The following is a 133664-nucleotide window of genomic DNA, read 5'->3' as shown; positions in this document are numbered from 1 at the left end:
CCAGGACAAGTGAGGATGAGGCTGCTGCTTGCTGCCAAGTGGTTATCTTTCTACTCGGTTACTGTCTCACCATCTAGACTTTTCTTTGTCTTATATCACTCACTGAACTATAAACAGTCTGATTCAGTGACATTAACTAGGTGATATAGTAATCTGATTAGCACCTATGTGAAAGCATAGGACTTTCACCGTGAGGGCCATTTACTCTCAGAGTCAGCGGTTTTTCTTTCTCTTAATATTTTTTGGATTTTCTGAGTTTCTAGCTTTGGGGGTGTTTAAAATTTTGTTTTTACTTTTGCTCTTTACACTGCTTTTTTAAAAGAGCATATATTTGCTCTTTGCTCTGTAGGGTTTAAAGTAGCCTTTAGACGAAATTCTATGTTTTCACCTTCATAAATTATAGATTTTGTTTTTAAATTTAAAAGATATGTATATACAAATCCAAACTTTATTTTCAAAAGAACACTTCATTTTGGGTACCTGGCTGGCTCAGTGGTTGAGCATCTGCCTTAGGCTAGGGCATGATCCTGGGGTCCTGGGATCCATCTGCATTGGGCTCCCCACAGGGAGCCTGCTTCTCTCTCTGTCACTGCCTCTCTCTCTGTGTGTGTCTCTCATGAATAAAGAAATAAAATCTAAAAAAAAAAAAAGAAAAAAAAGAATACTTCATTTTGAAGTGATTTTTCAGAGTTGTGTGCCTCTTTCATTATTCATTTAATTCTTGATGTTGCTCCTAAATATTTTACATTCAGTCCCAAAGATTCTGGTTCTATGCTAAAATTAGGGGTGAGAGTGATTCACTTAAGAAAGTTAGTTGCACTCTTTCACTCTTTTTTTTTTTTTTAAGATTTTATTTATTTATTCATGAGAGACACAGAGACAGAGAGGCAGACACAGGCAGAGGGAGAAGCAGGCTCTACGCAGGGAGCCCAATGTGGGACTTGATCCCGGGTCCTCAGGATCACACCCTGGGCTGAAGGCAGCTAAACCTCTAAGCCACCAGGGCTGCCCACATTCTTTCACTCTTAGGAAAAATATCCAAGTAGAAGTCCTTTATATCAATTATCAACCAGACCAACATTTAGTGTGATCCTATTTGTTTTGCACACATGCACACACACAAGCATGTATATTTGTGTGTGCTTGGAAATTTCCTGGAAGGATACAGAAGATAATGATAATTTTGTTGCCTCTGAAGCATGAGAATGGGAAGTGCATACATGTTTGTATGGCTGCTGACCTTTCTGCTAGCAAGCATAGTGGAGGAGATGTTTCATTTTCCTGTGGTTGCAGAAACAGAAATCTCTGTTGGTGGCTGGTGCTAGCTTTGTGGTTGCAAACAGAAAGAACATGGGGCATCCAATTTTTTTATGTGAATCACAGTTGAGTGGTCTATCCTCAAGCCAGCAGCTGGGATAATGATTTCCTTGGCAGGCCAGCTGTGCGGTACCGTCATAGAGGAACCATTCCTGGAAGTTCAGGCTGCCCCTCCTGACCTTCCAACGGTTTTGTAATCACCCTATATCAAGTCTGTTTCTACTTCAATTGTATGGAGTCATTTCCACTACCTGCACCCACACCCTGAAGCGACACAGGGGATGGAGGGAGCAGGTAGAGAGGAGAATCACAAATTGCAGAGGAGCTCTTCATATATTTCCCATGCCCCCCCCCCCCCCCCCCCCCCCCCCCGATTTCACCACCTGGAGAGGAACACAATGCCTTGACACAGATCCTGTCTCTACACAGCAATACTCATCCTTTCCTTGTCCTTGTTTTTCCACCTCTTCAACAAGCTATCTGTGTTCCTGTCTTAGGACTATTTTGTTGCAAGTGACAAAAAGTGTTCAATCTTCTTTAGGAAAGAAAAATATATTCTCTCCCCCGTGTGTGTGTGTGTGTGTGTGTGTGTGTGTGTGTGTAAGCATATATACATATGTATAGACATATATGCATATATATATAGACACAATCAAAGAGTAATAGGGGGTGGGATGAATTTGTCTTTTCTTCTCTCAATCTCAACCCCCCCCCTTTCATGCAAATTTCTCTGTGTTATCTTTTCCCTCTTAGTCTGGCTGCCCCCACAAGAGTGTGATTATGACTGCTGGCAGCTCTGGGCTCTTCACAATTTGTAAGAGAAACAAGAGGGACTTTCCTCCCCCGACTTCAGTTTGAAAAAACCCTGGGGAATAATTCTGACTAAATTAGCTTGGTTCATGTGCTTGTCCTTTAGATAAATCACTATGTCATGAGAGTGGCTTAGCTTGATTCGAACAGGTCTGTTACCAGAAAAGACTAAAACATACTTTTTTTTAAGTTTTTAAAAACCATGACAATGTGAACTATCGACTTCTCAGCACATACATAACCCTACATACATATACATACATTTCAAAGAAGGGGTATGCTTAAAAACTGTGACTCTCAAATAAATAAAAAATTCACTATGATAGTTTCTCTCAAAACTAGCTGCTATACACTGAGTGTTATACTATATACCGGCAAATTGAATTTAAATAAAATATTACAAAATTTAAAATTTAAAATATAGCAAGCCAAAAAAATAGCTGCTATAATTCCTCGCTGTAGCCATGTCCTCAGATAGTCCTAGTGACATACTAATAAACTACCTCTCTGAGAAGAGGGGAAAAGGCCCTGGCTTGGAGCATTTGCCGATTTTTGTGGTGTAAATGTTCCCACGCTGGGGCCAATTTTCAAGCTGGGAGCAATTGAACATGGGACTTGCAAAATTTCTGGAAATCTAACAATTGACTTTCAAGCTGTCCCCTCCCGTACTAGCTCCAGATGTGTCCTCATGTCACTTCATATGACAATAGCAAACTTGGAGTGAGCAGACTTTATTTTTTTTTATTTTTTATTTTTTTTGAGCAGACTTTAAAAGTGCTTCCATTTTTTTGTTTGTTTAAATTCAATTAATTAATGTATAGTGTATCATTAGTTTCGGAGGTAGAGGTCAGTGATTCATCCATCTTATATAACACCCAGTGCTCATCGCATCACGTGCCCTCCTTAATGCCCATCACCCAGTTACCCCATCCTCCCCACCACCGCCCCTCCAGCAACCGTCAGTCTGTTTCATATTATTAAGAGTTTATTATGGTTTATCTCCCTTCTGATTTGTCGTGTTTTATTTTTCCCTCCCTTCCCCTATGCTCCTCTATTTTGTTTCTTAAATTCTACATATGAGGGGCACCTGGGTGGCTCAGTGGTTGAGCATTTGCCTTTGGCTCAGGTCATGATCCACATCAGCCTCCTCGGAGGGAGCTTCGTTCTCCCTCTGCCAGTGTCTCTGCCTTTCTCTCTGTGTCTCTCATGAATAAATAAAATATTTTTTTTTAATTCCACATGTGAGTGAAGTCATATAATTATCTTTCTCTGATCAACTTATTTCGCTTAGCATAATACCCTCTAGTTTTATCCACATTGTTCCAAATAGCAATGTTTCATTTTTGATGGCTGAGTAATATTCCACTGTGCGTACATATATTGGAACTGACATCAACCATGTGGATGAGCTGGATAGGAAGAGACACAAAACCAACTGCCCTGTTTGCCCCAGGCAGCAGCTAGAAATGTGAGGGGACCATTGACTAAAAAGTTTCCAAACTAGAGGAAAGCCACAGAAATTTGAGTGAGCCAGCCAAGAGCAGAGGAACTGTCGCAGGCATCCAGCCCAAGTTGCTGACCTACAGAATCATTGGCTGATAGGTGATGACTATGATCAGTCACTGCACATGAAGGCAATTTGTTACGAAGCAAAAGCAACCTGCTACACTTATCCCATTTTCCAAAGGGAAGCAACCAAGGACTATATCCAGTCACTACACTCCAGTGAGTTCAGGACCCCTTAGTGATCTCTGTTCTCTGAAAGTTTAAGATATGGTTCATCATCATACAGCAACCTGTATGGTGAGAAATTCGGTCACCTCCAAAACATCTGGCAAACAATGATGGAGAAAAAACAAGATTGTCTTTCAGACAAGAGAAAAAGAAAAGTAAAATATCTATATAACAAGATTGCCATTAGTTTTGGCTACCTTGCATTTGAATTCTTTTTTGCATGCAAGGAGTCCCTCACCTTATGAAGCAGAGTCTATATCCCACTACTGAGCTACAAAATATTCCTCAGACTTCCTTCCAGCTTGGGTATGGGCATATAGACTTGGCTCTGCCATTCAGATGCATTTATATTTTGAATCAGAAAACTTCGATGTGAAGAAACAGAAAATCCATTTGGTTAGTGAGTGGTGGCAGTAGTATCAGTTCAAGGGACAGTGACCAATGCCAGTCTCAGGGGTGTAAGCAGTGCAAGCTTCACGGTTTCTTTCAGTGTCCTCACTACATTGTTTGTACGTTCTTTTTTTTTTTTTTTTTTTTTTTAGATTTTATTCATTTATTCTTAAGAGAGAGAGAAAGAGGCAGAGACACAGGCAGAGGGAGAAGAAGCAGGCTCCACGCAGGGAACCTGATGTGGGACTCGATCCTGGGACTCCAGGATCACACCCTGGGCCGAAGGCAGGCATTAAACCGCTGGGCCACCCAGGGATTTTTGTACATTTGTACAAAATGTTTGTACATTCTGTTTGTACATTCTGATCTGGAATATTGCTCCTGATTTTATATTCTTCAGGCTGTGTCTTTTAGTCCTTCCCCCTCCCCAAAACACACAACACTTCTATCCCCAGTTCCCCAGAGTGGATGACAGAGAAGCTCTGGAGCCCATCCAGCTGGTTTTAAATTCTGGTTTTTATCAGCCATGAGTTGGGTGACTGGGGTAAGTTCCTTAACTTCGGTGCCATTTCCCCATCCAAAATGTGCAGTTGGGGCACCTGGGTGGCTCAGTCGGTTAAGCACCTGCCCTCAGTTCAGGTCATGATCCCAGGGTCCTGTGATCAAGCCCAGTCCCTGGCTCTGTGCTCAGCATGGAAGTCTACTTATCGCTCTCCCTCGGCTCCTCCCCCTTGCTCATCCTAGCTTGCTCTCTCTCAAATAAATAAAATCTTTAAAAACAGCAACAACAAAATGTGCAGTTAATCACAGAATCAATCTCAGACATGCTATTCTGTTGTTATCAAGTTTGTGAGAAGAATTATATGAGTTTCATACACAAAAAATTTCAAAGAATGCTTGATAAAGTATGTGTTCAATAAATGTTATTAGCTATTCAACAATAACTAATAGTATTCACCTCTTAGTATCATATTAATATGTTCCTTTTTCTGTGTAAATCAATTCCTATTGCTTGTAACTAAGATTGCTGGCAGATATAATTAGTCACCAATCCAGAGTGTATACCATATCCTGGTAAATAGGTATATGATACTAAGAGGTGCAATTGTTATATTTCAATGAGCCACTTCAGTTGCTAAAGATTCCATTGACCATGGGGATCCACTTTGTACAGTTCCTCCATGGCCGTTGTTGAGGTCTGTACACCTTAATGATCAATTTGCTTTGGGGATAGATGAAGGAACATGGGGGATGTTTCATAGCCTGAGCCACACATAAGAGGCCAGAGAGGATGTCTTGAGGCACAGTGCCTAAAGATGCCATACCAACATTTCCACCTTTCTATGCTGCATCATGCTGCCTTGGCTAATGGCAAGGTTCTGCCTTGCATAATGGGGAATTCTAGAGCCTGACATACTTTCCTGGGTTTTCCCCTTGGAAGATCTCCAAATCTATCTGGAGATTCTCTTGCCTTTACATGACTCTTGACCTAGCACATGTACACCTCTCCCACATGTATGCTACTGCAGGCCCTCCAAGAAGCATATACCAAGATAAGATTAAGTGAGCAGGAAATACATTAGAAGAAACCCCAGGAGAATATAAATAATAGTGAAAGGGAATAAAGGGGAAAGGAGAAAAAATAAGTGGGAAATATCAGAAAGGGAGACAGAACATGGAAGACTCCTAACTCTGGGAAACTAACTAGGGGTGGTGGAAAGGGAGGAGGCCGGGGGGTGTGGGTGACTGGGTGGCAGGCACTGAGGTGGGCACTTGAAAGGATGAGCATTGGGTGTTATTCTGTATGTTGGCAAACTGAACACCAATAAAAAATAAATTTATTATTATGAAGAAGAAGAAGAAAAAAGAAGAAGAAGAAGAAGAAGAAGAAGAAGGAGGAGGAGGAGGAGGAGGAGGAGGAGGAGGAGGAGGAGGAGAAGAAGAAGAAACAACCCCAGGAGAGGCAAATGGAGGAGTCAAGAAAGGCTGGCAGATATATATGTCAGCCCATGCTGCAAGTCTGGCCTTGAGTGGAAGAAAAAAGGAAGGGAAAGTGGGGCACAAATATCTTGTTTGTGATGCAGATGGAAGGCAAGTTGACCAGGACATTGAGGAGTCCTTAGGCCAAGGTCGCCTTCAAAGGAATCCCAAGACTCCCAGGAATGGGCCTGCCTTGGTATCCCTGCCACACTCAGTGACTGGCTGGGAGCAGCTGGGAGTGACACAGGCATAGTGGAAATGTAGGGATAGGGATCCCTGGGTGGCGCAGCGGTTTGGCGCCTGCCTTTGGCCCAGGGCGCCATCCAGGAGACCCAGGTTCGAATCCCACATCAGGCTCCCGGTGCATGGAGCCTGCTTCTCCCTCTGCCTGTGTCTCTGCCTCTCTCTCTCTCTCTGTGTGACTATCATAAATAAATAAAAATTAAAAAAAATGTAAGGATGGTTTCAGAGGATGAAAAGTCTATTCAATACATGATTTTGGTATAATTAGCTAAGCACAGTGAAGAAAAAAACAAGTGTCCTTACCTTATGTCATTAAAAATCCAAATGATTTTTTTACATGAAACATGTAAGAAAAAAAACAAACAAAAATTATGAGAGAATGTGAAGAAAATATGAATGAACCAAAAGACAGAAATGTATTCATGTAGAAATAAGAAGTCTAAATGCCGGGTGCTGGGGTGGCCTGGTTATTTAAGCATCTGACTCTCAGTTTCAGCTCAGGTCATGACCTCCGAGTCCTGAGATCTAGCCCCATGTGGGGCTCTCCACTTAGGGGAGAGCCTGCTCAGGATTCTCTTCCTCTGCTCCTGTAGTGTGTTTGCTCTCTCTCTCACTCTAAAATGAAATAAATATTTAGAAACAAAACAGAAAAAGAATTCAAAATGCCAGAAGAAAGAAGAGAAAGTGGTACACTATGGATAGAAGAAAGAGTGGGAAGGAGTAGAACCGGAATCCATAATGTCATTTTTAAACAATTAAATACAAATAAAGATAATTTAAAAAAAGAGAGTGAGAGAACACTATGTACTACTTTTTCTACAAATCTTGAAAATTAGGGGAAAAAACAGATGACTTGTATGCTACTATAACCATTAAATATATTAAATCAGAAGTTAAAAGTTTTACAAGGAAAAAAACAGGTCCACGTGGCTTTATGGGAACATTCTGCCAAATGACAAAGAACAGATAATTCTAATACAGTGCAAACTTCTCAAAAGAAAAAGGTGGAAATATTGTCCAAATCATTTTATGTGGTTAGAATAGTCTTAATACCACCAAACAAGAATAGGACAAGAAAGTAAAAATAAAAGTCAATCCCATTTACTAATACAGATGCAGAATTTCTGAGCACAGTATTAGAAAATTGAATCCAACAATGTATTTTTTCAGTTTATCATGGCAAAGTTGGTTTATCTCACCAACACAAAGATATCTAACTTTCAGAAAATCTGTTATTACAAATTATTTACTATATTAACAAATAAAGGGAGAAAAACATCATCTCAACAGGTGCAAAAAAAATTTACTAGAGTTTAATACTAACATGAAAAAATTTGAAAGTAACTGAAGAGAACGGTTTTAATCTCATGTCAATCTGCAAAAAAGACTACAGTAAACAATGTACTTAATAAGCAAATTAATGTACTTAATAACAGAATTTTTTCAAAGTCAGTAATGAGACAAGAATGACCACAGTCGGGGATCCCTGGGTGGCTCAGCAGTTTAGTGCCTGCCTTTAGCCCAGGGCACAATCCTGGAGTCCCGGGATCGAGACCTGCATCAGGCTCCCAGCATGGAGCCTGCTTCTCCCTCCTCCTGTGTCTCTGCCTCTCTCTCTCTCTCTCTCATAAATAAACACATAAATCTTTAAGAAAAAAAAAAAAATGACCACAATCACTGCTTCTATTAAATATTGTGCTGGAAGTCTAACCAGTGTAGCAAGGCAAAAATGAAACTAAAATTACTTCTCTGCTTCAAACTGAGGGCTTGGGGTTTGGCCGGGTCAGCTCTGTTCCTCCAGTCTCTCACTCTTCAGACCAATGGGTCACAGCTGCAGTGTAAGAACATACCTAAGGGGCATCTGGGTGGCTCAGCGGTTGAGCATCTGTCTGCCTTTGGCTCGGGGCAAGATCCTGGGGTCCTTGGATAGAGTCCTACATCAGGCTCACCACAGGGAGCCTGCTTCTCCCTCTGCCTATGTCTCTCTCTCTCTCTCTCTCTCTCTCTGTCTCTCATGAATAAATAAATAACATTAAAAAAAAAAAAAAGAGGGGATCCCTGGGTGGCGCAGCGGTTTAGCGCCTGCCTTTGGCCCAGGGCGCGATCCTGGAGACCCGGGATCGAGTCCCACGTCGGGCTCCCGGTGCATGGAGCCTGCTTCTCCCCCTGCCTGTGTCTCTGCCTCTGTCTCTCTCTCTCTCTGTGTGACTATCATAAATAAATTTAAAAAAAAAAAAAAAAAAAGAGGAAGAACATACCTAAGACAAAAGCACAAGAGGGCAAGAAGGAACTCACAATTCACCCTAAGACTTGGTCTCTGTATTCATTATATTTTCTGTATTGTTGATGCTCTGGCATATGAAAGCTTTCCAGTCTTGAGAAGAGACTGCTTCTCCCTGAGCTGGCTAACTGCTAATGACAGTAAACAACTTAACAGGAAGCATGTGTCTCATGTGCAAGGTGACCACCACCTTTATCTAAATCACCCCGGGGGCCACATACCAGGCAACACAACACCACCCCCACAGCCCAAAACCTGCCAGAATTATTCTATCTAGCCAATCCTAAACTGTTTACCCTGCCTTGCCTTTCTCATAGAAACCCCAATAAAGTTTGTGGTCTCTGCCTTCCCTTCACTCTTTTCTACCTCCTGAACAAAACTGGTCCTTACCCCTGTGGCCCTAAGTGGTATGGCCCGCCCCTTTCTCTTGGAAAATGTTAAGAAAGCATTCTTCTTTCTTTTCTTTTTTTTTTTTTTGTAAGATTTTTTTTTTAATTTTATTTATTTATGATAGTCACATAGAGAGAGAGAGAGAGAGAGGCAGAGACACAGGCAGAGGGAGAAGCAGGCTCCATGCACCGGGAGCCCGATGTGGGATTCGATCCAGGGTCTCCAGGATCGCGCCCTGGGCCAAAGGCAGGCGCCAAACCGCTGCGCCACCCAGGGATCCCTTTTTTTGTAAGATTTTATTTATTTATTCATGAGAGACACAGAGAGAGAGAGAGAGAGAGAGAGAGGCAGAGGGAGAAGCAGGCTCCATGCAGGGAGCCCGTCGCGGGACTCGATCCTGAGTCTCTGGAATCCGGCCCTGGGCTGAAGGCGGCGCTAAACCGACGAGCCACAAAGGGATCCCAGCATTCTTCTTTCCATGGCATTTGCCTCTCCTTGCTGACAGCCACCACCATAAATTAAAATCCTATGGGTACAGACAAGATGGTGTCAAAACTTGCACTTGGTAACTTCTACCCAAAATCCATGGTCCAAAGCAACTCCAACATCACTATCGAGTGTGGATTTTACTTCTTTTCTGAGAACAACTGCAAAGCACATGGCAAAAGTTTTGGATATGTGGAAGAATGAGAAACTGGAAATAATAATAAAGCCTAACACATCATATTATAGTAGTAATTTTTAAAAAGATACCTAGGAATATCTCTAACAAAGGATATTCTTGAGCAGCCCCAGTGGCGCAGCGGTTTAGCGCGCCTGCAGCCCAGGGCATGATCCTGGAGACCCTAGATTGAGTCCCACGTCAGGCTCTCTGCATGGAGCCTGCTTCTCCCTCGGCTTGTGTCTCTGCCTCTCTCTCTTTCTCTCTCTGCATCTCTATAAATAAATAAAATCTTTAAACAAAATAAAAGGATATTTTCATGACCTTTACAGAGATGTGTATGCAGATTTATTCAAGTATTTTAGAACCTACATAAATGGAGCAATATATCATGTTATTACATAGAAAGACTCAAAAGTGTAAAAATGCCCATTTTCTCCAAATTAATCTATAATCCAACGCGATTTCAGTCCAAGAGAATTTGGGCAGAAAAACAAGGTGAGGAGTCTCAGCCTGAAAAGCAAGACTTAACGGTAATTAAAACAATGTGACATTGGTATAAGAAAAGAAAAAAACACAAGGAGCCAACTTGAGAGCCCAGAAAAGTACATATGCAAACAATCTCTGTCAGCAGTGCATTTTCAATTATTGGTGCTTATAAACAGCTTAACTATGTTTAAAAAATAAAGTAAAATATAATCCTACCTCATACCATGCATAAGCATCAATTCTATATGGAAAGCACTACATATGAAAAATCAAATTTTAAAACGTTAAGGAAAAAAAGCATAGAAAAAAATCTTTCTGGCCCTAGGTTAGGAAAACTTTTTAAATTTTAAGTAGGCTCCATATCCAATGTGGGACTTGAACTCATGACCCCAAGATCAAGAATCACATTCCACTGACTGAGCCAGCAGGGTGCTCCAAAAATATTTCTTTTTAAAACAGGACCCCAAAAGCATTAACCAGAAAAGGATTGACAAGTATTATTATATTTAAAAACTAAACTTTTAAAAACCAAATGGCACTGAAAACAAGCCGCAGACAAGAGAATTCATGTAACAGGCAACAAATTTGTATCCACATTATATAACATCTTTAAGTCAACATTTATAAACAAGTAAGAAAAAGAAAAATAGCCCCTGTAAAACTTTGGCAGTAAGTTTTGAGAATAGGCACTTTTCCACAAAATAAGGGGGAAAAGTAAATGACCAATTAAAATATGAAAAGATACTCTCCATTGACATTAATAATGGGAATGCAAAATAAACTTTAAAGATTTTATTATTTATTTATTTATTTATTTATTTATTTATTTATTTATTTATTTGACAGAGAATGTGAGATAGAGTACACACAAGCAGGGGGAGAGGCAGAGGGAGAAGCAGGTTCCCCACTGAGCAGAGAGCTAAGGTGGGGCTTCATCCCAGAACCCTGGGACCAGGATCTGACCCCAAGGCAGGCGCTCAATGTAGGCACCCTGCAAAATAAACTTTACAAGCAACACTCATTTAAAAAGTTCTTTTTTTTTTTTTTAAGATTTTACTTATTTATTCATGAGACACAGAGAGAGAGAGAGAGAGAGAGAGAGAGAGAGAGGGAGAAGCAGGCTCCATGCAGGGAGCCTGATGCGGGACTCGATCCCGGGTCTCCAGGATCACACCCTGGGCCAAAGGCAGGCGCTAAACCGCTGAGCCACCCAGGGATCCCCATTTAAAAAGTTCTTAGGGGGATCCCTGGGTGGCTCAGCGGTTTAGCGCGCCCACCTTTGGCCCAGGATGCGATCCTGGAGTCCCGGGATCGAGTCCCGCATCAGGCTCCCAGCATGGGGCCTGCTTGTGTCTCTGCGCTCCAACCCCCCGCCCGTGTCTATCATGGATGAATAAATAAAATCTTTTTTAAAAATTAAAAAAAAATAAAAAGTTCTTAAACTCAAGGCTCCCAGGTGGCTCAGTAAGCTAACTGCCTGCCTGGCTCAGGTCAGGATCCCGGGTCCAGTGCTCAGTGGGGAGCCTGCTTTTCCCTCTTCCTCTGCCCTTCCCCCCCCCACCTGACCTCATGCTCCGCTCTCTCAAGTAAATAAAATCTGTAAAAGAATTAATTAAAAAATAAAAAATTTTTAGCCCTTAATGGAGACAGAAGAAAAAAAAATACCTAGAGCAAATGGAAAGCCAAACCAAGATCTAGGCTTGGGAGATTAATTCATTTTTCATTATTTAGTTAGACATGCTGATTCTAAAGTTTTTATGAAAAACAATCAAGAATGGCCAAGGAAATTCAGAAATAAAAGAGTAGGAGAGAAAATTAACCCTACAAGGTATGAAAATATATAAGTAAAATAACTCCAAGTACAATGCCAGCAGAGGAATAGACAGAAAAATGGAGGAAAATTGAAAATCCAGAAATAGACCCATAAGTGATAGAAATTAGTTGATGATCAAGGTGACTCTGTTAAAGGGTCTCTTTCCTTTAGATTCCTGGGTTCTTGCTCATACCACTTGTAAGAGTGAAGAGGCAGACCAGATGAAGAGTGGGGGGCAGCAAGGCAAAATTTACTGAGCGATAGTAAAGTGATTGAGTACAAAGCTCCCAAAGAGAGAGGGGACCAAGGAGGGTTGCCCCCAGAGTTTCTAAATCTAGGGATTTTTTATGAGCTTGTTGGTGGGCTGTTTTAATTTCATTTACCCTCCCTGCACCTGTCATCCAATCAGGTTTTTGTCATCTATCCATCACCTGGGAAAGGGTGGAGGGTTCCTTCCAGGGTGGTTTAAAATCCTTTTAAGGGTGGTTTCCTCTTTGGGAGGGCAGGGCGGGGGGGGGGGGGGGCGGGGGGGGGGGGGCTTGTCCTGCCTGCCTTTCTTCCAATTATCCTTCATCCACATTGTAAATCAGTGAGGGGAGAGATGGATAACTTAATAAATGGTGTTGAAACATCTAGGTAGACATCCGGAAAAAAACATGAACATATATCTGTATTTCTGGCCTTATGCCAAGATAAATAACAAATGAATCAAGTATTTAAATATAAATATAGGGGCACCTGGGTGGCTCAGTGCTTGAGGATCTACCCTAGGTTCAAGTCATGATCCCAGGGTTCTGGGATGGAGTCCCACATAAGCTCCCTGCAGGGAGCCTGCTTCTTCCTCTATGTCTCTGGCTCTCTCTGTGTCTCTCATGAATGAATGAATGATCGAATGAATGAATGAATGAATGAATGAATATACAAAAATCCTAAAGTGACTACAAGAATGGAAAAAACTTATTTTTACATCACAAAACTCAAAAGCCATATATATGAGTCTAATCAGGTGACAAAAACCACACAGCAGGGGCACCCTGGGTGGCTCAGTCTTAAGTGTCTGCCTTGGTCTCAGGTCCTGATCTCAGGGTCCTGGGATGGGGCTCTCTGCTCAGCAGAGAATCTTCTTCTCTTTCTCACTCTCCCTCTGTGCTCTCTCTCAAATAAAATCTTAAAAAAAAAAGAAAAAAAAACACAGCAATTTTATTAACAGGAGGAAATTAATAGAAGAATTGTCAACTACAGGGGTGCCTGGGTGGCTCAGTCAGTTGAGGTACTCTTGACTTTTGGCGTATGGTCATGATCACAGGGTTGTGAGATTGATCCCAGCATTGGGCTTCCTGTGGGGCTCCATGTTGGGCACAGAGCCTGCTTGAGATTCTCTTTCTCCCTCCGTCTCTTCCCCTCCCCTCTGTCTGCACACACATGCTCTTTCTCTCAAAAAAAAAAAAAAAAAAGAAAAGAAAAAAGAAACTACATAAAGAATTGAAATGGTAAAAGAAGAATGATCTGTGTGAAATAATAGGAAATATCTATATTAGTGTCTGCCCCGGGTTCCTGTTAATATTTGGTCTTTGATAGGAGTCTCACCAGGAGCTCCTAAATCCACATTTTTTGTTCTAATTCGATGACTCTGGGGCCTCTGGCTGGGGGCAGGTCTCCAGAAGGACTAAACAGGATTTAGAAGCTTGGAATTTTCAGCCTCACCCTCATCTTCCCAGGAGAGATTACCAGGGGCTAGAGATTGAGTTAATAATTGAACATTGTATGTAATGAAGCCTCCATAAAAACCCATAAAGTACAGGATTTAAGGAGCTTCTGGAATAGTGAACAACACATCAACACCCCAGGAGGGTAGAACGCTCCAACTTCACACATAGAGGTTCCTGTACTCAGAACCCTGCAGGACCTTGCCCTATGTACCTCTCCACCTAGCTGTCCATTTGTACCCTTTATTATATCTTTTATTAGAAACCAGTAAACAGGGGATCCCTGGGTGGCGCAGCGGTTTGGCGCCTGCCTTTGGCCCAGGGCGCGATCCTAGAGACCCGGGATCGAGTCCCACGTCGGGCTCCCGGTGCATGGAGCCTGCTTCTCCCTCTGCCTGTGTCTCTGCCTCTCTCTCTCTGTGACTATCATAAATAAATTAAAAAAAAAAAAAAAAAGAAACCAGTAAACATGCAATGTTTCCCTCTCTTCTGTGAACCATTCTAGCAAACTACCCAACCCAAGGAAAGGGTCATGGAAACTCCTGTTTCATTACCAGTTGGTCAGAAGTACAGGTGACAAGTTGGGACTTGCAATTGGCTTCTGAAATGAGGACAGTCTTGTACAACTGAGCCCTCGACCTGTGTGGCCTGTGCTAACGCCAGGCAGTTGGCATCAGAATTAAGTTAAATTGTAGGACACCTCGTTGGTATTCTCCAAAAACTGGAGAATTATTTGGTATAGAAAATCCCGTACATGTGGTATCAGAAGTTGTGTGTGTGTTAGTAGAGGAAACAGGAGTTTTCTTTTAGTATAAGTCATGGGAAAGGGTGTCTGCATGGCTCAGTTGGTTAAACAACTGCCTTCTGCTCAGGTCATGATCCCAGAGTCATGGGATGAGTCCTGCATTGGGCTCCATGCTCTGAAGGGAGCCTGCTTCTCCCTCTGCCTGCCACTCCCTCTGCTTGTGCTCTCTTTCTGTCAAATAAATAAAATCTTTTTTAAAAAATCATGAAAAAATACAAATTTCATTTTCAGTCCAACTAGGAGACAAAAAATCCATAGATTGCAAATATCCATAAAGGCTACCCAAAGCTGATGTGTTTCCTTCCTAATCTTTACAAAGGTAAAATGTTGTGGCAGCCCCTCAGGATAAAATCTGGAAGCAAAATGCAAAACAGCCCAAGGGCAGCAAATCTAAGAAACCCCCAGCATGAAGATTTCCTCTAGGTGGGAAGCTCAGCCTGAGGTGATATATCAATACCCCTTGCATCCAGTAAGGGATGTGTCATTCAAGAGGCCAGCAAAGATATCTCATGGAGGGAAATAAAATAATCTGTAAGGACCAATGGAAGAAAAACATTAGCAAAAATCCAGCCTGCGAAGCTACCTAACAAACAGGTAAACCACGAATATTCAAAGGCAGCCAACACTAATACAAAGAAAAAAAGAAGGCCAGAAATTACAGCAAAATCTATCGGGTGCAAAGAATCACCCAAAAAAGCTGCCATGAAATCTATGAAAATCCCGGCTAAATATTTGGCCATGACTTTAAAAAAAAAAAAAAAAGTAATGAAAAGGTAGACTTAGGGAAGAAAAAATTCAAAACAGAATTCTATACTCTCAAAGAAGACGGTGTGAGAAAACAAGAGAAGATAAAGCTTGATCTTACACATTTGCAGAACTCAGAACAGAGGTACAAAGGAAAAAAGAAACATCACAGAAATCAAAACAAAAGCTGGGGAGCACCAGGGGGTATAAACATAGTGGAAAACACAGTACAAGAACCAGAGCATAGAAATGAAACAGGTGTAAAAATGAAATGGAAATACAGTTTTAAAATAAATCATAAAGACGCTGACACATAGAGAAAAGACAGGCAGTGGAGAGGCTGTAAGAGGAATCCCTGAAGGAGGAAAACAAACCATCCACCGTAACCAAACAAGTAGTGGGAAAGGATGCTTCTGAAACAAAAGACGACTTGACATACTGTGCACCACGGGAAGTGGACACCACATGGTCACTGCAAAGACATAGTAGATGTTAAAAATAAAGGAACAGTCCCTCTTCCTCTTTCACTTCCTCTTTCTTTGTCCTGTCCCTTCTAATCAATTCAGACCAGTCATTGGGCGGCACCAGCAAAATTGCCATGCGTGTAAGGAAGGGGAGAAAAGGGGGAAGCACCCCCAAAAGTCATAATGGTGGAACCTGAACAGAGGAAGGAGGACATGTGGGTACAAAAGTACAATGGAGGGGATCCCTGGGTGGCTCAGCGGTTTAGAGCCTGCCTTCGGCCCAGGGTGTGGTCCTGGAGTCCTGGGATCGAGTCCCACATCGGGCTCCCTTCGTGGAGCCTGCTTCTCCCTCTGCCTGTGTCTCTGCCTCTCTCTCTCTCTCTCTGTGTCTCTCATGAATAAATAAAGAAAAATTAAAAAAAAAAAAGTACAATGGAGTGAATGTTTGTGTCTCTTCCCCCCGCCCCCAGAATTCATATGCTGAAATCCTAACCCCCAATGTGATGGTATTAAGTGGGGCTTTGGGAGGTGATTAGGTCACCAGGGTGAAGCCTTCATGCATGGGATTAGTGCCCTGGTAAACAAGGGACCCCAGAACTCCCTCTCTCTCTTTCCACCATGTGAGGATACGACAAGCGAGAAATAAGCAGTCTAAAACCTTAGAGAAGGTCTCACCCCACCCCCACCATGTTGGCACCCTGATCTCCGACATCTGGTCTCCAGAACTGTGGGAAATACATTTTGTTGTTTGTACACCACTTCGTCTATGGTATTTTGTTGTAGCAGCCTGAAGTGACTAAGACAAAGAGTGACCTATCCTAGGATGTCAGTGCTTTAGTGGGGTAAGGAGGGTAGCATATGGGGAGGAGCTGGCCTGCACAGGGTGTCACAACCCAAGTGGGGTGCAGAGAGTGTCTGTGCTGGAGGGCAGCCAGGTATGGGATGCTGGAGCCTAAGTGGGTGAGGAGGGCTTCTGCGTGGAGGGACAGACTGAGCTCAGGTGTTGTGAGAACAGCATCAGGCAGGAAGGGAGGCAGCCAAGCAGGAAGTGTAGCATCCTGACTGTGACCTATGACCAGGAGGAGCACTAAGAGCAAAGGGGTGAGTGCCTACCCAGCAAAGCTCAGAGAGAGCAGGCTATCAGGACAGACGAACATGTAGGTGATAAGAAAGCCAGGCACTGCCCCTAGACTCCAGAACCAGTGCTCAAGTCAGCACAGCACCCCAGGTTGAGCATGACCAACCTGCCCAGACCATGAGGCTGGCCTCAGGGCTGTCCATGGGGAGCATCACAACAGCGCACAAGTGAAGGTGTCAGAGCTGACCGGGGACACAGTGCGCTGCAGGTCATTTCCACCCGTCCCCGGTGCCCCACCACCAGGCTCTTGCCTGTCCCTCTCTGGCCTCAGGACTTCAAGAGAAGTGGACTCTAGTTGATTCGAGGTAGATCAGAGGGAGCTTCCTGCAAGAATTAATGATTACAACAGCCCAAGAATAGTTGTACCAAAAGACAGGCAGGCTACCCTAAAGACTTTGGTTCTGGTCCTTGGTCCTAGGTCTGGTGCCTTACTGACTCAGGCTCGTGTAAAAGTGCAGAGACACCTACTCCCAGGACATCTCAGCCCCATTCCAGAAAGGAGAGGTTTCAATGCCAACTCTTGGCACTCACCGACTCAACTTGGTGTAGAACTAGTTAAAGAAGATTCTGTACCTAAAATGTAAATCCAGGACGCCTAGGTGGTTCAGTGGTTTAGCGCCTGCCTTTGTCTCAGGGCCTGATCTCAGGGTCCCAGGATGGAGTCCCACATCGGGCTCCCCACAGGGAGCCTGCTTCTCCCCCTGCCTGTGTCTCCGCCTCTTCCTGTGTGTCTCTCATGACTAAATAAATTAAATCTTTAAATAAATAAATAAAGTGTAACCTCCAAGGAATTGCAGATGGAAAGACAGAGCTCATTGTATAGGCAGTTCAGCAAAGATGCCAAGAGGGGCTTCTTCTAGGTCAGACAGCAGGGGGTGAGGGACACAGATAAGAAAGCCTTCAAGTTAAGAATAAGGAAATACAGACGGGAACAGGCAGGGATGTTTCCATCAATCACACCTGGATAAGGCTCTCACCACCAGTTCCATAGTGTGAAGGGATTGGATTTTTTTTTTCTTTTATTTATTTATTTTTTAAGGGATTGGATTTAATCTCAGAATGACACTCTAGGACAGAGCTGTATTAGACCATCCACAGTTGTGGAAACATTCTTCATCTGTGCTAACCCAGCAGCACTACCAACAGGTGGCTACTAAGCACTGGGAATATGGCTAGTGTAACTGAAGAACTGCATTAAAAATTTTTTTTTAAATTTTTAAAAAGATTTTCTTTATTGGGGTGCCTGGGTGGCTCAGCTGGTTAAGCGTCTCCTTTGGCTCAGGTCATGATCTCAGGGTCCTGAGATCAAGCCCTACATCAGGCTCCTTGCCCTGTGGGAGCAAGCAAGAATAAATAAAATCTTGAAAAAAAATAAAGATTTTATTTATTTGACAGAGAAAGAGACAGAGAGAGCACAAGCAGGAGGGAGGGGCAGAGGAAGAAGGAGAAGCAGGCTCCCAGCTGAGTAGGGAGCCCAATATGGGGCTTGATCCCAGGACCCTGAGATCATGACCCGAGCCGAAGGCAGACGCTTAACCGAGTGAGCCACCCAGGCACCCCAAGAACTGCATTTTTAATTTTACCTAATTGTCATTGATTACAATATTTAAATAGGCACATGTGACTAGTGATTCATACTGAACAGTACAGCTCTACAGAATTTGTGGTCATTGTGTAATTGACTGCTGTGTACTGTGTGAATCATTCTGGTAGTTTTCAATTGTTTTAAATAATCAGAATTATGGGATCCCTGGGTGGCTCAGCGGTTTAGCGCCTGCCTTTGGCCCAGAGCGATCTTGGAGACCCGGGATCGAGTCCCACGTCGGGCTCCCTGCATGGAGCCTGTTTCTCCCTCTACCTGTGTCTCTGCCTCTTGCTCTCTGTGTCTCTCATGAATAAATAAATAAAAATCTTTAATAAATAAATAATCAGAATTATTCTTTGTATAAGTAAAATTCTGAGTGAAAGAACCCTTCTTAATTCATGTAAGTCAAATTCGCAGGGCTCTGGAGTCCTGTTGAGGCAAGTTACATGAACTCAGCTGCTAATTGTAGTCCAGATGGTGGTGTCCAAAGTGGGCAAAGCATTCCCGGAGAGGCATTAGCAGGGCACGATAATGACCAGTTGCTATCCGGGTGTTTGCTCCTGGTGTTATGAAGGGGTTTTGGGTAAAGCCCCTTCATGGTCCCCTTTGGCCATGGGGACTTCCCAATGGGGGAGAATTCTCCCGTGAGAATTCTCCCAACCCTACCTAAATCTTTTCCACAAAAGCCTATCAGACACACGCCCAAAGAAGCAGTGTGGTTTTCTTCAGACCAGCATCCACGTGGTTTCTTAGCATGGGAAGTAACACAGGGAGGGTAACAAAGATGGGGAAAGAAGAAATGAGGGAGTAGAAGGGGATCAACATGAAAGGGTAATCACCTTCTGTCTGAGGTAAGAAACCATCAGTATCTGAGACCCTCTGGTGAGCATTTATTAATGTGTAAACATGTTCCCTTTCCATGCCAGACTTTCCCTTTCCAGACTTCTGAGTCTTTGGGGACCCTTAAACCTGTAGGAAGGTCCTGTAGGTCATGAGGTGGGCTGAGCCCAGAGGCCAGCGGGGCTTGTGTCCTGAAGAGGGAGGGAAAAAGTCAGGTTAGAGTTTAGAACTGTCGGGGTGCCTGGGTGGCCCAGTGGTTGAGCATCTGCTTTTGACTCAGGTCGTGATCCCGGGGTCCTGGGGTCAAGTCCCATATTGGGCTCCCTGCAGGGAGCCTGCTTCTCCCTCTGCCTATGTCTCTGCCTCTCTCTCTGTGTCTCTCATGAATACATTTTAAAAATCTTAAAAAAAAAAAAAAAAAAAAAAAAAACCTGTCAAGAAAATTATGTGGAAGGAGAAGGAGCCAGCTTAGGATGTTCTTGGTCTAAAGGGACTAGGAAGGCTGAGGTCTCTCCTAGAGCTGTCTTGCACCTGGCACACCTAAGTGTCCTGCACCTTCAATGGGCCTCTCTGTGAGGCTGTTGCTGGGTTCCCATGGCTTGTGAAAGGGGGCAGACCCTGCCGGAGGCCCTGTCTGCTCTCAGCAGCGGGTGTGGGGAATGACGAGGAGAACGACTCTTGAGGGCCAGGAAACTTGGCTTCAAGGCTGCTTCCCTCTCTGTAACAGAAATCCTGAGTGCCGCCCAGGACTCTTGTAAGCATAATCCCCAAGTCCCCGTATCCCTCGGCCTGTGGGTGCAAACAAAATTACATTTGCACCAGTAAGTCAAGATTTCCTGCTCTTGTTCCCACTTGCCCACTCTAGGCTCCAGGGCCGGACACACTTCCCTCAAGTATTTTGGGCAGTTCTCAGGAGGTGGGTCCTGTGCGCTAGAAGGCCATCTGTCAGCTACCATCAGTGTCAAGTGCTTTCGCCCTGTGCTCTCTCCTGCTCTGCTCCTCTCTGCCCATGCCCCACCCCCATCCTGCAGCCTGCACCCCCTCCCCCACAACCCTGCAGTGAGGGCACCTCATCTCTGCCTCAGCACAAGTGCCACTTGTGAAAATGCAGCGCAGGGGCAGGAATGCTCTTCCAAGTTTCCAGGGCTGTGATGAAAGGTGCCAGGCTCAGGGCAGACATTTTTCTGATTTTGTGAAATACTTGACAACCCCGATTGTTACACCCAAATGACTAGGCCTCGGCAACTGTGGCTGCCAGAGAAGATCGTTTAAGAAGAAAACAAAACTTAATTTTGAATAATAGTAATAATGAGCTCCCCTTCTGCCTCCCAGCTCTCTCTTTCTGAGGGGGGAGCCCAGATCAGCAGCACCTCACTTTGGGCACCCTGAGGCCTTTGGGAATGCTTACACTGTCTGTGACTTGCTCTTCCTGGTCTTGCCGGCTTTCCCTGCCTGGGGAACAGATGTTCAGTCATGACCCCGCGTCCAGACTCTGCAAAGGCTCTGGCCAGCCCTGCAGCAGGTCTGTGTTTTCTCAGAAGTATCTTGTACAAATATGCCCTGAAAAATATAAAGTGCTGTACTCAGAGCTCTGAGTCTTATATAAAAATTGAGCCCATCGGATACATCTCTTCTCCTCTGAAAGCACACCTAGAGATGACCCAAAATCATTATACTTGTGAGGACAGCCCCAGCCCCACCAGACTGATAATGACCAGAACTCCCTGCACTGGCCAGGCAGGGAGTGCCAAATTCTGGAAACCAGGTCACGTCAGCCTCTGCGTGTTCTTAGCCTCACCCAGCTGTCTCAGATGAACACCTGAGTGTTTACAGGTGACTTCACCCTGACCGGCTGCCAGGGAGAAGACAGTCATCAACAGTCTTGCCACTCCCAGAGTCCTGGAGGAAGCTGAGCTGGCTCTGCGGCCCGGGCCTCGGGGTGAATGGATGAGGCCAGCCTGTAAGGCTTCAGGGTTAGCACATCCCACTGAGCATTCAGTGGATGTCCCGCTGCCCTCCAGACTTTGGCAGGGTCAGAGCCGCCCCTGAGTGTCCATGCCTGGGTGCCAGTGTCAGGACTGAGGTCCATTCTAAATTCCTAATGTGATCCTTAGAGGTTGGCCCTCTCTTATCTCTGCCTGAGACCTCCTCACCCACAGCCCTGGCTAAGTAGCATCCCTAAAGAAATACCCCTAAAGATACGCCCTGAAGAAACATATCTTGCTCCATTTCCTGCTTCTTCATTGGGCACAACCTGCTTCCTTGCCCTCCGTAAGCCACAAAGCCAGCGCAGGGGCAGGCTCCAGGGCAGCTGGGGGTGAGTGTCTATCAGCCCACGGAGCTCTGTGCTCTAGAGCACAGAACAGCAGGAGATGGAAGTGACCCTTCATCCCCTGGGGAGTTTGCAGCAGTGAAGACAAGAGGCCGAGGAGCCCTCATGGTGAGGAGTGGTGGTGGGAAGCTCTGGAAGCTGCCCTGTGCCTCCCTGGGTCCCCAGCTGCCTGGGCAGCGCTGATTCCTAGTGGAGATGGAGAGGCAGCCCAGCCTGGGCATCCAGAGAGGAGAAAGGAACACTGAACTGCAGGGGAGCCTTCGGCACCCTCCTGAGCCCCTCCCAGACATCTTCAGCTCCTCAAACTGTCCTCTAGGGCCTAAAATCGTGCTTGGCACACAGCACATGCTCAGTAAACATGTGCCAAACGAACAGGTGAGTCTGAAAGGAAGGCCTGCTCACCTGCGGGGCTGCTTTCACAGGGAAACATGGTGGCAGCTTCTGTACCCTTTGTGTTTTGGGGTGCTGCCTGTCCGCCTCACTGTCTCAGCCCTGGTTCCTCAGCGAGAGTGCCCTCTTTGCCCTGTCTCACCCGGGGTGGACAGAATCCGGCCTTGAGAGGCCCCCATGATTCTCTCTTTTTCACTAGTCTGGCCAGAATCCTGCCCTCACTCCCGTTGGACTGGTTTGGATGGCTCCATTTCACGGGGCCTGCAATCCTCAACACAGCACCATAAACACCTCACAGCGACATCTTGCGCACAGTTTCCTGTGTGCTGAGGGCAGCAGCAGAGCACCATGTGAGGGGCAGTGCTCTTCAGGACCACATCTCCTCAGGTGGTCCGGAGGCAAGCCTCTTAACAGCTTTTTTCCCCAAAAAAATACTTAGGCAAGTATGAGGAGACACCTCCTATGAGGAGGTCATTCGTATGCTCCACACGTATTTCTCACCTGGCCTCTTCTGTGACAGGAGCCTCCTGAGGAGCTGGGGACCAGCTGAGAGTACAACAAAGCCCCTGCCTTCATGGAGCTTACTCCTAGTGCAATAAGAAGGACAATAAACAAATAAATCATACCTCAGGTGGTACTAAGTACCAAGGAGAAAAGTCGAGCAGAGTAAGGGGATACAGAATGGCTGGGAAAGACATGAGTTGTGTGTATGTGTGTTATCTAAGGGAGTGTCACCAGTAAGGTGAATTTGAACAGAGATGTGGAGGAAATGAGCTGTGTATCTGGGAGGAAATAGTCCAGCAAGAAATTAAAAACACAAAGATCCTGAAGCTAGAGTCTGGTATATTCGAGGAACAGCCAAGCATCCAATGTGGCTTCAGGGAGGGGGAGATTTGAGAGGTAGCAGGAAGCCAGAATACAAACGTCATGGTAACGATTTTAGATTTATTCCAAGTGACATGGGAAGCCATCACAGGGTTCTGAGCAGAGGAGGGACAAGATCCAACTTGAATTATAAAAGGAACACACTGGCTGCTGCGTGTAGAATAGACCAGGGCTGGGCAAGGAGGGGGGCAGGGAGACAAGGCTTTGCAGTAGTTCATTTAAGGGATGATGGTAGCCCAGACTAATGTGGTCACGGTGGAAATAGTAGAAAATGGATGGAATCTGGATATTTTCAAAAGAAAAGCCAACATGGTCTACTGGTGGATTGCATGTGCATGCAGTATTAGAGAAAGATAAAAGTCAAAGATGACTCCAGTGGCGACTTAGAGTGTTGATTGGAGGAAGAAGGAAGAATGAAGCTACCACAAGGAAATGCTTTCAACTCTGGGGTCCTGTATTTCTCTGAAAAGAAAATGAAAATCAGGAATCAAGAAAGGGACACTCCAAGGACCTGGATGCAATACTCAGTCCAACCAAGAGGGTGGCGCTGTGAATGTGCATGCTGATGGTTATATGAGGACTGACACTATGGTGACCCAGGGCATACGCAGAGGGTGATATTACAGGTGTGCTTTAGAATATTTATGTATCATAAGGTAAACCCAGATGGAATCCTGTTAAAGTAGCAGCCTGGAAGCGCAGTTATCTTGTTTTGACCATGTACTAGACCTTTGACTTCAATAGTCCAAGAAGATTTATCCAGCTTGATTATCAACTACAGTGAAAACTTGAGGCTTTATTTGGGACTTTGTGTAGACCTCAAAAGGACTAGTTAAGAAAGAAGAGCACAGGGACACCTGGGTGGCTCAGTGGTTGAGCGTCTGTCTGCCTTTGGCTCAGAGCATGTTCCTGGGGTCTGGGATTGAGTCCCACATCAGGCTCCCTGCAGGGAGCCTGCTTCTCCCTCTGCCTGTGTCTCTTGGCCTCTGTGTGTCTCTCACGAATAAATAAATAAAATCTTAAAAAAAAAAAAAAAAGGAGGAGCACATACTCTAATGAGAACCACAATCAGTTTACTCTAAATTCTTTTATTTTTATTTTTATTTTTTATTTATATATTCATGAGAGACACAGAGAGAGAGAAAGAGGCAGAGACACAGGCAGAGGGAGAAGCAGGCTCCATGCAGGGAGCCCGATGTGGGACTCGATCCCGGGACTCCAGGATCACGCCCTGGGCTGAAGGCAGACGCTCAACCGCTGAGCCACCCAGGCGTCCCAGTTTACTCTAAATTCTTATAGACAACAAAATATAAATGTTGTACAGAAGGTTCTGATCTTGGTTTCTCTTCACTTAGAAGCTGGTAAAGATCCATACCTACTATAGCCAACAGAATAGTCTCTTACCCTCCAGTTTCCTCTGTCCAAGGACTCTTCCATATCTTCCTTTGCGCAACACTGAGATCGTCTCACATGATGTAGTCTGCTCAGGGATGTTTACTTCTTGTTTCATACATTTGTTACCATTCATTGTCTAGGATACACAGTTTTTGCTTCTGTTTTTCAAAGGAGGATTTGCTTCTAATATACTCTATATGCTCTCTCTCAAATAAATAAAATCTTAATATTCTCTATAAAATGCTGAATGTTGGCTCTACTTGTCAACCCAAGAAGACTACATGATGGGGCTGTTCTGTTTTCCCTGCCAAGCTGTGTTTTCTCTCTAGGATCAACTTTCTCTATGAAATTCTGCAATGGGAGGGATATTTTAAAGCCCTTTGACACACACAGCACACCAGAGACCATGAACACTGAGGTGAATGAGTAGGAAAAACTCATTGCCTCTTCTACAACAGATAAAGGAAAAAAAAAGAAAACAAAACAAAATAACCACGTTTCTTCAATCTACTACTCTCAATACTTAATTCTGGTCACCAAATGTGGGAGGAGGGGGATTCCCCACACCAAGCAATTCTCTAATTCTCTGTAGCTAACAACTGGGTGTCCTACAATTCAATTCAGTTCTGACACACCTACCTGGGGTTAGAACATACCCCACTGGCTAAGGGCTAGTCCCAGAAGACTTTAGGCCCTCACTCACTTCCGATATCAATTATAAGGCCAAGTTGTCACATGCGTTTGTGACCTACTGATTTAAGCCAGAGGTTCCAGGTTCCCACAACACCTGCCTCAGATTTGGTAATTTGTTACAGCAGCTTACAGAATGTATGAAAATAATTTACTTACTTGATTACTGGTTTATTATTAAAGGATATAATTTAGAAACAGCCAAATGGAAGAGGTGCCATAAAGCAAGGTATGGGGGATGGGGTGTAGAATTTCTACACTCCAGCACACCCCCACACATGTTCATCAGTCTAGAAGCTTTCTGAACCCCACTGTTTAGGGTTCTTATGGAGCCTTCATTATGTAGGCATGATTGATTAAATCACTGACCATTGGTGATTATTTCAACCTCCAACCCCACTCCACTCCGCCAGAGATCATGGGGCTGAAAGTTCTAACCCTCTAATTACCTGGATGGTCACCCTCCCTCAACCAGCTCTCAGGTTAGATAGAAGCTTTCCATAAGTGACTTCATTCAAACTTAGATATGGTTGAATGGGACTTGTTATGAATAACAAAAGATACCTTTTATCTCTTTCATCTCTTATGAAATTCCATGGATTTTAGGAGCTCTATGCCAGGAATGAGGATGAAGACCAAAAATATATTTATTATAATTCACAGTATTGCACTGAACCTGTTGTACTACCAGGAGGTTTTCTTTTCTTTTCTTTTTTTAAGGTTTTATTTATTTGAGACAGGAAGAGAAAGCGAGAGCAAGGGAGGGAGAGAGAGAGAGAGAGAGAGAGAGCGCGCAAGCCCAAGTGGCAGGGAGGAGAAGAGGAAGAGGGAGAAGCAGGCTCCCCACTGAGCAGGACGCCCAGTGCTGGGCTCCATCCCAGGACCCTGAGATCAGGACCTGAGCCAAAGGAGGATGCTTAACCAACTGAGCCACTCAGGCACCCCTACCCAACAGGTTTTCAATAATATTTTGTATATATTTTTCCCGTGTAATGCATCTCTAGTTAAATGACAAATGAGAAAATATAATCAACTTTCAAAATCTCTATTCCTGGCAGCCTATAAAGTAGAAGATATCAGTAGATTTTCCTGACACCATGGATAGGTAGTAGTTTATTTTTGAATTTATGAGCATTATTTGACTCCCTGACTCATCACACAGCCTGAGAATCACTCCAATGGCATGCAAGTCATACTCTGGGAATGATGGAGGTGTGGCATGTCTGAGATAATACAGAGTCTCCTTGTCCAGTTTTGCCCTTGCCTAAGTCCAAGACATTGGACAGAAAGTCCTAGAGTTCCCTGTGTCCAAGACCTTCTTATTTTAAGTCTAGGAAAGCCCTACTCTCTACTATGCCCAAATATGAAAACTAGCCAGGTTTCCCTGCCCTCCCCCAGAAAGTATAAAAATCTGGGAAAACCTCACCCAGGGATGTCCATGTTTAGGGAAATTCTCTCTGACCCTCCAACATTCAGTTGGCTTCTCCTTCAGGGGCAATGGGACATACAAAGCTATGACAGCATGTCCTCATGCACAAACATTCAGAGAATACAAGCAAACAAACCCACAGCCACCACAGCTTCCCCAAACTAGAACAATTGTTCCTAAACCCCAAACATACCATGATTCAGATCCCCACTGTTTTATTGCCTGTCATGGAAGAATGATAGGTAGTTAAGGTTTAGCTAACAGTGGGTTCTTCATTTTGTATAAGCTTTAGAGCAAAGATGGGGATTCAAGCCTGCACTGGCCATGTTGTCCCTGACAATACCACCAAATGACCGAAGGTAAATTTGGAAACTATTTTGAAATGGGAAATAGAAGCTTTGGAGAAATCCTCTGCTTGAGACTGGTGACCTCACTTGAAGAACAAGAGATTATATGCAAGGTCACCAGCTAAGAGTATCTAAGAAAATTTCTCTTATAATGCTGAAATGAGAAATTGATATAAGGTGATCTTCCCCAAATATACAATTACTTAAGAAATTGGGCTATGTCTTGGAAGGGGAAAGGAAACTATCTATAGCTATGCACAAGCTGATCAGTGCTCTTGCTTGGCTTTTGTCCTGAGATAGGACTCTAACAGACCAGACGGCTAGGATGGAATAAGGCAGGAAGCAAAGTGGATGTCACGATGGTTTACCATCTTCCTGGACACTCTTAGTTGACAGAACAAGCTGAACTCTATGAGGGTGGAATGAAATCCTCAAGCAGGTGGCATGGGCCTCGCAAAGAATGTTCAGGAGGATCTCTACTGAGTGACCAGCATCTAGGACCTCCAGGAAGAATCCATTTAGTGGTGAATAAGCTTGTTCCCTCCTCTACCATGGTTTCATTGGGCTACAGGTTAAGTGGCATAAAACTATACCTTATACTCAAACGATAGCTCTGAAGGGAAGACACATTGATCCCAGATGAGTGAGAAAGCTCACAGTCGCTCAAAGCAAAATGAGAGTGTGCCAGGTCTGCCCATGGTAACCTCAAGCAGCAAGAAACATAAGTGGCCTTTCTTGGAGGCAATTAGGCAAACAAACAACAAGGGAAAAAAGGAAAGAACACCTCATACAAAAGGCAGAAAACCCAATCCAAGAGAAACTACAGTCTAAGACACTACCCAAATACTTGTTCACAAATATTCATGGCAGCATTCTTCACAATAGCTAAAGGGTTATAACAACCCAAATTTCCATTATTTGATGAATGAGTAAACAAAATGTGGGATATCCATGCACTGGAATATTATTTGGTTGTAAAAAAGCCACAGGGTACTGATGCATGCCACAACGAGGGTGAAACTTGAAAGCATTACGCTGAAAGAAGCCAGTCACAAAAGACACATATGATTCCCATTTATACAAAATGTCCAGAATAGGCAAACTACCCATAGAGACAAAAAGGTGATTAGTGGCTGTTTAGGACTAGGGTGTGGGAGGTCAGCAGAGTACTATCCAAAGGGTATGTGGCTTCTTTTTGAAGTGATAAAAATATTCTAAAATTGGCTCTGCTAGTGGTTGTAGGCATCTGTGACTATCCTAAAACCACTGAATTATACACATTAAATGGGTAAATTGTATGGCATGTAAATTACAGCTCAATAAACCTGTTTAAACAATAAGAGCTAGTAATGTTGTCTGACTCATTTAAACAAAAAAAAAATAGGTGCAGAAAAAAATGCAATAAAGGCACAGGAAAAGATTTTTTTTTTTAAAGTCACATTTTGGGACACTTGGGTGGCTCAGTGGTTGAGCGTCTGCCTTTGGCTCAGGGCGTGATCCTGGTACCGGGATCAAGTCCCACGTTGGGTTCCCTACGGGGAGCCTGCTTCTCCCTCTGCCTATATGTCTCTTCCTCTCTCTCTGTGTATCTCATGAATAAATAAATAAAAATCTTTTAAAAAGTCACATTTTCTGCAAATGCTTATGCTATAATAACATGTTTAATAACAAAACTTTAATAAATTCTAGAAGATGATGCATCAGTTTAGGACCAGTCAGGAAAACAGAGACCACACTGGTTATTTTAACGGAGAGAATGTGGGCAATTGGTTAGGCTGACAAAACGAAAAAGCATGATGAGAAGCATGATGAAGTAGTAGAGTTAGCGACCACCCCTGAGAAAATCAAGAAAAGAGGGGGACATTAGCTGAACTTAGAAACAAAGGAAGTACCCCCAGAGAGTTGGGACTTGGACTTCTGAGGAGGGGGCATTCTGGTGCTCCTACTACCGCAGGAGTTTGGAGAAGAGTCTCTAGAGGAGCAGGGTCTCAGTCCTCTGAGGAAGGGTCATCATTCAGCCACTGCTTATTCTTCCAAGGGAGTATCAGCAGGCTGGTTCTGGGAGTGGGCAAAGAAGTTAGAAACTGGAACCAACTTCTACAGTTGGGCTGAAGTGCTCCCTTGGGATCCTGCTGATAGGAATAACAAGTGGAAGAGCAAGAGACTTCTCCTTCCACCCACCTTGTCATCTCTTTCCAGGAGCCCGCTATTGACGAAGTTTCCCAGGTCGCCCACTGGCGAAGAAGTGTCATTTGCAGAATCTCAATCTCAGCACTGCAAAGTTTGGAGCTGGGAGACAATAGATTAAAAGCACAGATGATGAGAAAACATCAAAATATGATGAAAGGGATGATTGAGGAGCTAAGGAAACATCAAAACCAATGGTGACATTGCATCATTGACAATTTGGCAGAAAAACAAATTAATAACATTGAAGAAAAGGCTTGATGTAATCGTAGTGAATTCAGAAGAAAAAGCCAAAGATATTAGAGGATTAATGAGGTGGTACATGTGAAGAACAAAGATGTTTTCGTTCTCAAAATTCTTTTTAATAGTGTCTTCCCATCACCTTATTGTTCTGAAGTAGAAAACTCCATCAAAGGTCAGAGAAAAAAATATTCAGGGCTGTTATACAGAAAAATTTCCCTGAAATAATTAAAGAACTTAATTTCAAATATCAGGGTTATATTGTAATGCCAAGAAAATCTATTAGAAACTGATCGACAGCAGGATATATTGTGATTAAGACATTAAACTTCAAAAGCCGAGGAAAATATTCTTAAGTAGGTTAAAATCAAATCGGCCTAAGACTTTTCCATGAGATTCTTCCCTAAGAGCAGTGTCCACAAAGTCCTGGGGCATGAGGATGTGGCTGGGGCTGGGGGGGAGGGGCTGGGAGAGGGGAGAAATATAAAGCTTAAAACGTAAGAAATATAAGGCTGTCGAAAGATTGCAAATACACACAAATTCTTCGTATCTTCTCCCATCAAAAGATAAAGTCTGTTTCTTCATCTTTTAAATCTGGGCTGGCCTTATGATTTGCTTTGGCCAATGACTTGCAGAAGAAGGGACATTACATGAATTCCAAGCCTGCAGCTTCCATTCCCACTGTCTGCTACGAGTGAACAAGCCTAAGCAAGTCTACAGGAGGGGCTACAGGTGCCTTGGCTGACCACCAGGCCTGAGCCATGCAGCCCCAGGCTCGGTACTGGCTTATCAGTTGTGCATGTAAGTCCAGGAGAGATCAGCTGAACCTCTCAGTTGAACCCAACCCTACTGACCAACCCACAGCACTGGGAGCTAGAGAATGAGCTATTGGGGGTGGTTTGTAACCCACATAAACAAAGGCTAACTGATACATGATGAAATCCGTATCATTGAATCAAAATAAAGTCAGACATGAAGAAGCTACACGATAAATACATTTAAATACTGAAATTAAGAAAAATCAATACAAAAATGTGGATAAAAATAGAATGTAAATATTATAAACCCTGACAAAGTGAAAAATAATGAGCCCAAAATTACGAAGTACAGGAAAGAGATTAGAAGGAAGTGAAAGTGTTAATCTAATCCCCACAGGGACATCCAGAGGATCTGTTAGCAGGGAACTCAGTACTGAACAACATTGAAGCACATAGTTCCTCTGTCCTATTATGATTTTTTTTAAATCATTTTAACCTTTGAGAAAGCTTTTATGAATCAATTCCTCTTACAGTGAAGAAACATGCATCTGAGCAATTCCTTTGGGTCTTTCAAAATTCAAGTAAGACTAAATTCAACACTGTATTTTAAAAATATTCATGTGCAGGGGCACCTGGGTGGCTCAGTGGTTGAGTGTCTGCCTTTGGCTCAGATCGTTATCCCAGGGTCCTGGGATCTGAGTCCCACCCGGGGGTCCCTGCAGGGAGCCTGCTTCTCCTTCTGCCTATGTCTCAGCCTCTCTCTCTCTCTCATGAATAAATAAAATCTTAAAAAAAAAGAAAAAAGAAATATAGCACGGGCAGACTTAGTCTATTCCTCCTGTCTGTTACCCTACGTAGCTCTCTATCCATCCTTCTATCTGAATTTGTGCTTGTAATAATGCTGTTTACCACATGTGGGTAGTAGTATTTCTGTGATCTTTAAATTGAGATGGTTTGAACTTCATTTCTTGAAATTTTGATAAAAGGCTTATATTATTTTTATATAAACAACAAAGTTGTAAAGAGTTTACAAGTTTCATTAGCAGTCCCAGTGGAAAGCGACATTTTCATAGAGAATATTAAAATGGCATTATCCTCTGAGATGTGGTCTGTCTAAACTGGTGGTACACCAATGGCTACATGCTATAACCACTAGGGAATATTTTTTAAAATATCAATATCCAGTCTTCAGCCAGACCAGAACCATTCAATCAGAATCTCTGTGATCGGGCTAGAGAATGATACAATTCAAATGTTCCCCAAGGTGATTCCGATGTGCAACTCTGGCTGAGAACCACTGGTCTCAGCAGGCCATATAGACACTTCCTAAGATGCAATGTGTGTTGCTCATTCTACCCTATGCCTCTTCCAGCCCACAGGGACATCCAGAGGATCTGTTGGTAAAGACAGGGAAAATAAATACTCTGGGTGGGCTCCTAGCAGATAGGATGTCTGTCTGCAGGACCTGGGGACAAGGTGGCTTTTTTGTTTACATTCAGGAGAGCCTAGCTTTTTTCCCCCAGATGCTGAGTTGGCACCTCTTTGTGTCCCACAGGCTCTAAATGAATGACACACCCACTATAGAACCAGTTCCTATCAAGTGAGATGGAATTATTGTGATTGGTTTACCAATGCTTCTTAACTTTTATTATGTAGAAGAATTGCCCAGTAATCTTGTTAAAGTGCAGATATTGATTCAGTAGGTCTGGAGTGGGGCCAAGATTCTGCATTTCTAACAAGCTCCGGGGGATTAGAATGGCTGTCAGGCATCAATCAACAATGTCCACTTTAACTATCAAGCTCACCTGATATTTACAGTAGCTGAGGAATGCATTCTTTCCTTGTAGGTAAATCTGCAAGAGAAGCCAATTATAATCAGAAGGTGCCTAATGAGGAAAGCCAGATTGTAAAGCATTTATGAAGGCACAGAAGCAAGAAACAGCTCATGTGTAGGGTGGAGCTGGAGGTAGGCGGAGTCAGATCACTGAAGGTTGGACTTTGATCGGTATTCTGCAGAGCACAAAGCCTCTAAGACATTTTCCATGAAAAATGGTCTTCTAGAGTCAGATTTGTTTTCGGAAGTGTAGTACACTATGTACACTCGGATATTTACAATGTATAATTTGATTTTAAAGATATAAGAAGTCTTTTGTCAAAGAGAGAAAACGCATAAACAGTACAGGTTATATAGTTTGTGGAGCCCAATGCAAAATGAAAATTTATCTTCCAAAAACTATTAACATTTCCTAAATGGCGATGACAAAACATTAAACCAATTGTGGGACGTTTCTAAAGCTTTTAAAACTTCAGACCTTATGGGACTATACAGGTCACAGGCCTGCTTACCTGCCCTGTTCTTGGGGATACCGGGAGCATTAAATGAAACAATGTATGGAAAGTGTTTTAGTGCTTGCGTACTTTAAATACTAAATAAATAATAACTGTGGTGTACACACAGCCTTTAGTTAGGGCTCTTGGTTGTAACAGAAACTCATTTCATCTAGCTTAAGCAAAAAAAACAAAAAACAAAAAAAATTATTATAATGATCCAGGCATGTGTTTCCAAATCCAAGGGTAGAAGCAGCTAGCAAGCAAGGTATAGGAACAAAGGGGAAGAGAAGCATTATCAGGACTCCCTTTCTCTCTCAACACCAGTTTTCTCTATGGGTTCGCTGCCCACATTGTGGGACAAATCAGCCAGGAGGGGATGCCTGGGTGGCTCAGTGATTTAGCGCCTGCCTTTGGCCCAGGGCGTGATCCTGGAGTCCCAGGATGGAGTCCCACATTGGGCTCCCGGTATGGAGGCTGCTTCTCCCTCTGCCTGTGACACTCTGCCTCTCTCTCTGTCTCACTCTATGTCTATCATAAATAAATAAATAAATAAATAAATAAATAAATAAATAAATAAGATCTTTAAAAAAAAAAAATCAATCAGCCGGGAGGTGTCAGGCTCAAGAGAGTTTCCAGAGGGTGACTGGGGTCTCTTAGTCCCAATTCTCCATTCTGAGGGAGGGCTTCTTAGTCCAGGGCTTTTAACCCGGACTAAGCAACTGTACATAAAGACTCTTCAGCTATTATCAGCCCAGTGGAAGTGGAAGAAGGCAACACATGTATATCCCAGTGTGTCCCATACTTACTTGATCATGAGACATTTCTGGAAGGAACATCTATTAGTTCTACAGACATGGGCGGGGGTCGGGGGGAATGAAGTTGCGGGGAAAAGGGAAGCAATGGGATGGCCAAAGGAGAGGCAAGAAAGTCAGGAATCAGATTCTCATTTTAGATGGGGAGCAGAGCTGACTAGAGGGAACAAGACTGAACACATAAAGGCTAATTAAGAGCCTGCTATAGAAATCCAGACTTGGGGAAGCAAGGCTAGTATTAATGAGGATAAAGGGGAGGAAAAAAAAAAAGTCTCCAGAAATATTTGGGAAGTGAAAAATCCTATATGGGGAGAGAGGGGTGTAAGAGCAAGAGACAAGGATGGTCTCAAAGGACTAACTTGGGGTGCTCAATAGGTCTAGCACTACCAACTGTTGAAACAAATGCAAGAACTGGGGGGTTGGGGATGGTTGTAAGTTGGCTCTTGTTTGGCGCCAGGATGAACATTCACGTGGAAATACCTAGAAGCCTGAAATGTGGACCACAGGTAAAGGCTTGAGACAGATTAAAAAAATAAAAATAAAAATCACTCGCTTTTCGGGAACCATTAAAAACCGAAAAGCTCAGGCATTCAACCTATAGGACGGTTCACCACTCTACCACGGCCCAGGCCCTGGGGGACACAACGCACAAGGTCCCTGCAGCGCTCGGGGGGCTTACAGCCGCCCAGGAAGATAAGGTAATGGCAAGGCACTCCGTGTCTCGAGGACGGCGTGGCGGAGCGGAGTGCTGCAGGCCAGGGAGGACGAGGCGGGCACACTGTGCCGCTGCCCCTACCGATGTAGGGCTGTGCGACAGGGGCAGACTCCGGGTCGGGGGTCGAGCCTGGGGTCCCCACGACCAGGTCCCCGAGCCAGGGCGGCGGCGCGGTGCGCTGGGCGAAGCATCCCCAGCCCGGGAGGACGCCCGGGTCCTTTGTGTTCCCCCGGGCCGGGCCGAGCACTGGCTCCACCGGCCGGCGACGCGACCGCCAGAATGACAGTCCACGCAAGGGGCTCGCTTTTGCACCCCAAATGCGTGTCCATCGCCTGGCTGCGGGGACAGGGCGAGGATGAGCCCCACGGGCCTGGATGACCGTCCGGCTCCCGCGGGTGCCCGCGCCCCAGAGGCGACGACACCCGCACACGCGGTTGGCGGAGAACAATGAGCTCCCAGGGAGGAAGCGGAGGGCGAGCGAATTCGGAAGCCGAGGCCCCACGCGGGACACAGAGGCGGACGCGGCGCTCGGCGACAGCACGCCTGCGCCGCCCCAGCCCGGGCGCGCGTCCCCACCCGCCGCCGCCGAGCCCAGCGCCAGCCGCCAGCCGCCAGCCGCCAGCCCGCAAGGTGAGGGCGGGGGTGCGCATGCCCGGGGGCCGGCCGAAACGCGCGGGCGCGGAGAGCGTGCGCACGCGCAGAGCCCCCGCCGGCCGGCGCCTGGAGCGCGGGAGAAGCGACGGAAGCCACTGAGAGGAGCCGCACCTCGGTGAGCGCTCCCCCCCGCTCCCCTCCCCTTTCTCCCGGAGTGCCTTGCGCGCGCCCGGTGGGCGGGGGGGGAGGGGAGGGGAGGCGGCGGTGGCAGCCATGTTGTTGTGAGTCTCTGTGTCTCACCCTCGGTACTTCGGTGGTTCGGAGGAGGAGGGGGAGGAGAAGGAGGAGGTGGGGTGGGGGGGAGGGAGGTAGGTGGAGAAAGAAGATCTTGCCGCCACCGAAGGCGGAGGAGGGAAGGACGGCCCAGAGCGACGCCGCCGTGTGCCCAACGGTCGGTGTCCCCGGCTGAGGCAGCGCGGCCGCAGCAGCCCCGTAAGTCAGTCGGCGTCGGCTCCGTCTCCCCGTGCTCGGGCGCCGCAGAAGCTGGCTTCCCGGGCTTTGTGCGGCGGGCGCGGCGGGCGCGGCTCGCCGGCGGGAGGGCGGACGGGGCCTGCGGGCAGCCCGCGACGGCCGCGGCCTGGGGCCCGCTCGCACAATGCGGGGGGAGGGGTGCCGGAAGGGGGTGTGCGCCGGGCGGGCGGGGGGGTCGGCGCTCGCGCTAAGCTTCCGCCCCCGCGGCGCGGCCGCGCGGCCCTGGGGGCGGGGGGCGGGGGGGCCACCCCACGCCGCGGGGCCCGGGGCTCCAGGGGCTCCAGGGGCTCCCGGGGCTCCCGGGGCTCCCGGGCCCGAGCTGTCGCTTCAGCCCCCGGCCGGGGCTCCGGAGAAGTGTGCGAGTTGGAAGTGGGCGAAGGGGGAAGGAGTGGGTTTATGAAAACAAGTGCGGGAATTCCCGGGGCGGGGGGCGGGGGGCCCGAGCGCGTCCGGGGAAAGCTGGCGGCAGACAGGTGTGGGTAGGAAGGAATCGGCGGCGGGGGCGCTCGGACTCCCTGGGTGCCGCCGCGATCCGCGAATCTTCTGTTTTTGTTGCCGCAACAGATTCAGGCCCGGCGAAAAGAGGACCCGCAACTTAAAACGAGAAAGAAAGGATTGATTATATAGAGGCTTCAGACATTGTGGCAGCAACAGTTTTTGTTTCTGAGTTGGGTCAGGTTTGGGGATCATGGTTTACAAAGTTTTATTCCCCAACCAACGCGTGTGAAAAAGTTAGGCTGCTGCTTGCTGCTGCTGCTGCTGCTGCTGAGAACGCAGCTAGGGTTAAACCCGTTTTTCTTAGCCTGGTGGTTCATTCTATCTAACACGTATTTGAACATTTTGGGGGGGGGGGGTTAATACCACGAATGTGTTAGGCGTAATAAGACAATCATGTCAGTTAAAATCAGGATTTCGGACTTTGAGATTTTTAACTTAAGAAAACTGTTGATAGTTTTTTTTTTTTTTTGTTTTTCGGTAAAGGTTTTTTTTTTTTTTCCCCCTAGGGAGAGCTCTATTAGACGGAGGGTTTAGACGCTTAAGAGAAATGTGATGTCTGTAAAGGTATTTCAAAACGATTTAAATAAAGGGAGTTACCTAAGGATTTTAAAAGGTTGTTTACTGCTTAGATTCCGTGTTTCATAGGTGACTCTTCACCATGTGACCTAGAGTATCGGAGGATGATTTAAGGAATTCTGGCTAGGAATCCTGTTTAAAATAGAAGGACAAATATTTTTTAATTGGCATGAGCTTCTGTGCTTAGTCTTTAAATATTCTGCTTTTTGAAGATGATTTACTTCCATCTGCACAGACATCATAAATGATGGTATTTCCCTTTTGCCTGAATGCCTTTTAAAGTTCAATTTTGGGTGAACTTAAGTTATTTACAGTTGTCTTTGGGTGTCCTGAAGGTTTTTGTGCCCAGTAAAAGTTTACACCGATTTAAAAAATTAGTTGTATTTTAGAATCCTGGTTCTTAAGCTCTTTTTTTTCTTACTTGTGCAAGTCTGGCTATTCAATCTTCAAGTTAGATTTACTATTAACAAACTTAAACATCTTCGAGAGAACTTAAGCTAATTTTTATACATAGTTTTCTTAATTTGAGTGGAAAGTTCTTTTAGATGTTTGAATATTTAGTAAGATTTCAACCTAAAGTCTAAATTACTGTCATGGTTGAATTGATCTTACAAGGTTGTCCACTTTAATAGACCATTTTTTCTTAGGCATGGAGGACATAAGCTAACCCATGCAGTCTCAACAAAGATATTAGGATTTTGTTTCTCTTAAACCTTCCATACTTGTTTATAAATCTTTTCTGGTGGTGAGATACAATTTGTCTTCCTGCATAGGGTACTTAGCAGAAGTAACTATGATCAGAGATTTGGGCTAGGTGTGACATTCAAAGCCAATCTGGTCAGTGACCAGATTGTCTACTTTTTATAGACATGGACAAGATCTTCATAATTTTAAGTGGAGATTAGTTCTATCTCCTGGACTCAAGTTCTCCATAGTTCTAATTCAGTGACCTGTAAGTTGGTTAAGTTTCTATCATAGCAAAATAGTCTGTATTTTTTTTCATGATCTTAAGGCAGGTTTGTTTGTTTATTTATTTATTCATTCATGAGAGACAGAGAGAAAGGCAGAGACACAAGCAGAGGGAGAAGCAGGCTCCATGCAGGGAGCCTGATTCGGGACTCGATCCCTGGTCTCCAGGATCACGCCCTGGGCCGATCGAAGGCAGGCGCTAAACCACTGAGCTACCCAGGGATCCCCAAGACAGGATTATTTTAAATATCTGAATATATCACGTGGCTTTGTCTGGCTTGTATTCACAGTTTGTGGCTGTTGTGATAGGTGTGTGATTAATATAAAAAATTGTACAAATAACTGGATAAAATGGTTTGCAATGTATTAGGTAGATTTCTCATTTCTTGCCTTGTCTAACAAGGCATTATAAACAGTCTGACTTCTTGTTATCCCACTTCTTCACTCTTGCCTGATGAATTTGTAGGAAGGAACTGGTGGAGAATATGGCTTAGCCTCCTTCCTCTCTTTTTCTTTGGAAGTCTGCCCCCTGCAGAAAGCACTTTGTTCTGCTTCTTGAGGTCACCATGATAGATAGACTCTGCCCCTCTTTGGAGGACCATCAGTTGTCCAGTACTATCTGTGACTGGGTTAGGATAATTAAGGGGTGTGGTGGTAGGAACCCCACTGGCCTTGTCTAAATTAGTGGTTCCATTGTAGCTTGATCAGTAATAAAGGAGATAATTTGCATTGTTATCAGTCTAGTTTCTGTGTTTCTCACTTTTGAATTCTGATTTGGTGGAAAAAGTTTTCCTTCAAACCTTGTCATTTAGAAGCTAATATTTTAGTAATTTTTATATTTAGGAATTTAGGTAAAAAAGGAATATAGATAGAAGATATTTTTCACTTAAAATGTATTGCTTTTGTAGTGGGAGAAGTGAATTTACAAACCTATAACTTTGAAACCTTTCCAATGAAACAGTTTAAAATTACTAGATAGGTTCATGGTAAATGCTTGTATCTTCTCAGAGTTTCAGGTAGCAGTATGTTTACAGACATAAGGTTAATGTATTTTTTTCTTAATGACTTTTTCGTTCAAGAACTCAAAAGATCCAATTTTTTTATAAATGAAAAATTAAGACTTGCCTAATTAAGCACAGTGTTGCCTTCTAGAGAGTCATTTAATTCTTAATGAAATTGTGGACATTTTTATCTTTCACTGATTTTTTTCTTAAATGAAAAGTTTTGTTTGATCCCTTGCCTGGCTTCTTTCTGTATTTTTCTAAAGTGCTTTAAAGAATTAAAAAAAGTATCGGTTATTAAGCACATTGGCAAAATCACCTTCTTGTTTTAAAGATTTTGTTTATTTATTCATGAGAGAGGCAGAAGGAGAAGCAGGCTCTCCACGGGGAGCCTGATGCAGGACTCGATTTCAGGACCCCAGGATCAGGACCTGAGCCAAAGACAGACACTTAACCCTAGTGCCTTGAAATCAGTTTCTTTAGTATATTTTATCACTGCAAGTTTAACTCTATAATCTCATCCATTTTTAGTTTATGTATTACAGATTTTTACTTCTTATTCATTTAACTTTTCTCTTTTAGAGAAATAGAAGATGTCGGAATAGAATACCAGAAAACATACAAATGTGTACACCTTATGTACATTATCCCAGGATTTCACTGTAGCTGCCAAGTACAAAAAAGAGGAAGAAATGTGAAGGGAGAAGGAGTAGTTGGGATGTCAGAATACTTTGACTGCAACGGGAGAGGGGGAAAAAAAGTCATTATCCCTACCTAAGGCAAAAAGTATAATTTGAACCACAAAACCTCCACAAAAATCTGCTTCCTGGAAGTGATTTGGTGAAATTGACTATAAAATGACCCTACACAACCACCTATTCAACACCTGCTCAGGAGAATAAAACCTGCAACTGACTGCCAGAGTATATAAGAAATGGTGTGTGGCCGGGGATGGGGAAGAAAAGGCTCTTTTTAGACATCTTGTAGTCCTTTAAAAAAAATCACTAAGTTTGTAGCGAATCTAGTTTGAGGGCAAATCTTGGTAATTTTTTTTTTTTTAACCTCTGTTTGAGGGAATGAGAGCACACGTTAGAGCAGGGGAAGGGGCAGAGAGAATCCTCAAGTGGACTCTCCATTGAGCTGCGAGCCCAATGCAGTGCTCTATCCCAGGACCCTGAGATCATGACCTGAGCCAAAATTAAGAGTTGGCATTTCACTGACTGAGCCACCCCAAATCTGTGATTTAGAATAGCAGTTTTAGATGTCAAAGTGGTGATCTGTGGTTTTAGGCACTGTTTTTGAATAGCTTATTAGGGATCAGTAGAATATCGTCTTCATTGTATAAGATGCCACTGGTTTATTCATTCAGGCATTAAAGAAAGTAAATGAGTAGTAGAGACAAGCTGACCCTAAGTATAGGTCTCTGCTAGATAGTCAAATAAGGTGAATTGTAGGTAGAGAAAAATATAGATGGTTCTTATTTTGATAAATACCAAAAGTTGTATACAGGTAGAAGCTACTTGTGTTTTCCATTTTGGTGACCAGGTCATTTATTAACATCTATTTAGTATTTTATCAGCATTTTTAGTTTGACTAAATGCAAAATATTAAGTTTTCTCTAGTACAAAGTGAATCTTTAAAACTGGTCAACATAAACAAGATTTGAAGTTTTGAGAAGGTGAAAGCTATCAGGTTTTCCTTGTAGATGTTTTCTTGGACCACCTTGCAGATGAAGTGTAAAAGATTACTGAAAAGGGATCCAAGGGAAAGCCTTATGTGCCTTCGTTTAATCTGATTTACTTTGCTCCTACACTAGCAGAAATGGGAGTACTCTGTCTAGGAACTTGCTAAAGATAAATTGTTTGCTAATTTTTTTTTTAAAGATTTTATTGATTTATTCTTGAGACATACACAGAGAGAGGCAGAGATATAGGCAGAGGGAGAAGCAGGCTCCCTGCAGAGAACCGGATGTGGGCCCCGTCCCAGGACCCTGTCGCAGGACCCTGGCAGACACTCAACCACTGAGCCACCCAGGCGTCCCTTGCTAATTTTTATTGTAAGTCTGGTTGAGAAGATACTCATGGAGTATTATTTGAGAAACATTTAGTTGTTACTCTGGATATTCTAAGTTGTATCTTTTTTTTTCTTTTAAGAATTTATTTTATTTATTCATGAGAGGCACAGAGAGAGATGCAAAGTCACAGGCAGAGGGAGAAGCAGGCTCCCCACAGGGAGCCCAATGGGGGGGGTATCACATCCCCCCACCCCCAAAGGTGGGGCTAAACTGCTGTGCTACAGGGGCTGCCCTCTAAGTTGTATCTTCTCATCAAGGTACACTACCAGAAACTTGCATGCATTTTTTTGTTTGTAGGCCTATGATGTGCCAGACTTTCTTTAGATATTGGTGATACCAGATCCCTGTTGTTAAGGAGTTTACAGCAAAGGGAAGAGTAAGATGATTAAACTTGTGATTGCAGTGTAGTACACTGAGTGCCACACATATGGTGTTAATAAGTGCTGTGGACTCAACACAGGTAAACATCGTAGGGGTCAGGAAGAGCTTTCTGCATGAGATAAAGTTACATTTGAAAAGACTTGGAGAGGGGATCCCTGGGTGGCTCAGCGGTTTGGCCCCTGCCTTTGGCCCAGGGCGCAATCCTGGAGTCCCGGGATCGAGTACCGCGTCAGGCTCCCGGCATGGAGCCTGCTTCTCCCTCTGCCGTGTCTCTGCCTCTCTCTCTCTCTCTATCATGAATAAATAAATAAAGGAATAAATCTTTAAAAAAAATAAATAAATAAAAAGACTTGGAGAGGGGCATCTTGCTGGCTCAGTCATAGAGCATGGAACTCTTGATCTCAGGGTTGTGAGTTCAAGCTCCATGTTGAGCATGAGCTTACTTAAAAAAAAAAAAGAGTTGGTAGAAATTTATTTGGTCAAGAGATAAATGAATTGGCATTCAGCCAGAGGGATTAGTATGGGTAGTGACCCTGATGGGGGAGAATGGCAGAACCTGACGTGGAGGTAGGGAAAATTGAAAAGATATGACTGGATAGGGGCACCTGGGTGTCTTAGTTGGCTAGGCATCTGCCTTGGAGTCCCTGCTCAGTGGGGAGCCTACTTCTCCCTCTTTCTCTGCCTGCTGCCTCCCCTGCTTGTGTACACATGCTCTCTTTCTCTGTCAGATGGATAAAACCTTTAAAAAAAGAAAAGATATGACTGGAGAAATAAGTAGAGGGAACCATAACATATTTAAAGGCTTTTTCTGATTTGGATAATTCTGAAAGACTTTGGATATCCAAGAGTATAACCTGGGAAGATTTAGACCACATTGTCCTGAAACCCTTACAGAATTAATTGTGGAATTAGTTTCCCGGGACTGTGTTACAAGTTAGGTGCATGGTTTTCCTTGAGGGACTAACTACAAAAAATAAGATTATGAAACTTTGCATCTGTTGAGAGAATGGTGTGAGATTTTCTATTATAATTCTGTGTCCTCTATAGTATCCTATATAAGAAATTTCTTTGAAAGTTTAATGCTAGAAATAAGGTTGTGTATGAGGAATTGTTGGTATGATTTTTTTCTGTGGATTATGAGAACTTTATGTAATTCATTGTGTTTTCTCCCTTTTTATCTCTATCTTCAGAAGTTAATCTTAGAGTTCACTTAATATTTGCTTTATGTTCCTAAGATTAGTTTTTGTTTTACTGTGTGTATTTCCTATGAATACTTCATGTACCTTTCAAAAATTTTTATTTAAGGAGTACTTGGGTAGCTCAGTTGGTTAAGCATCTGAAGGGTTTGGCTCTTGTTTTCTGCTCAGGTCTTGACCTCAGGATTGTGACTTTAAGCTCACACTGGACATGGAGCCTACTTAAAAAAAATTTTTTTTTTTTTTTAAGATTTAAATGCATATAAAACAAATTTCATTTAAATTCTACACAATAGGGGATCCCTGGGTGGCTCCGTGGTTTGGCGCCTGCCTTTGGCCCAGGAGGTGATCCTGGAGTCCCTGGATCGAGTCCCGCATCGGGCTCCCCGCATGGAGCCTGCTTCTCCCTCTGCCTGTGTCTCTGCCTCTCTCTGTGTGTCTGTAATTACTGTCTATGACAAACAAATTTACTTATTTATTTATTCATTCATTTATTTATTTCTACACAATATTTCTTCCAGCCCCCCCCCCCCCCCTTTTTTTGGTATATAACTTAATAGTCCTGGAAACTAACAGATTTGGCTTCTCTTTTCAGGCTCTGTAGCCCAAGGGGTGGGTGTGTGTGTGTGTGTGTGTGTGTGTGTGTGTATTTAAGTAATCTCTACACCCAGTTTGGGACTGTACATCCTTTGTCCAGTCACATGCTCTTCTGAGCCAGCCAGGTGGCCTGGATACATTTGTTGTTGTTTTATAAATAACAACTTAGAAAGTTTTTTAAAATTTCAACTTTTTGGGCACCTGGATGGCTCAGTGGTTGAGTGTCTGCCTTTGGCTCAGGTTGTGATCCTGGGGTCCTGGGATTGTGTCCTGCATCAATCAGGTTCCCCATAGGGAGCCTGCTTCTCCCTTTGCCTGTGTCTGCTTCTCTCTGTGTCTCTCATGAATAAATAAGTAAATGCATAATCTTAAAACACACAAAACAAAAATGGGATTATATGATACACCTTAGGCAACTTGGTGTTTTTATTTAATATCCTGAACATTTTACTGTGTTTGTACATAAAACTTCAATAACTTGTAACAATCAGTGCAGATTTTAATTTTGTTAAACCATTTTTCTGTTGCTAAGTTTGTTCAATTATTTCATTTAAATTCAATTAATGTATAGTGTTATTAGTTTCAGAAGTACATTGTTCAATTCTTATTTTTGAACCACTGCAAGCAATGCTGCAGTAAATGTTATGCAGTTCATTCTTTTCATGTTGGTGCTGTTTATGTAAGGTAAATTCTCAAAAGAAATTCCTGTGTTAGAGGATTGTATATTGATTTTTTAAACAAGAAAATATTCCCTCATTGTGGTAGTCCTTAATACTCTTGAAAGCACTTATATTTTAATTTCGTATATTTCATGTTTCACAATAATCCTGTGAAGGAGGCATATTCTCATTTGCAAATGGGAAAACAGGACCAGTGTTAAAGTGTTTTGAATTCATTCACCTAGTTTGGGACAAACATGGAACTATATTCGAGATCTTTTTATTCAGATTCATCTGTTATACTATGATGAATGATCCAAATTTTTTTATTTGGAAAACCAATATGGTTTTGTGGATATATTCCTTAGCTATAGGTGATACAGTGACGTTGTAAGGGTTATATAAGTGGGATCTGAGTGTACAGTTTTAAACCTTCTACCTAGATTCTGATGCACCGTGAGGTTGTGAACCAGTGACCTTAAAATTGGGGTGTTCATATCCTTGAGGATTGCATAAAGAATTTCCAAAACGAGGGATGCCTGAATGGCTCAGCGGTTGAGCCAAAATGAGGGATGCCTGAATGGCTCAGCGGTTGAGCATATGCCTTCTGCCTTTGGCTCAGGACATGATCCCTGAGTCCTGGGATCGAGTTCCACGTCAGGCTTCCTACATGGAGCCTGCTTCTTTCTCTGCCTCTCTCTTTCTCTCTGTGTCTCTCATGAATAAATAGAATCTTTAAAAAAAAAAAAAAAAAAAAAAAAGATTTTCCGAAACATTAGCACATTTACTTTTCTGGGAATCAGTTAACAGATCCTCCTTATATATGCTAAGAAAGACATACCTCTGATCCTTCCCAAATCCTAATGTGGTATGTTATACTGATGGGTAAACCTTCAGGGCACAAACTTAAAGTTAGTGTCCTTTAGGGATTAATCTCATTTAGTCTTTTTTTTTTTTTTTAATTCATGAGAGACACAGAGAGAGAGAGAGAGAGAGAGAGGCAGAGACATAGGCAAAGAGAAAAGCAGGCTCCACGCAGGGAGCCCGATGTGGGACTCGATCCCAGGTCTCCAGGATCACGCCCTAGGCCAAAGGCAGGCGCTCAACCGCTGAGCCACCCAGGCGTCCCAGTCTCATTTAGACTTAATTCACTCACATTGCTGTTAGGAATGAAATTTAGCATAGAACTGTAGTATTTTGCCTTCTGGGAATTCAGGTAAGTGATAGTCTTGAGCTATAGAAGTAATGGCAAATTAAAAAAAAAAAAGTCATATGGGGTGCCTAGGGGGCTCAGTCTGTTGAGCAACCAACTTGGTTTCAGCTCAGGTTATGACCTCATGGTCATGGGTAGAGGTAGAGCCCATGTGGGGCTCCATGCTCAGTAGGGAGTCTGCTTAATAAGCTCTCCCTCTCTTCCTCTCATGCATGTGCTCTCTCAAAAGAAAGCTTTTTTTCTTTTAATTTTAAAGATTTATTTATTTGAGAGGGAGCTTGCAAGTGGTGAGTTGGGGGGAGAGGAGAGGGAGAGAATCATAAGCTGATTCCCACACTGAGCATGGCTCTATCTCAGGAGTCGGTGCTTTTTTTTTTTTTTTTTTTAAGATTTCCTTTATTCAGGAGAGACACAGAGAGGCAGAGACACAGGCAAAGAGAAGTAGGCTCCACACAGGGAGCCCGATGTGGGACTTGATCCTGGGGCTCCAGGATCACCCAGGCGTCTCTTCAAGAGTTGGTGCTTAACCAACTGAGCCACACAGGTACCCCAAAATAAATAAATCTTTAAAATAAAATAACAATTCTTGTCTTCTTTCTTAAGCTTTTGTCAAAGAATACTTACCAAGCAGAAACAATATTATGTATGAAATACTTTGAAAACTAGAAATACGTAAACCATGTTTATCACAGTATACTGTCAAATACATTGAGGAGTTTAAAAGGTATAATTTTTTTTAACACTTTGAGGAATATATCAAAAAGGTAGAACTAACCTAGATGAAGTGGTTAGAAAACTAAGTGTTACCTACACAAGTACAATCCCTTTAAATCAAGTGATGAGAAAAATACTTAGAACTATATTTTAGATTTTGCTTTTTAAAACCCAAAGTGTCATGAAGTGTATAGCTAGAGATATTTACTACAGTAGGTATTGGTATTGGTATTGGTATTTACATGTAAATTCCTTTATAGTGCCTTAAAACCCCTTAGAAGTTTACCAGTAAGAGCAGAATATTTTTCTTTTAAGTGATGCCTAGTTTATGGAAAAGATGTTTTTCTGGTGTGTTTCTTTGCAAGTCATACATAGCTCATGTATAGGTATACTTCCAAAATACTTGAGCACAGGGACACCTGGGTGGCTCAGCGATTGAGTGGGTGGCTCAGCGATTGAGCGTCTGCCTTGGGCTCGGCATGATCCCTGGGTCCTGGGATCGAGTTCCACATTGGGCTCCCTTCATGGAGCCTGCTTCTCTCGAGTTCCACATTGGGCTCCCTTCATGGAGCCTGCTTCTCTCTCTGCCTTTGTCTCTGCCTCTCTGTCTCTCACGAATAAATAAATACAAATCTTTAAAAAAAAAAAAAAAAGAAAATTACTTAAAAATAAAGGCCATTGATTTCCAAGCTGACTTGATTATAAGAACTACATCAATGTGTTTAGTGATTTCCAGCATGTATATATTTTAAATATTTTCAGAGTTAAGTAATGACTGGGAGACACTTGAGTAAATAATTATAAAATATAAAACAAAAATCATGCATACCCTTTTCCCAGATGTGACCACTAATAATTAAGTGTCACAGTTTCTGATGGTTTTCCATTTATACAATGTGTATGTTTTTATTTTGTTTTTATGAAAGTTGGATGATGCACTGCTTTTAACCTTGCCTTTTCACTTATATCCGGGATTTCCTCCACCACATATGTCTAAATACATTTATCTCACGCTTTTTTTTTTTTTAAATCTCACGCTTTTAAATGGATTCATAGTTGATAATGTTAACCGTTTCCCTCTCTCCCTATCCCTATTACACTATGCCTTACTATTCTTCTTTGAACCCTTGCCTCATTTCATGGAACGCTGGTGTAACCAGAATAGCTTACATAACTGTGTTAATGTTTTTTCTACCCTAATTCTGATATAGAAAAGTTTTGTGGGGTTTTTTTTTCTTTTTTTTTTCCTATGATACGGAGAAGTTTTAAAGTCTAACAGGGAATATGATGTTATTAATAATTGATGAAAATACCAACTAAATGCCATGGGAATTAAGAAAAAGATTGTTTTGGGGTGGGTTTTTTTTTTTTAAGATTTTTTTTTTTTTTATTTATTCATGATAGTCACAGAGAGAGAGAGAGAGAGGCAGAGACATAGGCAGAGGGAGAAGCAGGCTCCATGCAGGGAGCCCGATGTGGGATTCGATCCCGGGTCTCCAGGATCGCGCCCCGGGCCAAAGGCAGGCGCCAAACCGCTGCGCCACCCAGGGATCCCGGGGGTGGGTTTTGATGGAGAAAGTGCCATTTGAGCCAAACTTTGAGTTTGTGTTATTTACATATGAAGAGATAAGTGTCAAAGACCTGTCCAGGGAACTGGAATAGTGTAACCAAAAGGATGATGGGGGTGGTGGCAGCTTTAAGAGAGTTGTAGAATTAACATATATGCTGAATATTGGTTTATGTTTGGTTGGTATAGAAAAGCGCACGGAGCCTTTGGAGTCTTGACAGTATAAAGTCTGCCACTTTAGTAGTTTTGTCTATTAGTATATGGAAATTGTCCACAGTTTCCTTATTTGTAAAACAAGGATACAGTACTTACTTTGCTGGATAGTGTGGCGCAGCGGTTTGGCGCCTGCCTTTGGCCCAGGGCGCGATCCTGGAGACCCGGGATCGAATCCCACATCAGGCTCCCGGTGCATGGAGCCTGCTTCTCCCTCTGCCTGTGTCTCTGCCTCTCTCTCTCTCTCTGTGACTATCATAAATAAATGAAAGTTAAAAAAAAATCTAAAAAAAAGAATTAGATATTATGTGCCTAGCACAATCTCTGGCATGACGTTGAGTGTTAAATTAACTTTGTTCCCTGGAGGTGCCTGAGTGGCTCCATTGAACATCATCTGACTCTTGATTTCAACTCAGGTCGTGATCTCAGGGTTGTGATGATATCCAGCCCCTTGTTGGGTTCTGTGCTCAGGAGGGAGTCTACTTGAAATTCTCTCCTTCTCTGCACATGCATGTGTGCTCACTCTCTCTCAAATAAATCTTTTTTAAAAAAAAAGATTCTCTGAGGGGATGGTGTGTGATAAAAATTGGTCCGAAGAGGTTTGTGCTTATTTGGAAATCAGTTTTTTTGGGAAAAGAATTTCATGTGCCACTTGTCAGAAATATGGTTGATGAAGTAATAAATGATAACCAAGTTATACAATAGCTTGGATCCTAAGTCAGTTAATGTAGCAAGTAACTACCTTTACAAGCCACAGTTTATATAAATGTTTTTTTTAAAAAGGGGAGTGGTTTCAAATTGTACTTACCCCTCAAGACCCAGCTTGAATACTACCCTGTTTCACATGGTCTTGTCACATTGTTTTTTGTATATATGTGTGTGTGTGTATATATATATACACACACACACATATATGTATGTATTTATATATAAAATTTATAAAATTAAACTTTGTTATGAGGATATTCAAACACAGAGGTAAAATAATATATTGCATCCTCAGGTATCTATCATTGATATTCAACCTTGTATGAAATATTTTACGTTTTTAAAAAGAGTATTTCAAAGCAAATCCCAGACAGCAGGCCAGCTTAAGGATAAATTCTGTGGGGTGCCTGGGTAGCTCAGTTAGTTAAACATCTGACTCTTGATCTCAACTCAGGTCTTGATCTCAGGGTGGTGAATTCAAGCCTCTCATTGGGCTCCAGGGTGGATATATATAAATTCTCTTACTGATGAGGACTTATTAAAATATACAATCCTCTTGCTGCTATTACCACTAGCAAAATTTGTGAATATCATAATGCACATTCTGTATGTAGATTTCTCTGATTTTCTGAAAAAAAATTTTTTTTTAGGATTTTATTTATTCATGAGAGACGGAGACATAGGCAGAGGGAGAAGTAGGCTCCCTGCAAGGAGCCTGATACAGGACTCTATCCCACTTCCCTGGGGACCACGACGTGAGCCAAAGGTAGACGCTTAACCACTGAGCCACCCAGGTGCCCCGAAACCAGTATTTAGATCTAGTGATTTTATCACACAGATGGAGGTTTTTTGGATTGTTCTTTGTTTCGAGACCATAATTTTTCATAGGTGGTGGTACTGTTTGATATTTTGTCATGGGGGCATAAAACTGTTGGCTTTACTTTTAAGATCATACCATATTAAATCACAATAAATGTTAATTTAGAAATAATTGCTTTTTGGGGGCTCATTTAATAATATATCTTTGAGGGGCAGCCCGGGTGGCTCAGCGGTTTAGCGCTGCCTTCAGCCCAGGGCCTGATCTTGGAGAGTGAGTCCCACGTCGGGCTCCCTGCATGGAGCCTGCTTCTCCCTTTGCCTGTGTGTCTGTTTCTCTCTCTCTCTCTCTCTCTCCTTTCTCTCTCTCATTAATAAATAAAATATTTTTTTTATAAATAAAATATTTAAAAAAATATATCTTTGATATTTCACATCTATTCTTTGACTCATTAGAGTCACTTTATGTTATCAGTCTTTTCAGGCATGTCATCTTCACTTCCACCTAAGATACCTGATTTGCTTCTCTCAGGTGTTACCTAAAAGTACCAAAAACTAAGATTGATTGAGGCTGATTTAGTTTGGAGATTTTCTTTAAGTAGTATTTCATTTTTCAAAAATGAAAATTTTTGAATTTTAAGTAGTATTTTCATTTTTCAAAAATTTCCTTAACCAGTGTTTTATTTCTCAAAATAAATCGAGAGGATGCTTTGTAAAAACAAGGGACTTCATAAAGGCTCAGATACATGGTAATTCTCCTTTGAGAGAATTCTAAGGGGGAAAAACATCTTGCCTCATATTTGCATGTATGTAAGTTAAATACTTAATCCTATTTTGCCTCTTTGAGAATATGTTCTATGAGATTTAACCTCAGAGAGCTAAAGCAGTCTTGCATGGAAGTACTTGGTAAATTTGCATTTAATATCTAAATGCTGATGTTGGAATAACTTAATTTCTAATCTTATTAGAAGATTTGAGGTAGGGTCTTTGAAGATTTCTGGTTTCTGGGAGTGTATATTGACACTTTTGTGTGTATGTGCCAAATTTAATTTAACGTGAAAAAAAATAAAACGTAAAACAATACAGTTGAGTCAGTAATACTGTTTATGTTGGCAAAACAAGCATTATATAATTACCCCATGAAGTATGTAGACAAACAGCAAATATCAAAACATGTTGATGGGCTTCTTGGCTCAACTACTAGCTAAGTGACTTGTCCAACACAACTAGAAAAGTATATGATTCAAGGGAAACAAAAGCAAAAATGAACTTATTGGGATTTCATCAAGATAAAAAGGCTTTGGCACAAGGAAACAAAACTAAAAGGCAGCCTTCAGAATGGAGAAGGTATTTACAAATGAACGGTTAGTATCCACAATCTATGAAGAACTTCTGAAATTCAACACCCAGAAAACAAATAATCCAGTTAAGAAATGGGCAGAAGACATAAATACACACTTTTCCAAAGGAGACATGAAGGTGGCCGACAGACACATGAAACGATGCCCAGCATCACTCATTGTCAGGGAAATATAAATAAAAAAAAACTCGATGAGATCCCAACCTTAACACCTGTCAGGGTGGTTAAAATTAAGCAGTCTTTTTTTTTTTTTTTTTTTTAAGATTTTATTTATTCATGAGAGACAGAGAGGCAGAGTACACAGGCAGAGGGAGAAGCAGGCTCCACACAGGGAGCGTGATGTGGGACTGGATCCCTGGACTCTAGGATCATGCCCTGGGCCAAAGGCAGGCGCCAAACCACTGAGCCATCCAGGGTTCCCAGGGTGGCTAAAATTAATACAAGAAACAACAGATGTTGGCGAGGATGCACCCTCTTGCAGACTGTTGGTGGGAATGCAAACTGGTACAGTCATGGAAAACAGTATGGAGGTACTGCAAAAAGCTAAAAATAGAACTACCCTGTGATCCAGCAATTGCACTACTAGCTGTTTACCCAAAGGTTACAAAAATACAGATTCGAAGGGGTACATGCACCCTGGCGTTTATTGCAGCATTATCAACAATACCCATGCTCTGGAAAGAACCCAAATGTCCATCTACAAATGAATAGATAAAGCAGATACGGTGTGTGTGTGTGTGTGTGTGTGTGTGTGTTTTACACACACACACACAAAATGAAATATTACTCAGCCATCAGAGAAAATGAAATGTTACATTAGCAGTGATATGGATGGAGCTAGAGTGTATTATGCTAAGTAAAATAAGTCCAAGAAAGACAAATACCATATAATTCCAGAGGTGGAATTTAAGAAACAAAACAGATGAACATATGGGAGGGGGGCAAAGGGGGAAACAAACCATTAGAGAGTCTTAGAGTCTTAATGATAAAGAAACTGAGAGTTGATGGAGGGTGATGGGTATTAAGGAGGGCACTTGTTAATGAGCACTGAGTGTTGTATGTAAGTGATGAATCACTGAATTCTCCTTAAAACTAATATTTCACTGCATGGTAACTAATTAGAATTTAAATTTAAAAAATTTTTGTAGGGGATCCCTCGGTGGCTCAGCGGTGTAGCGCCTGCCTTCGGCCCAGGGCGTGATTCTGGAGTCCTGGGATCGAGTCCCGTGTCGGGCTCCCTGCATGGAGCCTGCTTCTCCCTCTGCCTGTGTCTCTGTCTCTCTCTCTGTGTGTGTCTCGTGAATAAATAAGTAAAATCTTTAAAAAAAAATTTTTTTGTAAGCTTCAAAATGAAAGTTATACTTAATGAAACACACACAAGAAAAGTGTATGATTCCATTCATGCCCCCAGAAGAAGTAAATTACTGGGTGTTAAGGGTGATGAGTAGAAACTTTGCAAGGTTAAATCTTTGAAGGCTAATCATCTGCTACAAATACTCAAGACTGGATTTACGTTTACCTTTGTCATGGGTAAGAAACAGATTAGTTGGCAAATTTGCATAAGTGGCTTAATATGCTGAAGAAATATCCTGTTTGTTTGCAATGGATACCGCTAATGCTCACTGATTATGTTCATTAAAAACAATCCAAGGAGGATGACTACCAAGAATATTTCATAAGCAGCTTATTGCAGCTAAGTTACTTTTTGTAATGGCTTATATTTAAGTTTTCCTGTAATTGTGTTGTTTTTGTAATTGATGCACAAGATAGCAGTAGCTTTCAGGTCTTATAGGACTAATAGGAAAAGTACTGGAAGTTACTATCATTTTATGTTGGAAAATGTATTCAGTGTTATAGAAAGTCTGACGAAGGGTAGTCCGGGTAGCTCAGTGGTTTAGCACCGCCTTTAGCCCAGGGTGTGATCCTGGAGACCCCGGGATCGAGTCCCATGTTGGGCTCCCTGCGTGGAGCCTGCTTCTCCTCCCTCTGCCTGTGTACTCTGCCTCTCTCTCTCTCTCCCTCTTTCTTTCTGTGTCTCTCATGAATAAATAAATAAAATCTTTTTAAAAAGTCTGAGGAAGAGTCTTGTTCACTGTCTTCATTAAAATGGACATTATGTATTACTATATGTGAAGGTATTTATAAGCAGTTACTATCCAGGTATTTGATAAGATCTAAATTTGCATTTCATATAATAAAAAATAATTCTTTTTCATTCATTATACATTGAGCATTTACAGTGTCTTAAGTCACAGTTCCTATAGGGCTTCTTTAACCCCAGAGCTTAATTTCTACTGTGGCCTTAAAATAGAACTAATTATAATACTATGAAAATGTGATTAGTGTTATATAGAAGTAGAAAGTGCTTTGGTACCATTTATTATAGCTCTAAGTGGTTTCGCCCAAACGTTTTTTTTTTTTTTTTTTACAGTAAGCATATGGAGAGGAATTGGATCAGATGTCTGAGAAAAATTAGTACTCTTAATGATACAAATATCAATATTAATGCATATTCTTGGTTCTTTACACAAACTTGTAAACCTTTTGAATTATATTTGTTAATTGTTAGTAAATATGAAAACTTAGAACTTAACCAAGTTGTTATTTGAGGTGCTTTATCTGTTTTTCTCATGTAATTAGTGTTGCCTACAAAAAGTTGACTAATGCTATTACATTTTATTTATTTATTTATTTTTTGCTATTACATTTTAGAATTTAATGAAACACTGATTTTAGGAAACAAAGAATCAACCTCAAAAACTATTTTTTAATTCAAACTTACCTCAAGATTACACAGATGTTGGCCATAGAAAATGTTCTATTATATATCTTCTATATGAGCCAATTCCAGTTATTAAATAATACTGGGGGAGTTTCATGGCTTAATGATGCGAACAAAAAAAATTTTGAAGACAGACTTTACACCCCAAACAGTGCTGTGTACTATAACTCTTGGATACGTTTTTGTTTTTGTTTTTTAATATTTATTAGAGACAGAGAGGCAGAGACATAGAGAAGCAGGCTCCATGCAGGGAGCCTGATGTGGTACTCCATCCCAGGACTTCATCAAGCAGATCCCTGGACTTCCATCAAGCCCTGGGCGGAAGAAACACTCAACTGCCAGCCACCCAGGCATCCCTCTTGGATACATTTTATTCCAGTTAACAAGTCAATTCAATATTCTGTACCTGAATGCTAGATAGATACTCTGTTGCGTCTTAGAAGAACTAAAGTGTTCTTTCTTCCTAAGATCTAACCATTTGGATAAAGTCCTTAAATTCATGTCCACATTCTTTTTCCCTTGCCACCAGATGATACCAACATTTGTAACTGCATAGGACATAGTAGATTTGCATTTTCCAAAAATTTTGGAGTCTTATTGGTATATGTGCGACCCCCACCATCTCAACTTTGTAATAACTAATACGGAGATTACTGGCTTGAGAGTTTGTGTTTACCTTCTATCCTGTTGTTTTGCCTTTCTCTTCCTATCTTTTCATGATTGAAATAAATGGTAACACCCTAACTGAAAAGCTGGGTTTGAGTCTTCTGCAGATTTTATTTTTTTGAAGTCTTCTTCCTGACCTACCCAATCACCTACATTTAAATTTAACCTGTAATACCATTCATTATAAGAAGAAAATATGCCTGGGGATAGTATAAATGAAAAGGTTGAAAGCAAAGCCTTGATGCTTAACTTTTGGCTTGCTCATGTTTGAGAGTGGATTATCTGTATTTGAAATTTCTGTGGAGCAGTCAAGAAAGTAAGTCCACTAGAGCAGACATCAGCAAACTATAGCCTACAGTCCAGATCTGGCCCACTACCAGTTTTTGTTTGGCCCACTCTCTGGAATTGGCTTTTAGATTTTTAAATTTGGGGGCAGGGGAAGAATAATGTTTTGTAGCACATAAAATGTATATGAAATTCAGATTTCACTATTCATAAAGTTTTATTGAGACACATCCATGCTCATTTATTTTGATGTCTATGGCTGCTTTGTGCTACAAAGGCATAGTTGAGAACAGAGATTGAGAACAGAGATCATATGATCTGCCTGTATGACTCTTTATTGAAAAAGTTTGTTGACCCCTGCCCTGGCGCATGATTCACTACAAAAGTAAGAGTGGGGGACGCCTGGCCCGGTGGTTGGATGTCTGCCTTTGGCTCAGGTTGTGATCCTGGGGTCCTTGTGAGGATTCTGCTTCTCCCCCTGCCTATGTCTCTGCCTCTCTCTCTCTCTGTCTTTCATGAATAAATAAGTAATTTCTTTTTTTCTTTTCTTTCTTTTCTTTTTTTCTTTTCTTTTCTTTTCCTTTCTTTCTTTCTTTCTTTCTTTCTTTCTTTCTTTCTTTTCTTTCTTTTCTTTCTTTCTTTCTTTCTTTCTTTCTTTCTTTCTTTCTTTCTTTCTTTCTGTAAGAATGGATCCAAGAGACTTCTCATATTTATCTGGAGGTTCTTTAACATATGACATTATTTATTCAAACCACAGATGAAAACCTGGTAGTAAGCAAAGAAGGGCTTCAGTACAAGAGCTCCAGTGCTTTTTATTCTTGAGAAAATGTCTTGGCTTTTACTCTGTTCTTTTAATCTTTTCCTTTCTTTCTTTTTTTGAAGATTTTATTTATTCATTTGATACACAGAGATAGGGAGAGATAGCACACATGAGCAGGGTTAGAAGGAGAGGGGAAAATCTTCCTACTTTCATTCATGGACTATACACATATATTGTAGAAAGGTAATAACCTACAGATAAATAGATGAAAAATATTGCATACCCTGGTAACTTAAGGACTATATGAAATTTGTGTTATTTCAGTCTTTCTGGTTTCTAAAAAGGTTTTATTAGAGCATGATCAAGCGAGGAGCCAAGCACAAGTTGGGGGAGGGGAAGAGGGGGAGGGAGAAACAGACTTCCAGACAAGCAGGGAGCCCATCATGGGGCTCCATCCCAGGACCCTGAGATCATGACCTGAGCCAAAGTCTGATGCTTAACCTGACTGAGCCACCCAGTCACTGTTCATTTGAATCTTTCTTAACATTACTATCTAAGCATTTTTTTTAAGGTTTTACTTATTCATGAGAGACAGAGAGTCAGAGACATAGGCAGAAGGAGAAGCAGGCTCCCTGTGGGGAGACCGAAGCAGTACTCGATCCTAGGACCCCAGGATTACACCCTGAGCCGAAGGCAGACACTCAACCACTGAGCCATTCAAGCATCTCACTGTCTAAGCGTTTTCTTAATTTCAAACTCCAATTTTTATTTTTTTTAAATATATTCTTGGGGATCCCTGGGTGGCGCAGCGGTTTGGCACCTGCCTTTGGCCCAGGGCGCGATCCTGGAGACCCGGGATCGAATCCCACATCGGGCTCCTGGTGCATGGAGCCTGCTTCTCCCTCGGCCTGTGTCTCTGTCTCTCTCTCTCACTCTCTCTCTGTGACTATCATAAATAAATAAAAATTGAAAAAAAATACAAAAAAAAAATATATTCTTGATTTATTCATGAGAGACACAGGGAGAGGCAGAGACACAGGCAGAGGGAGAAGCAGGCTCCACACGGGGAGTCTGATGTGGGACTCGATCCGGGATCTCCAGGATCACACCCTGGGCTGAAGGTGAGGCTAAACTGCTGAGCCACCCGGGCTGCCCTCAAACTCAGATTTTTTTTTTTCAGACATTTTTAACAGCTATTAAAGTATTCCATTTTATAGATGTGTCACTCCACTTAACTAGTGTACGGCAGTTACACAGTTTATAATTTCAGTAATTTGCAAGCAACACTACTGCCAGCATGTTTGTAATAAAGCTTTATAAATATTTATCTTTATGGGTTGTTTTCTTTCTGAGACTTCCTCAATTTCTGGTTGCCCTCAACTGTGTCCTTTGGTTCTTCAAGTTTAAGACTGGATTCTCTATAGGAATTTTGGTGCACTAAGGCCTCCACCCAGGCCTGTCCTCAGTTGGAAAAGCCATTAAAAAGACATTAGACTGTCTTCCATGTTTTTTGATGTTTTCCATTGCCTTCAGATTGTTTTCTATTTGTCCAGAATTTATAGTTCTCTGCAGGATGCTGCTTAAGGTTAAAGGGACCTACATCTCCAATACCAGGAAACCTGTGTGACTCATTTAAACTCTTTGAGAACAGTGATCTTATTTTAACTTGTTTTTTTTTTTCCTCTACAAAATTTAACACTTTGAAGATGCCAGTAAGAGCTTACAGAGTTAATGAAAGGGTGAATGAAAAGTTCACTTTGTTGAACTGTTAATGAATTCAAGTTAAGAGAATAGCTTATTTACCATCCATATATCTTTGATGTAGAATCTGCAGATCTTTGCCCATTTTTAAGTTGAATTGTTATAATTTTTTTAAGATTTTATATATTCATGAGAGACACACAGAGGCAGAGATATAGAGGGAGAAGCAGTCTCCTTGCAGGGAGCCCGATGTGGGACGGAATCCCAGGGGCCTATATATATATAGTTTTCAAAGCAGTGAGAGTGGATGAGATTGCTCAGGGTAAAGAGTAAAGAGGAGACTACTGTGGATAGAATACTAAGGAACACTAACATTTAACATGAATTGAAGAGAGAAATGGGACTCTGAAGAAGCCTGAGAAAAAGCAGCTAGACATGGGAAAATAGAATTTTAAGAGACAAAGTAGCAACAAAGAACAGTATTACAGGAAGGGAGGAGTGCTTTGTTAATGTCACATGCTATGGAGTTTTAAGAGAGAGACTGATTGGGGGAAATAATAGTATTATATTGTAAGGCCCATAAAGCAGGACAGCTGAATTTGTAGTGGCTTCAGTGTTGAGTGGTTTTCTCCAGCAGTACTTAACATTAGGAGGCAAAGGGCCTCTGATTCAAGAATACATCAATTGCCACATGAATGATAAACTAAACAGTTGGAAATGGAAAGATGAAAAAGTATTTTAGTTTTAGTTTAAGGAGAAGGGGAAGGAGCTACTCTTAAGGAAATTAAATATTGCTCTCACTGCTGATTAATTTGTGTTTTTTTGAACTGGACCACCACTTATTTTCATTAAAATTTTTTTATTATTAGTATAAGATTTACAAATAATAAAATGCTGAGAAATTTTGAAAAATGTTAACCGAAAGAAGTAAAATAGTAATTTTGTAATTGGAAGTATAATATATAAAGCTAACTATATTTTAGTATTTGAGCTTGCTTCCTTTATTCTTTACTTTCTATTTTGCTCAGCTAGTAGGAGTTCACTTGGCACAGACAATAGCCCAAGAATCTTTGACCCTAGGTTTTAATTTTAATTTTAATGTAGATTGTTGTTATGTGCTCTACTTAGGAAAATCTATCTTCATAGATAAATTGATTTTTGCCCATATGAGCTCATGCAAATAGTAACAATAGTGGCAATATAACAAAAATATTTGATGCAGTCAATTGTTTAAATTTTTCTTTTTACTAATTTTTATTTTTGTTCAACAGGTTTGATCTGTGGATGAAATGAATCATGATTTTCAAGCTCTTGCATTAGAATCTCGGGGAATGGGAGAGGTAAATATTTATGAATGCTAAGAATGTATACCTCACTAAAATTATTTGAGCCATTGAGACTTTTTTAACCATAAATATTCTTGAAAATAGTGGTTATGTCTTCTACATGGTGCGGGATTTTTAAATCTTGGATCATACAATTCTCCAGTTGTGGTGATTTGTTTTTTTTTAATATTAGTAGAAGTAATTTTTAGTGAGATTGTACCTAGTTGATTTGATTGACTTGGTTTAGATAATATTTTACGTTTTGGTAATGAACCACAATTACTTTGAAAAGAGCCTTTCTTGATCCTTGTCCTGCTGTTTTATATATGTATGCTGTTTGCTTTAGCCACACTTAATTGCTCACTATTCTCTCTTCCAAAAATCTCTCCTTGTTCACTGTTTGCTTAATAAACTTCTAATCCTCTACAAGACTGTACTGAGAAAGACTCCTATGTGTTGTCCTATTGTTAGAGTTAATTACTTCCTCTTCTGACTTCTCAGATCTTTATACATATTTTTATTATATTGTTACAGTTCGTTTTATATTAGTCTCCTCTGTAGGTTGTTAGATTTGAATGACTGACACACAGTGAGCTCTCTCAATTTTTTAATAGAGCTTATCAGTCCTGTTAATATGTGATTTTCATTGAGGCATTCCATTTAACTGCACCATTACATACTTTAAGGCATCAAAAATGCTTAGCCTAAAGAATATTTAGAAAACCTTAATTACTTATGGAAACCCTTGTGGTCACATCTTTATTTTGTCTTGTTCTAAAGTACTAACATAGTGTGGACTTTGCTTATAGAACATAACAGTGAACAGACATAAGATGTGTAATTAATTGCTTGCTCCTGGAGATTATTTTACTTTGGTAGATTAGACCTTCATGAGACTCACTCCATCCAATGCTGTGCTCTTCAGATGCAGAAAAAGAGTCCAGTCACTCCTCTGGGCCACAAGAGGGCACCCTGCAGCTAGCTAACCCTTCCCTTCTCCAGAACAGCGTTTTCCAAAGAGTTTGTCATTTTCAGAGGACTGATTTAAGGGTGAGTTAAGGTGCTTAAGCATAAGTATTGCCAAAGTAAACGTGTTAGTCTAGTGCATAAGGTAAAATTCTGGTCCCTAAGAAAGATTTAAAAGAGGGAATAATTTTTTAGTTAAACAACAAAAAACTAGAGCTTCACTGCAATACAGTGGCTGCTTAGGCATTATTTACACTATGGGCAAATAAAAAGAAGCAATTGAAAAGGGCTTTTGTTTTGTTCCCTGCTACTTGTTTCCTATGGTCTTTAGAAAGCAGAATAATCTATCTTAAAGGCAAGTTTGAACAGTGTTTCAGCCTAGTTTGTGACAAACTTGAACTTGATTTTTTTAAGAGCAAATAAAGCCACACCATCAACTTCATTCTTTCTAGGAAACCATCCCCCTCAGTGTACTTCCTAGATCTACATTGTATATATATTTGCAGATTGGTTCATCATTCCCCTACCTTTCTAAATAGTATTTGATAAATGCAAAGACATCTTTGCAGTTAAAAAAAGTGATCAGAAATAGTTGAAAGAGTTGGTTAGTTGTTTGGGGATGAAGGAAGTATACTTGAGGTTTTTGGAAAAGAGACAAACTGGGTTGGAATAGTGTATTAATCTAAAATTAGGCTTTCTTAACGGAAATTTCAGATACGCAGAGTAAAGGTAGCTAGGATTTAGACTGCCTGTTTTTTGGGGCAGCTAGCAGTAGGTCAGTGCTTCTGTGACCTTCATTCAGTAGGAATGTATTTTTAAATAAGCTGTTACTCATTAAGTATATTTTCTTAACAGTTTACCAACTAATTCTGTTACCTCTAAGAGATAGCTAAGAAACCTACTCAGGTTTCTGTCTCTGGGTTCTCTCTCCCACAAGCCTTTCTATCTTTCCTCATCTCACAGGCAGCAGGGAACCTTCTGGGATTTCCTTCTTTGCCTGTCTCTCTCTCACCAGTCTTCTCCTCCTTTCCTGACAGGTGAGGTTTTTTGTTTTTGTTTTATCCCAGAATTCATTCATTTTAATAAATTAAAAATACCCGTGAGTTTCTGGCTTTTGAGTTTTCTAAAATTGCTTGTTTATTTTTTGATGTGACATCCTTTTTTAATGGATTGCCCTATTCTTGACTTTTTCTTCAAAAATGGAATTTTCTTTATTATGTCTTAATTTGTTGTAAATCTCTAAAGTGGAAAGCACTGCATTGCATATAGGACTATTTCAAATGTACTAGGTTTTATACATCATGATATTTTTGCTGACGCATTATCAGAAGGGCAGTCTTTTCTAGTTGGTCATCCAGAAATGGGAACAGATCAGTCTTCATCCATTCATAAACTCATTCTTTCCATATTTTTCCATAGCATGTTTTTGCCAAAAGACTTACCTGATTTGTATTATGTCATGGCTTAAAAAGAGCAAAGCTAGTTTATAGGAGGTTGGACTCAGATTCAATAGTACAGTGTTTTAAAACTAAACTGCAAAGGCACATATCTATTATTTTATACATATACTTTATTTTTCAAATGGGGGAAACAGGCCCCTGCCTGAAATTCTTTAGGAAACCCAGAATTAAACTTTAAGTCACTGAATTAATGTGTATTATTTGGGGAGTATTCATAGCTTAGTATGAAAAATAATGCCCCCCTCCTTTCTTAAACCATATATAAAGAAAATTATATACTGATATCCTAGGTGGTGTGGAGAATACTAGATAAGAGAGTAAAAAGACTTCTGTATTCTCTGATCTATCACTAGTGCTATGACCTTGAGTGAGACTGATTTCTTTAAAGACAGTAATAGGAATAGCCTTTTGTATGAATTAGATATATTTCAAATTTCTAGCTCTGATCTGTTAGGAATAACTGAAATGGAGATCAACTACTTGAAATAGTGTCTAAATGACAGTTTCTAGTTTTGTGTACATAAATCTTTGTCTTAGCAATTCTGTCTTAACTTTATCCACCATTATGAATTCCCACATTATATGGTGTGAATATCGTGATAATATCATAAACTTTGTTAAATCTAGTGGTATTCTAATACTAGGAATTTTCAGAAATATTGATGAATTAGGCTGCAATTGAAAAGAACCATCTTCTATGGTAGTTAAATGTAAAGAGAATGAGCCTTAGAATTATACAGATGATAGGTTCAAATCCTAATGGTGCCACATAGTAGCCATATGTGTAACCTTGGTTATGTTTCCTTGTGCAGAATGGGACTATATTAGGCATCTGTTCTTTGTTTCATGCTCCTTCTATAATACTCAAATGGACTTGAAAATCAAGAAGGCAAACAGCCAGAGACAAGATTTTTATGATGAATTATATCATAGTTCTTAAATTAGCAATTTAAGTGTCACTGGTCAATATGTTACTTATGTTTTATAATATTAAAAGATTCCTATTTTTGGTAGTAATGATATCTAATATTTATATGTCTGTTCTAATTAGTTTACTTATGCTGTTTCATTCTGGCCTCAGAAACTCTATAACAGTTGCTTTATTATTATCCTTACATATGAGGAAACTTGAGTTCAGAATGGTTAATTAACTGGCCCAAGATCATGTATAGTGGTGATGGAATAGCATAAACTCATGAATGCCTTGACTATTCACAATACTGCTTCCTTGGAATGATGATGTCTTATGTTTTCTAGTAATATTAAAGGATATGGAAAGAAATTTCCATAAGAATGGAAATTTGGGGGAAGTTGTATAATTTGAAAGAATTTATTGATCTTTTTTATTAACAGAAGAGATTAAAGTCTGGAAAAACATCATTCTAGGGATTTATGTTGTTTTTTGTTCTCTATACATTGAGTTATTATTAGCATTTATGCCTCTCTTTTATGAACTTGCATTATAAAGAGAGTCACCTTACATCCTAAGTTGCCCAGACAGTCCAAATACATATCTGTTGTCATGGTGTAATTATTAAAAGCACTCGCTTCCTCAAAAGTGCCCCATTTGGGATGTTATATAAACACCTTAACTTAAAACACCATATTGGGGCAACCTGGGTGGCTCAGTGGTTGAGTGTCTGACTTTGGGTCGGTTTTAATCCTGGGGTCCTGGGATAGAGTCCTGCATCAGGCTCCCTCTGCTTCTCCCTCTGTCTGTGTCTCTGCTTCTCTCTCTCTGTCTCCGATGAATAAATAAGTAAAATCTTTAAAAAAATAAAACACCATATTGTAGACATAAAGCCGTTTAAGTTCTTTTGACTCTTAAGATTATGTTAATTAGGTTGGCTATGTGATTTTATGTAACAATTTGTATTAAGAAATCTGAAGTGTAAGTGTACCTGGTAAATTCTAGTAAGAATTTATTATTTTGAGGCAGTGTGCTAGGTTGTTGACTGATTTCTTTGAAAGTGGAGAGGGCAAGCCATAAATACTTCTTGAAAGAAAGAACTAATAAAATGGTGGACAGTTGGGGGATGAATTTGTATGTTTACCCAGTCATTTCTGAGTTGGAAGGACAGAGGTGCAGGTTAACAAGAAAATTGCTTGATTTTGGTTTAAAACTTTTGTGAATTAGAGAACTAATAAGTGGTATTGGATCATAAATTTTACAGATCTCTAAGATCTCTTGGCCCTTGTTCTCTGTAATATGCTTCCCGATTTCTACTACAGTAAAAGAGTCTCCAGGGGCAAATCTCTATTTTTACTGCTATCCAACCAATGTACTGCCTGTTTTTTCATTTCTTTTTTTTTTTTTTAACTTTTTTATCCTGAATTGTTGCTTTCCCCCTCTATTTAGTTCATTTTAATTTATTTTCGACTAGTAGTTTCTCTGAGTTTTTGGAATCAGTGTTTAAACTGTCACAAGGGGATCCCTGGGTGGCGCAGTGGTTTGGCGCCTGCCTTTGGCCCAGGGCGCGATCCTGGAGACCCGGGATCGAATCCCACGTCGGGCTCCCGGTGCATGGAGCCTGCTTCTCCCTCTGCCTGTGTCTCTGCCTCTCTCTCTCTGTGACTATCATAAATAAATAAAAATTAAAAAAAAATTAAAAAAAAAATAAACTGTCACAAAAAGTTGTTTCTGGAATGTATAGGCCTTTGCTAGAAGTGTTACTTTTATTAACTACTAAATTGTTTTCCTGTGCATGATAGCTTATAAATGTTTACAAAATGAAAAGATATTCATAGCACAGTGCTTGACAGAAAGTTAGGTATAGGGATCCCTGGGTGGCGCAGCGGTTTGGCGCCTGCCTTTGACCCAGGGCGCGATCCTGGAGACCCGGGATCGAATCCCACGTCGGGCTCCCGGTGCATGGAGCCTGCTTCTCCCTCTGCCTGTGTCTCTGCCTCTCTCTCTCTCACTGTGTGCCTATCATAAATAAATTAAAAAAAAAAAAAAAAAGAAAAAAAAAAAAAGAAAGTTAGGTACATTAGAGAAGTGCTTAACATAGATTTTTCTTTTCTAGTTGCACAATTTGTATTTTAAAGCCATGATCTATGAGCTTCTCTACTTAAAGCACTATATGGAACTTTATCACAAAGACTTTGGAATAGTCTCCTCAAAGAGATTCTATTGTTTCTGTTATCTTTTAGAAAGATTAGTTTCAAGCCACTTCTGTGTCTATGATGACTGCTTCTATGAAGTTGTTAAAATTTTATTCTCAATTCCTTATTTGTTACAATTACTTTGATATTGAATCTTTTTTCTCATATATGGGATAAAAATATTTCTTTATTCTTTCAGAACCATTTATAATGGTATTTTTTAAGGATTAAGTTGGGGTTTACTATGAATGGCTATTTACTTATTTAAATATATCAAGCACAGTGTTTTAGTGTTTTATTAAGCAGCTTTACATTTTGTTTGAATATTTACAAGAATTCTTTTATAGTGAGATTTAAAAAAAACTGAAGGAACAGAGGTTACATTTGACTGAGATCTTTATGAGAGCAGATTATTGTTTAAAATGTGTGCTTTAAATACAAACCCTTTGCAATCCAGGATGATCCTAACATGGAAAAACTTTTTTTTTTTTTTTTAATAGAAATTGGTTTCCTTTAAAATGAAATATATTTAGTTTAGTGAAAAATCTGTAGATTAGGAACATGGCCAAATTGAACTTTTCCGCCTGCCTTCAAAGCTGCTTCTGGTTTTTTGTTTTAGTCAATAGTACTACGATTTACCTTATTACCCAAATTTTAAAATTTTATCTTTTTTATTAATCTCTCCGTTTTTAATCCTATCCTGCTGACTCTCCTAAATGTCTGTCTCAAGCCATTTTATTTTTTCAGCTCTTTGTATTAGTACCCTATTTCGATTCTTACCATCTTGGCCCTTTTGTAATTCTGCTAAACTGATTTCCTTGTCTTTAGTGTAGAATATCTATGTTATTATGACTTACAACTTGAGTTGTTTTCTAAAACATAATGTCACTCTTAACAACCTGTCTGGATTCCCTTTACTTTAATATGCAGCTTTTTAGCTTATCTTTAAGGTTCCTCAGGATCTGACCTAGAAAGTTTTACCAGCATCAGCTTTGACATTTCCTCATCTATTCATCCATCTCATACCTTGTTGTACACACAATGTAGTTTATTAGATTGTACCTTTGTTCATGATTTACTTTATCTTTCTCACAAAACTCACATTTTCACCCCCCAACACCTCACAGTTTTATTTCTCAGACCCAGAGTTTTTACTAAGTTCATTTTATTACATTTAGTTTGTGGGCTCTCTGAAAATAAGGTTACTGTGCCCCTAAGGAGGCAGACACAGGCAATTTAGTGTGATAAGTGTAATGATAAGAAGTATATACAGGTTCAATAATGAGCACTGATTATTATGTATTGAATATTATTATTATTCAGTACATATTGAATAATCAGTGAATCATTGTATCAACATAATTTTAATGTGCTATAATAGTGTAACATATATGGCAGATAGAGCATGGGGCTTTTAGAGTATCTCAGAAGTATTTGAGGTTCCTTTCTGTGTGTCTTCCACTATCCGTAGGTTCCTGATTTGGAATTGATAGATTACTAGCATTCCAGACCTAGGAAGAGTTGTGAAGTTCACTTCCTTTGAATAAGTGAAGTAAAAGTGAAGATGTATTTTCTATCATGGAAGCTTTGGGATACGAGGTGATCCAAGGGCAGTATTTGGAAGTAAAGGAAAAGTTTTCATCTTTTGTATAGATGTTTTTATTGTATTATCTATATTGAGTAAGAAACTTTAGTAAACTGTATAAAGAAAGTCACGTAGTGGTAAAACCATTTCAAACATGTAGAAAAAGAAGTAGACTTTGATTAATGTTCAGGTGTAGAATTACTAGAGCCAGTACCCAAACATTAAGTGAGGAGTTACTTATTATTAACAAGACAAATAGGAAATAGTTCACTCTGAATTTTCCTTAGTATTGAAAACTAATTTGTACATATTGGTGGTAAGTTTGCTTTCACCTATGTATAATCAGAATAAATTTGCAGTTAGAATGAAACTTAAATTAATATTTTTTCCCTCCCAAATAGCTTTTGCCTACCAAAAAGTTTTGGGAACCTGATGATTCAACAAAAGATGGACAAAAAGGCATATTTCTTGGGGATGATGAATGGAGAGAGACTGCATGGGGAACTTCTCGTAAGTTATTGGTGGTGTATGTGTGTGAATAATGAGTGTATTCAAATTTTTTAAAATCCTGCCTACTCCTAAACGATACTTGGAGCAAATTTGTGATGTCTTTGTAGACAAATGACTTTTATAAGTCATTAGAATGTACATTTTTAATGTAAATTAGCCCTTATCTAATGGTCTACTTAGTAGAAGTGTTCACAGTAAAACGTTACTAAGTTTTATTTGAAGTTTTAAACTCTAATTATAAAATTTTGAATTTCCATTGAAAGAGAGGATGCATTAACGATAGGAATTTTCAATCTTAAATTGTATTAGAGGACAGCAACTGATTTATCTAATTGCAGGTTGATCTAGGTTTGTGGGTTTGTTTTGTTTTGTTTTTTGTTTTGTTTTGTTTTGGTCTAGCTTTATTAGACATTCACTATACCCAGAAGGGAAGTTAACTCCCTGAATAGGATAAATTCTCAGAAAGGAAGCAGACTTTTAATGTTTTTGATATCCACAAGTAGTGGAGAGAGACTTTAGGTCCAAGAAACTGTCAAGGGAGAAGAAACTGGTATGTAAGGAGTATAATTCACAGAATTAACAGTATTAATTGGTAACTTAAAGAGCATGACTTATTCTTAAAATAGTAGTGGTTAAGTTTTGAGATGATTCTGATTAGTAAAATTTGAGATGTATGCAAATAGCTTTTAATGTGTATTTTACAAGTAAGTTTTCTCAATTTATAACCATTTAATGCAGCTTGTGAAAGCTACACAAAATGACCAGAGTAATAAAGAAATTTCCAGATGACAATCAAATTAACCTTAAAGTTTGAGTATAAATTACCCAGAGGTATTTTTATTCTCCAAATCATTAAGATCAAAAGATTTAAAGTCCTTTGTATCTAGGGTTTGTTATTAAACTAAACTAATTGCTAAAGAGTGAAGAAGTGCTAGAAAATTTTAGTGATTAGTAAATACTCTTACAGTCAGAATTGAAAAAGACAGAACTTTGGTAACCACTAATTAAGAGTAAAATTTCCTTAAAATAATTGGGAATATACTTGGAGTTCAGTCAGTATGTAATATAATATTCCACGTTTGGAGAATATAAAGGTAAAAGGAGATGTGCTTGCCCTCAAATTTTTTTTTTATGGTATTTGAATTAATGTATATTACATGGGACTCCTGATATAAAGCATTTCAATATTTAGACTGGGATACATTTTTCCCACAAGACCCTTTTTTTCCTAAAATTACATGTGCTTGAAAACTTGATTGGTAGACATGTTTTAATTTTAGTCTTGAAGATTGAATTCTTAATTACTTTATTTACCAAAACCAAATATTTTTTTAAAGTGTTCTGAAGCAAAACATCTTGAGCACAACATGGTAATGAGATTATTTTCAAGATGGGTGGTTGGGAAATATTTTTGGTACGTTGTATTTGGAGGACAACTCGTACAAGCAATAAAACATTTAAGCAACATATTTTTATGTATTTTAGTGTAAAGTTTGTGTTTGTAATTTCTGTGCTACTCTTCTTGTAACTTAACATTTTTTAGCCGGGTTGATAAAATTTTAAAGATGAATATTAGTCTTTACTTAGAGACATGAGGAAATTAGAAGTGAATGAAAACATTATAATTTTGTTTACAGAACCTTTATTAAAAGCCAACTATGTAAAAAAAAAAAAAAAAGCCAACTACGTGCAAATATGAATAGCAGTCCTTGTCCTAAAGGAATTTTCATTCTAAGGAAGATTTCTTTCCTTGACTGCAGGAGACTTTATCATATAGATGGTTTCTCTAACTGAAATTGTCTTTTTCACCCTCATGTTTACCTGTTTTTTTCTCACTTTAACTCTTTATCCTTCATGTCACTTCCTTTGGGATTCACTCTAAGACTAGGAAGGGTTAATGCTCCTTTCTGTTTCCATAGTATCCTGGATCATGTTTACTGATGAACTTTTACTCTTAAGACTGCCTTATATTAAACCTATGATCTCTTTGAGGGCAGGGACTGTCTTGTTTGTTCTTGGATTCCTCATACATAGCACAATGCCTAGCATATGAGAGACCATAAACCAACATTTGAACTATGTTAATGAATGGATGAATTATTGAATGAAAAAATATACTGACTAATCTCTTGTGGATAAAGGTACTGCAATGGAAATGTTTTAATATGCTTTAACAAAAGTAGCAATCATTTAAAAACATACAGTTAATGTAGTGATGGCTGAGTACCACCATGATAGTTCAGCCCCTTAAGGACTAGACCTAATATTGAGTATTTTATGTTATGTGATAACAGTTCAACCAGAGATAGCTTATTGGTGCCTTAAAAAGATTTTTTTTGGCAAATCTGTTTGAATGTTGCCTCAGATCCTTTATTGTATTTCTATACCATTTGTTCTCTAATCTTAAATATTGTTCTTTTCTTTTTGTCATAAAAATATATAGGAATGGTATTCATGGGTGAATAATTTTTTGTTAAGAATAAATGGAACACTTTTAAACTAGAAGGGACTTTAAAAATAATCTTTAGATGACGGTTTTTGCACCAAGAATAGAAAATTCTGTGGTAATTAACTTTTTCTTCAAACTCACTTGTTTGTGTTTATAGTGGTAGAGCCATGTGTTCTGAATCCATACAGTACATAACTATGAGCTTGAGATGTGCCTCTGCCAGTTTAGGAGTTATTCTTGTAGGTTTTGCTTCTAAAGGTTTTTGTTTTGAATTATTATGTATTCCGAAGAAAGCTTTAACCTTTTTACAAGATGCTTATAGGTAGCTGAGTGCCTGCAGGTTACTGTTTCCAGCTCCATTGACCTTCCTGATTTGCTTGTTCTTCATACCAGCTTTTACTTATTTATTTATTTTTTTTACCAATGTCTCTATCTGTATTCCCAAGAAATGTGCCCAGGCCAGTGAATCTCAACAGTATGAAGAGCTTTTTGTAAAATTATAACAACATTCAAAATAAAACAATATGCTGATTTTTAAAAACTTTAATATATTTATATGTAAGTACATTTTGGTTACTTTAAAAGTACAAATGTGTAATTGTAATCTTCCTTCCAAACAGACCATTCAATGTCCCAGCCTATTATGGTACAGAGAAGATCTGGACAGGGTTTTCATGGAAACAGTGAAGTAAATGCAATACTGTCTCCGCGATCAGAAAGTGGAGGCCTTGGTGTGAGCATGGTAGAATATGTATTAAGTTCTTCTCCTGCTGATAAATTGGATTCTCGATTTAGGAAGGGAACTTTTGTAAGTATTTTGAATAAAGAAATATTTAATAATTACTCAGTGGTTATTTGGTTATTTTCAAGTCCCTGTACTTTTCTGGCTCTTCCCAGAGCTAAAGGAAATCTTACAGCTGTTGGAGCTCTTGTTTTGTCTCTTGGCCGCTTTTTGAAATACATGAAATAGTAGAACCAATGGGAATATAATCTTAGCCATGTTACAAAAATCAAACTGTACTGAGAAACATAATTTGCAATATTAAAGTTGCTTATTCATCGTAGTTCTTGATGTGAAAGTAACTAAACAAAATCATCTGCATTAAGTAGAATTTTAATCTCATCTGTGGTGTTACTGCTTTTCCAGCACCGCTATAGTTAAGGTTGCCTTAGCCCTTCTGTTATAAATCACTGTTTTGTGCTCAATTTTTTGGCCTTTGATAAATTAGTTGATTACGAAATTAAAATAAGATAATGCTTTTATTGTTTACGTGCACTATAGCGTAGTTTTAGGTCACCTTGTGGTGCCTTTTTTTGTGTTCTATTAAATATTCAGAATCAAACAGATTCTTTTTCCTCAGGGCACTAGAGATGCTGAAACAGATGGACCTGAGAAAGGAGATCAAAAAGGCAAGGCTTCTCCATTTGAGGAGGACCAAAACAGAGATCTTAAACAAGGAGATGATGATGATTCTAAAATAAATGGCAGAGGTTTGCCAAATGGAATGGATGCCGATTGCAAAGATTTTAAGTAAGACTTTAACTTTCTCGAGAAGAAAAGCCTATCTCTTTAGGGATGATTACTACTAGCTGATGTGATTGATTTAGACTTTTTCCAATTTTGGTTTATTTCCCTTTGTACCTTGTGTTAATCCAGAAAATTTGATTTTTAGTAAGGAATATTAATTGATTATGAACCATTTTTAAAAAAATAATTCTTCAAAATAGTCTCTAAAACTGTGCATTCCATTAAAGGAGTAATGTTAGAAGTTGCTGTTACCTTTCTGCTAATATGGTAGTCTAAATTTTAACTTTTCCCTCCTTGCTAAAATTTAGTGAGTTTTAGGTTTAATCTTGGTTTTTCTTGGCAAACTCCTCTTGGGGTTGCTCCTAAGCACCTTTCTGTGGGGTTTCCTCTTCCTTCTATCCTTGTATTGTACCCCCCATCCCCCATCTAACTCTTAATCTTGGAAATGAGGAAACATAATTAGTTTAGGAGCTGTGACCTTTCTTAGTATATATGAATTTGTGTAATACTTAATATTTCTGAAATTAAGAAGTAGAGAACATATTAGAGACCTCAAAAAGTTAGTTTTAAGTTTAGAATTCTTTAAATTGTAACTCTTTAGTGGTCTCTTTATGACAAATAAGTATTTTCTTCTAGCCTTTGTCTCAGATTAGAGAGTATACATTTACCTAGATATTAGGGAGTTGTTTCTTCATACTGAATTCCTGTATTTTATACTTCATTAGTCAGATGCTTTGGGGCTTATACCTGAAAATGAGCTATTTATTGATCTTGTGAACCATAGAATCTCAGTTAACTGAGTGTAACCATACACGTGGGTGGTACGCTTTTACATTTATTGCCTTTAGTTATTAAAAGCAGAGTAAGAATGCTTCTTAAAACAGTGCTGTTTGTATCTGTTCTAAGTGCAAAAAAGCATCCAAAACCAGTAAACCTCTTTGACAAGAAATAATTTTAATGTTTTTCAATTTGTTTAGAACCTTATCCTGATTTTGCTTTTCTGCAATTACCTAATCTGAGTTTTAGTCAAGGGCATGTATTTAAAACTGAGTTGAATATGAGCCTGTCAGAGTATGCATTTATAATTGAAGTGTTAATACACCATTAACTATAGCAAGAAAATAGCACCACTTCTTAGCGCAATGCCTTTTTTCTATTATATGCTCTACTTACTGCTATATTAGAGTTGTTTGTATGAAAGGCTATGCTTCTCCATATTAATACGAACTTTTACATTTATTAGCATTCTAATTTTATTCCATTAAGTTTGGGGTATGTGTTTAAAATTGCTTATGAAATATCTTAGACACAGTATTGTACTTATAGTGTAAAAATGTTTCAGACTAATGGCTATGGCCATATGGTCGCTATGCTAACACATCATTAATATGTACATTAATTGATACTGATCAATAGATCATAGAACTGAAAGGAAGGAAGTAACAATAGCAGGCTTTATTATAATCGATTAATTTTGGGGAGGATCCTTTCATGTTATTTTTCCCCCCATATATTCTGAATGAAAAACAAACCTTTGAAATATTCACATGAAAAATTAGGTATGGTTAAAGGGGAAAGGAATTAGAAGCTTCTTCTAAATATTTATAAGGGCAGTGTTTGATTTCTAAATAAAATGTTCACCTAAATGTGTGGAGACCAATTCTTAGAATTAAGTAATTTCATTAAGTAATTACTTTATAAAATGCTCTGTACGTGTTAGCAAATTTATCTCAATGTGAAGCTCCTGAAGTTGAGGGCAGAGTTACATAGGCAGGTGACAACTGGCAGTGAAAGCCAGGTAAAATAGCTATTGCCATTTACTTAATGTATTTATGTTTGAATATGCTATGAACTCATGCTTCCTCAGAACAAACATATTTCTTGTGAGGAAAAGGATCTTGCATAAAATATTTCTGTAGAAGAAGACACTGTAAGTGAGGATAGATTATGTCTAGAAATAAATTAAAAATAAGGTTTATACCGTGAAGAATGTTGATAAAAAGTTCTGCAAAAATTAAAAAGGCTTATTAGTAGTAGAGTAAGTTGCCTTTTTATATGTATAAGTATATTTTTCATTGATGAGCAAACAATTTTTGGTAAATACGTTACGAATATCCATTTCTTTATGATGATTTAAACTGAGACAATTTGGTGTGATAAGATGGTTTTTGGAGAGCGGTCATAGAGGTTTTTAACACTTCGTTTTTTGTTTTTACTTGTAACAATAAACACAATGTTATGTTTTCATTCTCATTTGAGAAACTGAGGCCTGGAAAATGAAATGATTTGCTCAAAATCATATTCAAAGAGAGAGTCTGGAGTTAGCCTTCATCTTAGCTCATGTCATTTTTCCATTGTATTCCACATTTTGCACTCTGAAGTCATGAAGGCCTTCCTTTATGGCCAGTTTTGGTTTATTTCTGAACCATTATTAAGCAAGATATAATGGCAGAATTCTGTGCTGGAGGGCAGGACAGAAGTATGGTAGGTGCATTTTGGTTTTGAGTCTTCCCATGTTTGTCACTTGATAGTCTGCTATTCATACTACCATTCATTTTGTCTGTGATTTGAGACAAAAGTTTTGGGTAATCTAAGCCTAAATTGTGATATTAGTCAATTATCTTACCTGTAAAATTGAGTTAAATTTTTATGCTATTCAAATTAGAATGATCATTAGAAATATGAAAAAAAAACAAAACTATGTCCATTCTTAAGAGGAAGTTACATTAGACACAAAAATGTTAAAGTGGAGTGGATAGTTACCTGGGGTGCCTGATTTGCTCTCTGTATTTTACAGCCATTTGTTTTTCATGGTTTTCCCACTTTCCCATTCCAACAGTGACTGACTTACTACTTTTACCTCCTAACACCTTCCTGTTTTCTTTATATAGTCGTACTCCTGGAAGTCGTCAAGCCTCTCCAACTGAAGTAGTTGAGCGCCTGGGCCCCAATACTAATCCCCCAGAAGGACTGGGGCCTCTTCCTAATCCTACAGCTAATAAACCACTTGTTGAAGAATTTTCAAATCCTGAAACTCAGAATCTGGATGCCATGGAACAAGTTGGTCTGGATTCCTTACAGTTTGACTATCCTGGTAATCAGGTACCCATGGACTCTTCAGGAGCTACTGTAGGCCTTTTCGACTACAATTCCCAGCAGCAGGTAAAGCATGCTACTCCTTTAATGAAGCTCCTCTTAACTCTATACTGGTGTAGCCTGAAGTGCTGTGAGGCATCCACGTTAGTAATAGGAGTGTTCTTAAATACTTAGTGTTTTATAAATAAAATGTTTTTGTAGTGGAGAAGGTTATTGAAATGTGTTCAAAATACTCTATTCATAGCTTTCTAAATAGAAGTGAAATGCTTTGAGACTAATCTTTGTGTTAAATATTTTCTCTAATAGCTCTTTCAGAGGACTAATGCACTAACCGTTCAGCAGTTAACTGCAGCTCAACAGCAGCAATATGCATTAGCTGCAGCTCAGCAGCCACATATAGGTGAGTCTTTATAAGTTACCATACTGATGAGTTGGTTAGAAAATCCTGTGTTACAATGTTTATTGGAATGTTTCATTTTTCTTTTACTGAATTGTTTTACCCCATTATGTTTTAAATTAAAATGTTTCATTGGGATCAAAGAGTAATAAATTACATGGCAAGAATACAGATTAACTGGGGAAGAACTGTTTCTGGTTATTGTATTTTGGATAAATAAGAATCTATAGATTGATGAAAATTGTCAGCCCGTAAGTTTTTTTTCAGCATGAAGTTGAGAGGGTCAGACACTTGGAAATTCAAATGTAGTTATTTGTATCTATTACCAAGTCAAAATGTTTATTTTAAAAATAATTTGAAATCAGATTTCCAAGAAAATTCCTTAAAATATTTTCTTCTTTATTTCACTAAGTTATTTGGTCTTTGACCATTAGCCTTTAATGTGAATTATTATTATAATTATACATTTGTTAGTGCTAAAGCATTACTTGTTCCTCTTATGGGTTTTTTATGTTTGTTTTTATCTTTTTATTTTGAAATAATTGGAGATTCACATGGAGTTAAAAGGACAGTACAGAGAGGTTCCCCACTCAGCTTTCCCTATATGGCTACATGTTATATATTTATAGGATAGTACCAAAATCAGGAATATGATATTGGTAAATGTAGGTATAGTGTTATATCATTATATCACACATATAGATTTATGTAACCATCTTTATGCCTGATGTTAGCTAATCTTAATTTATTTACTAATTGGAAAAGTTGTGAATATTCTCCACATCATAATCTATGGAAACAGGTGGGGTGGGGAGAAGGTGACATACTAAGTTCTTCCTCACATTTGTATTGTTCTCTGTCAATCCAAGAAGGTCTCCTAGGTCCCACATTTTATTTCTGTTTTTTTTTTTTTAATTTATTTTTTATTGGTGTTCAATTTACTAACATACAGAATAACCCCCAGTGCCCGTCACCCATTCACTCCCACCCCCCGCCCTCCTCCCCTTCTACCACCCCTAGTTCGTTTCCCAGAGTTAGGAGTCTTTACGCTCTGTCTCCCTTTCTGATATTTCCCACACATTTCTTCTCCCTTCCCTTATATTCCCTTTCACTATTATTTATATTCCCCAAATGAATGAGAACATATAATGTTTGTCCTTCTCCGATTGACTTACTTCACTCAGCTTATTTCTGGTTTTAATCAAAGGTGACCACACATTTCTAGATGACTTTTATAGTAGCATGCATTCTTTACCCCTAGCTTCCTTTATCCCTATACTTAATCCTTCTCATTAGAAATGTAGTGATTCCTGGGATGTGTGGATGGTTCGTTTGGTTAAGCATCCAACTCTTGATTTCAGCTCAGATCATGATATCAAGGTCATAAGATTGAGCCTTGTAATAGGGCTCTGCGCTCAGCAGAGTCTGCTGGGGTTTTTTCTCTCCCTCCTTGAGCAGGCATGTGTGCTTTTCATTTTCACTCTCAAATCATAAAATTAAAGAAAAAAGAAGAAATGTAGCAATTCCTGTCTACTCACAGACTAGTATAACCCTTTTTTATTTCTTGAGACTTTATGATATGTTTTAATATGTGACAGGCTAGTGTACCCATTATTGCTCTTCCTTTTTGGAGTTTAAAATTTTTTTCTTCTTACTTGCTTTTTTATATGAACTTTAGAATTCATTAATTTACTTTTATATGAACTTTAAAATTCACTTATTTACTTCCAGAGGATTGGGTTTAAATTTTAAATTAACTTTTGGAAAATCTACATCTTTATGACATTAAGTATTCTAACCAGGACATGGTGTATCTTTACTTTTGTTCAAATCTGCTTTTATGTTGTTTATCAGTGCTTTAAAGTTTTTATTATGTAAGTTTCCATATTTCTTGAGAAATTGGTTCTTAAGTATTTTATCTTTTGCTATCATTGTAAATGACCTATCTTATATTGAATCTTTAAATTGGTATTTTAGGAAAGCTCTTGATTTGGCAAATACTGAATTTTATGAGTATTTTCTAATTGAATCATTTCTGTGTTCATGGAATAAAAAATGTGTAAAATTAGCTCTTTCTATTTGCTCATATTTTATTTAGAATGTTGCATAAAATGTACAATAATGTGAACATAAAACTAGTCCTTAAGTTTGTGTGTTTTCTTGCATTTTTTGTTAGATTTTGGAATATGATTACTTCATAAAAAGAATTTAGAACTGTTCCCCATTTTAATGCCTTAGAGTATTTCAAGTAACATTGGACTTAGTCCTCTTTTAAATCTTGGCAGAACTTCTTTGTGAAGCCATTTGGGAAAGCATACACATAAATTTGAAAATCTGAATAAAATGGAAATATTTCTAAGTATAATTTACCAAAATTGACTCCATCTTTTAATCTTTGTTCCATAGTTAAATTTATTCATTGTTGACCATCAGTTTTTTTTATCCTAGTCTCCTCTTCATTAGCTGAAAGCCCATTTTAGAACAGCATTGTGCAATAGAAATATATAATATGTGCCACAGAGAATTTTAAATTCTTTTGTAGCCACATTTTTGAAAAGTAAAAAGAAATAGGTGAAATGAATTTGACTATTTTATTTAACCCATTATATCCAAAATGTCATTTTAAATGTGATCAATATAAAACTACTAATGAGAAATTTAAATTCTTTTCTTCATAGGAAACTTTTCAATTCAGGTGTGCATTTTTCCACTTTCAGCAGGTCTCAGTAAACTAGTCCCATTTCAAATGGCTCAGTAGCTATATGTGATAGTAAATATAAATGGACAGTGTGGCGCTAGAAGATTCTTCTAGAATGGGGATTGACATTTTTATAAAGGCCCAGATAATCTGTAAATATTGTAAGTTTTGCAAGCCATGTAATTTGTCACAACTCTTCAACTCTGCTGTTATGACACAAACGCAGTCTTAGATGATATATAAATGAGTATGACTGTATTCCTATAAAATTTTTACTCTGGACCTTGTAGTTTGAATATCATATAATTTTCATGTATTGCAAATTATTATTTTATTATTTTCAACCATTAAAAAGTGTTAAAATTGTTCTTAGGTAGTTTACATAAAAATAAGTGGCAATCTGGACTCGGCTCATGGACTGGGCCAGAGATAATAGATACAGTATGTGTGTGTGTGTGTGTGTGTGTGTGTGTGTGTGTGTGTTTTAAGACATCTACACTGAAAAGAGAGAGAGAAAAGGAAAAAGGATTGTTGAGACAGTTGGGAAACTTCTATAGTATGGGAAATTGAAAGATAATCCATGGGAGTGAATTGGAAATAAACCAGATAGTTTGCAGAGGGCTAGAAGAGGGGCAAATAATTAGAGGGCCTACACACTACCAGGATTGGAATTTGAGTCATGCTAACCTTGTACATAGAGTAAGAACACACAAGGTCATAAATATGAACAGGTCTTGATTTGGAGACTTGACTTTATGATGTATAGTTCGCAATCATTCATCTGATGGACGGGTAAATATAAGAGAATCTCTCAGTATCACAAACAGAATTCACAGTGCAAACAAGAAAGATCAGCTAGAAAGCAGTCAGTCATATAAAAAACAGTAGAATTTACACCCAAAATGTAGAAATAAGAGAACTTTAAAGTTAGGAAAACAACTAAAATTCAACTGAGGGGTGGCTCAGTGGTTGAACATCTGCCTTTGGCTCAGGTCATGATCCCGAGGTCCTGGGATCAAGTCCCACATCGGGCTCCCTGCAGGGATCCTGCTTCTATCTCTGCCTATATCTCTGCCTCCCTCTGTGTCTCTCATGAATAAATAAAATCTTTTTTTTTTTTTTTTTAAAGGTCGACTCAGAATCATAGGGGAGATAAAGGACTGAAGTCCTCAAAGATCAGTGGTCTTGAAACAAAATGATGTAAAAACAGACCATTTCAGAATCTTATAAAATAAAAAGACATAGGTGTGCTTCATTATTGATTGGCTGTCACCTAGGTTGAAATGAGCTGGAGAATAAAACTTAGGAAATCTCCTAGAACACTGAACCCATAGTGATCAGTACTTGGAAGAGATGAGAGAAATTAGAAGCTAAGGAATGGAATAGATGGTAACTAAAGATGTGCAAGGCATAGAAGACTATAAACTTTTCCTGAAGACTCGAATACATGTGGACACATGGCTTTTTTGGGAAAACTCAATATTATAAAGATGTCACTTTACCTAAATTAATTTGGGGACTTAATGGATTCTTCGTTGGAATCCCAGTAGGATTTTTTTGGAACTTGAGAAGTTTGCTTTTGATGTTTGTTTTAGAAAAGCAAAATGAGAAAATTAATGGAAAACTAAAGTAAAAAGAGGGGAACTTACTGAAAAAGTTATTTCAAAAGTTATTATTTCAAAAAGTTATTATTTCAAAAGTTATTATTTTCAGTGACTAAAACAGTGTGGTCCTGGCCTAGGTGCAGACAAGTAGATAGTAGACAAGAACACTTTGTAGTAGACATATGTTCACGTTTGTGTATACTTAGGGTGCAGTGGTGGGGTAGATTTTCATTTTAGCTGACATTTCAACTTAACAGTAAAATAATGTATTTGGAAAATAGCCTGGAGATAATTGGGTCCTATTCCTTTCTTTCCCCCCAAAGATTTTATTTATTTGAGAGAGAACAAGAGGAAGGCAGAAGGAGAAGCAGGCTCCCACTGAATAGAGAACCTGATATGAGGTTAAACTCAGGACCCTGAGATCATGACCTGAGCCTAAAGCCAGACAGACACGTAACCCACTGAGCTACCCAGGTGCCCCAGGTCCTATTCCTGAGGATTAAAAATTTAAATGAGAGGGGCTCCTTGACAGGTGGACTCCTTACTCAGTTGGGAGTCTGCTTGTCCCTCTCCTGCTTCTCTCTGCCCAGGAGTGGAGAGCACTCCTCTCTCTCAAATAAAATGTTTTTAAAAAATTTAAATGAGAAGGTAAAGTTATGAAAGACATTTTACCTCTTTGATAGACAAAGAACCATAGATTAAAACAAAAAAAACCTTTTTTTTTTTAATGCTTTATTTTACTACTCAGATTGACAACTGTTTCGAGTTTGATAATGTGCAGGTTTCCTGGGTGGCTCAATGGCTGAGCATCTGCCTTCAGCTCAGGGCATTGGTGCCAGAGATCGAGTCCCACATTGGGCTCCCTGCATGGGGCCTGCTTCTCCCTCTGTCTCTGCCTTCTCTCTGTGTCTCTCATGAATAAGTTAAAAAAAGAAAAAGTTTAGTAATGAGCAATTTCGAATAGGAGTGTGAGTGGTATTCTCTTATATTCCTGATGAGAGTATAAATTGGTACAACTTTCTTGGAGAATAATAGGAAATACTGACCAAGAATTGATACATATTTTCCCATTTAAGTGAATGTTTATAAAGATACGATGATAACATAGAAACCCTGTATAAAGAATAATAGGAGCACTATTATTTATAGCAAAAGATAATGAACAATCTGACTATTTATCAGTAGAAGACTGGTTAAGTCACGTTCCTTCTGAACATTAGAAAGCGTGACCTGTGAGGTTATCTGTTGATAATAGAATGAGACCTATGGCAAGTGAAAAAAAGCATATTAAAGTATCAGTATAGCCTACAATATAAAATGTGTGACTGTGCATGTTCATTTAAATATTTGGTAGGATATATATTTATACCTGTGTACATGTATAAACACATAGATACAAACACATATTTGTGTATTTGTATGTGGAGATATACAAATATATATTTATGTAAATACACAAGCATATTGTTTGGTGTCTAGTATGTTGTAAATATTCCTTAAATGAATTGTGAGCTTAAAACATGAAAAACATTTTTCAACAGAAGGCTCAGTATGTGTCCATTAGGTCAAACTAATTTCTTGTTTTTCAAATATCTGAAACTTCCTATCTGCTTTATAACATAAATGTGGAGAAAGCTATGTTAAAATTATTTCTAAAATTGAAAAATTTAGAATATGAACCAAGAGTCAGTAAGGATTGCATGAAGACTTTGTTTTCTATTTTATTTACTCCAATAGTATTTGAGATTTTATAATCTTTTTAAATCATAAAATATAGAATATAAAAAAATTACATCTTGGCTTTGAGATTTTGTAGTGTTATGAATAGGCATGAATACCACTATATCCATGGTTTTCTACTGTAATAAAGATAATATATGATAGAGGAATCAGTGGGAAATCTTGAAACTTTACCCTAGGGTTAAGGATGCAACTCTGAGCAAATGATTTTTTAAATAGTGCAATGATTTTATTGAATCCTCTTTAATTCTTAATTAAAAGCAAATTTTTAGGGCAGCCCTGGTGGCTCAGCGGTTTAGTGCCGCCTTCAGCCCGGGGCCTGATCCTGGAGACTCGGGGTCGAGTCCTGTGTTGGGCTCCCTATGTGAAGCCTGCTTCTCCCTCTGCCTCTCTCTCTCGTTTTCTCTCTCTCTCTCTGTATCTCTCATGAATAAATAAAATCTTTAAAAAATTTTTTTTAAATGACTTTTTTGTGTCTGTGCATTAAATCAATGTTAATGGGTTATGGCCACTATTCTTAGAGATTAAATAGATTTATAGAAATTAATAAAAAGAAAAATTAGGTAGAAAATAGGTTATGTTGGAACTTTATAAGGATCAGTTTTTTTGAGATTTTCGTGGCAATTATATGTATCCATATATATCTATGGACACTAAGTTATGAAATATATTTTATATTGTGGGTCACAGTCAAAACATTTAAAAACTGCTGTAATATAGTTAGAATGAAGTTTTGGAATCTCAATTTTAAGGTCTAGATTTTACAATAAGTGCTACTTTTGAATACTTTTTAAAAAGTTATTTATGTCCACTTGCTTTTATACATCTATTCCCCCTTCTTAAATTATCTTTTATTTATTTATTTTTAAAGATTTATTTATTTACTTTTAAAGATTTTGTTTTTAAGTAATCTCTACACCCAACATGGGGCTTTGAACTCTCAACCCCAAGATCAAGGGTCATATGCTCTATGCACTGAACCAGCCAGGCACTGAATTAATCGTCTTTTAAATTGAACCTTTATGAGCTCTTTATTAGTTCTCTCACCTTCAACTTGTCTCCCTTATTTTCTAGAAGAAACAACTCTGGCAGTTAATACTTTATGATATATGATGTACACAGGGATTCCTTGATACCAGCAGTCTTCTCCCTCCCTTCCTTCCTCCCTTCCTTCCTTCCTTCCTTCCTTCCTCCCTTCCTTCCTTCCTCCCTTCCTCCCTTCCTCCCTTCCTCCCTTCCTCCCTTCCTTTCCTTCCTCCCTCCCTTTCCTTCCTCCCTCCCTTTCCTTCCTTTCCTTCCTTTTCTTCCTTTTCTTCATTTGATTTAGTCACGAGAGACACACAGAGGCAGAGACACAGGCAGCGGGAGAAGCAGGCTCCATGCAGGGAGCCCAATGTGGGACTCGATCCCTAGACCTCAGGACCACGCCCTGGGCTGAAGGCAGTCACTAAACTGCTGAGCCACCCAGGGATCCATTCTTGTCTCTTTAGGTTTTGTCTCTTTAGTAAGTACTGCAAATGAATATTTAAAAATCTTTCCTAGTCTTTACTAAATCCATATTGATGATACATTAGATACAGAAGTGATCTGAGAGTCACTATACTGCTTAAAGCCCTTCATGTTTTTTCTGTTGCTTTCGAGGTAAAGTCCAAACTACTTAACATGACCCAGGAAGATCTTCATGGGTCTTCCTTCTGGTTATAACTTATTTGTCTTGTCTTGCCCTACAGCCCCACTTCATAATCCCCACCCCTTCTGAAGCTTGTTAATAAGTGCCCCTTCCCTCTATGCCCATAGCATTTACTTTGTATTATATCTAATTGCCAATTTCTTGTTTGTTTCTCTCATTAGATGGATTGATTGTGAGGGCAGATCACATCTGTCTTCCTCACTGTTGAATCCCTAGCTCATAGTACAGCTTGAGAAAGATAGAATGAAAAACTGTTCAACGATAGTAGCTCTAGCTCTCAACATTTACTGTATGCCTGTTGTGCTAGTTGTATGTAGTCATTTCATATTCAGTATCATTTAATTTTCACAAAAATCCCTTAAGACAAGTGGCAATACACCTATTTCATAAATTAAGAATCTTAGAGTCAGGTTGTGTTACATGGCCAACGTCACTAGGTTAATCAGAATTTCAACCATTATACACACTCTCCTCCCCCACTCCAAATTTAATGTAGAAATTATTTTACCTAATGAAGAAAATCATACTTTACATTTTCATTCATTATTTCTCCCTTTTTAAATACAGCTGGTGTATTCTCAGCAGGCCTTGCTCCAGCTGCATTTGTGCCAAATCCATATATTATTAGTGCTGCTCCTCCAGGGACTGATCCATATACTGCAGCAGGATTGGCTGCAGCAGCAACATTAGCAGGTAACTTACTGTTCATCCTTGTTGCTTATTAAAGATTTAGTTTAAATTTTGGTATAAGCTTTATTTTTGTCTACTTAGGCAATTTGGAGTTCTTAAGAAAATCTGAAACATTTATCTAAAGTGAACTGAAGTTACCACAGAGGTAGTTTACTATTTTTTCCAATTGTAATGCTAGGAAAAAGCCTAAGCCTGGTAACTCTTTCCTCATATACATAGCTGATATACATTTCAGTTCTGTAGTTTCAGAAATGTTAGTGTCAACCACAAATCTTCCTTTTTGTGACCAATTCTATAACCCATAGAGACCATGAATAAATGCAAAGTAAAGTTAAACTGGGGATAGGTGCTATAAATACCCACATCAGGGAGAGTATGAGGTAAGGAACTTCAGCTATCTTGAGAGAATGCATATCTAAAAAGTAGTTTATTTAGCAGTATTAAAATGTACAGGCCAACTGAGGGGCAAAAAGATGGGATGGAGTTGAAAGAACTTGCTGTTAAAACCTGAAACTACCACTCAATCTGAACAATGTGTAACATTGTGTACATGTTAGTGGTATCGCAGTAAAGCTGGGGAAAAAATGTTTTAAACTCAAAGCTGTATTTATTGTGTAAGTAAGGAGATCAGGCACCATTCTTTTGAGCAAAGCAATTTGTAGATCTTCTGTAGAGTTTTGAGGTTATTTTTTATCTTAGGTTGAGTTGGTTGTTATGTTGGTTACAGAGGCAGAAACAGGATAATGTCAGCCACAGATTCACTGGAGTGAACCTGTCCATTGACTTTCATAACTCAAGACTATCACAGTTTTTTTACTTTGTTCACTGATACGAATTGTCACTGATGAATAAGGCAGTTTTTAAAACTCTACTTCTGATAGTTATCATGATGACCACAGAACAGTTAGTCTTTTCCTGAGAGTTTGGGACTTTTTTTTAATGCTTAAGACTTTAAGAAGTAAAAAAAATGTTAATTTCCAATTCTTATTTGATAGCTTAGTTAGACTGAAACTAAACTGTCACATTCAATAGTTTTTGCTCTAGATCTGTGTGTGATTCCTTAAAGGATGAACTGTTATGTTGGCATTTAACTGGATGTTAGTATGTAAAGTTCTGGTGTATCATATAGACAAAGCTATAGAATCAGAAGGAGCCCCTTTAAGAAATGTTAGTTTTGAGAGTACACACTCTAGGCATTCTGGACTTAGGCTTTCTAAGACCAGTGCTACCCAGTAGAAATATAATGTGAGCCAGATAATGCAATTTAAGTTTTTCATAGCTACATTATAAAAGTAAAAAACTGATGAAAATAATTTCAATATTTGATTTAGTTGGCATATCTAAAATACTATCATTTTAATATAATTTTAAATTATTAATAGCTCTTTTACATCCACTTGTTCCCCTCATGCAAAGTCTTCAAAATCCTATATATTGATATGGTACCTCTGAGATGTGATATAGCACATCTCAGTTCAGGCTACAGTTTTAAGTCTTCAGTAGCCACAAGTGGCTTCTGTCTACTGTTTTGGACAGAGAGATTCTGGGTGGACATCTGACTCTTGTTTTAGTAACATATTCTTCCTTCATAAATCCTGTTAATAGTTGTCATTTTAGATTGTGCTTAAACTATCTTCAGAAATCTATTTTACCTTTAAATTTTTTAATGCTTTTCACTTTAGTGATTCAGTCCATTGTACTGGGCTTTATTGGAGCCTCCAAAACAAAGTGAAACCGAGTTTAACTTTTTAAAATATTAAGTAGCTATACTAAAGTCATGTCAGTGGAATTTTAGGGCATCTTTGTTTTATCAGTCAGTAATCATGACATCTTATTCATCAGCTTAATGATGGGGCTTATTGTGTATAATGCTATTTCTCTCCTGGAAGTAAATGTTATCTTGAATAAAGTAGAATAGAGCAAGAACAATTCATTCTATTTTTCCTAGTTTGCTTTCCCATGTCTGTTTCCCTCTCTGATTCTATCACTTAGTTCTTTCTTGTCTTGACTCACTAGTTCCATTTTCCTAACTATATAAACACTGATGTTTCATTTGTTTTCATGTGATTTTCGGTGGTTTTGTGAGAATTGTGGCTAATTCTGTTTCAAATGTGAAGAATAGTTTTAGTAGAAACTTAATTAAAAATATTTTTAAATTCAAGATTTACAATTCAAATAACGCTTGCAGTAAGCTTGGTATCAGAATATTCCCTAGTTTTACATTATAGATTGCAAATAAAAAGATAAAAGTGTTTTTATTTTTGTAATTCTATTCAGTAGTCAGAAAATAACCTTAAGAGAATTTGAATTGAACCTAGTATATCATAGAGTTTTATGAAATTTAGTGTTCCCTAAATGTATTATGTGTTGGTCAGCATTAAATCTATAAACTGACATTCAGTAAATGTTGCATAGATGGCTGTGTCCTGTCAATTCATTGGTCCTCTTAACTTTAGCTTTACTATATCCATGAAGGCCACTGCTGTCACTCCTGAATATTTAATAATCATACTGAATGAGACTGTCCCCCTAATAGAACCAGAAACAAATGGTATGTAGCAGGTGTAAGTGGGTAGAGGATTATAAGGACATTTGCTCTAAGTCTTATACACTGCTCCCTTTTATGATCTATTGGTAACTGACCTCATTTATAAAATGTAAGTAACTTTTTCTTTGGGGGGTGGGGTGGGGTGTGGGGTTTAGGTCCAGCGGTGGTTCCACCTCAGTATTATGGTGTTCCGTGGGGGGTGTATCCAGCCAATTTATTTCAGCAACAAGCTGCAGCTGCGGCAAACAACACAGCAAATCAGCAAGCAGCATCACAAGCTCAGCCTGGACAGCAACAGGTATAGGCCTGCCTTCATTAAGTTAATGGAGTCTTTGAAATTCCATGAGTGCCTTGTTGTCAAGATCTGTGTCTTTTCATCTTCAATATGTAGTACAGTACCTAGTATATAATTGGTATAAAGTATTGATTTCATGGTTTTTTTTCCTAATTGGTATTATATGAATTTAAAGATTTGGATGTATTCCATTTCTACGTTTCTGTTATTGAAACCATCTTGAAATCTGTAGCGATTTTTTATTTTCTTTTCATCACCTCTTAAAGTATGCTAATTTATTTTCCTATCAAAATAGTTACCGCTTCATTTCCTTCTGGGCATTTAACTTACTATTTTAAATATTATATTATATATATATAACCAGAAAGAGTACTTTCTATTTTGGGTACTTTATATTTTTAAGGAAGATGAAAAAGTTGAAAGATGAAATATTTTCACTAAGGGTTATATTTAAAATCTTAAAATAGAAAATGTTTATTACAAAGGTCATTCTCCACCCCCCACCCTCCCACCGGGGCCGCTTTCCTGGAACTATTTTAATAAATGTAGAACAAAAAAAAATAATATATATATATAAAAAAACACTATGGATGATTCAGAATTCTGACAGTCAAATTCTTCATATTTATACCAAAGAAGCAACTTAATGATAAGTATAGTGTTATTTGGCAGTTAATTTTTATTCTAAATTTCCTTTATATACTTTAATACTATATTGATGTTTTGTTGAAGTTGTCCTTTGGCCTAGTCCTTGTAGATTATACCACAGCATCATTTAATTGTTTTTTAACCTATATCTTCTTTGGGGAAACATGAAAATATCATACTACCTGAACAATACACCTACATGTCAGGCCTACTTACATGAGTGATGTTAACAATGAATCCCCCTTGTACTGAATTGTTTATCTATTTTTGTGAAATTAATATGATCTAAGATTTTGCCATTCCCCTCTTTAAATAAATTTAATTTTTAATACTGCACTGGTAAGTTAAAGAGCACAAATACTAGAAATAATTTTTCCCAAAGGCCTTCTAGAATCTCCATGTTACTTAGTAGATTGTTCTAGTTGTCAAGAGCCAGTGATTGTTTTTTATTTGAAATATTTTGGTTTTTTTCATGTTAAATCAACATTTCATTGCGTATAAATATGTTCAAAGAATATCCAGAGACTGTCGTATGTAAAGAGTTGTCTGGGATAAATTTATTTATCTGTTATTTTATAATTCCATTTTTAAGGAAATCATTTGTCCTTTGTAGGTTCTCCGTGCTGGAGCAGGTCAGCGCCCTCTTACTCCCAATCAGGGCCAACAAGGGCAGCAGGCAGAATCGCTTGCAGCAGCAAATCCAACTTTGGCTTTTGGTCAGGGTCTTGCTACCGGCATGCCAGGTATATAGTTAGTTAATTGTAGAAACTTGCATAGGTTTAAAAATGTTAAATGTAGACACATTGAAGAGTGAAAAAAATCAAGAAATGTCTTAAAAGTCTTGCCTGCCTTTCAATAAGTTATTTAGAACTCAGATGCCAATAGTTGAAATCAGTACTATTTGTGAGAATTAATAACAGAGATGGCATACATGTACTAGAATTCTCTATACATCCATTTTTCCTTCATTGGTGTATGGGATAAAGCCATAGCATTTTCCCAACTTAACATAGCCCAGAATTACTGCTTCAAGAAATAAAATCAATTAATTAGAGTTGGCATGTAAAATAAAACCTCAGTTTGTCATTGCTGCAGAATAAGAAAGTCATTTAGTTAATATTGAAAAACTTGCAGCTTAATTTTTCCACTTTGAACATTTGTTCCATTGTGTTCAGCTCATTTGTAGTATTTTAAACTATTGTTATTTATAACCTGATAGTGTCTACTAAAATATGGCTATGAAAGCCTAATGCAAAGAAATTTATAAAAGTTCTTTCCCATTACCACAGCACAACTTTTAGAAAGGGCCAAAAATACATTTTTTTGGTGAAGTAGATTTTTATGAAACCAGATACAAAATTACTGCAAAATTACTTATACTGTAAAATTAATAATAATGGAAGGAAATTATTTTTCTTAATCCAATAAAAGCAGCACTTGTTATATTTTTTTAAAGTGAAATTTAAAACTACACTTGACTATCAATAGGTAATGAGTCACTTCCTGTTTCTTCATACTCCTAGACTCACTTTGTTTTTTAAGTATGCTGTTCTTTTACTTTTAGTCTATGAGTAGTTACTTCTATAACTGTATAGATTATTTATTAGTGAAATGTGTGTTCTGGTTTCCATTTAATTGTAATATAGTTAAATTTTCTATTCAAATCATTTAGGAAATGTGTTTAATGTATTGGAAAAAATTGTGAGGGTTTCTTTTATGTATTACATGCTGCTGAATACTTCTGTGTGTGTGTTTTTTTTTTTAAGGATTTCTTAATTGCGTTTATTCTATTTTTTTCTCATTTATTCTATTTTCTCTGAGATTCTAAGGTCTGATTTTATCATCTTGTCTAGCCCTCTGAATAAAGAGAAGATGTTAATACTGCGGTCCCTGAAGTACAAATAATAGAATGAGAGTGTTCTTGTAATTTTCTTTTTGTTCTTTTTCTTTCTTTCTTTCTTTTTTTTCCTTTACCACAGCTATGTACTGGCTTCAGGGAAGCTGCTTTCCTGGAGCCATTGTGGATTAGAGATCTTTGAAAATGTACTGTGAAGCTGAAGTTGTAGACACGTAGAGGGACATGAAGACAGGGCTAAAGGGAACTGAGCTGAGAGTTTATGGATGACACTGCTGAGATTACTCTGGGCTCCTCTTTCTATCCCTCCCTTCTTTTAAGGCTTGCCTTCATGATTCCTTTACAGTAACCCTAATATTAACTCAATAACAATTGCAAAATATGACCTCTCCTCCATTCTTACTTTTATCAGTTCTTTGTTGTATTTCATCATATTGACTATGTTCAACTCTCTACACTCCTCTCTACCATTTCACTACCTTCTCTGATACTTTATTCTCCTGGCTTTCCTACCTTTCTCATTGTTTCTTTTAATCAGTCTCCCTTTCCTCTGTGTAGATCCTTAAACATGGAAGATAGTCTGGCTTAGTGACTAGATGCTTTGGAGTCAAGTCTGCCAAATTGCTGTATCACTTAGTCATATGACCGTGACCAAGTTCACTTTTCTCTTTGAACTTAACTTTCAATATTGGAACAATAGATACTTTACTTTTTTTGTGTGTATGTGTGTGGGGCGGGAGTATCTACTTTCATCTTTTCAGCTATCATCTCTAGACCAGTAAACTATAAATCCATCTATATCTTGGATTCTTTTCTGAACACCTAACACATTTTTGCCTTTGTATCAGAATTACCATGTGTGTGTTCCAAGCACTCCTCAAACCGACAATGTCAAAAAAATGAACTCTGTCCTAGATTTATCTTATTATTGTTTACTTTATTTCACTACTATTTTTTACCCAACACCCACAAGTTTTATTTTCAACATTTACTAAGTTTAAGTTGTGCTAATATTTGATACATAAAATCTATCCACTTAACTATATGTACACATAATTCATATCCATAGTAATATTTTGAGTTTTATCTTTGAAACTAATTTCAATTTGAGTCAAACATTTCATTTTTTACAATAACCCTAATCTGTTGATGAGAATCTTCATTCCACCTGAGGTAAGGCATGTAATCCTGGGTACAGCTGGGATATGGTACTGGGATGGTCAGAACTGCCCCTAGCCCATACAGGCAGGATACCTTGGTACAACATAGAAAAGGAGCCACATCATCTGAGTAGACACAACCATAGTTCCATAAACTCAGCTTGATGAGTGGAGCCTGGTAGGACTTCAGCTCTCATTGGGTATCTCAGCCAGGTACCCTTCTACAGGGCATGACCTGCATGTTGGTGGCCATCCTAGAGGGGACTACTCGGTGGTACAAGCAGAAAGGGATGATCAGGCCACCTTTGTTCAGCTTTACTCCTTGCTCAGAAAGATGGTGTTAATATTTGCATGGCTGAGTTTGGTCAGATAGGAAGGGGTCTCTTTGAACCACTTATGTTGATTTAGCTGAAGAGAGAAGTCTCCATAGGTGACGAGAGAAGTCTCCTTGATGGAAGATCATTTTCATGTTCACATGTGCACATGCCTGTGTGACATGCAAGTGGACTTTCAAGGCTTAATCTTAAAATAACCCAGTGTTGATTCTTGACTCCTAAAAATTATGCTGTCAAGCTGGCTATAGGTGAGCTATGCAGTTTTCCTCCTTTAAATGTTCTTAGTCTTGAAGTACAAACTATAAGGAAAGCCTATTCCAAAACTATTAAGATGAATTCATTACTTGGAGCGGGAGCTCAAACATTGCTCTCAGAGCCTCGCTTTGGCCACTTTTACCTAGGAGTATTGCAGAGGGGTTGAGAGGAAGAGAGGAGCCAGCAAACAGTTTCTGTGTTGCACCCTTGCCCTGGACCAATGGGCCAGAGACACCCCCATCCAGGTGCCTCAGCAAGGCAAGTGCACTTGGTCCCATGCCCTCAAGGCTGTCCACTATCTCTTGAACTAGAAACTTTTGGTTTTAGCCTCAAAATCATATTTAACTCTTGATTTTCTTCTATGTTCCATGTTCAGTAACTCGTCAGTTCTTAATCATTCTGTCCCACATTCATTTGTTTTCTTTTTTTATTTTTTTTTTTTGTATGATAGTCACAGAGAGAGAGAGAGGCAGAGACATAGGCAGAGGGAGAAGCAGGCTCCATGCACCGGGAGCCCGACGTGGGACTCGATCCCGGGTCTCCAGGATCACGACCTGGGCCAAAGGCAGGCGCCAAACCGCTGCGCCACCCAGGGATCCCCATTCATTTGTTTTCATCTCTGCTATTCTTGTTTAGCCTCTTCCTTATCCTCCCACTAATTCGGCCTCTAATCTTTACGTCGTTTTCTTCTCCTTTTAGTTACATTTCAAAAATACAAGTTAGTTTATACCATTCTGGTTCTTAAGATTTTTAGTGATCTAGTCCCAAACTATGTAGTTGATAGTATCCTTCTATAATCCTACACTTTAATACACTAGATCATATACTGCCCCCCCCCCCACACACACACAAAATGCCTGTAGCCCTAGTTAATGACTTTTCAATTGACTTTTCCTAGGTATACATTTTAAACAAAATTGGGATATATAGAGTTTAACATTTTCCTTTCTTTAACATAGCTTTATAAACATTTTGTAATTAGCTTTGCTTCACATCCTTTAATATCCTTTCCACGAAGCCTTCCCTGGTCTTTCTTTCCTAGTGCTTTTTCATCAGTAATTACTCTTTTCCCTTCCTGTAGCACATAACTTGTACCTTTCTTTAGTACTTCCTTCTGCCTTGCATTTCATTTAGTTTTTTGTGCACTTACTCAATTCTGCACTTACTTTGCCATGTTTAAAAGTAGAAAATGAAAAAAATAAAAATAAAAATAAATAAAAAAAAATGAAAAAAAAATAAAAATAAAAGTAGAAAATGTCTTAGAATTTAAGTGGAACAGCTTTTTTTCTATTTCTCCTTGAAGGTCAGTTAGTAGATTGGTGTCGTGTCTTAAAGTGGCATCTTAGAATTAAGGAAATAGTACATTACCTCCTCTACTATGTTGTACAGTTCTTGAGTGTGGGGACCATTTCTTTTTTAAAGCCCTGTATCTTATTAGAGTCTCTCAGTAATAAAAAGATTGAGTAGAAATTAGAAACTTTTGAACTAAATGACAAGACCAAATGTCCATTGACTGATGAATGGATAAAGAAGATGTGATGTATACATACATGATGGAATATTACTCAGCCATCAGAAAGAATGAAATCTTGCCATTTGCAACCATGTAGATGGAGCTCGAGTTATTATGCTAAGGGAAATAAGTCAGAGAAAGACGTAACATATGATTTCACTTATGTGGAATTTAAGAAACAAAACAGATGAACCTAGAGGAAAGGAAAAAAGAGGAGAGGGAGGCAAACCATAAGAGAGACTCTTAATTATAGAGAACAAACTGAGGATGGGTGGAGGGATGGGTACTGAGGAAGGTGTGGAGGTTTTTTTGTTTTGTTTTGTTTTTGAGGAGGTGGGTGTTTGTTGATGAACTTCTGGGTATTACCTGTAAGTGATGAAGCACTTAAATGCTTCTCCTGAAACCAGTATTATACTATATGTTAACTAACTGGAATTTAAATTAAAAAATTGAAACATTAGGATCCCTGGGTGGTGCAGCGGTTTGGCGCCTGCCTTTAGCCCAGGGCGCGATCCTGGAGACCTGGGATCGAATCCCACGTCGGGCTCCTGGTGCATGAAGCCTGCTTCTCCCTCTGCTTGTGTCTCTGCCTCTCTCTCTCTCTCTCTCTTACTATCATAAATTTAAAAAAATTTTTAAAAAAGGTTTAAAAAATTGAAACATTAATAAAAGCCAGGAACTTAAATATTAAAAATAGAAATAAAAAGATAACTAAATTCAGATTGATTAGAAAGTCAAAATCATTCTATTGTAATGTTTCTTAGTCTTCATCTCTTTATAAAATCCACTTTAAAATTACAGATCCTTACAAATATCCAAATACTTTTAAAACAAAGACTCATAAAGATAATATGCTACATTTAAAAAATAATATAGGTGCCCCAGTGGCTCAAGTGATTAAGCGACTGCCTTTGACTCCATCATGATCCTGTAGTCCTGGGATTCAGCCAGGGTTGGGTTCCCTGCTGGGCTGGGAGGGGAGGGGAGGGGAGTCCTACTTCTTCCTCTCCCTCTGCTCTCCTCCTCGGTGCCAGCCCTGAGGGTCAGGTAGCAGTGGAAGAAGATACTTGCCATATGTTAAAATAGTGAAAGAGTTAGATACAACATAAAGAATTCTAAACAGGTGAGATAAGTCATCCCAATAGGAAAATGGGCAAAAGACTGGAACAAACCTCTCCTAAAAGAAAATCCAGATGCCCAGTTATATGGAAAGATGCTCATCCTCCTTAGTATGGGTAAAGAAAATCAAATACATAACATTACTTCTGCATATTTTCTGGATTAGCCAGATGTAAAAGTCTGAGAATATAAAGTGTTGTTAAAGTCACAGAGCAGGGGGGCCTGGGTGGCTCAGTGGTTGAGCATCTGCCTTTAGTTCAGGTCATGTTCCTGGGGTCCTGGAATTGAGTTCCTCATCAAGCTCCCTGCAGGGAGCCTGCTTTTCCCTCTGCCTATGTCTGTCTCTCATGAATAAATAAATAAAGTCTTTTTAAAAAATAATAAAGTCACAGAGCAGTGGAAACTAATACCAAATTAGTAAAAATGTAAATTGCACAGAGTGTCCACTCCTTTAATAGATATAGAGAAATATGTGCACTTAACAGACAAGGAAACACACACCAAAATGTTTATGGCAGTACTATTGGCAGTGTCCCCCAACAGGGACCAATATAAATGTAGAACAGATAAATGCATTGTGGTATCCATCCATTGAGGTGCTACACTATAATGGAAATGCGTATCTGTATACAACCACGTGAATGAATCATACATGAAAAATTTGAATCCAGGGCAGCCCGCCTTCAGCCCAGGGCCTGATCCTGGAGACCCGGGATCGAGTCCCACATCAGGCTCCCTGCATGGAGCCTGCTTCTCCCTCTGCCTGTGTCTCTGCCTCCCTCTCTGCATCTCTCTGTGTCTCTCATGGATAAATAAAATCTTTAAAAAAATTTTTTTTTTAAATCCAAACCAAATGATGGTTAAGGAGGGAGGCAGATATGGGTAGTAGGGTGGTATGTAACACAAAGAAAGAGGAGGTTTGGTAGAGCAGGGACGGACATATGAGAGGTAGGGTACTGAGCACTCTTCTGTTTCTTAACTTGGATGGTTATCATTTTTTTTGTTGTGGTAGTCTTTATACTGTACTTTTGAGTTTTGTACTCTTTATGTGTTTTATTTCACAATAACAGTAAATTTTTAAAGAAAGTATTGTGCTTTGCTAATAAAGTACCTTCTCTGTACTGTAAAGAAAAAATTAGAGTCAACATTCCCTTTCTCCCTGTGGCCCTTTTTGCAGCAGAACTCCTCAGAAGCATTGTCTGTACTTGTTTGTGGTTCTCCCATTCTTGACTCAATTCCTCACAGTTTGGCTTTCATCCCGCCGTAATGACTTCCATGTTGCTAAACCCATTGGTCAGTTCTCAACTCTTAATAGGTTTTAGCAGCATTTGACATTGTTGATCACTTAGCCTTCATTGAAATTCTTTTTTCTTTGGCCTGCCAAGAGACCACATTTTTCTAATTTCGTTCTAATTTCCTTTCCTTCTTTACTGGTTATTCCTTCGTAGTCTCTTCCCTGGTTCCTTCTCTCTCCAACCTCTTACTGTGAAGTACTCTGTCCATAGATTCCTTTTTCATTTTCTTGGTGATTTTATCCTTTATAGCTCTAGCCTGGACCTCTCTTCTAAAATTGAGATTTCTATATCCTATTTGGCATTTCCAGTTGGATATCTAATAATTTCTTCTCAGATTTATCACATTCATTCCGTGAGGAGAGGGTTTAGAAGCTCTGCATTCCCTCCTAGATTTTGCCCTATATGTCTTGCCCTCTGTCTAATTGGCTGGTCCTCCTAATTTATATTCATTTATAATGAAAGTATAATTGCAAAACAGAATACTGTAATTAAAAACATCCTTCGCATGTGAGAGTGTTGACCCAAGTGGTGAAGGTAGTTTTCAAACTTAAAGCTATCAGAGGTTGCCAGTGCCTTTTAGCAAATGAATGTCAGACTGTTGAACCTTATTCCTTGTTTGTCATGCCTTTCTCAACCTGACTTCTGGGAGGGGAAAAGCTTTCCTGCCTTAAAGTATCTCTTCTGTGTAGTTAACTTCTCTTTTGTGCATCTAGAATGGTACTTGTTATATACCGTCCTTGGTAGAATTGGCAAAATAGTCATATTTCTGTTCAAAATCGTTACTTTCTGTTCTGTAGTTAAGGACTCCCCACTGAGAAAGGCTGCTAAGAGTAAACTTTCCTAAATCATGCAAATTGTCACCTGCCTTGTACTTAAAGCTATAATAAAACTAATAATGCATGCATGATAGTTATCCAAACTTTAGCTCAAGAACCTTTACAAAAAGGTTGTGACCTTATGATTTTAAAGTATGTGTTTATATAATTTACATTTTTAAATGAATGCTTACAAATGAAAATCTATGGGGATGCTGGTAATGAAGCAGTTGGTTTAGAACTTTATTAAAATTGAATAATAAATATTTCTTACAGTGTTCTACCTCACATCCCCTAGTTTTCCCATCTTTCTTTCAGAACTAATAGGTAATATTTTTCAAGTATCAGTGCTTGAATGCTCTGGTTTCTCTTCAGATCATATAAAGTATCAGTGCTTGATAGTCTATAGTTTCTGTATCAAAGAAAGTACCTCATCATTCTGTGGTCCTTGAGTGGAAGGCATCTCTTAAAATTTAAAGAAAACATTTTTACTTACACTCTGTATTACATTTCCATATATTTAGTAAGTAATACTTTCTCAAATGTGTTTGCTTTTCATAACTACCTAAGGGTTTTATGTTAACAGTATATAATTATATTTTCTGGTTGATGAAAAACAAATAAAGGGGAAATAAACATGCATGTGTTCTATAATAAATGTCTTCATTAGTAAACATTTGTTTTAATATTGTCTAGGCTATCAAGTACTAGCTCCAACTGCCTATTATGATCAGACTGGTGCCTTGGTGGTTGGCCCTGGAGCAAGAACTGGCCTTGGAGCTCCAGTTCGTTTAATGGCTCCAGCACCTGTTTTAATTAGTTCAGCAGCAGCACAAGCTGGTAAGTTTAAGTGATGTTTTCAGGGATAATATTTTTTCTGGTGTTCTTTAAGATATTTTAAAAATAGAGAATAGTCTTTTGGATAGTTTCAAGAAGTATCTGAAATTTATTTTCCAGCAGCGGCCGCAGCAGCTGGAGGGACTGCAAATAGTCTTACAGGCAGCACAAATGGTCTTTTTCGGCCAATTGGCACTCAGCCACCACAGCAGCAGCAGCAGCAGCAGCCGCCAAGCACGAATCTGCAGTCTAATTCATTTTATGGGAGCACTTCTTTGACTAGTAGCTCCCAGAGCAGTTCTTTATTTTCTCACGGACCTGGCCAACCTGGAAGTACATCTCTTGGCTTTGGAAGCAGTAGCTCTTTGGGTGCTGCTATAGGCTCAGCCCTCAGTGGATTTGGTTCATCAGGTAAGTTGCCTTTTATCATGAGTGTACTCTTAAGTTTATATGAGGTATATATATGTTTTTGATAATAAGGTAAACATTAATAAGTAGCTTGTAGTGTAGAAAGGACAGGACTAAAATACTGGTTTGTTTAATTTTGTAGAAAAAGTCTACCTCCAGCACATCTTTTAAGTTTTATGAATGTTTTGCTCATTTCAAGCTGCCCATCTTTTACTCAGAATACATTTTCCCTTAGCTTTAAGAATAGTGTTCCTATAATTTTTGTTTTATTGAGGTTTGCTTACAGCAGTATATTTTAAGTTAATTATTAGCTCTTCTTTATTCTCTACATAATGTTGAGGAAGTAAATATTTTGCCATCTTAAATTTCTGGTGTTTTAAAGTAATAATTGTCTTTGTGTGCTTATTAGATGGTTTATTCTTATTAAATGTTAGTAGCTCATTATGATTTTCTTTAGTTTGTATAATATATAAAAATAAAATATAATGAAATGTTCTAAACAGAAGCCCCTAAGAAACTACTAGTATGCTTATCTTTTAGGTTAAACAATGTGGCCTTTATCACTCAAAATTAATTTAAAAGCGTGTTTCTTCCCATATCTTAGTTTCATATATAATACTTAAAATTTTAAATTTGAAATAGCTTTACAAAATAATTTCCCCACACAAACTGATTTTGTAACTGAGGAACCACTAGGTGAAATCAGAAGAGGCCCACATTAACTCCCTATTGACATACTTTGTTATTCTCTGAGGTTTCCAGGGTATTCAGGAAATATTAGGGGAAAAACAACTTACCCAGTTTTATTGATATATTTTATTGTCACCCTTTTCTTCATGAGAGGCAGGGCAAGTTTTTCAGACTTCAGGTGATTTTTCTATTTCTGTAAAGTCTTAGAATCTTTAATACCTGCTTCTCATCTGTTTTCCCACCGCCTTAAATTGTATGCTTTTCTGGTGTGGAAAATGTCAAAACTGACATGAGCCAGTCCTTTTTTTTTTTTTTCTTTTTTTCTTTTCTTTTCTTTTTTTTTTTTTTTTTTTGAGCCAGTCATTTTTAAGTGTTTGCTGGTTTTCTAAGGAAAGATCTTTTGAATTTGAACATTCATATTTATAAGAGGAATGGGCTAAAACATTTATAAACTTTCAGATGCAAAATGCTTTTTTGTTATAGTGAAGTGCAACACGGAAATAATCACTGTTACTGAACACAAAGTTACCTAAAGAATGGGCACAAGAACTTCTGAGGGAATATCTAATGAACATGAAGACTCTTCAGGCCTTTAATTTTCCTATTTGAGTTTTTCATTCCTTTTGGAGTTCAGTATTTTTATCCCTACCCAAGCACTCCCATAGGACTCAGTTTTTTGTTTCTAATACGGTCGACAAGCATTTTCCCCAAATAATCCCAACATGCTGAAGGAAACTGAAAGAACATATAATTTTTAAAAGATAAACTTTGTAGAAATAACTAGTTTCTAAACTAGAGATTCTAGACTCTAAATAATTCAGGAAAAACAAGAGCTTTGATACATCTCCTGTTCCCTTTTCTAATAAAATATGTCACTGATGGTCTGGAATAGATTTGTAGGCCCCCTTACCCAGTTCTTTCAAATTCCCATTTGTCTCTTAGTTGTTAAGATCATTCCCCCCAGCATTCAGGAACTGGTTGGCGTGAACATTTTGTTCCCTACAAATGTTTACTGCAAAAGCCTCTTTCCCAAAAACTGATCTTCTTCATGCCTCCCTTATTTATAATCATGCTTATGCAATTCTCACTACGAGTCTAGGTGGCTCTGTTTACTTTGCTTCAGAGGGCATTGGCAGTTGCCACTCCTGAATGCCAAGACATAGCCTCTTGAACATTTCATGAGAGTTCATTCAAGTGTGATACGTTTACCCTTAAAACAAGTCTACCCGTTACCATTTCATAAGATGGCAATCCCATACCTATATGAAGTCTAAAATGATAGTATAGTTATGTGCACATATGTGGAACCAACACAGTCATTCTCTTACCTATATAATAAAGTTATTAACACTTATCAGTGTTAAATACCCCAGCTTATAACAGTCAGCTAGGAAACTTAGCTATCAATATAGTAATTAAATCTTCCTTTCTATGACCCATTATTTAGAAAGTGTTGTAACAATTGAAAGCTTGTAATTTAACATTTTATACACAGGTGACATGATTAGCAACTCCACTGTTGGTCTAACCTTTTAGGTATTTTAGGTATATTTTGTTTCATATTTATAATCACACTGTTGCAGATAACTTAGGCATATAGTAAAGGTTAAAGAGCCAGATTTTTAAGGTTTAAAATAAAACTATTTCTGAAATACTTTTAAATGTTTGGCTTGGCTTTTCCTTTTTGGAGGAAAATAAAATTGTATGTGTCAAAACTGTGGGGGTTTTTTTGTTTTGTTTTGTTTTTTGTTTTTGTTTTTGTTTTTTTTTTGGTTATTTGCCAGGGGAATGACAGTGCTATTGCTCTCATTATTGAGCCTTTGTCTTTTTCCTTGTCAATTAAATTGTTTTCTGAAATAAATAGGAATTTTAAATATAGCCATATTCTAGAACAATCACTTTGACAGTGTCCTTTTAAATTAGCATAGTTAATGTAGCATATGTTGACAATTTTGCCAAAAGCAACTTTAAGAAGAGGTATTTTTGCATTAGTGTTTGCATTTGGTTTTGCTATTAAAGTGCATATGCTTATGTAGTACTTCTCTATTACATGATACCTTAAAATGTGCAATTTTCAATAAAACATACGATCAGTCTTTCAGAAACCACACTGGCTGGTTTAAAAGGTTGACTTGTGTTTTAATATTTTGCCTCATACAGTTATGTGAGCCTAGTATTTTTCCTTTATGAGAATCTGGAATTTGGCAAAACCAGAATAATTATTTTCTATCTTATAAGCTTAACTTGGTCTACCATGTGCTCTGCTTAATTTTTCTCTTAATTTTTCATTATACCCTAATGACCTACTTATAATTGACTTGTGATTAGAAAACCAAGACCTAATAGAAACTTTAAAATTCTCCTGAAAAAGGTTACCATATTGGTCCGAATATAGAGCTTGTTTAAAAATTTGACAGGTTAAGAAACATAATAATGAAATTACCTTAGGTATAAAAGGCATTCAGTTTAAGGTGAGGGGTGGATGTCTGTGTTTAGAAATTGGGAAGAAGCACTTGAAAATGTGGCCTCTAAGTGAGACTTAAGAATTGGGAGTTTTGGACAGCCCTTTTAAACCCTTGGTAAAGAAGTGGATTATCCAGATGTGTTGAATAACAGATCTTGGGTTATTTTTTTTTGAGCGTGGACCGGTACAAGGGAACGAGATTCTACCATTGTTTTATGATTTTGCAGAGTACAAAAGGAAAAAGGGTTAGAAGGTTGAACTTGGGATTAAGTAGAAAGAATTTAGTATGTAGTTCAGTTAGAAATGTAAAATGAAAGAATCGTATATTATCTGAGAAAAAAAAGGCTTACCAGTCTTCACTTGAATAAGGGCCTCATAAAACCAGTAGTAGAATCTTAGGAATGGAAGATCCCGAGGGGTAAGCGAAAGTATGTCTTTGATGTGATAATAGTAATGAGAGCTATTACTTTTCTAAAAGGAGTCTAGTTTTTCATATCTGTTTTGTAACTTAGTTGTTGAAGGATAGGGAGAATGTGTAGTGTGAAAAGTACAGAGAAGTTAGTTGTTATCTGTTATTTCACAACTGACATATTCGGGCCAATATGGACTTAAAAGACCATGGTTTGAACATAAGCTAGACGCTAAATTAAATATGAATGGTGAGGGAAATGTATTAATAATCTGTTAGTGTAATCCTTTCTGGACATTGAGTTGAAGTCTAAGAACCTGATTCCAGAGATTAGGACACTACAAAAATTTAACCTTAATGGAATTTAATCTCTAGCGTCTCCTAAAGCAGACACCTTACAATTCCAGGGTTTATAAATCATACCAGGGTATTAAAGCACAGTAATCATATGTGTCGATGGTAAATATGTGTGAAATAATAAACATATGAGTGCTCTGTTAAGTATTTGGTTACTTTATTGGGGTGCATTTATACCCTTTTATGATTAATAAGTTAGTTTATATAGTTATCACAGTAATTATCTTCTTCATAATGTTTCTAAAAATAATTATTGTGATCACTTCTGTTATTTCCCAGCAAGAGTTGGGGATAGGTTTTATTCAGTTAACACTGTATGTAATTAGGGTTTTTTTTATTTCTTCTTCAGTTGGCAGTTCTGCAAGTAGTAGTGCCACAAGGAGAGAGTCTCTATCTACTAGCTCTGACTTGTACAAAAGATCTAGTAGCAGCCTAGCACCCATAGGGCAACCATTTTACAATAGTCTGGGATTTTCCTCCTCTCCAAGTCCAATAGGCATGCCTCTGCCAAGCCAAACTCCAGGACATTCACTTACGCCACCGCCATCACTTTCATCACATGGATCCTCATCCAGTTTGCATTTAGGTAAAAAAAAAAAACCAAAACCCTTTTTATTTGTATGTATACATGTAAGTGTGTTTGTGTGTGTGTTTATAATATATGTAAAATATTTAATGTTGGATAAAACATGCCAAATTGCTTTTGCTTTTAGATATTTAGCCTTTCGAAAAAGTTCTACTTTCGTGAAAATTCAAAGTGAGGGTCTAATGTACAGTAAGGTAAAGACCCCTATTGTATCTTATGTTCCTTTTATGAAATACAGTGGTGTGTTTTTTCTTGTCTGTGCTTTTGATTTGTGTGTGTTTTAGATCATCTGAAAAGTCAACTGTTTAAACATGATAGTAAAAGAAATTTCACTGTCGAAAGTTTTTGCACACCTAAAGGAAAGCATTAGTCACATATTTACTGAACTTCAAATAGTTTAGTACAATGGTTTTTGCTTTGGCCTTTGAATCCTGGCCATTTTACTAAAGGTTGTATCAGGGTATATGAATTTAGTATGTTTGTGAGTTAGAGTCTTAGGGGTTTGGTCCATATACTCTTACTTTTGAATATGTCATTAGTTTAAGAAAAAAATGTTTTAGGCTTCTTATACCCTTGAATTTGGAGCATTTAGACCTTTTGTTTATATCTGTATGTTAAAATTGCTACCTACCCCAAGATTATTGAATTGGTGGTTACCTTTTTCCCTCTCCAGGAAGTATTTGTTGATGTAGTTAAACAGAATATTTTGAAGAGATTTTTGGGTATCAGAGGCTGTATATGAATCCCAGTCTCTTCAAGGAAAGTATTTCATTAAAATTAGATTTTGAATTTTTGTAATTTTAGTTAACTCCATTAAAACAGATTCTCTTTTTGATTTTCATGTGCTTGGAAAAATTTAAATCAGCTTGTGATTTAAAAAGTAATGTTGCTGTTGTTAGCAAATATAAGTCAGTGATTATATTTGACACACACACCCCCATCATAAGGGTGTAGCTCTTTTTTCCTAAAGCTCATTAATACGTAAGTGTCCATGTAACAAAGAGCTCTTTTGCAGTGATCATTGTTTAGATATATGTCAGTGTGAAGTGGCCTGGAGTTTTAGACGCTTGTCCTGTGCTCAGAATTCTGGGTCCTTGGTCTTTTGTGGATATTAAATATATACAACTAATTAATTTATTTGGGTGGGATCCTAGTATCTGTACTGCATTATTTGTGTAAACTTACCAGTTTTTAGCCTCATACCTTCCTTCGTTTATCATCTTTTCTTGGTCATAGGAACTGCTCAGTTCCTGATCTCTATTTCTACTCAGACCCCCTCCCTCCCACCAACCCCCATGTGTAAGACATGCCTTTGAAACTTTGAAATGACACAAAAATTTGGTATATAATAAGCCTAAGAATAGGTCTCTCATAATAGTTTTGTGTTTTGTTCAAAATTATATTTGTCATGTCCTGTCCTCACATAGGTAAGTTCCAGATCAGATTCCTGTCAACCGTTACTACTTCTGAGTGCTTTAGAGCCTGTAAAAATGGCATTAATTATTCTACATAGCTTGCTTAGAAATTAGAATATAGATGAATTTTTAGATGTCTCTATAATTAAGCAGCAATCAAGATATTTTTCTTCAGACTCAAAGAACCCAGCTGTGAAGATGCTTACAGAAGAAATTCTTGTCAGTTATGAGAACTAATTAATCATCGCTTGGGCCATTAATACTTTATAGCCTGATACTTTTGTACCCAGAGTTAAACTACTTAGTTTAGCTTCAGCTGGAAATGTGATCTTTTTAATATATCTCTGATTGGAATTATCTGTAGATGATTTCCTTTAGTGACCTCCCAGTTTCTTTTAGTTTTAGTTGTATGACAGGCAGTGTTGTTAACAAGGACCGGGTAGACCTGCCAGTTTGGAATAATTTAATAGATTTCATACATATACTCTTTACATGGTGTTCATGGAAGTAATCTATTTGCTTTCACCTGATTGAATCACAATACAAGACTTCCATGCTCTCTGCTCTAAGAAAACAGTTTAAATTGCCTATCCTTTAAGTGGATTTCTTCATGAATCAGGTTATCAAGGCAGCTAATTTAGAAAATACTTATGGAAATGAATTTGCATATCCATTTTTAGAAATGATCTCACTCAGCTCACATATTGAGAATATAGTATCGTGAGATAGGAATTAGTTCTCAGTTTCATTAGAATTGGTTGGAATTAATTAATTCCAGGTTATTGTCTTGTGAGAATTTCAGACGGGTAACCATTATAATTATTGATAGGCCCTCCTGATACCTACATTCTTAAAGTATTGAATGACACACTTTTTTTTCTTTTTTAAACCAGCTCTCCCTTTGTTAGTTATTTGATTCACAGAAAGGGCCTAATAGCAACATTTTGTGCTTCTGTCTTTCCAAAAAAGATGTTTTAGTTTTAAAAATAGTTGTCATTTGGTTAACATAAGTATTTTCTTTTCTTCTTTTTTTAAAGATTTTATTTATTCATGAGAGGCAGAGAGAGAGAGGCAGAGACACACAGGCAGAGGGAGAAGCAGGCTCCATGCAGGGAGACCAATGTGGGACTTGATCCCGCGACTCCAGGATCACACCGTAGGCTGAAGGCAGACGCTTAACCGCTGAGCCACCCAGTCGTCCCAAAATAAGTATTTTCAACTCATGAATACTAGTTACTTTTTCGTTAAAGAACAAATATTTCAATTGATAGGTATTGGTTCATTTTTTATAAACTAAAATATTTCTGATTTACAACCCTGTTACTTTTTTAATATATTGGGAGTCAAAAACAAAGTTTTTTCCATTTCCTAGTACAAAATTTCTTAACAGATAAAAGATTCCTTTTTAAAAAACAAAACCACAGTATCATCATCTTTTAAAATTAATAATTTCTCACTATTTTGTTTTCCCTAATTACCTTAAATGTCTTTTTATGGGTCCCAATAAGGCCCCATATATTGCATTTGTTTGATATGCCCTTTAATCTGGAGCCACTTCCCCATTCTCTTTTTTCTTTCCATTTATTTATTGAAGAAACTTTGTCCTATTGAATCTCCCACATTCCTAACTTTGCCAATTGCTCCCCCACGGTAGTATTGAATGTGCTTCTCTATTCCTCATATTTCTTATAAAACGGAATTAAATCTAGAAGTGTGGTCTTATTGTTTGTTTTTGTTGTTTTTGACAAAATAAGTTCGGTATTCTCCCTGTTGCACCATATCAGAAAACACACCTCTGGTTGTCTCCATTGTGAGCTTGTCAGCCTGATCCACCTAATGGTGTAGCAGCCTAGAATTGAGCATTTTTTTCAGATGTTGCAAAGTGCTGATACTCTAATTCTGTCATATCTTCAGCAGTTATTAGCTGGAAGTTTTCTATAAAAAAGAACTCATCATTGTGAGGTTACCCTGGAATATAATATAGTTCATATAGGAGTCGGAATAATGCTTGATTTCTTTAACTTTATTTTCTAACTTTGAGAATGAGTTGATGCCCTGGCAATTTCTGTATGTAATTCATGTTTTGTTTTGTTTTTATCATTGTTACCTGTAAATTGATAGCTTTTAGGGTACTTGATAGGTTTTAGCTCATTGCAGTCTGAGAAACTTCAATTTTATACCTTCTTTTTGATCCCTTAAATTTCACCATCTAAGGTACCTGGCTTTCAGCTCAGGTCATGATCCCAGGGTCGGGGCACCATGTCTGGGCTCCCTGATAAGTGGGAAATCTGCCCCTCCTGGGTTTCTCTGCCCCTTCCTGGCTCATGGTCTCTGGCTTGCTCTCTTTCAAGTAAATAAATAAAATTTTTAAAATTACCTTTTGCCATTTGGAACCCTTCAGATTGGCTCCCATTTGACTACAACTTTTTTTTAAAGCAGCATTTAAATACTGAGAATCAGAGAAACAAATGGGAACGAAGAAGGAAAGAGAAGGAATTTTAAATTAATGGTTTTTGGGCAGCCCCAGTGGCTCAGCAGTTTAGCGCCGTCTTCAGCCCAGGGCGTGATCCTGGAGACCTGGAATCGAATCCCGTGTCAGGCTCTCTGCATGGAGCCTGCTTCTCCCTCTGCCTGTGTCTCTGCCTGCCGCCCCCCCCCCCCCTTGTGTGTGTGTGTCTCTCATGAATAAATAAATAAAAATCTTTTAAAAAATTAATGGCTTATCTTGAAATACAAAAAGCAGGGTTATAGTCTGGGTTTCAGGTGAAGTGTTCAGCTTTAAGTGAATTAATTTTCTCATATTATCTTGATCTATTAGGGATGGAGGAAATTATCTACCTGCAACTGTTTCTGTAATCATTCTCTGATAGAATTCAGGATCTAATTTTCCCCCCCTTTTTTTAAGATTTTATTTATTTATTCATGAGAGGCAGAGAGAGAGAGGCAGAGACACAGGCAGAGGGAGAAGCAGGCTCCTTGCAGGGAGCCTGATGTGGGATTCGATCCTGAGTTTCTCTGATCACACCCTGGGCTGAAGGCGGCACTAAACCGCTGAGCCACCCGGGCTACCCTCTTTTTCCTTTTTAAATAAAATTTTAAAATATGCTAGTGATTTCTTATTTAATCTTTATGCTCACATAGTAATTAGATTGATAAGGCATTTCCCAGTCATAAAGCAACATTCTGTATTTTTATTTAACTTAGAACTTGACGAACTAATGGCTTATTCCTTGTACCTCTTCATTTTTGTATATGTGCTGCCAAAGTGAGCACTGTACTTCTTCATTTTTGAACTGGCTTATATTTTTCTTAAGAAAAAAGGTACCTAAAAAGTGTAATTCAGGCTTTGAGCTTAGTGAAATTAGCTTATTAAAAGGTGGCTATCAGTTCTGACAATTCACTAATATCTTATATTCAGTAATTTGCTTCTTATGGATTAGAAAATTTTATAACCTATTTTCTAATCACAGAAAATTTTATGTTAAAAATAGGCAGAATAAAACTGTTAGTATCATTTTTCCTATTAAGTAGAAGTTAACATCTGTTACAATTGCTGAACTTTGGCAGATTGTGTCATCTTCTTTTAGAATGAAATGTTTAAAAATTAAAACAGGGTGGCCCAGGTGGCTCAGTGGTTTAGTGCCTGCCTTCAGCCCAGGGTGTGATCCTGGAGACTCCGGATTGAGTCCCACGTCAGGCTCCCTGCATGGACCCTGCTTCTCCCTCTGCCTGTGTCTTTGCCTGCCCCCCCAACCCCGTCTCTCATGAATAAATAAAATTTAAAAATAAATAAATAAAAATTAAAACAGATATGACCAAATCGGTTGTAAGGCAGTGTGCAGTTTTTCTGAATGTCATATGGTCCTTACAGCAGAAAAACAGAATAAATTATTTTGAAGCTTTCATTGAAGGTACTCCCTATAATTGAATAGCATTTGAATAGTTTTCTAATGCACCTTCATATGCATTATTTCATTTCATCCTAATTGTTAATGTAGACTGGCTGAGCAATATGGCCATCAAAGATAGAAAAGCATAGTTCTTATGAGCCCAGGAGAATTGCCCAAACCAGTAAATGATGCACCATTTGACTCTTGCTACTATGCATGATTTTTCTATTATGCTATTCTATAATAAATTGAACAGTTTTATAAAGTGTATAAACAACAGTATTCTAATCAGCCTCCAAAACTGTGTACCTCACAGTGGCATAGGTCATATATTTTTATTTTTTATTTATTTTTTTAAAAGTTTTATTTATTTGTGAGAGACACACACACACAGAGAGGCAGAGACACAGGCAGAGGGAAGAAGCAGGCTCCATGCGGGGAGCCCAACGTGGGACTCCATCCCAGGTCTCCAGAATCACACCCTGGGCCAAAGGTGGCGCCAAACCACTGGGCCACTGGGGCTGCCCAAGTTATATATTTTTAAAGTTGTATTTAAGATTACTAAACTTACTAGAGCCCTTTCTCTCATTTCAGTTATTCTTGAGAAAGCCCAAATATATTAACTACTCCATGAAATAAAAATAGTGTTAATCATAAAGCAGGCAACCTAGAAATTGGCTATAGGACAGCATACCCAGCTCTCAACAGAGTATTATTTACAGGTTCTTGTGGTGATGTATATTAAAGCACCACTTCACAGCCTTGGTGTGTCTAAAAGTCATTTATTGATTGATATGAAATACGCTGTGAAGAAAAATCCAAAATTCTATTATTACTCATATGGAGATGCATATGATTATAAGATACAATCTTTATTTCATTTCTGTATACAAATTTATTGATCTTAGTTCTAGTTTGGAGTTACAGTGATTCATTTTTTTGTCCTTATGTTTTATTATCTGTGACTTTATGGTTCTAATGACTGGATATTTTCACCAGTTCAGTTAAGGTAGTCTCAGATTTAGAACTAGCAAATACTTGATGATCTAAGTCAGTGGTTCAGCTTCAGAATGAATCACTGGGAGCACTCAACAAGTGTGAGGAAGTGAGCAATTTGGAAATGTGTGGCAACAGTTTTTGCTTATCACAGTGATTGTAGGGATTCTATTGACGTTCAGTATCCATATGCTAAACTTCTCATAACAAAAAAGAATTTTATCCCACTTAAATATCCAGTAGTGCCCACAGGGAGAGAGACACCTCAGAAGAAAATAATTCATATTTTACACACGACCTTATCCAGTTCACATTTCTTTTTTTACTCATAGTTACTGGATTCCTTGAGTGTTCTTGGGAATCTTTGACCTTGTCCTCCATCATCTCCCTAATGCCTTTTTTCTTTTCTCCTACCATCTTTCCTTCCATTTATCTGAACTCTGCTTGCCAGTGTATATTTTAAAGTTTGGAAGTGATAAAAGTTTATAGATGAGAGGAAATGAAAGAAAGTCTATTGCCGTTTTGTATATGTTTTTATTTTTTGAATTATTTTTTGGTAATGTGTTTTTAAATGCTTTTCCCTCCTTGATATGAAGTGTGCAAATAGGAGCTTATTCTTTAATTTTGCTGATTGTATATCATTATTCTCTGTGATCTTACTGTTTTTATTTTTTGGCCCTATCTTCACATTTCCATTTCAGTTCCCCACTCAATTATTTCTCTACCCTTTTCTTTTTACTGAGATCAAGTAAATCTTCATGTGCCTCAAAAATTCGTTTAATTTCTCAAGATTTCACCTAGAATTTACATCATTACATTATTTATACACTAAGCAATGTACATTAAGTAAACATAAGATCAAAAATATACCTCTTAAAATACATGCAGATGTACTTTACGAGAGATCTGTAGCTTTAGGTAAGTAATCTTTAAAAATGAAGACAGTGTGTGTCTCATGGGATAACACTGAAAAATAACTTACATACCGAGAGTATTTTCATATGCGAAGGTTTCCTTATAATGTATCCAGGGATAGGTCCAATGGAAGAAGGGCAAGATCTTTACACTGTAAACTCTAAACCACTGACAGAAGTTAAATAAGTCAATTAAATGGATAGGCATACTGTATTTGGGGATTGAGAGAGTCTGTTATAAAGACATTGCCTTTCTTCAGGTTGATGTATAGATTCAGCACAGTCTCAAGAATTTTTCCGGTTTTTTAAAGAAATTGACAAGCTGATTTTAATATTATAAATGGAAAGACCAAGCCAAGAATAGTCCAGACAATCTTGAAGAACCAAGTTAATACCAAATTCGTTAAAAACTTACAGTAATTAAAATTGTGGTATTGGCACAAGAATAAGTAAACCAGTGAAATAGAATAGTGGATCCAGAAATAGACCTACTCATTTAGTTACCTGATTTGTGGCCCCCTTACCACTCTGGTATATTTGTGAAGGATGGTCTTTCTAGTAAATTGGACTGGAGCAATTAAATATCCAAATAGAGGAAAATGAACTTTGACTACTCTTTCACATTCTGTTCATGTTAAATGTTCATGTTAACTGTTCATGCACAGTTATAAATTTTATTCTCAAAGAAATTAAATAATTTGCTTATAGTCATGAAGTTAGTAAAGAACAAAAATCTTGAGCCCACGTCTATCTTGCTTATTCTAGGATATCACATTGCATTCTCAGAGAATGCTTTTCTTTCTGTGTAATATCTATCTGAATAAATAAAGGGTCTTATTCTCTAAGATTAGAGTTTTTTCAACTTTTAATAAAACTGTGGTAAAATACAACTTAGCCTATTGTGAGTTGGTGGGGAATGTGAGTTTGAATGTCGATATATTGACTCCTTTATGGCTTTTTGCTTGCTAACAATTGACCTTTAATCCAAGTTAAATAATTTTTACTCTAGTAGCCTAATAAATATTTTATTACTAATTTCTAAATTAAAACTGATGAAATGTGGTCATCTTTATATGACATTTTAAACAGAATAGGAATAAGCTTAATTTATACTGAGACTAATCCATTACTATTTTATGTTTATCTTTTGTGGGTAGTTTTCACCTCCATTTTAGGATTTTTGTATCTGGTCAGAGTTTTACATATTAATTCATTCAGCCAATAAGGACTGCTTGACTAGAGATACTATGTTACAGAAAAAGACACCATCCCTACCCACTATAATGGAGTTTGTAGTGTTGTGTTGAATGTAGACATATATGTCAGCAGTTAAAATGTAAAGATTGTAGTGCTCTTTCCTTATTGCACTTTAATTCCATTTTATATAAACATAATCTGTCCATTAGAATTATCATCTTAATTCCTTAATGATTTTTTTTGGTACCAGATTTACCACAGACTGGATTTATATTAGAGTTATTCTTGGGTTTATTTTAGATTAGAAGCAAGAAAGCTGAAACCTTTCTCCACAGCTCTAAAGATTAGATCTCAGCAGAAGTTTGGATAATTGATAATGAGGATTTTATTTATGAATCTATTGTACACTAGCTACTTTCTTGTTTCAAAAATCAGTTTACATTATACATGGATTTCTAAAAGCATTATTTGGCAGTTCCAGTCAGTGTGTTTTCTGATCAGTTTGTTAGAACCATACTCTTCAGAATACTGCACTTTGAAAAGTTTTATGACAGTCAACTGTGGAATTTTGTGTGTATGTGTTTTGTGGGGTTTTTGTTTTTTTTGTGTGTGGGGTTTTTTGTTTTTGGTTTTTTGGGTTGTCATTTTGGTTTTTGAAATTGAGTTTAGGTTTAGGTTTTTCTGGGTTAAACGTATCTTTCACAGTACCTTCTCGGTTCAACCCTCTTCCCACCACTTTAACAACCTCAACAAGAGAGAAAAATCAGTGTGCCTCTAATGTTTGTCTAGGATCAAAATTTTTCTCCCTAATATTCATAATTCAAGAAGCAAACCTTAAGATTGCATAAATCCACTGAGTAATCATGTTTTAAAGAGAAAAATCCCAGCTCCTATAGTTTTCATTTACTCCAGCCACTCAGGGCAGCTGGCCATGAAATCGCAGCAGGAATATTTTAAAAGAAATGAGAAAAAAAAAAAAGAAATGCAGATCTTGTATTATATCCTGATGGTTTCTTAACTGTCACCAAAAGCATTTACCCAAGCCAGGAATTGAGGTCAGATCTGAAAGGGTAGTTGAGATGTCAGGGAGATATTTTTGCCCATGTGTTCATATCGGGCAGTCATTGAAGTTCACCCCACTACTTAGAATTTTGGGGGCATAGGCAGTTTTTAAAGTGTCCTTATTTTCAACAGAGAGGCCGTTAGTTTTCACTAGGATTTTGGGGGCATAGGCAATTTTTAAAGTGTCCTTATTTTCAACAGTTAGAGTCAGTTAGTTTTCACTAAAGATTAAGCCTTAAGCAGTTTTTGAAACCAAACAAAACTAGCTTTTTTTGTTGGAATAATGGAAATCGGCTAAGTGAGTTAATCATAGAAATGATGTAATACTAGTCTGAAGATTGGTTCATATATTAAAAAGTAAAATCTTTTTAAATGCTTTTTGATGAATGAGGGAAGATTTTCAAATATGTTTTGTTGTGATGGTCTCCCTCTTTGTATTTTTAGAAAGTTTACACCTAACTACAGGCTAAAAGGTAAGGTTATTTAAGTGCTTTTACAAAACAATTTCTACTGAAATGGAAACAACAGATCTTTATTTTGGTTTGCAGTTTGCATCTAATGTTTGCTTTACATGTTGTCATAAGATGTACAACTTTAAGATAGCACACCAGACATTTATGCTTTTTATATTAACCTATTAAAAATGATTTGAAAGGATTATGCTTTTAACTAGAATCACCTGGACTTTGGGGGCACCTGGGTGGCTCAGTTGAGCATCTTACTCTTGGTTTTGGCTCAGCTTATGATCTCAGGGTTGTGGGATCGAACTCTGAGTCAGACTCTGTTCTCAGCAGGGTATCTGCTGGATATTCTCTCCCTCTCCCCTGCTCACTGACTTATTCTCTCTCAAAAATAAATAAAATAAATCACATTGGCTTTTAAACTCCCTGAAACTTCGGTCTTTTTCCAGTAAAATGTTTGTGTCTTTTATATGGCAAACATATAGTTAATAATGATTTAAAAATATTATATGTAATTTATTCCCCATGTAACCTCAAGCGTATCCCAGATTTAAGAACATCATATGCCATTAAATGTTCTTCATGAGGTAAAGTGCAGTATAACTAAAAGGTTTAAGTGAATTGTGGAGATGTAAGGGTTTTAGAAAAACCTCAATCTAATTATTATTTATTCATTCTTGAGTTAAAGTATTTAGCTTCTCCAAGTCTGTTGTATCACAAGTAAAATGGAGATAATTTCCTTGTCCCATAGGGTTCTTAAGAAGATAGCATATGTATTAGTTTTCTAGGACTGCTTTAGCGAACTACTACAGCTAGGTGGCTTAAAACAAATTTATTGTCTCACACTTCTGAAATGTAGAAGTCAAATCATGGTGATGTCAGGGCCATGTCCTTTTGAAGACCAAAGAAGCAGCAGTCCTTCCTTGCCTCTTCCTAGCTTCTGCTTCTGGTGGTTGCTGGCAATCCTTGGCATTCCTTGGCTTGTTAGATGCATCAGTCTTATTTCCACCTACCTCAATATGTGACATTCTCCCTGTGTGTCTCTGTCCTAATTTTCCTCCTCTTAGGAGGACACCAATCATTGGATAGGAGCCCAACTTAATCCATTATAACTTCATTTTAACTTGGTTACATTTGCCAAGACCTTATTTCCAAATAAAATCAAATTCACAGGTGCCAGAAATTAAGAATTGAACATAGTTTTTTGAGAGACTCAGTTCAACCCAGTGTAGTCTGCCTTCTGGTTCCCCTAAATTCATGTTTGGCCCACATGCAGAATATATTCACCCAAAAGAGTCAGAACCCATCCTCCCATCAACCCAAAGTCTAAAAATCTCATCTAAATAACTCAGAAAATGGGCACATGGGTGGCTCAGTTGGTTAAGCACCTGCCTTTGGCTCAGTTCATGATCTGAGGGTCCTGGGATCAAGCCCCATGATGGGCTCCCTCCTCGGTAGGGAGTCTGTCTTCCTCCCTCTGCCCCTTCCTCACTTGCACTCTTTCAAAGAAATAAATAAAATGCTTAAAAAATAAATAACTCAGAAAAGTCCAGATCTCATCTTCTCTGTCAGACACTGAATGTGGATCAACCTTGGACAAAATTCTTCTCTGTGGACCTATGAAGCCTACAAAACAAGTTATCTGCTTCTAAAATACAGTAGTGGGACAGGCATAGGGAAGACATTCCTGTTGCCAAAGGGAGAGATTGGAAAGAATGAAGGGATTACCAGTCTCCAGCAAGTCTGAAAGTCAGCAGGACAAATCCTACTTTGACAAGACCTGAGAATAATCATTTGTGACTTAGATGCTCTGCTACTGCCCCACCTTTCTAGCTCTGCATCTGTGGCTCTGCTCTCAAAGTCATTTTTTGAAAAGATTTTATTTATTCATTCATGAGAGACAGAAAGAGAGGCATAGGCAGAGGGAGAAGCAGGCTTCCTGCCCAGTGGGAGTCCAATGGGGGACTCGATCCCAGAACCCTGGGATCATGCCCTGACCCAAAGACAGATGCTCAACCGCTGAGCCACCCAGGTGTCCCAACTCAGAGTCATTTTTCATTTTGTTCCATCTCTGACCTTCTCAGGCCAGGCTGACAGTGTTTCTATCCATAGGAAATTCTCAAAAATATTGTTGATCTCCCATAATGTCAAGGGACTGTCCAGCCATGCCCATTGGCTCTGTGTCCTTAGCATTCTATCTGGATAAACCAAGATTTTTCCAGATCATCAAGTGCTGATTTTCTTTTGCTTAGCAATTCCTTCTTGAAATTATCTTTTTCTCTTATTTTATCATAAGCAATTAGGAGAAACCAGACCATACCTTTAACACATTGCTTGGAAATCTTAGCTAAAATATCCATATCAGTTCTCTTTTCTGCCCAGTATAACACACTTCAGTCTAGTTTCCCCATTTTCAATAACCTGTTTCTCATTTTCTCTTAACTTTCACTTAAAGCATCTTTAGCATTCATATTTCTACCAGCATTCATGACAAACATATATTCTCTAAGACGGTAGCAGTTTTGGTAAGTGTTCTTCACATCTGAGCCCTTATCAGAATTGCTTTTAATATCTGTATTTCTGCCAAACCTTTCTTCAGGGTAGTTAAGCCTTTTTGTTAAGCACCTCCCAAATCCAAATTCACTTCATTATTAGGCTTTTTTTCTGGTAGCACTTTAGTCTGAGTACCAAAATCTGTGTTAGTTTGGTGGGGACGTTACGTCAGATTACCCGAGCTGAATGACTTAAAATGGCAAACTTTAGGGGAGGCACAGTTTCAACACAGTATAGCATTTTATGCAAAGTTCATGTTCTGAATGTCCAAAAAAGAGTGCTCAATAAATGGTTCTTGCCTTTTGTGTTTTTTTTGTGTGTGTGTGTGTTTTTAATTTTTTTTTTAAGATTTTATTTATTTATTCATGAGAGACACACAGAGAGAGGCAGAGACATAGGCAGAGGGAGAAGCAGGCTCCATGCAGGGAGTCCAATGTGGGACTCGATCCTGGGTCTCCAGGATCACGCCCTAGGATGCAAACGGCACTAAACCGCTGCGCCACCGGGGCTGCCCTGGTCCTTGCTTTTTGAATGGATCCTCATGGACCATCAGGATCTAGCACATAGTATCAGTTATCAATATTAAGTCGTTAAATGGACTTTCTAAAGTAGGTAAAAGGAACTGATGATGTTGAACACAAACTTTATTTAAATGAGATGCCAGAACTCAGGTCAAAGATCTGATCAATGTTGTCCTTTGACAAATCATAGCTTTTGAAGTTAGGAAAGTGTAACTGATGTCTCAAAGTGATTCATGTACATATTGAGAAGCACTAATTTGAAGTCATTTTTCCTACCAAAGTCCAACAGTGTGCAGATAAATCAAGAAGTCAGATTACCCATGTTTGTTACTGTCTACTCTAGATGTTCCATATACTTATTTTAAAAAGTGATCAGAGAAAAAATACTGAACTAAAAATACTACGTTGACCTGTTTATGGTATAGAAGTAACTAAAATTAATGTCATAAAATAAAATAGACTGTCCCCATTTTCGACATTTTTCAGCCACCCCTTATCATCGATTCTTTACCTGCTCCAACTAATTGGTTATCTTTGGTTATCCCCTTACCATTTCTTAAGCTTTTTAGAGCCTTATCTTCTGAAACAGGCTCTGTCTCGTAGCTTATATATAGTTGTACCCTTTTCAGGACCCAAAATTACTAGGATTACCCATTTTTATTTGAAATTAGTAGTTGACAGCCTGCTATAAAATGAACCCTTGAATTATCTTGGATTTTAATTCATTAGCCTCCAGACTCTTCTATCAGAATATAATCTTCAGATTTTTTTTTTTAAATAAAAAGTATCCACTGATTGTAATTCAGTATGTTTTGAGTGAGGCTCAGAAATCTATATTTTTAAAAGAATACACAGGTCTGCTAAGTTGAGCTGCTATTACAAGTCCTCAGGGGGTAGAAGATAATGAAAAGACTAGTTAGATTTATTTATTTTGTGGTTTCTGTTACACTTTTTTCTTCGCCCATGATTTTCTCTGTATTTTATAATTTTTAGCTTTTGATTAATAGTAGGAAGGATTCTTTTTTTTTTTTTTTAAAGATTTTATTTATTCATAGAGAGAGAGAGGCAGAGGCAGAGACACAGGCAGAGGGAGAAGCAGGCTCCCTGCAGGGAGCCTGACGTGGGACTTGATCCAGGGTCTCCAGAACCACACCCTGGGCTGCAGGCAGCGCCAAACCGCTGTGCCACCGGGGCTGCCCAGTAGGAAGGATTCTAAAATGGCAGACTTCTCAAGGAAATTAATGAAAACTTATCAAATCATGTTCTTCTAAGATAATTGTAAGATGTTTGCCTTCACTCAGTTGTTAACGAATAAACTTGAAAACTCCTTCTGTAAATAGCATGTAAGGGGCAGCACACTGTTGTGTTTTAAGCTGTAGCCAAGGGTCCTGGCTTATTAGCTACATATCACATTTGGGCCCTAATGACTTCATCTGTGAAATTATCGTACAAATCTCCATGTCCAGTAACATCTAAGTAGTGATTAAGGAGTGGTAAATGATAAGGGGAGGTGTCCGTGATGATTACTGAAGGACTATTCTCCCTTTTCACACACTTGGTACAGAAACACATCTGCTTGTAGACTACCACTAGCAATGAAATGAATATAGATAGCCTGTATGTTTTTAATTTTGGAATAATTTCAGACTTTGGGGAAGTTGTAATACTAATATAAAAGCATTCCAGCATTCCCTTTACCCACATTTTCCAAATGTTATTTTTTCCTCATTAGCTTTATCATTCTTTTTCTCTCTTCTCTCCTCTGCATATTCCTTTCCTCTCACATCTAGTTTTTTTTTCCTTGATACTTTGGAAAAGAAGCTGCAGACATTGTCCATAAATCTATCAATATGTTTTCTGAAAATAAAGACATTCTTTTATGTTATCACAATTATCAAAGTCAGGATATTAACAATGATTTAGTACCACAATCAAATCACCCAACTTCACTGAAACTTTTCCAGAAGGGGTAGGGAGAGAGTGAGGACTGGGAGGGAGATTGATTAGGAGCCTCACACATGACACTCGTTTGTCATGGTTCTTTAATCTTGCACTATTTCTCAGTCTTTTATGACTTTAACATTTTAAAATATAGGCCAGTTTTGTAAAATGTCCCTCAATTCCAGAATAGGTTTTAGATGGCTTGCTTTCATTGTTTAGTAACCACATTTTAAAATGTGTAATATATTATGAATTGGGTTTTAAATACTTAATTTGTAAAGAAAGGCATCCTGCCCTGAGTGAATTTTTTTTCCATTTTGTAAATGCAAATACTAATTAGACTTCCAGAACTGAAATTCTGAGGTTTTTAAAACTGAAGGCAGTTTAAGTTAGGGAGTTAAGTTGGTGTTAGGGAGCTGATAGAATATAATCAAAGAATAGACATGGGAGACATTTCTGTTGAATATTAGAAGTACCAAATAAAATTGGCATAGTCATTCTTGGGGATAAATATGTATTTTGAATTTGGTGTTAAAAATCTTCAGTTCATTAAGGGTAACAAGGTGTAGGATTGGGCCTTATGTTTGAGGTAAGTTACCATAAGTAATGGTGCAAAGATAACAAGAGAAGGAGAAGTGAATAATTAAACTAGGATTCTACTAGGAAATTTGTGTGTGAAGTAGGTTCAGAATAATGACTTGAAAATTAGACTGAAGAATTTAGAGGATATACTTTAGCAGGATGCTTTACTGTAAAGTGACATCATCAAAGTAGCCTTTGAATGGAACATTATAATTGTTCTTTGTAAAAACACATAGGAATAATAAGCAGAGCACCCCTACCCTATGAAAAGATTAAAGAATTGTTAAAGGTTCTAATGGGCTAGTGAACAGTTTATGGCACTATATATATTCATGGAACTGTATAAATAGAAATAATAGATGCTAGAGGGTTAAGAGTATTGGGGAAATCAAGACAGTATTAAAACACTGAATTTTTTCCACTTTTTAGATTACACACTTTTAAGAAAGAGTACAGAACTGGACCTTGGGCAGTTAATGTTACACAAGATTGTCATGAATATTAGTGTGTACTCACGTTCTGTCAGACATTGTTTTAGGTATCAGGTATCTAGTATATAGGTGAATGTAATTTTATGGCACTTAACATTGGAAAGAGGACTGGAAAGTCATATATGAATTATGTGTAATCTGGATGGTGGGAAATTTAACAAAGAAAGGCTAGGGCAGTGGGGACTAAAAGTAAAAGGAATGTTCTAACTCAATTCACTCTCCAGGATTATAACTGTCTTACTGCTCTTTGTCCCTATAACTCTTTTTGCCTTTATAAATGCCTCTGTATAACTTTGCAACTTCGCACTGACAGTGTGTCCTAGGCATCATCTCTGCCTTGTGGTTTGGATTGTATATATATATGTAGCATTACTTTACATAGAGATGGTATACAAAGGCAATAAAGCTGATGGTAGATTCTGTTTATCTGAGCTACTAAATCTGTGCTTTATGGTTTTCAACACATTTTTCTTTTTTAAAAGGACACTGTCAAGTACTTTTAAATGGTTATTTGTGATAACAATTTCCTGCTTGTATTTTTTGTTTCTATTGACTGCCCTTTAATTTTCTTGTTTGGAATGGAATAGAAGTTAAAGAGAGGCTTTTTATTTTGTCTCAAATGATCAAGATTAAAGTTCCAGGAAAAATAAATGTGTATTTCTGTTTCTTTATTAGTAAAATAATGTTTTATGGAGAGTATTCCTTTACATTTTTAAAACATTTTAAAATAAGATGTAATTTTGATTTATTAGTTTTTGGGATTTTTTTTAACTTCAGAAATTAATCAGTATGTTATAACTTCTTTAAGAAATGGTTTTTTGGGGCTCCTGCCTCAGTCCATAGAGCATGCAACTCTTGATTTCAGGGTTATGAGTGCAAGCACCACCTTGTACATACAATCTACTTTAAAAAAAAAAAAAAGATTTTTCTTTGCATAGAGGTATATACGACTTAATGCTTTTTTTTAAAATATAGCCCAAAAAAGGACCGATTTAGCCCATGTTCCATTAACACTGCAAGTCAATTTCAGCCCAACTCTATTTCAGTGGCTTAAAATCTGAGTTAGCCAGCTATTTGTAACCTTGTTAATAAACTGGAAATTTTGTTGGTGGTTTCAGTATTCTGTTATTGATACTAGTATGTACGAAATTACTTGCTATAATTATGTTTTATACTAAGCTTCCAAGAACAAATAAAAGTTTCGTGTATGGCGTTACATGTTAATAATTACGATTTAAACTAAACTGCCAAGAACAAATACAGGTTTATTTTTCTCCTGTTTTCCAGTCTTTTCCCCCCGAATCCTATAGCTGCACACATTAAGTAAACGTGTGAGATTTCTCCTCCAATTTTAATTTCCTATTATAACATATAGGAGTTAGTGGTTAGTGAAATGAATATTTATTTTTTGATTGAAATTTTAGTTTTAAATAACTCTTATTTGAGGAATGGCCTTGTCAAAAATATTTACTGACCACAGCTGCTTTGTTGTAGGAGGCCTGACAAATGGTAGTGGTCGATATATCTCTGCAGCACCTGGAGCAGAAGCAAAATACCGAAGTGCTTCAAGCACTTCCAGTCTGTTCAGCTCCAGCAGCCAGCTCTTTCCTCCTTCTCGGCTTCGGTATAATAGGTCTGATATTATGCCTTCTGGCCGAAGTAGATTATTGGAAGATTTCAGGAACAACCGTTTTCCAAACCTTCAACTTAGAGACCTGATTGGACACATAGTTGAGTTTTCTCAAGACCAGCATGGTTCTAGGTAGGTGATTATGGTTTATGATTACTCTGCACTGTATTTTTGCTTTGAAAATTGCTGCCTTTTAAGAGGCTACATTTTTCTTGACTAGGATTAATCTTTATAAAAGTTACAAGTTTTTAAAAAAAATACATACTTAATAGGGATTAGTAATTTTGGATAAGTGATAAAAATGCAGGTTCTTAAATTATTTTTGGTTTCCGTAATGAAAATAGAGGAATGCCTTTTATTGAATAATATTTATTACATTGACTCACTTTTGATTAAAATAATGCTCTAATTTACATTTGTCAACTTAAGTGTCCCCGATGTATAGACTTTATCAAAACAAAGTTAAAAAGAAAGTTAAATGGTTTTTGCGTTCCTTTATAAATTAGTATTTGATGTGATGTGGCCTAAGTTGAAACATTTCACTTTTGTTTTAGAAAAAATTGGCAATTTTATACATTAAACATAATATATGTACATGTGAGTTGGTGTTCTCAAGATAGAGCACAAAAAGGAAAAAGTTGAATTGTAACACATTTATTAAATTTGTATGGTTTTTTCTTTTTATAGTTTTATTGTATCTCCCTGTGGTTGAACATTCCTCTTTTTTTAAAATATTTTATTTATTATTCATGAGAGAGAGAGATAGGCAGAGACACAGGCAGAGGGAAAAGCAGGCCCTGGGCTGAAGGTGGTGCTAAACCGCTGAGCCACCCAGGCTGCCCTGAGCATTCCTTAAGAGTAGCAAAACAACCTTGTATCACTCACAATGGGTAAGAATTTATTTGTAAGGGTTTCTTTTATTTTCTAAACTTAGATAGTAATATTATAAGAAAGCATGTGAATAGGCAATAAAATCTAATTTTTCTTCCTTGATTTATAATGCAACCAGAAATAACTATTAAACTTCCCTATGTCCAGACATTTTGCCTAACTGGTAGTTACTTTAAATTAAGATGTTATAAAGGAAAAAAGTAATGTAAGGAAAAGCTTCCTAACTTTGGTCTTTTTTTTTTTCCTTTAAATTGGCGGTTCACAGTAGTAAATGTGTTAGTACTATTTTTGGAAATAATTCTATGTGTATATATATGGGGATGTGTAATACTCAAGTCAGATTTTACAGAAGCTTGTTTTCAATGTGCTGTTATGGCATGTAAAATTTTTTCTACCTAGATTCATACAACAAAAACTAGAGAGAGCTACTCCAGCTGAGCGACAGATGGTATTTAATGAAATTCTACAAGCAGCATATCAATTAATGACAGATGTGTTTGGAAACTATGTTATACAGAAATTTTTTGAGGTAAGCACGTATACATGTTTGTATATCCATCTATATGCTTAATGCTTAGAAAAGTTCAGAAAGTTGGGTAAGAGTCCTTTTCATATAAAACGTATACTAGCTTGGGAGAAAATATTTGCAAATTTACATAGCTGATTTTATATCCAGAATATATAAAGAACTCTTAAAACTCAACAACAGAAAGACAACTCAATTAAAAAATGAATAGGAGGTGTCCTTGGCTGGCTCAGTTGAAGTGTGCCATTCTTGATCTCAAAGTTGTGGGTCCGAGCCGCACATTGGGTGCAGAGATTACTTAAAAAGAATTTTTTAAAAGGAAAATGAACAGAGGACTTGAATAGACGTTTCTCCCTAGAAGATATACAAATAGCCAATAAGCACATGAAAAGTTCAACACTTAATCCACTCTTATATATACCTAAAATAATTGAAAATAGGAACTCAAACACCAGTGTTTGTTTCAGCATTATTCATAGTAGCCAAAAGATAGAAACAGCCCAGATGTCCAACAGATGAATGGATAAAATCTGATACATGCATATGATAGAATATTATTCAGCTCTAAGAAGGAATAGATGAAGCTAAGTGAAATAAGCCAGTTGTAAAAGGACATGGAGTTTCACTTACATGAAATACCTACACTAGGCAAATTGATAGGGACATAAAATAGATTGGGGCTTACTAGGTGCTGGGGGAAGTAGGGAGTTACTGCTTAATGCATACAGTGTGTTTGAGGCAACAGAAGATTTAGAAACAGTTTGTAGTGATGATTGCACAACATTGTGAATATAATTAAAACCACTCATTCTCAGGGATCCCTGGGTGGCTCAGCGGTTTAGTGCCTGCCTTCAGCCCAGGATGTGATCCTGGAGTCCCAGGATCGAGTTCCATATCAGGCTGCCTGCATGGAGTCTGCTTCTCCTTCTGCCTATGTCTCTGCCTCTCTCTCTCTCTCTCTCTCTCTCTCTCTCTCTGTGTGTGTGTGTGTGTGTGTGTGTGTCTCTCTCATGAATAAATAAAAAATAGTATAAATGCTGGTTATTTAAGTATATATATTTAAGTGCTGATCCTCACACTTAAAATGGTGAAAATGACATTTTATACTATATATTTTATCACAAAAATAGTTTTAAAATATATGGGCCTACTTTAAATGAGAAGTTTAATATTAATCTGATTAATATTTGAAAATATAAAGCAGGGCAGCCCCGGTGGCACAGCGATTTAGCACCACCTGCAGCCCGGGGCGTGTTCCTGGAGACCCGGGATCGAGTCCCACATGGAGCTCCCTGCATGGGGCCTGCTTCTCCCTCTGCCTGTGTCTCTCTCTACCTCCCTCTAGCTCGCTCTGTGTCTCTCATGAATAAATAAAAAATAAAAATCTTTAAATTAAAAAAATATATATATAAAGCATTGGGAGTATGTTGTAGGTGAAGAAATTAGTAATAGTATAGTCTTTTTGGATTTGTTAGGTGTCATGTATTTTGTGATTTAGTTAATTCTCAGCTTATAACTAAGTATCTGTGTTTTAGTTTGACTTAAGATTCCTGCAGTTACCTCAGAATATAGTTGAGAATTACCTGAATGTATGGCTCAGAAGTTAAAAATGAGGAGAATGTGGTTTGTTTAAAATGAAGAGTAAAGATGTTTACTTTAAAAGAATAACAGATGGTTAATGTATTATAACAAGGAGACTTTAGATAGTGAAACGTAACACACACACACACACACACACACACACACACACCCAAAGCAATACAGTTCTTTCACGCAGCTCTGGATCTATCTTAATTAGCTTTTACCTAAATCCTCCTTCCTGTGTGATTACCAAATATGATATTTTAAAAGTAGAATGAATAGGCTGTAAACAGTGGGCTATTCAGGTTTAAGAAGATAATATTGTGATTATTTTTATTAATACTAATTTCTTTTTTATCAGTTTGGGAGTTTGGATCAAAAATTAGCCCTTGCTACTCGTATTCGTGGTCATGTTCTGCCTTTAGCCTTGCAGATGTATGGCTGCCGTGTTATTCAGAAAGCATTAGAGTCTATTTCGTCTGACCAGCAGGTAATTGTAAGTTAAGACAAAATTTTTGTATTTTATTCAGTTTTTAAATTATTACTTTATTATCTTATATCTTGGACTGAAACGTTAAATATTTCTAAAATTAAAATACTTTAAGAAATCTGTCCCAAACAGTACCTTATTATACAGTAGATCTTTGATCTATCCTCTTCATTTCTTCAACATTTTTTCATCTTTAAATGAAGATAGCTGAGTACCTATTTTGTTATATGCAGTGCTAGATGATGGGTATTTTTGCTACACTTGCTTATTTGATTTTCTGTAATATCAGGAATACCTTTTAATTTTTCCAAAGTGTATCTGGATTGTACTTAAACATTTCTATCATAAGAATAAAAATAGGGACACCTGGGTGGCTCAGCGGTTTAGCACCTGCTTTGGCCCAGGGCGTGATCCCGGAGTCCTGGGATCGAGTCCCACATCGGGCTCTCTGTATGGAGCCTGCTTCTCCCTCTTCCTGTGTCTCTGCCTCTCTCTCTCTGTGTGTCTCTCATGAATGAATAAATAAAATCTTTTAAAAAAATAAAAATAAGTTTTTTTTGAGTAGAGTGCCCTTTAAGTGTTCCTTTAACTCAGTTCACATAAAAATGTGGAATGCTTCATGAACTTGTGTGTCCTCTGTGTGCAGGGGCCATGCTAATCTTCTTTGTACCATTCCAATTTTAGTATACTGCCAAAGCAAGCACAAGAATAAAAATATTAAAACGTTGCATTCCTATATGCCAGTTAAAAAAGAATATATATATATAACATTTATATATATTTATATATCTTAAAAGTTTCATTCAATAGGAAAAGCAACCTAAGAATTCTAACAAGATTCAGTTTTTTAAGATAAAGAGGAAAGAGAACATATATAAATTAAAGGAATTTAAAAAAAGAAGGAATATATCATATTCTTGAATGGGAAAGTCTATTTAAATTGTTTTAAGTTAAAAAAAGGATTAATGCAATTCCAATCATATGCTCATGTGAATTTTCTTATAACTGATCAGAATAATTTTTAAAATTATTTGAAATAGACAAGAATATTAAGATGAGGATAAATGCCGATCTGCTAGGTTTTTTTTTTTTTTTAGTATTTTTTTTTTAATTTTTATTTATTTATGATAATCACAGAGAGAGAGAGAGAGAGGCAGAGACATAGGCAGAGGGAGAAGCAGGCTCCATGCACTGGGAGCCCGATGTGGGATTCGATCCCGGGTCTCCAGGATCATGCCCTGGGCCAAAGGCAGGCGCCAAACTGCTGCGCCACCCAGGGATCCCCCGATCTGCTAGGTTTTTAAAATATGAAGCATCACTAGTGTGGTTCTTGTAGGAGATTAAGCAGACTTTCAAAATTACATTCATAACCCCAAATAGATACTATTTTATATCTAACTAGCTTATGTATTACAATGAAACTTAGTGTTAAGAAGATAATTAGCTCTTGAAAGGCATTGGTAATTAGTAAATTGTAAAGATTAGCTTTGACTTTCTACCCACATACATTATTATATAATAAAGTAAATTCTAGAATTAAAAACTAATGACATATATGGATATGTGTATATGTATGTGTATGTATTAATCACAGCATTAAAACTTTGTGAGAAAATAGCATACTTCTCTGGAGGAAATCCTGAATTTTAGAATAGTTGAAGATACATCACAATGTAGAAAAGGTCAACAAATTTTGATTATCGTAGATGCTTAAAGAACTGCTCTACCGTAAGTCTCAAGCCAGTCAGTATAGATACTTTAACATATTTTTAAAGAATGAGATCTTGCCATTCTGAGAACATGGATGGGCCTAGAGTGGTTTATACTAAGTGAAGTAAGTCAGGGGAAGGACAAATATCTTTGATTTCACTTACATATGGAATCTGATAAGTAGAACAAAACAAAATTTTAAATGCAGAGAACAAATTTTCATTGCCAGAGGGCCGATGGGTGGCAGGTTGGGGAGGTAATAGGTGGAGGGGATTAAGAGGTATAAACTTTCAGTTATAAAATTTAAGAAGTCACAAAAATGTAAAGTACAGCATTAGGGAAGATAGTAATGTTATAATAACATTTTGTGATGACTTTACATATCTTGGTGAACAGTGTGTAGTGTAATTCTTGGATCGCTATGTTGCACACCTGAAATTAATATAACATTGTATGTCAGTTATACTTCAATAATAAATAAATAATAAAGATATCCTAAATGTCTTTAAAATTTGAAAATAGGATCCCTGGGTGGCGCAGCAGTTTAGCGCCTGCCTTTGGCCCAGGGTGTGATCCTGGAGACCCGGGATCGAATCCCACATCGGGCTCCCGGTGCATGGAGCCTGCTTCTCCCTCTGCCTGTGTCTCTGCCTCTCTCTCTCTCTCTGTGACTATCATAAATCAATAAAAAATTTAAAAAAAATAAAAGTAAAATTTGAAAATATAAATCACTGGGAATAAGCCTTACATGAACCTGTTAATGAATAATGGTATTCTCTGGATTTTTTAGAATATTTTTTCTTATTACTTAGTTTATAGCTAAACATCTGTCTTATATCTTGGCTTAACAGTATTCTACTTATGTCAGTATGTAGTTCAGAGTTTTTTGGGGTGAGAGATACTTTAAATGTGACACCTTTAAACTATGTGCACTCCCATTTCTTCACAAATCTATTTCCTGTTGTACTAATAAGGCACACAGATTATCGTATGGCAAACTATATTACCTGAGGATTAGATGTTTCTTTAATAAATGCTTAAAAAATTTTTTTTAAATGAAGATCGCTAGCTAAAAGAAAATGCAGTTAATAAACCTTAGTGTAATAAATAAGCTTAACCTTATTAGTAAGCAAAGAAACAAATGAAAAGGGTTATTTTTGCTAGTTAAATAAACAAAAATCTAAAATTTCCCAAGAATTCATCCCTGAAGGGACACCGGGGTGGCTCAGTTGGTTAAGTGTCTGACTCTTGAATTCACTCAGGTCATGATCTCAGGGTTGTAAGAACAAGCCCCACATCACTCCCTCTCCTTCTACCCCTCCTCCTACTTGAACACGTTCTAAATAAATAATCTTTTTTTTTTTTTTAAATAACAAATCTTTTAAGAAATTTTTGAAAGGTTATTTTGAGGGAAGGGGCGTGCTAAGTAGAGAAAAAGTGTAGAATTCTGACTTAATTGTATATATTGTTAGCTGAGAAAAATGAGTAGAAGGTGTAAACAGTGAAGAGAGTTGTTTATGGCAAATTTAGCATCACTAGGTTATTTTCAGCAAGTGTCCTTTACATTATAGTTCTGCAAAATGTTTTTATAATTCTATTAGTAGCTTCTGTCGGCAGGGCGGAGGGTAGGCTTTAAACTTTGATATTTAAAAAACTGTAAACAGATTTTTTAGTGTACTTTTACTCTTTTTAATCCTGTATGATGAGGTAATTTTTAAAATCTCATCTTCTCTTTGCAGAGTGAAATGGTAAAAGAGCTAGATGGTCATGTACTCAAATGTGTGAAAGATCAAAATGGAAACCACGTTGTTCAAAAATGTATTGAATGTGTTCAGCCACAGTCACTACAGTTCATCATTGATGCATTCAAAGGACAAGTAAGGATTGATTTTTGGCTTTTAATTAGTTAGCAGGGCATTTTTCTAGAATTTGAGTGTTAACAACATTTTTCATAAGTCACAAGATTAGAATACCCAGTACTGTCATACAAAAATAGGAGACAGTGAATGTGCAGTGATTTCTGCCTCTTTCATAGAATGCATCAATAGCTTCATTTGTTTTGAAGCTGAAAAATTAGAAATATCAGTTTAATTATATTACTTTAGGACCACAAGTCTTATAAGCCCAATAGTGTTTCCCAGATTTTCGAGGAGAAAGAGAGGAAGACTTAAGACCATATAATAAAACAAAATAAATATCGATTAGTAACTAATACATAGTAATTAATTAACAGCTGCTTATTACATTGTGCACTACCCTCACCCTGCAGTGTGTTTGTTTTCATTATTACATGCCTTCCATCTTGGCTTGGTACCTTTCGATCACAATATCTCTTAGCTCCTGGGGCACTTGGGTGGCTCTGTAGGTTAAGTGTCCAATTCTTAGTTTTCAGCTCAGGTCATGATCTCACAGTTGTGGGATGGAGCCCTGCTTGGGGCTATAGCTCAGTGTGAAGTCTGCTTCAGATTCTCTCTCCCTCTCGCTTTCCTTCTCCTTCACCCTCTCTCTTTCTTGAATAAATAATAAAATCTTTAAAAAAAAATCTGTCAACTCCCAAACTGAGCACCCCACTTTTCAATCTTTACTAGCAGGGTGGTAATTAATGCTAAAGATGACTCCACACCTTTCTGTATTAAATTAATTCAGCATGTCTTCAAAAAACCTGACTGCCTCATAGAACTTTCCAAAAATATTGGATAATGGAAATGTATTTCTTCCAATTTTTTAAGGTGTTTGTACTTTCAACTCATCCTTATGGCTGCAGAGTGATCCAGCGCATCCTAGAACATTGCACTGCAGAACAGACCTTACCTATCTTAGAAGAACTCCACCAACATACAGAGCAGTTGGTACAGGTATAAACTCCCTAATAGTTTTGATGTTTATGTCTTTTTGAAAATGGTTCATAAAAAAAAAAAAAGAAAGAAAATGGTTCATAATGTTGGGAAATATAATTTATTGTTAAATTTAGGGAAATATAATTTATTCCTAAATTAACAAACTGTAGAAACACAGAGATAAGAAGCCTGGTATATTCTCCTGACTATATAATGTTGAACTTTAAGAAAGATAATTAAGATCTTTTTAAAGAATAATCATTATTCTTAAGGAATGACTTAAGGAAAGTAATTTTAAAATATCTGTACTTAGGATCAGTATGGCAATTACGTTATTCAGCATGTACTGGAACATGGTCGACCTGAAGACAAAAGCAAAATTGTTTCTGAAATCAGAGGAAAAGTCTTAGCCCTGAGTCAACACAAATTTGCCAGGTACTGCATTACTTTCTAATTCCAGGGGTCAGTTCTTTTAACTCTTAGGCTTTTATTAGTAAACAAAGAAATGCATGCAGACTATAGCATTAGAACATAATCTTTCTTTTAGTAGAGGGAAAAAGCACATACAGAATGTTGCTTTTATTCTTACATGACAAATTGGTTTGCCCGTATATATTCCATTTTTGATGTCTGTATTCAGGAAATGATTTGTCTCCCAAGTCTATAAATGCAAATTTAATTAGTGCATGTTAATGAAAACCTCAGACCTTACTAATGACTTTGTTTTCTTGTTTTTGAATTACAATTTTAATTATTAAACTTGTGGGTATCCAGTATGGGTTCCCCTATGATACTAATTTTTGTTTAAAAAGTAAAGGGTAAGGGATCCCTGGGTGGCGCAGCGATTTAGCGCCTGCCTTTGGCCCAGGGCGCGATCCTGGAGACCCGGGATCGAATCCCATGTCGGGCTCCCGGTGCATGGAGCCTGCTTCTCCCTCTGCCTATGTCTCTACCTCTCTATCTCTGTGTGACTATCATAAATAAATAAAAATTAAAAAAAAAAAAAGTAAAGGGTAAGAGAATACTGTTTTGTCTCTTCTGTCTTCAATATGTTGAGCAAATTCCTTCAAAACCAAGGATATTTTGCTATAAAGGAAAAAGTAACAAAATATGGGGCGCCCAAGTGGTGGAGTTGGTTAACCATCTGACTCTTGGTTTTATTTCTATTTTTTTTATTTTATTTTATTTTATTTTATTTTATTTTATTTTATTTTATTTTATTTTATTTATTTACTTATTTACTTATTTACTTATTTATTTATTTACTTACTTATTTATTTATTTTTTGACTCTTGGTTTTAGATGAGGCTGTTATTTATTTCATGGTTGAGATGGAGACTCATTTTCAGCCTGAGGTCCGATTGGATTTCTCTCTCGCTCACTGTCTAATAAGTTTTTAAAGAAAAAAAGTAACAAAATAACTTTTGGGGGGCACCTGACGGGTACAGTCTGTTAAATGTCTGCCTTTGGCTCAGGTCATGATCTTGGGGTCTTGGGATTGAGCCCCACATTGGGCTCCCTGCTTTGTAGGGAGTCCCCTCTCCCTCTGCGCCCCCCCCCCCAAATAAATAAAACTTTTTTTAAAATAACTTTTTGTGTATATACTTAATTTTTAGCAATGTAGTAGAAAAGTGTGTTACTCATGCCTCCCGTGCTGAGAGAGCTTTACTGATTGATGAAGTTTGCTGCCAGAATGATGGTCCTCACAGTGCCTTATACACCATGATGAAGGACCAGTATGCCAATTATGTGGTTCAGAAGATGATTGATATGGCTGAACCTGCTCAGAGAAAGATAATCATGCATAAGGTAATACAGTTCATAGCGCTTAAAATAGATGATTCAATTTGTGTGACTTTCAGGCTACAATTTTAGCTTTCTAAAAACCTAATTTTAGGTTTTAATTTCCTCTTCTATTATAACTGGAGGAAAAAAATCTAAAATCAATGGGTAACCTTTGACAAATGTAGATATGGTGTACCCCTCTCATTAAGTTCCTAAAGTAATTTCAGAATCACATTCATTTCTCATCTACTTGCCTACCTTTTAGCATTGCTCATTCCCATCTTATTTAGATATATTTGGTTTGCCATAGTACATGGGTTGAACATCAATTTTAAAATGTAATTAGATTTTCTCACTAACCTCATACATTAACCTAAAAAGAATTTTTTTGATTTGATTAGGGTTTTTAAAAACAGTTAAGCTGTTTTCTCTGTACCTTCTCCCAAAGAATCTAATGATTCTTTAAAAATGCCTTAATTTCCATAGGAAAACTGTTAAAAAAGAACACTGGAAGAAAAACTAAATACCTAATGTTTTTCTAAGTTTATTCATTTAAGAAACAGGGGACAAATAAATAACTTCTTTGGACCTCTTGTTATATAGAGAGAAATATAACGTCATAAATTCTTTTACCTTTCTTAAAATGTAATATTTCTGGTTAAAAATATATACTTAAAAAAGATTGTAAGTTTTATTTTTAACAAATACATTATTTAACCAATATATTTATGACATTTGGATTGTTTCTGGTTTTTTAAGTGTCATAAGCAATGCTACATACGAATGTCTTTGCATAATTAACTGTTTTTGTAGGATAAATTCCTAGATGTGGAACTGCTGGTGTGAAGTAAACATTTTACATGTTGATAGATACTGCCAGGTTGCTCTAAAAAAATCTGCACACGTTTGCACGTCTGTCTACCAATATATAAGAAGAGTTCCTTTTTTGCCAGTCTGGGGCACCTGGGTAGCCCAGTCAGTTAAGCATCTGCCCTCAGCTCAGGTCATGATCCCAGGGTTCTGGGATCGAGAAACACATCAGGCTCCTTGCTCTGCTTCTCCCTCTCCCTCCCCTGACTCATGCTTGCATTCATTCATTCTCTCTCTCTCTCTCTCTCTCTCTCTCTCTCTCTCTCTCGTAAAATCTTAAAAAATCTGTCAGTCTGAGTGCAAAGAGTAATGATAGGATTCTTTTCATTTGCATTTTAAAAACTATTAGATTTTTAACAACTTGTATGTATTAGTCATCACATATCTGATTGCTCATTCATATCTTTTGCTCCATTTTCTAATGGAGTGAATTTTTGTCCAACAGATTCGAGCTAGAAAATTCTGCCTTCATCAACTTTTTAAGAATAGTTCACGTAATTTCCTGCTGTGTTTGGAGCCCCTCTACTATTTGCATTTATAATAGTTTAGTAGAAGTAGTGGTTTGTTTATTCATTGAACAATTTTGGGAGTAGACGTTTGGAGAGATTGAGTAGAATGAATTACTTTTGCAAACAACTTTCTTTAAAGGATTTGAATATTAAAATCAATTATTCTTCTGAATCCCCCAGATTTAGGAGTGCTTTTTTAAGAAACCAGAGATCAAAATAACTCAGATTTACTAAGCAGATTATTTCTTTTTCAGATTCGTCCTCATATCACTACTTTGCGCAAATACACATATGGGAAGCATATACTGGCCAAGTTGGAAAAATATTATTTGAAAAATAGCCCAGATCTGGGGCCTATTGGAGGACCACCAAATGGAATGCTGTAAAGGGAAAAGAGAAAGAAGATAATGTAACCATGTGAAAAGAATGTTTCTTTTGTGAATTATCAAAACACAACTCAACTATGAATCTTCAAATTTTTTTTTAAAGCAGAACTATTTATTGACTTTATTCATCCATTTGTAAATTTTTTAAGGTTCTTGTGTATATTTGGGGGGTGGGGGTGGTGAATTATAAATTATATTCAGCCCTGAATGGAGACCTATCAGATTGGATTGCTGGCAAAGCACAGAATGCCTGTATATGATGTAACTATCAAAAAAAGCTGTCACATATTTTGTAAATTTTTACCTTGTAAAGTCACAAAAAAAAATAGTTTTTAAAGGAAAAAGTACAGTATTCTTTTAATAAACTGGCTTGCAGTCTGGTAGGTCTACGGACCCCATAGCACAACAGGTTTATAGAGATGTATATAGAAATATAGTCCTTATTTTTTTTTTGTCCTTTGTGTGAAGCCTTTTTATAACTGATTAACAATCAACTGCATAAATATTATTAATATTTTAAAAAGAAAGTTAAGTTGTATTTTGGTAATTCACAAACCATCATGCAAATAAAAACTCGGCAAATAAGACAAGAATTAAATGATTTGAGATGAAAAGAACTTATATTATTTCCAGTGGATGTGGTTTTAATACAAATACTGCCCTAAAACGTCTCTGGCAATGTACAGAAGTATTGTATATACTTACATATGTAATTGTTGTAAGAGGTAGAAAAAACAAAAATCATGGTGACACTTCCATTCAATTAAATGCACTAATTGAAAAGTTAAGTCCCATTTTAACTTTTCAGTTTGGTTTGCAATCTGAGAAAGAGTGGAAATTTGTATATTGTTTTGCTTTTAGAATTACAAGGACATGTTGAGGAAGTGTTGAGCTTTGTTTTGCTTTTTCATAGTAGATTTTGAAAGAGTAGGAACCAGTTAGAGGTGAAAGGGGCCACTGAAAAGTGAATTTGATAGCTCAACATTTAAGCATGACTACATATTCAGATAGCTTTTTTTGCTTCCTATAAATATATGCATTGTGTGTGTAGTAATAGATGTAAGTTTACACTTTGAAAGCAAATCTTGTTTCAATGTTTATTATAAAAGCCTTGCTAATTTAGTAGTGATGCTTTCCTTGGTTGTACAGGTGTACATTTGTAAACCTTCATGCTGTAAATGGAATTTGTTTTATCTCCTTGGGAAACATTTGCATTTTAGTGTACATTTATGTCCCTGCCCTCTTTGACCTGGCATATAGTGTTGTATAATGTAAATTTATCTCTCCAAATCAAGAGTGATTTTTTAAAAATTTTTTATCTTTATATGGTTTCAGAAGTATGAACCGGCTTTCTTTTTATTATTGTGGGAAACATTTTCTTTTATAACATAGTTGTTGACTCTGTTAATATGGACATACTAGGATTTGGATCACTTTCAAGAAGTCAGGGTATTGTGCATAATAGAAAGTATTGGACTGAGAAATTTGGTTACCATGGAGGCCAATGCTTTTTCCATCTTATTAAATGTGATGTGACTTTTTTCTTTGTACAGAAGAGTACTGTATTTTTGAATAGCCTATTCCCAAGTAAGAGCAAATCTGTATGATAACATTTTTTCCTCTGGACATAAGACATAACAGTAACATGATGTACATTTACAAGCGGCCTTATGTACATTTCCCAACAATCTTTTTAAGGCAAAATTGTGACCATATGTGTATAATTAAAATCGTTTTTAATCCTTTGCCTATGAAAATATTTTGGAAAAAAACTTGCTTTGTATATTCAGTTTCTGAAAGATAAAGAAAGTGCTTTGTATTTTGTTGAAGTCAGTATTTTGTATAAAACCATTTATGTTGACCCACTTCTGTTTAGTGCTGAAAACTAATGAACCATGCTCTCTCCTTCGATTGAACATGTAAGGGATTTTTATATTAGAAGTCTGCAGAAGAAAAGCATTCTTCTGAGCACAATATGGAATATAAAGGTTTTATCACTTAGCTATTCATATCATGAGCCTAAAAATAATGGCATAAAGTTTGGGGTGCCAGGCATACTTTTCCGTGTTTGACGTTGAGTTATTCTAGATTTCTCACCCAACATTCCATGTTGAGTCCATTAGATCCAACCACTTGTCACTGCCCCCTCTCATAGTCGTACTGGCTCATCAGCATGTCCCAGTCCCAGTGGCAGTGCTTCCCTCCTCCCCACCCACCACCACCATACAAAGCTGCTCTCTTCCACCCCATCCTCCTCTGTTTTGCCTCAGAGTGTCCTGGCCCCCGTGTCGAACTTCTGTTCCCATTATCAGCTCATGGTCGTGAGCTGATCATGATCCAAGTTGTTCTTGTTGGAGGTTGATAAGTGACTTTCCTGGATTTGCACAGTTGAATTCCTGGTTTTCCTTTTTCCTACCCTCTGTTGACACAGGCAGTTATCTCTGCAAATTTAGAAAGTCCTAGGGGATAGCTGGGAAATGGAACCTTCTTCAGGTTTTGATTTTCCCATGTATCCTAATGTAGACAACCCAATCTTCCCAGTACTTTGGGGCCTATTCTAGGAGAATATTATATAGAAATTTTATCGTCTGCCATTTTGGTGCCCACCTAATTCCACCATTGTTTAATAAGTTGGCATGGAGTTTTGCTAAAATCTGAGCATCACATTTCAGAATAAAGAAACTTTAATTGGCAGAACCACTTAGACTTTACTCTTGAGTGTCTCCTTTTGATATGGATTGTTTCTGGACCAGTTTGTCTAAGTCCTGGCTCTTCTTGGTTCATATGAAATAATGTTATCTTCACTTTGTATATTATGTATAAATTAGAAAATGAAAAATGTGTGAATAACATTGTATGAAATAAACCTGGTCTTGTGTTTTTCTCTAGATATAAAATACCCTTCTGTACCTCGACTATAATTCACATTGCCCATTCAAGTTTACTCTGACATAAGGAAAAGCAAATATTTTTATCACATGGATGCTAATCTGGGGCTACTGATTACTCTGATGGTATTCCTATCTGATTGGTATTTAGGATTTCTGTCTAATTACATAGAGTGATTACACAGTTCATAGGATGAAACTTTTAGCTGTTTCCTTGATAAAATGATACTTCTACAAGGTTGTTTTGAGGATTAAATTAAATCACTTGCCTTTACCTATAGGTGTTTGTTTCCTTTCCACATGGACTTTCAGAGACAGTGTTGTCTAAAGAATACAGTTTGGGCTCAAGCGTGGATTTGAAGTTTATATCCGGATTCACAAACCTTGTGAACTTGGGTGTGTTAACTTATCTAAGCCTCAATGTCGCCACCTGTATTAAGGATGAGTAGTATTTAGGTCACTGATTTTAAGGATCGAGAATATCTTTAAAAAAATACATAGAACCCAGTTCTTAACTGATGCTAATATTGTTTTCCATTTTACTCTCACTTGTATAGCTGTTCTTTTTGTTTTAAGCCATACAGATAATTTGATAGAATCCAAAGCAGAGATCTATGTAAAACTGTAAGAAATATTTTTATCAGACACATTGTTTATGCCAGTTTTAATTTTATCTTGTTTTGGTTCAGAGCTGAAAGCAACCCTTGGAATCGTTGACTCTCACATCGTAATGATGAAATTAAAAGACCCTGAGAGGGCAGCCCCGGTGGCGCAGCGGTTTAGCGCCGCCTGCAGCCCGGGGTGTGATCCTGGAGACCCAGGATTGAGTCCCACATCAGGCTTCCTGCATGGAGCCTGCTTCTCCCTCTGCCTGTCTCTGCCTCTCTCTTCGCTCTCTCTGAATGAATAAATAAATAAACCTTTAAAAAAATAAAAAAAATAAAAGACCCTGAGAGAAATACTACATCCTCTCACCCTAGCTTACCAACCTAAGAAAAGCAAATTTCCTAAAGTGGCCTGGATAGTAGTCCTTCTATTTGCCGTAATGACTTGATTTCTCAGGAAGGTTGGGGTCGGGACCTGGGGCAGGGGAAGGAAGGGGGTAGAGGAACCCTGGAGGAGCAGTGTTCACTGTCTACCTTACCTAGCTAGCTTTAAAGGACTGATTCAATCTATCTGATGGGATCTCAATGCTCCAGGCAGTAAATCTGTCTGAACGCAGGTGAGAAGCATGGAGTGCTGTGGTACTGGTGCTCACTTCTAGGAGGCTGCGGTGAGGAGGCTGTGTGATCCTGGGCCTCAGTGTTCCCCATCTGTGAAGTTGAAATACTATGCTAACTGCATCTGAGGAGTGCTTGATGCTAAGAACCTAAGAAAACTGCAGGAGAGATACAGGAAGCTCAACATTTGGTGGAATTTTTATTGAACCTCATTATCTCTGTATCCTATAGACAGTTTCTGATTCTGTTTCAGTCACAGAACTTTTTTTTCCCCAAAAAAATATTTACCAGGAACTTAAACCAAATGAAATAGTCCTGTATTCTTCCTGGTAATTGAAGAAAGAAATTGGCTAGGTTGAGATTGATTCAAGTTTTCTTGGACATCAGAGTGTAATGGTTCAATCAGGACTCGGATTAGCCCAGATTCCAAACCTTTTGCTTTACGTTGTTGGGCAAATGGTTTCATCTCTTAATCCTTCATTTCTTCATGTATAGATAAGGGAAATGAGACCTACCTCCTAAAATTGCAAGGATTAAGTGAGATCTGTGACTCCTTAACAGTAAATTAATGAAAGGTGGGGAGGTTGAATTTGCCTACATGCAGCCTCAGGACATTTGGGTTGGAGCTCATATGGGCTCTTCTTGATTCAAGTTGCAGATAAATCAAGTCAGCAGGAAGACTGTTGAAAGATAGGATTAAAGAATTTAACTGCATTTTAGTTCTTAGAACACTTAATCTTTTTTCTTGGTACTAATTTAACAAGTAGCTTTGCCCCAATGGCTGCCAGGATGTTGACAGTAGGGAGTTGTCCTATATCCTGGAGCTGTAGAGTGACAAGTGCAGTGCTGTAGAGGATCTGCGTGCAAGACCGGCCAAGCTGTGAAAAGTAGCAGGGACCTGGAGGGAAGGTGAAGTTGAGGCAGATTTCAGAGACGGGTTCCATCACGACGGCCAAGCCCCCTCTCACCTCAGTCAATCACCCTGGACCTTTCATGGGAAGAAGCCCTGAAAAGTTGGGTCTCCACATCTGGCAGGCCCATCTTACACCAGGGGTCAGGGGGAAGCCTGTGGATCACTCTGGAGGAGAGGAGGGATGTTTGGGAGCCTTTTCCCGCCCCCACTTTGAAAGTCAGTTATGACATCACCCAGAGCACATTCAATTGAATAGAATGTCATAGGTTTCACTAGAAGAGAATTAGAAAAGGAGGCCAAAAATATATCTCAGAAATACATCTAACTACTAGAAATCTTAGTAATGTTTAAAATAACAGTTCTTAATAACTCCTAAGTTAAAGAATAGTCTAATCTGGAATAAACCATTTGGGTCAACTTCAAAATGAGAAGCAGTGCTATATATCCAACGTGGGGGACTTGGGCCAAAGGCTATTAAGAAAAAACTATTTAGCCAAGAAAATCTGAAGATAATTTAAGAAGCTAGTGAGGGGTGCCTGGGTGGCACAGTCAGTTGAGCGTCTGACTCTTGGTTTTGGTTTGGGTCATGATCTCAAGGTCACACAATCAAGCCACATGTGGAGCTCCATACTCAGTGCAGAGTCTGCTTCGGATTCTCTCCTCCCATTGCCCCTTCCCCCTCTAAAAGTAAAAAGCTAGTAAAAAAAAAAAAAATGTAGACGGGATTAATAAACTCCACAAAAAAGGAATCTACTGGGTTAAAAATAAAAAGACATGCTTTTGGCAAACTGGAATTTTAAAAATAGGAGTAAGACATGGGATAGATAAAATGAGCTTTTTAAAAAATTCTAGAACAGGGATCCCTGGGTGGCGCAGCGGTTTAGCGCCTGCCTTTGGCCCAGGGCGCGATCCTGGAGACCCGGGATCGAATCCCATGTCAGGCTCCCAGTACATGGAGCCTGCTTCTCCCTCTGCCTATGTCTCTGCCTCTCTCTCTCTCTCAGTGTGACTATCATAAATAAATAATTTAAAAAATTCTAGAACATTAAAAAGTCTACATATAGGGACGCCTGGACAGTTCAGTCAGGTAGGTGTCAGATTCTTGATTTTGGCTCAGGTCATGATCTCAGGATAGGGAGATCGAGCCCTGTGTTGGGCTCTGTGCTTAGCGGGGAGTCGGCTTGAGGTTCTCAACTCCTTCTGCCCCTCCC

At 38.1% G+C, this 133664-nt stretch overlaps 2 protein-coding genes and 1 pseudogene across 16 annotated transcripts; 1 reads left to right on the top strand and 2 right to left on the bottom strand.

Moving 5' to 3' along the window:
- Positions 1–19420: 19420 nt before the first annotated feature.
- On the bottom strand, positions 19421–34770 carry LOC112665010 (translation initiation factor IF-2-like). The gene is made up of 6 exons (XM_025454846.3): positions 33983–34770; positions 31849–31896; positions 29040–29147; positions 22614–22699; positions 20799–20950; positions 19421–19581 (listed from the first exon to the last, which is right to left on the bottom strand). Exons 1-5 carry the CDS (start codon positions 34768–34770, stop codon positions 20925–20927), a joined length of 1056 nt encoding a protein of 351 aa, XP_025310631.3. The 3' UTR covers positions 19421–19581; positions 20799–20924.
- On the top strand, positions 34630–130298 carry PUM2 (pumilio RNA binding family member 2). Of its 15 annotated transcripts, XM_025454574.3 has the most exons (23): positions 34856–34987; positions 57034–57102; positions 58013–58137; positions 59017–59090; positions 64605–64713; positions 67783–67970; positions 68524–68693; positions 71582–71852; positions 72093–72186; positions 80483–80608; positions 83309–83451; positions 84710–84839; positions 93140–93283; positions 93401–93691; positions 97958–98194; positions 115712–115979; positions 117138–117267; positions 119207–119341; positions 122785–122922; positions 123775–123900; positions 124196–124317; positions 125499–125691; positions 127301–130298. In XM_025454574.3, exons 6-23 carry the CDS (start codon positions 67791–67793, stop codon positions 127430–127432), a joined length of 3030 nt encoding a protein of 1009 aa, XP_025310359.1. In that variant the 5' UTR covers positions 34856–34987; positions 57034–57102; positions 58013–58137; positions 59017–59090; positions 64605–64713; positions 67783–67790; the 3' UTR covers positions 127433–130298. The 15 variants fall into 15 exon arrangements, with proteins under 15 accessions (XP_025310353.1, XP_025310355.1, XP_048952155.1 ...); XM_035700413.2 differs by lacking the exon at positions 59017–59090; XM_049096196.1 differs by lacking the exons at positions 58013–58137; positions 59017–59090 and adding an exon at positions 55083–55182.
- Positions 119937–120034, bottom strand: LOC112665175 (U6 spliceosomal RNA; annotated as a pseudogene).
- Positions 130299–133664: the final 3366 nt, after the last annotated feature.

Source organism: Canis lupus, chromosome 17 (genome assembly GCF_003254725.2).
Source record: "Canis lupus dingo isolate Sandy chromosome 17, ASM325472v2, whole genome shotgun sequence".
Taxonomy (NCBI): Eukaryota; Metazoa; Chordata; class Mammalia; order Carnivora; family Canidae; genus Canis; species Canis lupus.
This window is presented reverse-complemented; position numbering and strand designations above follow the sequence as displayed.

Excerpts from the sequence above, each read along its gene's own strand:
- LOC112665010 (XM_025454846.3), bottom strand. The coding sequence starts at position 34,770 with ATGGCTGCCACCGCCGCCTCCCCTCCCCTCCCCCCCCGCCCACCGGGC. Across the intron at positions 29,148-31,848 it reads TCAGCTACTGTAAATATCAG|CTCCAAACTTTGCAGTGCTG; the intron begins GTGAGCTTGATA and ends ATTGTCTCCCAG. Across the intron at positions 22,700-29,039 it reads TCCTGGAAAGAGATGACAAG|GAGTAAGCTCCATGAAGGCA; the intron begins GTGGGTGGAAGG and ends TTATTGCACTAG.
- PUM2 (XM_025454568.3), top strand. The coding sequence starts at position 57,052 with ATGAATCATGATTTTCAAGCTCTTGCATTAGAATCTCGGGGAATGGGA. Across the intron at positions 71,853-72,092 it reads ACTACAATTCCCAGCAGCAG|CTCTTTCAGAGGACTAATGC; the intron begins GTAAAGCATGCT and ends TTTCTCTAATAG. Across the intron at positions 84,840-93,139 it reads TCTTGCTACCGGCATGCCAG|GCTATCAAGTACTAGCTCCA; the intron begins GTATATAGTTAG and ends AATATTGTCTAG.